Source organism: Lactuca sativa, chromosome 4 (assembly GCF_002870075.4).
Source record: "Lactuca sativa cultivar Salinas chromosome 4, Lsat_Salinas_v11, whole genome shotgun sequence".
Lineage (NCBI taxonomy): Eukaryota > Viridiplantae > Streptophyta > Magnoliopsida > Asterales > Asteraceae > Lactuca > Lactuca sativa.
The window spans coordinates 392,190,811-392,334,989 of NC_056626.2; positions in this window are offsets into that span (position 1 = coordinate 392,190,811).

Genomic DNA, 144,179 nt, shown 5'->3' on the forward strand with positions numbered 1-144,179 from the left:
AAAACGGTCCATTAATGATAGCTTCCCATATGAGGTACCCATTATCCTCAGATCCAATCACGTAGTCTTCGAAGTGATGCGCCCATACTTCATAGTCATGGGTGTATAGAATTGGAATCTTCGTGGTTGAACCGATGCTGTTAGAAATATTGATTGGATTTGATTGTGACTCGTCCATTATGATCGTAAAAACCTGTTCAAAGATCAGACTTGTAATAAAGCAGATTAGGGCAAAACAATAAATATCAAGATACGTCAATAAAATGAGATGACGGCTCAATAAATATCGGTAGTTGCGGAAAAACCCTAATTGAAACCTTTTCACAGAAAAGATGTGTATTGATTAAACAGCCTCCTGCTCTGATACCAATTGATGAGATTTAAAAACCTTTAAACTATGAAGATCGATTAGATCTTGAACAAGTAAGTAAATGTAAAACTGTAAGAACACGAAAATATGAACGAGACAAGAGTGAATCAAACGTGTCGAATGATTAAACAAAATCCTCAGAAGAGCTCGATTAAGAACATCAACTGTAGAGGATTGGTACGTTACAAGAACGATTAAAGAAACCTGTAAATGCTATCGTTATGCTCTAGACGAATCACTATGATCGTTACTCTCTAAAATCGTTAACCTAATATGCATGCAAGCATATACTTATATATTAAACATAAAGGGCTCTCGGTTGGACAGGCCTAAACCGGAATACAAAATAAATAAACTATCGAGCCCAACGACGCAACACTTCAAAATAATCTTCAGCCCAACAAGAACACACTTATTTGATAATTCACTTAGTGGTGGTGCATTGAGGTTTTTTATGACAACCAGCTCCTTTAAAATAATTTGAGTCACAACATGTGATAATCAAATTTATGTCCGTTTAAAATACCCATGAGTACATCATTGTGTGTACCGAATAGGATAAGTATCCCGTTCTCTGTCATGGTATGGCGTAGAAGTTCGTATGGTTACCTGGTTTCGTTTTAGCTTTATATTGATTAGTATATATGCGTTTGTCTCATTTTGTATTCTATTGCTAGAATAGTTGACCTTTTGTTGAATTCTATATATGTGCTTTGCTTGGTTCAAAAGATTGGTACAAAATAACAAAAAACTTATATGTATATATATATATATATATATATATATATATATATATATATATATATATATATATAGGATTTATGTAGCTTTTTCAATATTTATCTTTGTGTATTTTGAAGTCAAATCAATTTTCCAAAAGATAGTTGTTAAAGTTGTTCTTTGTTTTCATTAAAGTTTATTAGTTGTAAATATTTAGAATTTTGTTGCTATTTTGAACCAAGTTGTTCCTTAAAGTCAAAACCGTGAAGTCATAAAAGGCGTATTTCAATGTCAAATCTTTACAAGTGTGTATGTCATCTGTAAAAGAGTTCTTGAAAAAGTTCGTTTATCAAGTTTTATGTATATGTTTTTTTTTTTAAAATAGCTTATTTTGGTTTTTCTTTCTTTTGTAAATAATCATGTTGAGTTTGTGTGCATACATATGCTGCTCTCTAGTTCAAAAAACTCAAAAAAAAAAAAAAAGAACCGAACCAAGCCTTTCCAAATTTGTCATGATGATATTATCACAAGAAAATTGTTTGTGTTTGATTTCATTGGCTCGTTTAGTATTGATAATTCATTTGAATCCATCAATTGTGTTATACAGTTTTGTTCTATTCGTTTTGTATGTTCGTTGTTTGTACATCTTTTTGTATATTTCTTTTGCACCCTTGTTATGGTTTATAGATTTGTCTCCTATTATGGATTGTTGAGAGTTGACACGAGATTTGAAAGATGACATGAAGATTGTATAACCACAAGCTAATTAAGAGCATGGAGAGAAGACTAGGGAGAATAGGATGTGCCTTACCAATGCGTGATTGCCCTCCACCTTAAATAACAATTGTATATTCTTTAATAGGAGTGAGTTAAAACATCTTGTGAAATGAGTACATACACTAGTGGATGAGTGCTTTAGTGAGTGCGCCCTATAGATTGAGATGCACCTGCCTTGTTAGTAAAATTTACTGGGAGATGCGTTATACTATGACTTTATGCATTTAAGCTAAGTGGTTAGCAAACCATGTGTTCCATATCTTCTACTATCTTGATTTGGAATGCAATACAGTTGCATGTATATGGGGTATAGTTTGACAACTCCTTAATCATGATTATGTTGGCGGGATAAATAACTTGAGGCATTCTTACCCTTTCAAGAAAAACTTGAGGCATTCTTTCTTTTTTACTTCTTGTTTATAATTACATTTTCATTTGCATTTTATCTTTCCCGTAGTTGATTGGAGTTTTGCTTTCTTGATGACAAGAAAAGGTTCAAGCTTGGGGATATTTTTTAAGCGCATAAATTGCACCTTGTAACATGTTTATCTCATGTTTATTTATAGCATTGAATTGCATTTTATTGTAATTTTATATGCATTTTGTATTTACGAACATTATCGAGGATCTATATAGTTTTCACCATTTTTTGTGGAAGTTTCAGGGTGATTTGAAGATTGGAGCATTCTTAGGATATTCAAGGGAAGATCTCGGTCAAGTTTCGGAATTTTTAGAGCTATATTGAAGAATTTGGAAAATTGAAAAACATACATTTTATAGTTTATTACACGGCTCGTGCTTTAGCAATGCATACGTTATGCGGTCATGCTTTGGAAGCTTTTCATCACAACAATACCATTACACGGTCGTGTAATGGAAAGGCTTACATTACACGGTCCGTGTAATGAGGTCTGGTGGTTTTATGACTTACAACTTCCGATTAAAGAGAGTTTTCTAGGAATTTTCATCACAACTTCAATGATAGACTTCAAGAGGGTGATTTTGGGAGATTATTTTAGCACTTTGTAAACACTTTGATTTTGATTTTGTAAGTTTGTTTGAATATCAAAACTTGTTGCATTTATGTTCTAAGTTATTCATGTGTGGCTAAATTTCCTTATCATCTCCGGTTCTAGATTCTAATGTATTTTTTGTTTATATTATGATTAGCACTTGATTTCACGTGTCTATCTGGTAATCTTTGGTTTGGTCTTTATTAAAATGTTTTATTTCTACTTGGTTTCACTTGAACAATGAAATTAGGGTTCTTATTATTCTAGTTAATCAAATTGTAAAATTCGTATACGCTTTATGATTTGATGCTAGTAATCAGCATTAGATTGGTTTAAAGTAGATATGTATATAGCGCCTCCGGAGAGGCAGGTGGAGTTTTGGATTGACTTGGTCCTAGGTGCAACTCCGATAGCCAAGGCACCTTATCGGTTAGCACCTCCAGATATGCATGAATTGTCTACACAGTTTCAAGAATTGTTAGACAAAGGATTTATCCAGCCGAGTAGTTGACCATGGGGAGAGTCGATCGTATTTTTGAAGAAAAAGGATGGGTCGCATCAGATGTGTATCGACTACCAGGATCTGCATAAGCTAACGGTGAAGAACCATTACCCACACCCAAGGACCGATAGTTTAGTTGACCTTCTTCAGGGTGCATCTTGGTTTCCCAAGATTGATCTATGTTTAGTTTATGTCACACCCCCAAACCAAGGATGACGGAAACGTCCGGGGGTGGAGGACTTCATGTAGAGTATCACAACAACGAGTATAATAGTGCTCAAAGTAAATACAACCATCATAAATATAATTGAAAAAAGAAGTTACACCAAAGTATATCTTTACATGATTCAAATCATTTACATTACGATACAAAATGAACTGTTTGATGATTTATCGTCCCATCCTCAAAATGCACTTGATTTCCTGTTTCACTGAATTCCTGAGAATACAAGTAGTTTTGAAAAAGTGTCAACACAAAGGTTGGTGAGTTCATAAGAGATTTTGTTAGAGAAGTAAACTGTTTTCCTTGTCAAAGCGATAGAGTATCTATCCAGAAAATCCAATATTTTCTTTATTATGTATATGTAGTCCTAAATCCCAAGACCGAGAGATAACAAGTAATTGCCATACTTCAAGATATAAAAGTGGTTTCAAATTGGCGTAAAACCCTTTGTGATTTGAGAAAACTCCCGTAATGAATGGTGTGTAGTCTTAAATACCAAGACTGAAAATACACAGCAATATTTGTAATTATTGGTATAAAAAAAGTGATTTTAAATCGACATAAATCCCCTTTTGTTTTATAAAAATCCCGTAAACTTTATGTATTGTTAGCTCCCTATGTGAGTCGCTATAACCATACTATGACTAGAGGTAACCTGTACAATGTCTTTTAGACGCCCTGATCCTATGACTCTTGTCACCCGCAGACCTGCCGGTCCGGCTGTAGCTATCAGCGAGGTGTGGGATGTCAACCCCAATATAGATCTATACATAATTATCACGCTCTCCCTGCAAGAGATTTTGGTTATAACTTACAGGAATTTGGATCACGTACTCGGACGTACGAGGAGAGAAAGTCTCACAATCTGAGTTAACAAGTTTACGTGTAGTGTGCGTAAGTGTAGAACCTTTTTGTATGAATGTACCCTTTTTGTACAAGTGTGTTATGTGAAGAATCATAAACTATACCTATTATAGTTTGTCCAAAACGTTTGTAATGTATAAGAACTCTTTTATGAAAATGCATTAGTGTTATGAATCCATAAACTATGCTTATTATAGCTTAATATACGTGTTCTAAATGAATGAGTAATGTTATCATGAATGACTAAGTTTCAGTTTATGATGATAAACTAACAAAGAAACACATTCAATATTTAGAACTTATTGTTATACACTTTGCTCAACATAATACAAAGTGTTATGAAATTTATATGCTGTTAGCTAAATTTAACCTTTCTGCGCTGTTTTAGAAAAGTCATAGAAAAATCATACGAAGCCGAAAACTAAATCTGTAAATTCTGAGAGTTTAAAAAATGTGTCTAGTTTACTCATAATATTTATCATGATTTTTAATGACCTCCAACTTGGGTGAAATAGTACATAATCACAGACTGGTCCGGATTGGTGTTTGAAATGATAGGCAGTTGTGTAAAAATCACCATAAATTGTAGAAATATCGTATGGAGATGTGTAAGTAGTCATTTTAAAGATAAGAACTAGAACTACTTACACCTAAAACAGTTGTTCAAACAAAAATGTTTAAGTTGTCCAAAACAGTCCGTGAATGGAGTCCAAAGTTTCTGATGAAAGCTGTTAGAAAATTTTAGTTATGTTCTAGGTGTTTTAGCTTGTATTCCCCCCCTAAAAACTTGATAAAACATGAAAATGTAGGTGTATGAACTCACCTTATGAGATTTCAGTAGATGAATGTTGGAGAAGGGAAGTGTTCAACCCAAGAACACTTGAAGATGCCTTGAAGATTTTCGAGAATCTAACATCAAAGTGATGGAGTTTGTGTAAGCAATCGATGATTGGAGTAGAATGAAGTGTAATAATCACAAGGAGGATGAATTTTACTTACCAAGAGTATAATAAAGCTTGATGATCAGCCTTGGAGTCTCAAAATAGAGAGAAAAAGTTTGAGAGAAAAGGTGTGTTTGCTTTTTGGTGAAAGGAGAGCAAGTGAGTGAAAATGAGGAGAGTGGTTGATTTGTTCCAGCTCTTAGAACGTGGGAGGGACTGATGATTGATGGAAAGGTACAAGTGACTAGGGATGGTGGGGAGGAGTGTGGGTTAGTCATGGAGTGGGTATGGTGGTTGCGTGTGTCATAATACAAAGAAAAGTCAACACTCAACCTTTGTACTTCACCCACTAGATTTTATTCTTAAATAAAGATTTCCATCAAAATATGTTTAAATTATGATTATTTAGGGTCTTATATGTACAAATATGATTTTTGGAGAAAATCCCGCGCTAAAATCACGAAAAACGGGCTCAAAACGCTAAAAATATTGAAAACCGGGTGGAAATTGTTACAATCTGAAGTTCCTGGCTGAAGTCGCGAGGCCTTGGCTCTTAAGGAGTTGAGAACCGAAAGTGGGGAAAGGACCGAGAGGAGGGGAAGAGGAACCGAGAGCGCGAGGAGAAGAACAGAAGGCGAGGCTCGGTCTCGGCTGCGTAGGCTCGCTCCTCAGACAGAAGCTCCAGTCTCGGAACGAAAGTCAGGTCTCGGTTCGTATGATCAGGGGACCGAAATAGAGAGAGGGCTCGGTCCATTTCGGGTGAGAGGGTCTCGGTTCTCAGGAGGTTCGGCTCTAAGAGGGGTTTCGGCTCCTTAAGGCTGTTTTTCGCGTAGACTTCCGTTTTCGAGTGGTTTTCGACTAAATTAAGGGTCGGGATGCCCCGAGTGATTTTAGAGAGATTTGGGAGAGATTCCACATTCTTGGAGAGATTTGGGAGAGATTTTACATACTTGTAGAGATTTCACATACGGAGAGAGATTTGGGAGAGATTCCACATTCTTGGAGAGATTTGGGAGAGATTTGACATACTTGGAGGGATTTAGGAGAGATTTCACATACTTTGAGAGATTTGGGAGAGATTTCACATACTTGGAGGGATTTCGGAGAGATTTCACATACTTGGAGAGATTTGACATACTAAGAGAGATTTGGGAGAGATTTGACATTCTTGGAGAGATTTCTCATATAAAGAGATATTTTGGGAGAGATTTCACATTCTTGGAGAGATTCTCAATAAAGAGAGATAGAGTGAAAACGAGTGAGAGAGGTTTCGTGTGTGACAAATGCGACTGTCCAGCTTCGCAATGCAAGGTCCGTAAACCATGTTAAGCCTTGTTTAAGGATCTTACACACTCCCGATGAGTATGCAACATTGTTTTATCGGTTTGGCTCGCCACGTACCACAGTTTTAGGTTAAGGAGATCTAGATGTATGCACTTTTCAATTTATGATCTCTAATTAGAATAACGAGTTGTTTAGAAATTACATAACGTAAACTCTAGTACCCATGGGCAAATTGAGTCGAACGGTTTGACTTGTTGACTTCAGTCGACTTTGACTTGACCGGAAATTGACGGTTGTCACAGTTTATCACCAAATGAGGAACACAGAGGAGGATATGCAGAAGATAGCATTCTGGAATCGATATGGTTATTATGAGTTCGTGGTGATGCCTTTCCGGCTCACCAATGCTCCAGCCGCATTTATAGACATCATGAATCACGTATGCATGTCTATCCTGGACCGGTCATTGATTGTGTTTATCGATGATATTTTGGTCTATTCCAAGACTCAGGAGCAGTATAAGGAGCATCTGAGAGAGGTGTTAGAGACTTTGAGGAGGGAGAGGTTTTATGCGAAGTTATCCAAGTGTGAGTTTTGGTTGCGTGAGGTACAGTTTCTCGGACAACTTGTCAATCGGAACGGTATTCTGGTCAATCTGGTCAAGGTTGAGGCGGTGTGAGGTGGGATGTTCCGAGGTCTCCGTATGAGATTCGAAATTTCCTTGGATTGGTAGGTTACTATCGAAGATTCATTCATGATTTCGCCAAGATAGCGGTTCCTTTGACCCAGTTGACGAAGAAGACTATCACATTTCGTTAGAGACCTGAGTTGCATGCAACTTTTGAGACTATGTGAGGCACCGATTCTGACTCTTTCGGAAGGTGTTGAGGATTTTGTGGTTTACTATGATGCTTCAATCACAGGTTTGGAGGCAGTGTTAATGTAGCGGGGTCACGTGATCGTTTACGTTTCGAGGAAGCTAAAGCCTCATGAGCCGAGTTATCCTACACATGATTTGGATTTGGCGGTTATGGTTTTCGCCCTCAATGTTTGGTGAAATTACCTCTATGGGTTATGTTGTACAATTTAAACAGATCACAGGAGTTTGAGGTATCCGATGGAGCAGCAGAATCTGAGTATGAGATAGCATAGATGGTTGGATGTGGTAAAGGATTATGATTGCGAGATCCTTTATCACCTAGGGAAAGCCAACGTGGTGGCCGATGCTCTCAGCCGCAAGGCGGTTACTACCCCGATCAAAGATGTGTGTTTGAGGAATATCGTGACTACCCCACTCTTAGAGCAGATTCGAGAGGCTCAGGTTGAGGCTATGAAGGAAGAGCATCGAAAGAGTGAGCGAATAATGGGCCAGGTGGCTTCCTTTGATTATGATAGTTGGAGATTATTGGCCCTTCATCGGAGGGTGTGGGTCGTACATTAGCATGGAGCGCATAAGTTTTGTTATGGAGTAGGCACACAAGTCTAGGTTCTCTATTCATCTCGGGGCGACGAAAATCTATAAAGATCTTCGGCTTGACTATTTGTGGCCATGTATGAAGTAGGATGTGGCCTGGTATTCTCGTTTGAAATTAGTAAGAGATTACGATGGCTTTTATCATGAAGTTACCTAGGACGGTGCGCGGAGTGGATTCGATATGGTTCATTGTGGATCGATTGAACAAGAGCGCACACTTTATCATGATCAAGGAGAGTATTGTGCCTGATAAGCTGGCCAAAATCTACATTTAGGAGGTTGTGGCACGACATGGTTCAGTGGTTTATGATATGGATGTTCGGTTTACTTCCAGGTTCTAGAAGAGATTCCACGAGGAGTTGGGTTCTCATCTGCATTTCAGTATGACTTTTCACCCGTAAACCGATGGTCAGAGTGAGCAGGCTACTAGACATTGGAGGATATGTTTTAGGCTTGTGTTTAATATTTTGGTGGGATTTGGGATACGTATCTTCCTATGGTGGAATATTCGTATAACAACAGTTATCACGCTAGCATTGATCGAACTCCTTTTGAGATGCTCTATGGGAGGAAGTGCAGGACCCCGATATGTTCGAACGAGTGTAAGATCGCATAAATGGATCAAGTGAAGGCCTTGGGCTTCAAGGGAATAGGGTCTCGAACTTATTGGATGTTGAAAATATTGGTTATGTGATCTAAAGCTTTGGTTTTGTGTTTTGGAGTCAAGGGGGAAACTGGGAAAAGTGTTTTTTCGAGCTTCCTTTATGGATTATGGATTTAGTTCATCATGTGTTAAGCCAAAATTAACTAGATAGAAGTGTGGGGCTCGTCAATACCTTTTCGTGGATATGAAGATCACCAAAAACGGAGTTGAAACGAAGAAGTTATGATTGTTTGAAGTTGGAATGGATTTAGGCGAAAACTGTCACCATACAATGGTGAGACGGAACCATGGAGTGGTGATTCGGGACCATGGGGTGGTGATCTTTCAGGCCCAAGCCCATGATTTTAGGGGTTTCAATGTATTTAAGCTTAATGTTCTGCATTTTTAGGCACTTTATCAACCTCCACCACCTCTGAGATCCCTTGGGAGAAACCCTAGCCTCGAACTTCGAGATTTGAGCCCCTCCTTTCTTCTCTCTCCTCTTTTGGATGATTTTTATTATATTTTGATGAAGAACAAAGATTAATGAAGTTCTTTTGGTTGCAAGGAATGATTCTTCAAGCTTGGATCCATCAAAGGCACAACATTTCTAGAGTATTGTAAGTATAAAGTTTCAATCATGCTCTTTAGTTCTTTAAATTTTATCATATGTAGTTTTTGGCACTTTTGGTCCATTTTATGAGTGATCTTGGAGTTGAATCGACTCCAACACCTTTTGATCAGTTTGGAGTGTTTCTTGCACCTCATGGACTAGGAAAGTTAATATCTTTTTCCTTCCCTTTTAGCCATGCAAGTTATCTTGGTCCTTTAAGTCATTTTGGTGCAATAATGTTTAGATCTTGAAAGATTGTGGCATTATTATGGATAAGGTTGGAAACTTTATCCATTTAGACATCTTGTTGATTCAGATATGAAAGTAAGAGACTTGGACTTAATGGATTAAGTTGAGAAAGATGCATTTTTAGTTCCCTTTAAGAGTTAAAGTCTAGATCTTGGTGGTTTGGTCCATCTTCATGGATAAAGTTGGAAACTTTATCCATTTTGAAGCCATTAGGAATCAGATATGATATTTGAGATTTGATTCTTATGAATTAATCTCTTTTTGAAGAAAAGCCTTTCAGACTGAGAACCATGGCATGGCCAAGGCAGGAAACGATGTGGTTGCGGGACTTATCACTTTTGATTGTTCTGGACATGCCCACAACATGGTGGGATGTCTTCCATAGCGTGGTGGTATATTTTTGATCATGAATGGCTTGAGTGGCCACGACGTGTCCATAGGTTGACCACGATGTGGGTGTCAACTTGATTGAATTTGACTATTGACTTTTTGAACAATCAACTTTTGGTCAATCTTGGGTAGCATGGAGTAGTTGACTAAGGTCTGTTATCCGTTTGGCTTTAGGAAGCTTAAGTTGGATGATTTGTTGTTGAGGTAGTTGTGAGCTTCGATTGAGTGATTCAGGGGAGTTTGCTCACTATACTGTAGGACACTAGGGATTGTATGTGCTTTTAGTCTTTGTGACTCCTGTTGTATGTGTTGTATGCATGTTTGCCTATTCTATATATATGTGGGTTGAAATAGACTCAAGGGTGAAAAAGACCCGGTACAACCTTGTGCTAACATATGAGTTGAGATAGACTTAGGAGTGAAATAGAACCAAGGGTGAAATAGTCCCGATACAGTCATGAGCTAACATATGAGTTGAAATAGACTCGGGGGTGAAATAGACCTGGGGGTGAAATAGACCCGTTTCAGCATTGAGTTCGGATATACGTTTGGTATGCGGTATTTTGGGGAACTAGTTGAGCTTTGTGCTTACGGTTTTATGTTTATGGGTTCAGGTAGTCTGGGATTGAAAGGGAAGGGTTCGACGTGACTGCACCGCATTCACTAAAGTTTTTCTGCATTAGCAATTTTCAATATTTAATCTGATTTTTAAATAGTATATTCACTTTTATCAGTTTTTGAAAAACTCGTATGAATGGTTTATTGTTTTAAAAGTGAAAATTTTACTATGAATTTTTGGGGCGTTACAAGTTGATATTAGAGCCTTGGTTTTAGGGATTTTGGCACATTCTAGAGTGTTTCTGAACTCAAACTAAGGAATTTTAAAAAATCTTTAAAAATAAAACAATTTCCAAAAAGTTTTTCTATGATAAAAAGGGTGTTATGCGTGCAATCAGCCGAGCTCAAGTAAGTATTTCGCAAAATACTCATATACATTTTATGCCTGATTTTGATATGACTATATGAGAATTACATGCTAGATTAGGCTAAGGATCTGCTAAGGATTGCATGATAGTATGGTAGGAGAGATGTATGTATATACCTATTGATTGACCTTTTTGAACTATATGCTAGTGTGGATTCATATAGTGGATAGAATGGCCTAATCATCTTATGCTCTGGGTTGGATAACTCAATTCTCAAATGTTTCATTTTTTGTGCTTTTAGAGACCTCTACTAATATCAGGTAACTATTAAGCGAATACACAGGGTTCCATGTTACAAGGATTAAATAATTTTAAAAGGTTAGGTTTTAACTCTATTTCTGTAAGTCCCAATCTATTAGATCCAAATCAGTGATCAATTGTATTGTAAGTTCAAACAGATTGTAGAAGGAGTAGAAGAAGAATTAAGCCAAGCATGCACATATCTATATCACATAAATTTTAGGTACACCTTGGAAAACACACAGTTACGTCACTTCTAGACTGACACAGACATAGGCTATTTATACCATACACAGTAGCACACAAGTGTATAGCCGCACACACGTGTACGGCCATACACGCGGTGTATGGTCATACACATGTGTGCGGCCGCACACATCCACTAACATGATATAACCACCAAAACAAACTCTAACACCCTACCAAGACCTATACATGAGCATGCCTGGCCCAAACCATCATATCATGACCTATCAATCTCCCCCTTGGTTTGCGGCTAGCATTGACTTGGTATTCACTCTTTCGAATTATCAAACAGCTTCAAGTCAGATTTTCCATGATTCCCATCCAAAGTTTTTCATTACTGATCGTGGCAACCATTCCTATGAATTCCTTAGCACCAGCCTCCATGACCTCCTTTCTGCATATGATTTGGTGACGAGCCAAGGTATAAATGTCTCTCTCTCTCTCTCTGAATATGAGGAGATCCTTAGCACTAATAAGCCTCAGAACCTCTTCTCTATTTTTGAACTTGATGGCAGTGGTTGCAGTTTCATCATCATAGGCCCAAAATTACATGTTATCAAGATATCCCTCATGAAAGTGTTGTGGGATAGGAATCTCCTTCAATTGTTTTGTCACTGGCCACAGTATTATCTTCATTGGTTCACCAGTTTCAGGATTAATAATATCTTTATCTTTTCTAAACAAGGCTTTTGCACTCTTCATCTTTGGGAAATTTTCCATGACTTGCCTATCTAGAAACTGTTTGAAGTTAGTAGCACTAGGATCCTATGATGGATTGTTAAATGGAGCCCTCGAGAGTTCAGCAAGATCAACTTTCGTCTAGGAGTTGAAATCATGGATGCTCTTGTATTATTCAGAAATTCCAGAATTTCTTTTGACAACCCACATATTTACCTCATGATCAAAGGCCCACATTTGAATCCCTGAACGATCACCATATTCATCACCAAATTTTCTCTTTTTAAGACCTGTCACCATCAATATAGGATCATTTGCTTTGCAATTTTCATTTGAGCTCTTCATAAAAAGCAATCCTTCATTCTTCTTAGCAATGGCGGTCCTTTTTCCGTGTTTGATTGTGATCCACGATCTTGCATTGTCAGGCTCATTGTTAAAATGATCCACAGTTCTTGTTGTTCTTGGAGGAGGTGGATCAACAGGAAAGTCGTTTTCTGTTGGATGGGCGGGAGCCGTGGGAGGATCTTCAACATCATGAGGCTGTTGAAACAGTGACTTGAACTTATCACCAAAAGCTTCAAACAACTTGTCCTTTAACCCAAAATAAAAAAGTAGTTAAAGATCCAAGATTGGTTTGCAGATCAGTAATCTGTTTTGTCTTTAAAGCATTTTTTGCTTGAAGCTCAGCGATATAGTTACCGTGTTGATCAAGCATGATGTCCTTTTCAATGTTTTGTTGTTTAAGAATTCCAATTTCTTCTTGAAGTTTAGACACCAAAGTCTTATCATCCCCTGAACTAGCTTCCTCGATAGATATTCCTTTTCCACGGTAGGAAGGTTCTGGGATATGCTAAGCCAAGTTCCTTGTTCGTCTGATAGAAGCATCATCTAGCAAAAGCCTTGGACCTTCTTCAGTTGGTAGTGGTGGTGTTGTAACAGTTGTGGTGGTGACTGTAGATGAAACTGGTGGTGTTTGGCTTTGAATGAACACTCCATGCCTCGAATTTTGACGCCTTCTTTTTACAGGAGGCAGAGAGGTCTCTGTCTGTGTCGGGTTACTTGAAGATGGTATTGATGTAGGAATAGCGGAATTAAGGGGAGGAATCCCTGATGTTTCATCATGTTGGCATGAAGTTTCTTCTATTGATTTAGATAAAGGAGGCATAGTTTCAAGAGTCTCCTTAGCAGCCCTAGTCTCAGTTGCAGATTGAACAACTTCATCGACTTTATCAAAGAACCTATCGGTGAAATACAGACCTGTGTCAAAGTCACCTTCTTCTTCAAAATCGAAGTTAAGGGGAAGTTCTGCATTGTTGATGCCTGTGAAATCCATATCATGGAGAAAATCATCATCTCCATCATTCTCTCCATTATCTCCCTCTTGATCAAAATTACTTTCAACCTCCACATTTTGTAGCTGTTCATGCTCCTTCGCCACAATTGCGGTAGAAGAGACACGAACTTCCTCGGTTTCATGTACAGAAGCAGAGATAATTACATCTTCGGTTTCCGTAGGACAAGAAAGACCATCAGATTCAGACTGATCACTCTCTTCAGCAAAGATTCCAAATCTGATCAGTGGATATTTTCCTTCAAAGTTAAGCTTTCCCGATCGGTTCTGTTTCATTAATCTAAAAGTACTTGAGCCAACAGACTTAATATCCAGGGTCTCTCCTCCTCTTTCAATTTCAGGATGCTTGACATTTAGGATTAGCTGAATGAATGTTGGATACATGAGAAACTTGTCCCTTTTGTTTCCTCCAATATTCAAAATCATCTCATGCAAGATAAACTTTGAGAAGTTGAAGTCTACTCCAGATGCTAAAGCAGCAACTGCACTAGTGTTAACCAAAGATATTTCATTCGCACCTGATTTTCGACCAGAGATGCAGCTCACGAATGCATGAGCTAGATATTTCCAGCATGACGACAACAACTTCTTGTGAGTGGGTGGAAAAGTTCCTTCAAAACCCATTTGGTCTAGAACTTCTTGTGTCTGGTCAAGTTCAATCTCCTTCAGAAATTCACGCTTATCACCGATCTGCAGAGCTTCTCAAATGATTTCTTTAGTAACCAACACTTTCTTTCCTTGTATAGAATCCTCAACATACTTTGCTCCCTGATTATCCTTCTTCACAGCCACGTTGCTCTAGAAGTCTTTAATCAATCGTTGGTAAATAACTAGGCATGTGGTGAAAGCAGTCAACAAGCAACATCTTCTTAATCCATTGACTATAGATTGAAATTCGGAGTGAGCCGCTAGATGATCATCAAGGAAAATGGCCAAGTTGTGAACCTTTGGAAATTCAAGCCCTGACATGCTGAACTGAAAAGAAAAGAAATTTATCAATGAACATCAAGTATATCCCATTAATAGGCTTAACCTTAATTTTTTTAGGGCAATTGGGAGTGTTCGACCGTACACCAAAGTTCAACCGTACACAGAGTGTGCGGCCGTACATAGAGTGTGCGACCGTACACGGAGTGTGCGGCCAAACACGCGTGTGCGGCCCGGCCGTACACGTCCCGACATCTCGTTTTCCTTTAATTAGCCATTGATTCATAGTCGATTAAGCCTTAGAGCAGCATTTTGAGAGTCGATTAGATGATACCTACACGAATGAGTGGTTAATTTCAAGAAAGAAAGAGTTTTTGAGATTTTCAAGAGAAGGAAATATGCTCGGGTGTGCGGCCGTACTTAGGAGGTGAGGAGGAAATGGAGGTTTGACTGCATAAACCCTTATATACCTTCCCTTAAACCCGGTAATGGGCTGCAATTCAACCCAACACTCCAATGAACTCTCCCTTTATTTTAAAACAATATTTTCCAAGGACTAAAAATTAAAAAAATAAAAATAAAAATAAAAATAAAGTAAACTTAAAAATAAAATAAAACTAATTTTTAAAACTAGAAAATTTAGAAAATAAAATAAACATAAAATAAAATAAAATAAAATAAAATAAATAAAAATTTTGTTTCACCTTAACTAACACCAACAACTGTTTTGTGATATAGGGATCAAAGTTGTTAGACAGCCTTAATCCACTTATCGGTACCTCTACCTTCATGTCTATGTCTGGTCGATCGCCGGTATTGTGGTCCACTTAAGCACGAAAAATTTGTGGTAAATTTTGGATAATGCTAAGAATGACAAGACACTTTAAAAATCCTAAGGACCACTTAGCTGACGACAACCAAGGATATTGTTGTCCACCTAAATTTAGCAGCGAGATCTACATACAACCTGTAAGTGTTCAGTTTTTAGGTGTACTACAACATGTTTCCCGCTTCCTAATATGCCCCAATAATCAAGGACTTCCAGAATACTCCTTACATTGGGTGAGCAGACTATTATTAGGAAAGAATATTGATTTATAATGCGTATGCTATACACCCAGGTCGAATCTCTTCCAATCACGCAGAGGGTGAAACATATGACTGACTGAAAATTTTAGAGGGATTGAGAAGAAGAAAGATGCATATACTGTGTACCAGGTCGGATTATTAGTCACGTAAAGGAGACAGTATATGACTAATAGGTAGAAAGAATTTCATAGATAGAGGATGCGGAGAGATAGAGTTGCATATGTTGTGTCCCAGGTCGGATCTATTTCAATCACGTAGAGGAGACAACATATCACTAACAGACAGAAAGAAAGAAAAAAATTGATACATACCTAATTTATCGAAATTCCCAGTCACCCCATCAATACCGAAATTTAGGAGAGAATCCACACATCGAGGAAGAACTAAACCACAATTCTAGATACGGGTTCTTTTAATGTGACCAATAGATTCCCATGTACATCTCCCTGCTCAACCTATCCGAGCGTCGTATTCTCAGGCTAAACGGATCTATCTTGGTCAAGATTTGTCAAATCTAAATTTCTTAAGTTCATTTAAAAAATCTCGTGCCTACCAGCGCATCGAACACAGAGCCTAGACAATTCAGCTTTGGTACGTTACGCTGATTTAGACTGCCTATTATCACTTGATGATATCACTTCCCAAACATCACCGTCAAACAAAACTCTTAGCAACACTTTTTTGATTTTCTGAATTTTTAATGTTTTTGGATTTTTGAAAAATTTCAATTTTTGTTTGGATTTTTTTTATTTCCCCCCCTAAATTTGTGCATGGGTGAGAATGAAATTAAAATGCGCTAATTTAAACTAACCTAAAACAAAAATTAATCCGTAAAACGTATCATTTTTAAAAGGTTCACAAGCACATCGAATCGAGCTTTGTTAAATGGCTTTGTGAACAGATCCACCACATTATTAGCAGTAGGAACCGGTTCCAGCCAAATGAGCGATTGCTTATACAAATCTCTGATGAAATGAATTTTGATGTCGATGTGCTTGGTTTTTAAGTGCTGGACTGGATTTTTAGCAATCTGAATAGCAACTTCATTATCACAAAAAATAGGGGTTTCTAGATAGTTCAAACCGTAATCTGACAGTTGATGTTGGATCCATATAACTTGAGAGTAACAAGTAGAGGTAGCAACGTATTCAACTTCTGCTGTTGAGGTTGAGATTGTGCGTTGTTTATTGCACTGCCACGACACCAGCCGGTCACCAAGGAATTGACACACTCCTGATGTAGATTTCCTATCAAGCTCACAGCCTCCATAATTACTCTCAGCAAAAACATATAAAACAAATTCTGAATTTTTCGGATACTAAAGACACAACTTTGGGCTGCCCTTGATCTACCGAAAGATTCTTTTGACAGCAATAATATGTGAAAGTTTAGGATTGGCTTGATAACGTGCACATTCAAAAACTACAAACAGGATGTCTGGTCGGCTTTCCGTTTGGTACATTAGTGAACCGATCATTGATCTGTAGTGAGTTTGATCTACGGATTCGCCATCAGTATCTGGAGTCAGCAGGGGTCACTCGGCCATTGGTGTTAATGCAGGTTTTGCGTCCTAAAACCTAAACTTCTCAAGTATATTCTCCACATATTTACCTTGATGGAGCAGGATTCCGGTTGACTTCTGTTGGACCTGAAGCCCCAAAAACATGGTCATCTCAGCCAATGAACTCAGCTCAAACCTCTTTTTCATAACGCCTTCAAATTCTTTGCACAGCTGTGGACACGTAGACCCGAAGATGATGTTGTCGACATAGATCTGCACCAGGATTTGATTCGCACCAACATGCTTTATGAACAACGATTGGTCGATTGTGCCTCGCGAGTAGCCATGTTCGAGCAAATGCTTTGTGAGAGTCGCATACTAAGCTCTAGGAGCTTGATGCAATCCATACAGATCATTGTCTAACTTGTAGACATGGTTGGGAAACTTCGAGTTAACGAACCTGGGGGGTTGATCAACATATATTTCTTCCTTCACCTTGCCATACAGGAAAGCAGTCTTGAGGTCCATATAATATACAGTAAAGTTCATGTAAGAGGCGTAAGCAAGGAAGATACGGATAGCCTCCAGGCGAGCCACCGGATCATAGAATTCGGTGTAACCAAGACCCTCGATCTGTCTGAACCCACGAACAACCAACCTAGCCTTGTTTCGTACAATTATCCCTGAATCATCCTGCTTATTACGAAAGACCCAACATGTGTCAAGATATTTCTTGCCCTTAGGTAACTCAACCAGCGTCCAAACCCCGAGGTTTTTCAAATTGATTCTACTCTTCATGCATAGCATCTACCCAGCTAGGCTCATTCAAAGCCATTTCTACATTCTTTGGCTCAATATGAGAAATAAATCAAGAATATAGACATGTATTTACATCTCCACTCTGACTTTTTGTTTTCACACCATCGCCCAGCTGGCCAATGACATTCTCGATCGGATGATCGCGTTGAATTCGGGAGGGGATCTCCTGGCTGATATCATTAAGTGAAATGGGAAGATTGTGAATGTTGATAGCTCCATTATTTGCTGAGGAATTTGCTGCAGACGAATCAGTCTCATTAGTTGGATTTGCCACAAACTCATCAACAATTTGTTCAGGAAAGAGGAGTTCCATAAGAGTTTGAGTAATGACGGAAGCATCTCTGGTCATGAAATCTCTTTCAATAGGAGTAAGAGGTGTAGCATCAACATCTGGAGCAGTTTGTTGACTTGAAGATTCTTGAGAAGCAGTTTGAACAGATGACTCCACCGAAGGATTAATAGAAGAAACCATTGGCGGTCTGTAAACAACCTCTTCATCTTCATGTTCAAATACATTCTTTGAGCCAGAAGTTGAACCAGAGAGGTTGTCAGATGATACACAAAAAGATTTGAATAAATATGTGTAGTCGAACAACCAATCAGGACCCACTCTAGCATCTGTTTGATTCTCCTGCAATCAGCATACATCAAACGATTCCACAATTTGCTTTGTCTTCTTGTTGTAGACCCTATATGCAATGTGAGCATCATACCCCACGAAATAACAGTCATCAGCTTTGGCATTAAATTTAGGGTTGGACTCCAGGTGAAAAAGGATGCAAGGGAAACCAAATACCCGGAAGTGGCTGACTGATGGCTTGTGTCCATATAAAATTTCATATGGAGTCTTCATCTAAGCTTTGTTGATCAAGACACGATTTTGAACATAGCATGCAATGTTGATCGCCTCATCTCAAAAGAAGACATGAAGCATGGAATCACAGAGCATCGTCCTTGCAGCGTTCGATTTCTCCGCTCGGCAACACCATTTTGTTGAGGTGTACGAATGGAACTATAGTGACACATAATTCCCTTTTCTGCGCAAAAGTGATCAAGAACTGCATTCTTGAATTCTGTTCCGTTATCAGTTCGTAGCGCCTTCACCTGGTGGTTTGTTTGATTCTGAATCATCACAATAAACTTCTTGATCAGATCACCAATCCTAGCTTTGTTGGATAAGAAGAAGACCCACGTAAAACGCGAGAAATCATCTTTCACAACCAGCCAGTATGAATTTCTGTTGATGCTTAGGACATTGACCGGACCAAATAAGTCCATGTGTAACAATTGGAGCACTTGACTAATTGAGTTAACCTATTTTGGCAGATGTGGTTTTCGATGATGTTTACCCTGGGCACATGACACACATTTCTCAAAAGTTATGAAGTCTCTGAATGGAAGACCATGCACCATTTCATTTTTTGCAATACGATTCAGGTTCTTTGCATTGGCATGCCCGAGTCTTCGATGCCACTACATGGCATTTGTTCGGAGACCTTTAAAAAGAGGCAAGTGACTTTATCAGGGACGTTTCTATTCATGTCAATTATGTAGGCATTTCCATCCCGCTTTGATTTAACAGGAATCCATTCTTCTAGGATGACAATGACAGGCTTTAAGATCAGACATTCCTTATCAGTGAAGTGGGTTGAATAACCTTTGTCGCATATCTGAGAAACGCTCAACATGCTATGTTTTAACTTGGGAACATAGTTGACGTTATCAAAATTTAGCACTCCATTAGACACGGTTCCTTTATGAGTGATCTTACCACCTTCTCTGCCTGCAAAGGAAACAAACCCCCAATTAAAAGTCTGAATGTTGTTCAACTGGGAGATGTCTCCTATCATATGCCGGGAACAGCCGCTGTCGACATACCAAGGTCTGACAACATTCCTCCGCAACTGCCCCTGCAAAATGAGCAGAATTATTGAGATTTGGGGACCCAGGTCATTACAATCCTGGGTTTTCCCTTGACAATCACAAATTTATCTTTTGAGATTTTTATTTTTGAATTTTTGCTTAAAACACTTTTAGAGGTTGATGATGATTGGCTGGAAACAGATTTGGGTACCCATTGAAATTTAGCTTTTTAAAAAGACACAAGTGATTTTGAAATGTTTTTCTTTTCCTTTTTCTATGAGCATCTGGAGTTTTGACCATTACTGGTTGAACCTCCAGATCCTCCTTTTGACGAAACCGATCTCAGCTTAGCTTTGTTCGGTTTCGGCAAATTATTTGTAACTTTATTTTTCAAAACCTGTCTGTTTGGTTGAACAACTGCCTTTTTCGTGTTATTATTTTCCTTCCATTCATCATCTCGAGGACGACATCTCGAGGACTTTCTAGTTAAAGACCTTCCGTGAGATTCGTTCTCCCCTCTTGGGAACAAGAAATGCACAAATGCTCGATTGAAACAATTTCGAGCAATATGACCCGTAGTACCACAATTAAGGCAGATTTGCTTATTATCACTAGACTTGGTACCACTCTTATCATATTTTAGGCTTTTATTATCTTTTCTAACATTTCCACATTTGCAAGTGCAAGTATTAAATTGTGTGGCAAATGTAGAAGATGTAGATGCACTCAAGTCAGATTTTGCAAATTTTCCAAGAACAATATCATAATTTTCAAAACCATTTATCTGAGACATCACATCATCACACACAAAATCATTAGTTTTAGAATTTGACACAGAATCATCACACGTTTGAACACCAAACTTAGACACCAAAGTATTTTACTCAAAATTCTCAGCCTCTTTCTCCCCCTGGATTACTGACATATCTGCACGTGAAGTAGAAATGTTAGTATCCAAAATCCTATCACTAGACTCTGTTGCTTGTTCAACGGAAGGCGTCCCATAGACCATATAAGGTTCTCTACCAATCTCTTCTTAAGTCAGAGGAATAGCAGTGTAACTGTGATGAAATAGAGGAGGGACACTCTCATATCCTACTCCTACTTGTCTTTGATCCTTCCACTACATTTGTTCCTTGATTATTTTGGCAACCCTTTCGCTTGACACATCGTATTTTTTAAAATAAAAATCAGTATTTTCAAAACGGATTTTCAATGTGTCAAGTTCAGCAGTTACAGCAGCAAGTTTTCTTTTAATATGATCATAATTCTCACACTTTTTGTTGTAATCTTCTTGCAATTTCTTGAAATCTTTTATTTTGTTCTTTAATTGAGTTTTCATAGGTTTCTGACTTTTCCTGAGGGTATAGCCTTCATACTTAAGGTCCTCATTCTCTCTCTTAATTATCTCAATTTGGTCACGTAAAAATTGAAGAGTTTTAATACAAGATTGAGAGCAACCTATTTCACTGACCTCTGGTTTTGCAGACTCTAGTGTGGATTGAACCATAAATGCAAATTGAAGATTCATTATTTCTGCCTTAGGATCCGTTTCAGCTGCTTCTTCCGCACCATCATTGATCTGGGCAAGATGAGCATTTTCAGGTCCTGAAATGTTCAGGGCTTGAATTTGATCTTCCCAATCAAATGAGTGAGCCACCATAGCAAGATTTGTTGTCTGATTGTTAACAGTAGAGCCCCTGTTATTATTTATCAGCACCAAAGTTCGTTATGGATTTTCTCTTTTATTTGTTTTTGGACATTCTCTAGCAAAATGTCCAGGTTCATGACAGTTATAGCACCGCAACTTTCCCTTATTAAATCCCAATTTCTTGTCAGAATTCATTCCCCAGTTGTTCTTTCCGGTTTTCTTTGCAAACTGTCTTGCTCTAAATACTGCCATTGCCATTTGCCACGTGATATCCATTTCTTCAACATCTTCTAGATGGATTTGATCCAGATCAGCAAATGAAAATTTAGGAGAAAGTTCTCTAGCTACAAAAGCATTATAACAATTCACAAGTCCAGTAGCAAGGGCCAGATTTTCATCATTTTCTTTAGATGTCGGACCTTGAGGAGTATTTCTAGGAGTCTGAACAAATAAAACTGAAGATGAACCAGCTTGTCGAAAAGAAGTTGGAGTTTGAGAAACATGAACGTTTTGCACAGATGGAATAACATATGATGTGGGGTGATGAGTATGGAAGGGCTGAACTTGGGGAGTAACGAAAGATGAAAAGGAATTGTTGGATTGAGTGCCAAGATTAGCAGAAGAATATGAATTTACATGATTAATTTCTCTCTGCTTGTCATCCAGATCACAAGCTTTAATAATCGCCATTGTCTCAGCTAAGCTCAACTAATTCAGATCTTTAGTCTTCTTGATAACAGATACATTCATATCCCAAGACTTTGGCAACAAATTCAATAATTTCTTGTTGATTTCAGATCTTGTAACCAGAATGCCAACAAAACTCATCTCAGTGGTAAGAGTGATGAACCTTTACAGTTGAGTTTCAAGAGATTCCCCCAAGACATGATTGAACATCTTGAACTTTTGTCTTAACATATCTTGACGACTTTTCTTCATATCTTCATTTCCTTCATATACTTCAATCAGCGCTTCCCATAACGCTTTTGTAGAAGTGTACTCACAAAAGCCCTGTGTAATTTCTGGGGACAGAGCCATGGTGAGAGTAGCAAGTGCCTTTTCTTATTCTTCAACTCTTTCAAAATCATCATCAGTATAGTTTTCAACTTGCTTGTCTGTAACAGTTCCATGTTCAAGTGTTGTGGTGATGGGAATAGGTCCTCTCAAGATTCTTCTCCAAATTTTGAAATCTTTCATCTTAATGTATTTTTCAATGCGATACTTCCACTCAGGAAAACCTTCAGCGGATAACAATCTAGGAATGCATGAGGTGGTACCCATAATGGCATCCAATTCATGATGAGAAAACATGGATTGAGATTCCATTTTTTTAGAGAACAACTCAACAAGAAAAAAAATTTGTCAACCAAGATGAGTGCAGCCTCACACCTGACCGTACACCTGGTCACACACTCAACCGCACTCGTGACCATACACGTTCAAGAGCTTTAACTTCACACCTTCAAGAGCTTAAACACACACCTTCAAGAGCATAACCGCACACCTTCAAAATTTAACCGCAAACCTTCAAAGTCTAACCGTACACCTAAAAATTTGAGATTTTTGAGCAAATTTTTATTTGAAACTAGTGAAAACGATGATCAGTAGCGATTCCTCAACCAATGAAATGTAAATAAACCTCAAAACAAAGACAATCTTCAACCGCACACTCTATTAACCTTCGAATTGACACTGAATGATGCTCTGATACCAATTGTAAGTCCCAATCTATTAGATCCAAATCAGTGATCAATTGTATTGTAAGTTCAAACAGATTGTAGAGGGAGTAGAAGAAGAATTAAGCCAAGCATGCACACATCTATATCACATAAATGTCAGGTACAACTTGGAAAACACACAGTTACGTCACTTGTAGACTGAAACAGACACATGTTGTCTATATCACACACAGCAGTACACAAGTGTACATCCGCACACACGTGTACGGCCATACACGCAGTGTACGGCCGTACACACGTGTGCGGCCAAACACATTCACTAACATGCTATATCCACCAAAACAAACTCTAACACCCTACCAAGACCTATAGATGCGAATGCCTAGCCCAAACCATCATATCTTGACCTATCAATTTCATAGCTCTTGTCTGAGTCCAATCATTATAAGGTGGGATCTTGCAGTTGAAGAATTATCTAGTTCATGTGGCAGTGTGTTTCTGTCTTTATCGGTTTATCGGTAATGGTCGTTAAAGCCGATGATGGGCCTGGTGATGGTTTGGGCCTTAATAGCCATGTCTGTTTGGGTTTCAATGGTGCATACCCATTTGACTTAGTCGATTTCGAAGTATGGAGGGCCTTGCTCAAAGTAGTGACAGTTGAGTCGTGGGACTCAAGAAGGAAGCGATATTGATAATTGGCTCGAGCATTGCAGTCGGAGGCTAAGTGGTTAGCAGATGGATTGGGATGTCACTATTTTCAATAGAGATTGTGTTCTGCCAGGTTTCCGTGTTTAGTGGAAAGAGAGACCAGTCATGTGATTTTTAGAGTTGGGGTGTAGACCCAACATGAGGCTAGATGGTACGGGTTTTTCCGGAAAGTGTGGTAGAGTGGGAATGCACAAGAGGAGTTGTGTGGTAGTATTTCCTTGAGATGAGACAAAGGGTCTACTTTAATCATACATAGTAGTTTTAGGTACAAACCGACCATTTCTGGAACCAAGAGAAGTGAAATGGTAACGACAACTCCCATTGTCTTTAATGTATCCTGATTATGAGGATGATGCTTCTGGTATTTACGAAAGGTTCTCAGAATGAATTGATGCATAAGGAATGGTAGGTGAGGTGTGTGGTATTCCTTCCGTTTTCAGATCAAGGACCAGTGCTATGAATGGATTGTCAGAATTATTGCTTGTGAACATGCGTGTGATTCTTGCTATTAGAAGTGGTTTTGATTATGAAGTTTTTGAGGTTCAGAATACCTTTGAGTTTTCTCGGTGTTTATCTAGAAGACCATCTTACGTTGTATACATTCCATCTGTCAGGGATGCTATGCATCAGGCTGAGTCATTTTGAGTTTAGTCTGTTTGCAATGTTAGTTGGTGGTGGTTTGAAACCTAAGTGGGGAGAGTCGGATACTTTGTTTATAGGATCAACGATCTGTTCAAGGTATGGTTTCAAAAGAATGGGTCATAGGGATTTGCGGTTCGGGTATGCAAAAATTTTGTTCAGGATTGGTCAAGACGAGAGTGTAGGGCAAGTTGCCATCAGATGTATGTGCTCAGGATTGTGTGAGTTATCCTCACGATAAGAAGCTATTGGAAAGGGAGCTCGTTGTATCTAGTGGTTTCTTTCTAGATCGTGAATGCTAGGTCATGAGGCGTTTAGGTCGCTTGGGTTGAGTATCGGTTGTTGAGGGATTTTCCAGGTCCTTGTATAGATTGCTATCTATAGTCTAGGATGGGCAGTTGTTGATCGATAAATCAACTTCATAGTTTGGTTTGTATAGCTCCTCATGGGATTTGTTCAAAAGTGTTTTGGATCATTGGATTAGTTTTTAGTTTATTCTCGATCGTTGGTCATTTCGTTCATTGTCAATAGCTGAGTTTTTTTGAATGTTTCGAGATGTATCATTCGAAGTTAAATGGATGCATCAACTTATTGCCCAGTTCTGTACGTTGTATATTTTTTGTTTCTGGGTATGGTTACCATATTTTTGGTTTTGGGGGTATTGTTCATAGCAGGAACGGGTTTGGCAGTTGTTCAGTTTTTTCAGATATGGCTTTGGATTTATGAAGATTCTAATATTGGCATGTCGCAGCCGAAGGATTGGTATTTGGATTGATCCTACCACAAATTTGACAGCAATTCTGAATAATTTTGGAAGTTTTATCGAGCTAGTAATGTATTGGTGGAATATGTTCAGTTTCAATCAAAAAGTAGGATCTAGTTTTGATCACTTTTTCTGATTTAATGGTACTTCACCCTTTAGGTAAGGTTTTGAAGAAGAAGGAATATTGTGGATCTAGGGTTGGTTACATGTTTTCTCTTGGTTACCTAGTTTTGTTTTTAGCGGTGTGTATTTGTTTGGGAGTGGTTGTATGGGATTGGATAGGACGGATTTGGACAGGATTAGTTACTTAGAGGACCCGTGATGATTCTTGAGGAAAGTATGGATAGGTGTGGAAGATAGTATTGGGCCCATACTACTGGAAGAACAGGATCCATACTCGACTCGAGGAAATTTTTGGGGATTCTAACGAATTGGTTAATGGAAGAGGTCATGGTTTGGCACTTTGATTCATTGCAGTGTGTTTTCGTCGTTATCGATTTATCGGTTATGGTCGTTCAGGCCGAGGATGGGTCTAGTGATTGTTTAAACCTTAGTGCAAACCCATGTGAATTAGTTGATTTCTAGTCTGGAGGTCCTTGCTCAAAGTAGTGACAATTGAGTCGTGGGACTTAAGAAGGAATCGATTATGATGATTGGCTCGAGGATTGTAGTCGGAGGCTAAGTGATTAGCATATGGATTAGGATGTCACTATTTTCAATAGAGACTGTCCTCTTCCAGGTTTTCGTGTTTAGAGGAAACAGAGAGAAGTCATGTGATTTTCAGATCGTTGTATGCACTGGTTTCTTTCTAGATCGACGATGCTAGGTCATGAGGCATTTGAGTCGCTCAAGTTGAGTATCGGTTGTTGAGGGATTTGCCACTCCATTGTATAGATTGTTATCTATAGTTTAGGATGGGCAGTTCTTGATCGATAAATCAACTTCAGAGTTTGGAATGTGTAGCTCCTCATGGGCTCTATTCATAAGTGTATTGGATCAGTGGATTAGTTCTCAATTCATTCTAGATCGTTGGTCCTTTCGTTCATCGTCAATAGTTGAGGTTTTTCGACAGTTTTGAGATGGACCAGTTGAATTTCAATGGTTGCATCAACTTATTGCCCTATTCTATATGATTTATATTTTTTTTGTTTCATGGTATGGGTACCTTTAATTGTTGGTTATGGGATATTTTTCATAACAATATCAAGTTTAAAAGCTGTCCTTTATTACTGGGAGTTTGGATGTTAGAGCGGCATTGTTCAATTTTTTCATTTGTGGCTTTGGGTCTATGTAGATTCCATTATAGGCATGTTGTGGCCGAAGGATTGGTATCTGGAGTGATCTGACCACAGATTTGACGACATTCATAATAACTTTGGAAGCTTTATCGAGATAGTAATGTACTAATGGAATCTATTCGGTTTCAATCAAGACGTGGGATCTTGTTTCGATCACTTCGTCAGATTAAATGGTACTTCACCCTTTAGGTAATGTTGTGAAGAAGGAATGTGGTGGATCTAGGGTGGGTTACGTGTTTTCCCTTGGTTACCTAGTTTTATTTTTAGCGGTGTGTATTCATTTGGGAACGGGTGGATGGGATTAGATAGGACGGATTTGGACAAGAGTAGTTACTAAGAGGTCCTGAGATGATTCTTGAAGAAAGTATGGATTGGTTTGGAAGATAGTATTGGGCCTCTAGTACTAGAAGCACAAAATCCTCACTCGACTCGAGGAAAATTTTGGGGATTCTAGGGAATTAGTTAATGGAACAGGTCATGGTTTGGCACCATGATTCATTGTAGTGTGTTTCTGTCTTTATCGGTTTATCGGTTATGGTCGTTTAGGCCGAGGATGGGTCTGGTGATTGTTTGGGCCTTAGTGGCCATGTCTTTTTAGGTTTCAATGGTGTAGACCTTTCTGAGTTAGTTTATTTCTAGGTCTGGAGGGCCTTGCTCAAAGTAGTGATAGTTGAGTCGCAGGACTTAATAAGGAAGCGATTATGATGATTGGCTCAAGGATTGTAGTCGGAGTCCAAGTGATTAGCATATGGATTCGGATGTAGAGAGAGCAGTTAGGTGATTTTCAGAGTTGGGGTGTAGACCCAACATGAGGCTAGATAGTACGAGTTTTGGCGGCAAGTGTGGCAAAGAGGTAATTCACAAGAGGATTCTTGTGGTAGTGTTGCTAAGAGATGAGATTAAGGGTCTGCTTTATTTAGGCAGAATAGTATTAGGTGCTAACTGATCGTTTCAGGAACCAAGCGAATGAATCGGTAACGACAACCTCCATTGTCTTTAGTGTATCCTGATTATGACGATGATGCCTCTTGTATTTATGAAAGCTTCTCGCAATGAATTGATGGATCGGGATTAGTAGGCGAGGTATGTGGTATTCCATTCGTCTTCAGATCAACGACCATTGCTATGAATGGATTGTCATTATTAATTCTTGTGCACATGCATGTGATTCTTTCTGTTAGAAGCAGTTATGATTGGGAAGTTTCTGAGATTCAGAATACCTTTGAGTTTTCTTAGTCTATATCTGGAGGACCATCTTGAGTTGTATACATTCGATGGGCCAGGGATGCTATGCATCAGGGTGAACCGATTTGAGTTTATTCTGTTTGCAATGTCATATGATGGTGGTTCGAACCCTAAGTGGGGGAGATTTGGATACTTTGTTTAGAGGATCAACGATCTGTTAAAGTTATTATTTCAGAAGAATAAGTCATATGGATTTGCGGTTCGGGTATGCAAAACTTTTGTTCAGGATTGGTCAAGACAGGAGTGCAAGGCAAGTTCCCATCAGATGTATGTGCTCAGGAATGTGTGAGTTTTCCTCACGATAAGAAGCTACTAGACTAGGAGCTCGTTATATCCAGTGTTTCTTTCTGGATCGCGGATGCTAGATCATGAGGCGTTTGGGTCGCTTAGGTTGAGTATTGGTTGTTGAGGGATTTTCGAGGTCGTTGTATAGATTGTTATCTATAGTCTATGATAGACAGTTATTGATCGATAAATCAACTTCAGAGTCCGGAATGTGTAGCTCCTCAAGGGATTTGTTCAGAAGTGTATTGGATCATTGGATTTGTTGTCAATTCATTCTCAATCGTTGGTCATTTCTTTCATCGTCAATTGTTGAGTTTTTTCGAATGTTTCGAGATGTATTAGTTGAAGATCGATGGATGCATCAACTTATTGCCCATTTTTGTACGTTGTATATTATTTTTTTCTGGGTATGGGTACCGTCAATTCAGTTTTTTAGATTTGGCTTTGGATCTATGTAGATTCCAATATTGGCATGTCACTGCCGAAGGATTGGTATCTGGATTGATCCTACCACAAATTTGAGGCATTTCTGAATAATTTTGGAATTTTTATCAAGCTAGTATTGTATTGTTGGAATTTGTTCAGTTTCAATCAAAAAGTGGGATCAAGTTTTGATCGCATTGTCAGATTTAATGGTACTTCACCCTTTAGGTAAGGTTTTTTAGAAGAAGGAATATTGTGGGTCTAGGGTTGGTTATGTGTTTTGCCTTGGTTACCTAGTTTCGTTTTTGGCAGTGTGCATTCGTTTGGGATCAGGTGTATGGGATTGGATATGACGGATTTAGATAGGAATAATTACTTAGAGGATTCGAGATGAGTCTCCAGGAAAGTATAGATAGGTGTGGAAGATAGTATTGGGCCCGTACTATTTGATGCATAGGATCGATACTCAACTCGAGGAAAATTTTAGGGATTGCAAGGAATTGGTTAATGGAAGAGGTCATGGTTTGGCACCTTGATTCATTGTAGTGTGTTTTCGTCTTTATCAGTTTATCGGTTATGGTCGTTCAGGCCGAGGATGGGTCTAGTGATTGTTTGGGCCTTAGTGTAGACCCATGTGAGTTAGTTGATTTATAGGTCTGGAAGGCCGTGCTCAAAGTAGTGACAGTTGAGTTGTGAGACATAAGAAGGAAGCGATTATGATGATTGGCTCGGGGATTATAGTCGGAGACTAAGTGATTAGCATATGGATTGGGATGTCACTATTTTTAGTAGAGATTGTGTTCTTCCATGTATTCATATTTAGAGGATAGAGAGAGTAGTCATGTGATTTTCAGAGTTGGGGTCTAGACCCAACAAGAGGCTAGATAGTAAGGGTTTTGTCGGAAAGCATGGTAGAGTGGGAATGCACAAGAGGATTCGTGTGGTATTGTTGCCTTGAGATGAGACCAAGGGTCTTCTTTATGCAGACATAGTATGTTCAGTTGCTAACCGATCGTTTCAGGAACCAAGGGAAATGAATCGGTAACAACAACTCCCGTTGTCTTTGATGTATTCCGATTATGAGGATGCTGCCTCTTGTATGTACGAAAGGTTCTTGCAATGAATTGATGGATAGGGAATAGTAAGAGAGGTTTGTGGGATTCCGTTCATTTTCAGATGAAGGACCAGTGCTATGATTGGATTGTTAGAATTATTGCTTGTGCATATGTGCGGGATTCTTGATGTTAGAAGCAGTTTTGATTGGGAAATTCTTAGATTGAGAATACCTTTGAGCTACTTAGTATTTATCTAGAAGACCATCTTGCGTTGTATACATTCCATGGTTCAGAGATGTTATGCATCAAGGTGATCCCGTTTGAGTTTATTCTGTTTGCAACGTCAGTTGGTGGTGGTTCAAACCCTAAGTGGGGGAGAGTTGGATATTCTGTTTAAAGGAACATTGATCTGTTCAAGTTATGGTTCTAGAAGAATGTGTCATAGGGATTTGCAGTTTGGATATGTAATGAACCAAAAAGAAATGGTAAAAATTTCATTTTTAATATAGCCAAAACATTTATAACATTTATTTCAAACATTCCAAAACATCGTTAAGTAAAACATTTTTTAGAGTTCATCCCAAAATCATTTATTGTGGAAATCATAGGTGTGTGCACTGCGATCAATCCGTGCCCTTCTTTCCCAAATCGAGGTACCTGAAACCAAAACTATAAACCGTAAACACGAAGCTTAGTGAGTTCCCGAAAGAATACCCCACACAAACCACATAATCCACATTAGCTATCAAAGCTACATAAACCATATAAGCCATGCATATAAACATATAGGGATGCCATGGAAACCTTCCAAGGTCTTACACCAAGTGCCACGGGAAACCCCCACATGGTATTTACTAGCCGCCACTAGAACCCCCACGTGGTCTTGGCTAATTGTCACAGGAACCTCCACACGGTCTACACTAATCATCGAAATATCATATGAGCTAAACAAATAAACATACTAGGAAGCCATGGAAACCCTCCAAGGACTTATACTGATTTCCATAGTAAACTCCTCATGGTCTTAATATACTGCCACGGGAACCCCTCGGGGACTTGCATAACATTGTCCTAGCGACATATCACATAACCAACAATCAATCCATATAACATTAAATGGGCCGGCCTTGGTGCCTTAGACTTATTGGTATTGTGAGAAGACTCACCTCGAATGCAGAAGCTTCCTGAAGGAAATCCTTAGTGGCTGCTATGTCCACTTCCTGAGCTATCCATACCGATCAATATACACAATTAGCAACTGGGTCCCATACCATAATCCTTAATCCATGCATGGGGTAAAATGACCGTTCTACCCCTGGCCCAGGACGATCCAAAACTAAGGCCCAAACCCAAAACAAAATCCTAAAACTATAATGTCCATAAGTCCTTTAATGGCCAAATTTCTAAATTGGGCTCAAAATCATAATGAACCTCCACAAATAAATATCAACACAAAACCTGATGGCCCAACAGGACGCAAAACACAAAGTCCAAAACTATAAGATCCATAAAGGCCCATGAATGGCCAAATTTTCCAAATTGGTCCCACGCTCCCAAAGGCAAATCCTACAATTAGTCCATGACACAATCACGCTGATGGTCCATTAGGGCCCAAGAATCTAGGCCCTACCTGATGGCCCAAACCCAAAGCCCAAATTCTGAAATCTAGCCTGGCTGAGTACACAGGGCGTACTCAGCAGTACGTTGCGCATACTCGCATAATGGCTTGTACGCTGCATGTATTGGCTTGTACACCCAACGTACTACCCTCTAGCCTCACTTATGCCACTAAGCACTTAATGCTTTATGTCATAAGTCCAAACCATAGATCTGAGTCCCACATAATGTCTAAACTCATAAAGTCATTGACTTGGTGACATTACATGCCCCAACAAGACCAAATAACATTCTACTTTCATGGGAATAGCTTTAACTCCAACATAGATGGTATTCAACTCTAAAGGTGCCAACTTTATGGACCTTGAACCTCATAAACACTAAGAGGGGAAACTCAAAGCTCCTGAAATGAAACCAAGACCACCAAATCTCATACTTGGGAGCAAAATGAACAAAAACCCATGAATGGTAGATCTAAGTCACCAATGATCAACTTCAAAGCTTTATATGTTCATCAATCTGAAAATGAGTCACAAAATCAAGATCCATAAGCTTCTCCTTGATCCCCAACGTTGGATCAAACTCGACCTTCTTGGAAATGGACCAAACACTCCAAAAATGGACACCATAAGCTCAAAATGCCACCATGAATGATTAGAGATGAGTTCTAGGGTTTTAGAGGGTGAGAGCTGACTTAAAGTGAAGAAGGAGGCTCAACATTATGCTTATATAGGGTACAACTCTATGATTAGGGTTTTCATTCTGACCATCGTATGCCAACGTACTTTCTCGTACGCCCCGCATATGTGGCCGCACATTCCGATCCAGTCCTCGCTTATAAGCTACGTGTTCCTCCATCTACGCGTTGTGTGGTTCTTTCTCTTTGGTACCCCTTGCGTACCACCTTGGTACCCCCCGCGTACTACGACTTTTCCTAAAACTCTAATTCTTCTGAAGGCTATAACTTGCTCGATACAATTCCGATTCCAACCATTCATATATCCATAAAAAGGTATCAAGATGCTCAATGCTATTATCAATTCTTTCATGCCATAAAATGTCCCGAACGAAAATCCACTTCCCATAAGACCTGAGATGACAAGTTACCGAAATACCCTTTTATCTGAAATCTCAAAATGAATACCTGAGCAATCCAAGGCACATTATCCAACTCCAACTAGGTCCGAAACCTGACCCCTCAGGTATCCGTAGCTTGATAGAACTTAATCCTTGATCAACATCTTAAAATAGGAACAATTCAAAACATGATGTTCCAACTCTTCCCCACCTGAATTAGATTTCGTTCTCAAAATCATTCCTTACCAATCCCGACACACCAAGAAGCCCGAGTAACATGGACAGGGTCCCGAGCGTGCAATAGCCTTTCCAAGGCAACCAAAACCAATCCCACAGGGTTCTAAAACCCAAAGATGAAACAAATTCCTTGCAACATGATCACATTTACTCAATCTGAAACATGAAGCCTCGAGATAATCTGTCTCCCTGACAGATCGCTCACCTTGAATCATTGCCGAATTCATTGCACTTATATCCTAATTGGCTACTCAACCTCTGATAACTTGACGTTCCCACTAGAAAACAGAGTCATAGACCAAATTTCTCTGCAGAACACTTACACCTGACAGAAGCTCAGATAGTCCTTTGAGTAGAAGATCCCTCCCTACAACAGATAGACTCATATTATTCTGAGATTATTTAATCCCGTAGTGGGTGACTTGGCATTACCCAACACCTAGATACTCCTCATTCCCATGGAACCCAAATCACTAATACCGCCCGAAGTCCTGAAACTGCCTGAAACAACAAGTTGTTGCCTTCTGGTTGCTTTCCTCAATCCACCAAGACCTCCCTGGTCCCAATTCGTCAGTCAGTCATCTGAAATTTTGGGTTCCAACCTAGTTATTGAGCCAAGAAGGCTCCCCCACTTTCGCCCTTCGCGACTCCCAATAGAAAACTTCACAGGTAATATCAAATCAAACATCGAACACTTAACCGATTATTGGACCAGGAACACATGCACAACAGCCCCACATGACCTCCGAAGGATACCTCATCTGATAATAACTACCCTATCTATACCGCCACTCTCGGATCCTTCTATCCTTTGATCCATCTGATCATGATAGGCTGACAACCTGTCGCCACTGAATCCGAAGGAAAATGTGAATGCTACTAGAATAACTCTAGTCTTACATCGTACACGGTCTCCTTCGACTTACCGTTTCCCGCTTCCAAATATGTTGTGACCTACTCACAACCTTGCGCACTGGCCCACCCTGGCCTAAGTCATTTGAACAAATCCGTGAATGCCACACCCTGTAGTCTTTCTGCACTTCCCACACTATCTGACCGATTGTGAATGATACGGCTCCCTTGCAGTCTTATAACACTTTCCACACTATCTAACTACTGGTGAATGCTACTGCTCCCCTGTAGTCTTACAACACTTTCACCCTAACTGACCATTAGTGAATTCTATGGCTCCCCCATTTTTTTTACAACACTTTCACTGTAACTGATCATTAGTGAATGTCATGGCTCCCCAGTAGTCTTACAACACTTTCACCTCACCACAATCGCAGCCCTACGCTTTCCCCCAACCTATCAATTTGGAATGCACTCAGAGTTGAGCACGCACTCGACCAAACACCCAACTGAACTCACTTCATGACTGGAACTCCAACCTGCTACCCCAAATTCTGCTATCAAGCGCCAAGAAGGCACGATTCAAATGCTGGGAAATTTTACCGAACTCCAAACTCGTATAACCCTCAAACCAAAAAACCACTTGGGCCACCATTTTCATCGATGGGGGATGAGAAACTCATCTCGGTCTCATACCTTCTCCTGTCTTGAATACCTGCGCGATTCTCCCCCATATAGATTCAACTAAGTGCATTGGGCACATGAAGATTGAGGGATTCCCAATCCTTTTATGTTCCACCGATCAGTCTGCTGACAACCGGTGCTTACCAAACTAGTGCACCATAAGTAAACCTTCCCAAAATAACACAACTCCTAAAAACCAGCTAGCACTTCTGGAATCCCAACCACATCATTGAATTCAGATGCTTAAAAATGATATCAGACTCAGATCTCAGAGTCCAAAGGACGGATGGTCTAACCAAAACCTCGGTAACAACTTTATCTTCCCTCGGCAATCCTGATTACTCTTCCAAACACTTATACTAAGGCTACTGAAAACTATTCATAACTCCCTCGCACAAGCCCTTGAACCAACCCCGAAATAACTAGAGCAGGTGCACTCACTACTCTTCCCTGATCGTCAGACAGGTGACCTCCTTGTTACCCACCTGATCACATCAAAAATATAACGGACTTGCCCCCTATGGGCAGTCCCTGTTGACGTGGACAAACTTGCTACACCTATAGGAATCAAGATCACTGAACAGATTCCAAAAATGACTCGGAGCAATCATGATACATGCAAAACCCGCTCCGCGAGATACGTCCGTCTGAAGATTCCTCGGCATGCTGACTAGCATCTAATAACCCTTGCTTACTCAGACTACAGTAGAGAACTGACCCGAGATCCAACTTATCACAATTCGAAAAATGATGTAAATTCTCGATATCCACCTGAAGTGGCAGAAGATGGCATATTTGCAAACACCTGAAGGAATCCCGACCACCTCCTCCCATGTTACCTCGTCCACCCCGAGGACATGGTGTAACTCTTCCTTCCGATCCTAATGACAATCCAAACCCTTGGAACAAACCTCCATCGTGCAGTTTCCGCAAGCGTTGTACTGGATCCTTCCTGCCAGCCTCTCAAAAGCTGATTTGAACTCTTGGTCTGAGCCCGGGACCCCCCACAAAATTCACATTACCTGAACCTCTCTCATCAAAGTACTCCTACTCAATCTTCTGTTATCGGTGTTGGGGTCCATATCATTCCGGGTCTCGCACCCTGACAAACTCATCATCTCAATTGTCAATGACTGAACTGCAATAGCTGGAGCAACCCCTGCTCTACCCGGCTACAACTACTCCCAAGACATAGTCTCCAACCCGAAAGCACAATAGAACGCACAATCAATCCGTGTGGTCGGATACAAGAGATCCACGGCGAATCGAGACTTAGCTACTAAAGGGTAGGGAGTAGTTTTGAAAACACTTTCCATCTCCCTAACCAACGCAAACTCAAATCCCTGGTAGTCCCTCCACTAAATGGCTCACCACCGAAGCCGAGACCAATCCATGGTCCTTCCTCATGTGTGCTCATCCTCGTCTGGCTAAGCAGTTATCCCTACTATCAGATCATAACCAAGAATTCTCCATCCCATAAGCTTCTTAGATTCTCCAAGACTCTCACCGATTCGAGTATGGATCCTGTGCTTTCAGTAGTATGAGACCATACTACCTTCCACACATATCCATACTTTCCTCAACAATCCTCTTGAATCCTCTAAGTCACCTATTCCACTGGTGTACCAAATATCCGCTAAACAAAAACATAATTCCCACCAACAACTCCTAGGCTACCTTAGGTTCCCAACCTAACCGAACCGCCCCACTAACTTACTAGAGCATATCATAGACTTTCCTAGGTTCCCAACCTCGCCCTGCCATCAGCTACTGAAGAACTCCCCATGATGCCAGCCATCCACCTCCTGGATATCGTCATATCCACTTAGTAGCTGACTCCCATCACTCAAGAGTTCGACAAAGCACAAAGCAAGTAGCATTTGTGCAGTAGCACTCCAATCCAAAGAATTATAATAGAACATTCAGCCCACTTACCATAACTCATGTTTTCCACATCCATCGATCCTCATTGTTGGCTGCCTTATGCATGCAAATTATCTACAGAATATGATCAAATAGACTCTACCCTAGGACCACAAGAGATAAGGTTGTTCGATTAGTGTCTAAGTCCATAACTATTTTGGTATGTACTTGACCCGATTATGAGCATCGTCCTTTTGGGTTGCCTTCACCATAGCAATATGTAGGATGAATTAAGGAGAGAAAGGTTTAATTATGATTTATTAATATATTATAAGAATAGTATATTAAAGGAGAAATCATATTGTTTAATTAATTTTAGTCAAGAATTAATTAAGAGTTAATTTAGTGACTAAAAGAGATTAATTATATTAAGGGGACTGATATTGTTACAAAGTTGGGCTTAGGATCCATTAGATGGCAATCGACGAATTCTATATGGAGGACCATAAAGAAATCGTCCAAGGGCCTTCTGGAATGGTCCATCAGACTGCTAAGGCTTAAGCAGTTAGATTAGGGTTTCCTGGTTGAAAACCCTAATAGCCTACATGTATATAAAGGACCCTTAAGCCCCAAAAACGTGTAGAGGTGTTCCCTTAGGGTTTTCGGCCAATTTTTGGTGCCTGCCCTCTCTTCTCTTCTTCATCCAATTGCTTAGTGGCGTTTGTGACTCCATTAGAGGTGCAACACTTGAGGCACTAAGCTTTCTGAAGCTAAGGATTGATTGTTATTGCTTTATAACAATCAAAGGTCAGATCTAAACCCTATTTAATGTTAATATGATTAATTGTATGCTAGATCTAGGGTTTATAAGTCTTGGAAGTTTATTGCATGTTCAAATTAGAAAAACTAGATCCAAGCAATTAGGGTTGCATGAACACCATAGGATTGTTGTTTTGCTCAAAACCCATCAGTGGTATCAGAGCCTAGGTCGTTTTTCTATTGAATCGAAGCATAATTGGACTGCCAAAGATCTGAAATTTGAAATTTTTTGCTCACTGCCTGATGAACTCGCCGAGTTTTCTCTTAGAACTCGACGAGTTCCAAAGAGGACTCGACGAGTTGGCAGCTCTGTTGATGGGATTTTCAAATTTCTGGCCAGATTTTGATGGGGATAATTACCAAAACTCGTTTTTATTGCCTAAAATCGATTTTTTATGTTTGGAATGTTTATCGTTATCAAAATTGATGGAATTGGTTAAATATAGATAATATAGTATTATTATTAGATAAATATTTGACCTAGTACGTTTGAAAAGTTTCAATTTGCACCCCTTAGGTTTTATAGTTTAAATTTGAACTTAAAAGTTTTTGTTTTTAAAAATTTAAATAAGTGATGAGATTAAAACTTAATCTAGAAGATCGATTAGATCTCAAACAGGTAAATAAATATTAAACAGTAAGAACGAACGCAAAGCAAAGAACAACTCAAGGATGAATCAAACGTGTCGAATGATTATAAATAAACCCTCAGAAGAGCTCGATCAAGAACATCAACTGTAGAGGGTTGGAGGTTTACAAGAACGATAAAAGAAATTTGAAATACTATCGTAATCGTTACTTCTGAATTGTTAACCTAATATGCATGCAAGTATATCTTTATATAGCAAACCTAGCAAACTCACGGTTGGACAGGCCCAATACCGGAGTACAAAATAAATGGACTAACAGCCGAGCCCAAAGACGTAATCTTCAAACGAATCTTCAACCCAACAATCTCCCCCTTTGCGTCAATTGGAGCGAGATCTTCACTTTTTACTTGGGCCAGCAGCAGCACCAGGTACCTTCTTCTTCACGGTCTCAAACAGATGAGAGATTAGAGCAAGTATCGTCTGCCTGAATCTGATGTACCATTGGATCATGTCGTTGAAGTACTTGACATCGTCTGCTGCATTCTCTTTACACCTTCGGATGATCGACAAAACATGCTCAAGACAAGTATTGGTGTAAAGATGTTTATCCGCCAAAGCAAAGAGACATTTCTGTCCTTCTGCTCTAGTGAACATGACCGAATCACATCACGGGTCGATCTTTCCCATCTTCATTTGATTGAGATCACTGGCCGATCCCACAGGAGCTATCTTCGGTTTCTTCTTGAAGACTGTGGCAATCTCCTAATCCATAAGGGCAACCTACATGATGTAACAAACAATCATCCTCTTGAGATGGTCTATAATATGACCATATTCTGCTTCGTTCGTCAAAAGGATGTTGTGCAAAATGATCCAATCATGAGGGTTTAAGTTCGGTAAATCTGCTAAAGATATAAGATGTTCGGTTCTAGCAGATCCTCTTATCACCCTGAACCGAACGTTGATGAATCTCCCTTCGGTATAAGGCTTTAAGACCCGAACGTTCACGATCTTCTGAGCGCTCCATGTTTGGTATTGTGGTTGAGCGGCCTTCAGATAGAACTCGATAAGCTCCCTATCGAACTCAGAGTTCGGATGAGGGACTTCATAAATATTGGAGAAGGCGTGGAAGATAAACGCCTTTCGAGTCAACGGCATATCGAACTGCGAATCGACAGAGTTATTGCAGTCGAACGATATCACCGGTTCGAGCCATAGGATGCTAGGAGTATCTGTGGCCTCCTTGATCATTCTCTCCCGAGTCCAAGCAGGGAAAAGAGTCTTCTTGCTCTCGAGGAGACCGTGGGCTTCTTTCTGCTTGCATTTGGCTTCTTCAGCTTAGCGCGCCACACGAATATTGTCGTCTTCCACATTGCGATTGTTTTTGCGTTTAAGCAAGTCAGCAATGGTTTCCTTGTCATCTTCATCTTCTTCCTCAGCTATATTCTTTCCTTTGTCCTTCACACCCGAACCCGAAGCTTGACCAGTCGGAGGTGGTTCGGTTGTGTGAGTAGCTATTGAGGAAGGAGGTGGTTTCGATCCGGACTTCTTCCCTTCTTCCCCTTGTTTCGGATTGGACACGAAACTAGGTAAGCCTTCGATTTTACTGAGAAGGTCTATGGCAGGAGTAAGTTTTTCAGCAAGGGTTCGCCTCACCGAATGATTGAGAATGGGATCGTGTGCTTCCAGGATGTTGGATAGGGCAGCGTGTACATCCGAAACACATGTTTTTATAACCTCCCGTTCGGATCGAAGAGCTTCAAGCTGTTGTTGATAGTTTGAAAGATGAGTGCTCTTGACCTTAAGGGAGGTGGTTTTGCTTGCTAAAATGTCCATTAATGAGTTTTCAGCGGCGAGATCCTCTTGAAGCTTAGTGAGGCGCTCATCAATGGAGGCACGAAGGGCCGAGTTGTCATCGCTGATGGATTGGCGAAGGTTAGCGAATGACTATAACTCCGTTGAGACAAATGTGGCCAATTGCTGAACGATTGGTTCCAACGTTGTCTTGGTAGAATCAACACTCTCCTGTAAGGACTTCAACAGGGAAGAGGCGTCAGTGAATAGTTTATCGACTTTTGCGGTCGCAGCCTCACAGGCTTTTGTGGAGGCATCAATAGCGGCTGTGGCTGAAGCAACAGAATCCTGCTGAGCCCTGGAGAAGGCGTCAACAATCTTCTGAAGAGCGGCTTCAGAGAGAGAGGACTGAGTGTTGGTGGATGACGCAAGAAGCAAATCAACCTTCTCGTTGAGCTCCTTTAGATGTTTCTTTGTTACTGGAGCATCGTCCTCATCGTCACTTAGAACCTGAAACGGACTAAAGTAGACCGAATCGAAGGTCATGTTGTCACCGCCAAGGAACGGGTTATCTCCATCAGAGGCATGATCTGGAGATGGTGGGGGTGGTGAAGCTGGGGGTGTTGTGGTTTGGGTAGGTTCGGGTTGAGTGTTTGTGGGGGGGGGGGGGGGCTTCGGGTGGTGGTTGAGTATGGGAAGGTTCGGTTGTATGCTGGGTTTCGGTTTGAGGTGGTTCGGTTACAGGTGGTGTTTCGGTTGCACTGGTATGAACCCCCATATCAGATACGTTGGTTGTAACCTTTTCAGTGGTGGTAGTTGTATCTGTGAAAATGGGTGGTGGTATAGGGATATAGGTTTTAGGAATGGTGGTGGCGGGGTTTATGGTGGGAATGGAAGTAGGGATGGTTTGAGGTGGTGAAGGAACTGGTGAGACATGAATTTCCATGTCTGGGGTAGGTGATCGGGGTGGGGTGTTGCCTCTGTGAGGGGTTGCGCCTCTTTGAGAGCCGTCCGAACCCGAACTCTCATTTTCTGAGTCACTCGAAGAGGAAGCGATGACAAGCTTTCGCTTCGGTTGAGTCTTCCTTCTCTTCGGTTGTGGGGACTGTGCCGGTTTTGTTTGTTTCCTCTTCCTGGGAGAAGGACCTTTAGGAGCCTTGGTCACTTGCTTCCCTTTTTCTACCTTTTTGCCCCTAACAGGTTTGTCAGCATCATGAATAGACTTCAGCATTTCCTGAGAAAGTTGCCTAGGTCCAGACGCCTTGAATTCCTTAACAGTCCGGATGATTCTGCTGTCGAAAGGAACATCGCCGTACATTGTCTCCGGAATAGAGCCAATGAACGAGAACTTGGATGCATCAGAGACGATGATCTTCGTGGTATGAAAAGTACCGATCGAAGACATCGATGCACCTGTAGCAGTAGGAATGTCGATTTTGTCCATCGCCCATTTTGTAATGAGAATCCAGAACTGGGCATACGACACCTCAGAATGTCGTGATGAAGAAGAAAGGCTCTGGATGAGCTGTTGCCAGAGGACCAACCCAAAGTCTAGGTTGACTCCGTTGTAAACTGCATACATAATCGATAGAAACAGTCGACTTGAACCATCGGATCCTGAGCTCCGTTAAGATAAGCCCTTGAAGAGGACTGTAAACTTGCCGTTCCACTGTGGCGGCAAGCAGGATTTCTTGAACTTTGCGACGGAGGTGAGCGCCTCCATGTATCCCATGTTGTAAAACATGTTGTATAGATGCCCAAGAGGAATCGTCTCCGGATTAATTCTCGATGGGTCAGCAGCCAACCCAAGCAGTGTGCAGAATCGTTGTCAAGAAATGGAGGTCTTGTGATCAGCAACCTCGAAGAACACCCGCTCAACTGCTTTGTCGTAATATGCAGTCGCATACACCTGCGAGAGAATCTCCATGGGCACAGACTCAATCCTGGAGAGAGCTGGAGCGATTTGTGAGTACTTCAGGCAGTCGATGATCGGCGACATATAAGAGCCGTACACCAGAGGGTTGAGATCGATCACCAAGCATTGGTGAGGACGAATGGGAAGGATGTGTGAGGTAGCATGGACTGAAGATGATTCTGCCATTGTTGAAGGTAGAAGAAAAAGATGAACAATGAAGCTTTTGGGAGTTTTTGCTCTCTTGGAAATTCCGGATGCAGTAAAGAGGTAAATGGGAGTATAGACTGCCTTTTATAGTGGGTGAAAGGAGAGAGAAAAATCGTTTCAAATCTTCTATGGAAATACGAAAGGGTTTCCGGAATGACAGATGCTTGACATTTAAGGCATGCGATGATCACGTAGGAGAGAGAATGTCAGATTCCTAGGATCACGCCGCCCAACAAGCGCCGTTTCAGAGCAAACCGTTTCAAATCCTCATGCGCCTTTAAGTGCCAGAGAGGTGTCGCTTGAAATTCGCACACGCGTCCATGATGTCAGTAAAAGTATGGGCGTTCCAAATTCACACGCGTTCCCTTTTTACCGTCGTTTGAAATTCAATCCTTTTAACCCCCGCCTGAGTCAGCAACCCTTTGTCTTATCTTGTGAATGGTATCTTTTGAATTAAATACCCACGTGGATGATTTTTGACCACAACTTGATAATTAACCACCAAAGCAATAATACAGCCTGTAATTATTAGTAACGGAATTTTGGAAAATCAAAGATTTTCGTGCGAAGAGTGTAAAAAGAAAAGAAATAAAGCAACTCTTTTTAGGAATGACTGTGATGTCAACAATGACACGAAACAAATGATCCCGAGCACGAATCTCTTCCTTCAAGATCAAGAGAGACCTCAAAGTGTTAATGTGGTTTCCCGTTGAATGACGATCAAACATTTATTAATAAATGTTGAAAGGCTTCTTTTAATTAGGCTAAGTAAGGGTGGCTTTCGCTTTGATTCAGCAATTCTAATCTTGAAATAAGAAAGAAAGTGAACAAAGTACCTGTGAGACCGGTGTAGTCTGTTGAACAAGTAGGTAGGAATTAATTTTAAATTGGCTTGGAAAATATAAAATCTCAACAAAAAATAAAAACTGGATCCCAAGGGAAGAAATGTTATGGTATTTAACAATTTCATAGGAATCACACAAAAATAAAAATTTGAGATTTCAGTAGGATACATCCGTCAATTCGTTGGTGAAAACTTGAGCAAATGTATTGTTCACCGTCAATTCAGATTTGGTGTTGAATTTTGGGTTTCACTCAGCTCGTAGTGGCACGAAAATGAGATCATAAACACAGTTGTTGTGTAACCATAAACCTCAGTGGTAGTTTCTTAGAGTCTCAAGGGTTACGTTGATGAAACGAATGTAATGAAGAAATGTAATGGAGATGGTGTAAGAAATTAAAGTACCTCTGCTGCGAAAATAAGGACCAAGCAGAAAACTCTTATCTCATGTGAGAAGAGAGTGAGGTAGCTCACGATTAGAATAAATGTGATAGCCTAATTGGGAAGACAAGGTTTGTTTATACCAAGTCATTAAGGCTATTATTCAGAATCTTATGAGGCTTGGGACACATACAACAACATGCTTCTAGGGACACTTAAGTAATCCAACAATTATATCCCCATAAATGAACGAACACACAAACAAAATTAAAAGAGAAAAATATTTTTGGAGCTTTTGAAATAGATAAAAAAAATAAAATAAAAATAAAATAAAAAAAATAAGCAAGAAAAAAAAATAAGACTTGGAAAGAGTAAGTAAAAAAAATTTGGAAAAATTTGAAAAACCGAACCCGAACGTTCGGTTGGTTTCGGTTGGGAAAAATTTGAAAAACCGAACCCGAGCGTTCGGTTGGTTTCGGTTCAAGAAAATTTTGAAAAAAACCGAACCCGAGCGTTCGGTTGGATTCGGTTCAAGAAAATTTTGAAAAACCGAACCCGAGCGTTCGGTTGGTTTCGGTTCAAGAAAATTTTGAAAAACCGAACCCGAGCGTTCGGTTGCATTCGGTTCAAGAAAATTTTGAAAAACCGAACCCGAACCATCGGTAGGTTTCGGTTTTAGAAAATTTTGAGAAACCGAACCCGAACCTTCGGTAGGTTTCGGTTTTGGAAAATTTTAGAAAACCAAGGAATTTAGACATGCAATCAGAAAATACTTTTAACAATAAGATAAACAACTTTGTACAAGAAATATACAACCAAGAAAACTACCTTTGTGGTGATGAGCGAGTCAGATGATTTAACCGAACCTGAACGTTCGGTCAATTTCGCTTCTTACGTTTGAAGTTGAGAGGCAGTTTGAGGTACTGACTCTGATTCCATCATACCTAGCCCTTGCAATATTCTGTTGAATGATGCTTCAGGAAGAGCTTTGGTAAGGACGTCAGCCAGTTGATCAGTGGTTCTTACAAAGTATACTTCGACGTTTTCATCTTCCACGTGATCTTTGATGAAGTGATACCTCAGTGCTATGTGTTTGGTTTCGGAGTGTTGCACTGGGTTATGACAATATAGTGGGATCTTCTTCATATAGTGGGATACCTCAGCCAGTTGATCCTAATTGCACTTTCAGAGTCACAATATAGTGGGATCTTCTTCATATTGAGTCCATAGTCTCGGAGTTGACTCTGGATCCAAATCACTTGAGAGGTGCAGGATGCAGCGGCTATGTATTCCGCTTCGGCAGTAGACAACGACATGCACGTTTGTTTTTTGGATTGCCAGCTAACCAACTTCCCATCAAGGAATTGACAACCGCCAGTGGTGCTTTTTCTGTCGAGTCCACATCCTCCAAGGTCAGCATCTGAATAGGCTTGAACGAAGAAGCCTGAGTTGGAAGGATACCATAGACCTAAGGAGGTGGTTCGCTTGAGATAGCGTCGAATGTTCTTCACTGCAAGCATGTGAGGTTCGCGTGGGTTTGCCTGAAATCTAGCACAGTAACACACAGAAAACATGATGTCAGGGCTGCTAGCAGTAAGATACATTAGTGAGCCTATCATTTGTCGGTATAGCGTGATATCAACAGCCGGTTTGTCTAGGGATGGAGTTAGCTTGGTGCCGAATGCCATTGGGACTTTGACTTTGGAGTCTCCCATCATGCCAAACTTTGCTAGGAGAGTCTTCGTGTAAGCTTATTGATTGATAAAGATGCCTTCGGGTCCCTGTCTAATATTTAAACCAAGGAAAAATTTAATAGGACCCATTGTGCTCATTTCAAATTTAGTCTCCATCAGCTTTCTGAATTCAGCTGTTAGGCTGGGATTCGTTGAGCCAAAGATGATGTCATCGACATAAATTTGAACTATCATAAGGTGGTTACCTTCCTTTTTGCGAAAGAAGGTTGGGTCAACCGAACCTTGTTTGAATTTAGACATCTTTAAGAATTTAGTTAGCATTTCATACCAGGCTCTCGGAGCTTGTTTGAGACCATACACAGCTTTATCCAGAATGTAGCAATGATTTGGATACTTTTCGTTCACGAAATCAGGAGGTTGCTCCACGTACACTGTTTCTTCTAGTTCTCCATTAAGAAATGCACACTTGACGTCCATTTGGAAAACTTCAAAGTTTTTGTGAGCAGCATAAGCAAGAAAGATTCTTACAGATTCGAGCCTAGCTACCGGAGCGAAAGTCTCTTCATAATCAATCCCTTCCTCCTCACAATATCCTTTTACAACCAGACGAGCTTTGTTCCTTATAACGTTCCCTTCCTTGTCCATTTTATTCCTAAAGACCCATTTGAGACCAACAACCGAGGCATCTGGAGGAGTTGGAATGAGGCGCCAGACTTTGTTCCTTTCAAATTCGTTCAGTTCGTCTTGCATCGCTTGAACCCAATCGGAGTGATCGAGAGCAGTGTTAACTGTCTTCGGTTCAACTTTGGATACGAATGAGTTAAACATGCAAAACTCAACTTTGGAAAATAAGGATGTCTGTTTTGCCTTTAGTTGTGATCGGGTCAGGACCTTTTCAGAGACATCACCAACCACTTGAGAGATAGGATGATCTCTGGTCCATTTGGTAAGAGGAGGGTAGTTGGGATCAAAGGTGGGGTCCAGTTCAGCATTGATCATTTCTTCTGGCTCGGATTGGCTTTCGTAGTCGAGTGACATATCAGCATGCTCCCCCTCGATAGATGAGCTTTCTGGAATGCTTTGAGAAACTTGAGGTTCAGAGGTTTCTTGTGGTGCTGGGCTTTCAAGCGTTGATGCACCTTCGGTTGGTGAAGCACTTTCGGTTGGAGAAGTACTTTCTGTAGCAGTTGTAGAGCTTGACTCCCCCTCAACATATGAGCTTGGCTCCCCCTCAACATATGAGCTTGGCTCCCCCTCAACCGAAGCATCGTTGGATGGAGGTTCATCAGAATTCGATCCTCCTTCGTTCATTCTCCTGGCAGCTTCTTCGACAATTTGCTTCATATGGTCTACCTTGTTGTCTGCTGCGCCTGCTTCTGAGAGAGTAGCTTTCTCTGGTTCGTCAAAGAGCTCCATAAACTTCTCGTATAGATTAGCGATCGAGACTGTGACTTGGCCAGTTTGAGGAAAGATTTCCCCAGCTGTGTCTTCCTTGTCTTGTAGCTTTTTGACATAGCTATCATCAAAGGTCACGTAATAGGTCTCTTCGATTTTCCTCGAACGCTTGTTTAGGACTCTGTATGCTTTGAAAGTGAGAGAGTAGCCCAGAAAGATTCCCTCGTCGGCTTTGACATCGAACTTGTTGCGGTGTTCTTTAGAGTTAAAGATGAAACACCGTGAGCCGAACACGTGGAAAAATTTCACATTGGGCTTTCTGTTGTTGAGAATCTCGTAAGGCGTGAGCGTGAAGCGCTTGTTGAGATATGACCTGTTCTGCGTAAAACAAGCAGCAGAAATAGCATCAGCCCAAAATTAAAGAGGTAAGGAAGAGAAACTTAGCATAGTTCGGGCAGCTTCACACAAAGATCGGTTTCGTCTTTCGACAATTCCGTTCTGTTGAGGTGTGTAGGGAGCTGAGAAGTTGTGACTTATTCCCTTTTCTGCTAGAAATTCTTCAAATTCCCTGTTCTTGAATTCCAGACCATTGTCGCTCCTGATGTTGCGAACGACCTTCTTGAGCTGTACTTCTATCTGCTTGATGAACACTTTCAGCTTTTGAGTCGCTTCAGATTTGAGCTTTAAAAAGAACACCCATGTAATCGTGAAAAGTCATCAACAATAATAAGAATATACTTGCTACCACCGATGCTTTCGATAGATGATGGACCACACAAATCAATATGAAGTAATTCGAGTGGTTCAACAACTTTTGTGTTAATTATAGATGGATGACTTTGACGACTCTGCTTCCCCATTTCGCATGCAGCACACAAATGATCTCTGTCGAACTTGAGCAATGGAAGGCCTCGAACATGACCTCCAAGGACAAGTTTGTTGATATCTTTAAAGTTGAGATGAGAGAGTCTTCGGTGCCACAACCAGCTTTTGTCAGATTGCGCTTTTGATAACAAGCATATAGCTGGGTTTCCTTTGATGGGTTTGAGGTTTAGAGGAAACATTTCACCCTTACATTCAGATTTGAGAATTACTTTCTTTGTGTTCTTCTCAATAATTTCAGAACCTTCATCGTCGAATGAGACTTTGAGACCTGTACCTCCAACAAGCTGAGATACACTGATGAGGTTGTGTTGTAGTCCTTCCACATATGCCACCTTCCTTATAGTAAAATCACCATTAGTTATCATTCCGTATCCCTTTATGGTGCCGAAAGAGTTGTTTCCAAACTTGACGTTGCCACCATTTGAAAGAGACCTATATTCCCTGAGCTCTTCTTTCCTCCTTGTCATGTGACGCGAGCAGCCACTATCGATGTACCATTCTTCGTCAAACTGCTCGTCACTTATAACCTGCAAAAATTAAGCAGATTTAGGAACCCAAAGTTTCTTGGGTCCACGTGAGCCTTTCACAGGAACAGGAATAGTAAGAGAGATGTCAACAAGATATGTTCGTTTTATGAGTGTTGTTTCATCTTTCTTTTTAATGGTAAAGACTTTTATGTTATTAGGATTAGGTGTGTTCGGTTTAGACTCTGGTTTAGATGCAGAAACCTTCTGTTTGCCCTTTTGTTTAGCTGACGAATGAGATTTTTGGGAACAAACAGAATGAGCTTTAGAGCAAGATGGAGATGAATTGGAAGATTTAGAAGAATTAGATGAATGAGAAGGAGTGGGCTTAGATTGAGATGACTTCTTGGTTGGAGACTCTTGGTGACCCTTTTGCTTTTGAACATTGGTGGGACTGACCTTAGAGTTTTGATTTCCTTTGATTACTGAACCGAACCTTTGCTTTCGGTTGAAGTCGTTCTGTGAACCGAACCTTTGCTTTCGGTTAGAGTCATCCTCAGAACCGAACCTTTGCTTTCGGTTGGTATTCTTTTCCGAACCGAACCTTGGCTTTCGGTTGTTTTGGCTCTCATGCTTTTTGACAGGATTGTTCTCAACCTTCAGATTCTTGTCTTGATGTGAGAAATATGCATTCTGGGATTGCCAGAATTGTTTCCTTTCAGAGAGATTCTTCCTGTATCTCTGGTTCCTTTCACGTTTCTTATTCCTCATCTGCTTCGGTTGATGATGGATATTGGCTTTCATTTTCGGTTTCTCCTTGGCTGGTTCACTTTGGACTGTGGGAGTTTCACTTTGAACTGACGAACTAGAGGAAATGTCTTCTTTTGCCGAACTTCCATTCTCTTGAGGAATGTCTTTCGTACCACTAGTACTTGGCACATCGAAATTATCTAGCTTGCTCAAGGGTTCTGGTATGTATCTACCTTTACTAATCCATGAAGTCCTTTCTGACAAGCCTACCGTTTCATCTGCATTATCGATTGGAGCGTACCAGAAGAACTCATCGCAGCCATCAGCATTGTCTTCGTTTACAATTGCTGTGAGTTCAGCAGTCTGATGTTCGGTTACTCCAGTGACCTTGTACACTTGATTTGGAGTGGTCCTGACCTTTTGATATACAACCGCTTTCTCTGCTAAGATTGGGGACTTTTGTTGGGACAATCGAGCGAACTCCACTGAATTTTCTGAAATTAGATTCTTGTGGTTTTTAGGTTCGCTTTTTACAAATTCTGAGCAGTCAACCGTGTCCTCTACAGAAATTTCACTCATATTTTCATCCTCATTAAGCTCAGATGCATTTTCAGCATCAATGTTATTTTCTGAGCTCAAGTTGGCGTTTAAAGAGTCAAATTTTTGTATGGTTTCGGTTCTCAGTTTAAGTCTATCATTTTCATCCAAAAGGTTTTTGAGCATGTCCTTGTGGTCCTTGGATTTAATGAAAGATTCAATTTTGTCCAGTCCATACATATAGGTCGGATTGACGTCATCAGATGATATCACACTCTCACAATTATAAGCTTCAGTATCGATTTCATCCTCCTTAAACTCAAGGAAGGGCATAATCATGTGATGGATCTTTTGTCCTATCTCACAATCCAAGTGAAGCTGAGTAATATTAGTATAAAGACGTTTTGCAATCAAACAAAAAACATTATGCTGTTTTAACAACTTTAAATTGTCTCTCTGTAAATAAATGTTTTCGTCTTTTATTTTAACTAATTCAGACTCCTTCAACTCGATCCACATGCGCCGCTCCTCACTCTTCGAAGACACCCTGCTTAATTGATCAGTTAGGTTAGAATTGGTGACTCGAGTTTGAGTTAAACTACTATATAGATGTGAGATTCGTGAATTAACACTTTTTAGTTCTTTTTCATAGGAGCTTTGTGGTACTTTAAATGAAACAAAAACCGATTTTACCTTCTTGATCAGTTCATCGAGTTCGTTGAACTGCACGCTGAGCGGTTTGGCCGTAAAGCACATATCCTGCTGCTCCTTCGGTTCATTGCTTCCACCATCAGTGTTCTATCCCCTCATCTGAGATACTTCAGACACCATCAAGCATCTGCCTCCACTGCTCTCCTCTTTAGCCACACAAGCCTTTCCATGCGAAGGCCTCCCCACTTCATCGTCTTCGGAGTCGGTTGACCAAACTTCCACTCCACCGAACTCGTCATCAGCAACCGAACCCTGCACAATTAGAGCATTCATGGAAGGGTTAGCGGTAGATTTCTTCTTCCTCATCTCATCAAGCTTTTTCTGCAGCAAAGCTTCCTCATCTTTTTCAGCCATCTTTTTAAGGACACAATCCTTAGCATAGTGGTTTTTCCCACCACAGTAGTAACAGCTCACTCCAGAATCACCATCTGCCTTCGGTTCCTTCTTGGGATCTTCAACCTTCGGTTCGTTGTTAACCTTTTCAGAACTATAACTCCCCTGCCAGTTTCGATTTTTATTGCTGGGGAAGCTCTTCTTAATGAACCTTTTGGGGTTAGACACCATCATAGCATAATCCTCAGACGTGAGGTCATACTCCTCCAGGTTGAGGTCTTCGTCCTCCATCACAGCTTTACTTTTTGACAAGAGGGCCTGCAGGACAATCTTCTCCTGGGACTTGAGAATACCCACCAGTTTCGCCAAAGAATAAGATTTAAACTGTTCATGGGCTTTGACTGTAGACACCACTGCTCTCCACTCTGACCTTAGACCATTTAGAAATGTAACCTTCTGCTCGATAAGCTTCCTTTCGATGTCATGTTTTATCATCTTGCTAAGAAGATGATTGAAGCGATCGAACGTCTGGGTCATAGTTTCTTCGGCTCCTTGCCTGAATTCTCCAAACTTAGATAAGAGCAAGGTTTGGATAGAGTGTTCAAGATCCTCGTCTGTAGAGTACAATTCACGAAGTCTATCCCAAACTTCCTTTGCCGTCGTGCATGAGCTTACCAACCTGAAGGTGTGGGACTGAAGGGTGAATCTGATCAATCGTAACGCCTTGATATTACACTGGAATTTATCCTTTTCATCTCGCGCAATATCTTTGATATCCTTCAGTAGATCATTATACTCCTTTTGAGTTTTAATAATCCTCGACGTTGCAGAGTGAGAAAAAGGTCCATTAATAATTGCTTCCCATATGAGGTATCCATTATCCTCAGATCCTATAACGTAGTCTTCGAAGTGATGCGCCCAGACTTCATAATCATGGGTATATAGGATGGGAATCTTCGTGGTTGAACCGATGCTGTTGGAAATATTGATGGGATTCGATTGCGACTCGTCCATTATGATCGAAAAACCTGTTCAAAGATCAGACTTGTAATAACTCAAATTAGGGCAAAATAATAAATATCAAGATACGTCAATAACGAGATGACGGCTCAATAAATATCAGTAATTGCGGAAAAACCCTAATTGAAACCTTTTCACATAAAAGAAGTGTATCGATTACACAGCCTCCTGCTCTGATACCAATTGATGAGATTAAAACTTAATCTAGAAGATCGATTAGATCTCAAACAGGTAAATAAATATTAAACAGTAAGAACGAACGCAAAGCAAAGAACAACTCAAGGATGAATCAAACGTGTCGAATGATTATAAATAAACCCTCAGAAGAGCTCGATCAAGAACATCAACTATAGAGGGTTGGAGGTTTACAAGAACGATAAAAGAAATTTGAAATACTATCGTAATCGTTACTTCTGAATTGTTAACCTAATATGCATGCAAGCATATCTTTATATAGTAAACCTAGCAAACTCATGGTTGGACAGGCCCAATACCGGAGTACAAAATAAATGGACTAACAGTCGAGCCCAAAGACGCAATCTTCAAACGAATCTTCAACCCAACAATAAGTTAAACCCTAATGTTTTGAAAAGTGTCAAAACTTGCCCTCAAGTTTTGGATTTTAAAATTAATTAAAAGTCTTAATTTGAAATTTTAAATTCTAAAACCATAGTAATTTGAAAAGTTCAAATCACACCCATATGGTTTTATTAATTAATTAAAGTGTATAATTAAAAGAGATTTAATAAACCCATAAAGTTTTGGTTTACATTTAATTAAATTAAAAGTATAATTTACTAAATTAAACCACCTAGCATTTTAAAAGTGTAAAATACACCCTATATTATATATATATATATATATATATATATATATATATATATATATATATATGTGACATTAAAAGTCTAATATTATATATATGAGTAAAAGTCAGTCTTACCGTTAGTAGGCAGCATTCACGAAGCTGGTCTATAAGGGGTGTTTAAGGAAATTGCCTATAAAATGGCGATTGAATGGGTATCCACTCTTACCCACTGCACTCTTGACTAGTGGAGGGTCGTTAGCCGAAAGGGTAGGATAGGACAGAAACCTTCCATTATAAGTATAATGAAGTACAAAGTAACTAAATGCCTTGACAATTCCCAAATCATCGTTACTTTAGGCAAAATGTGAAATTGTATGCTAATCCATGGAATTACGCTTCATACCCTTGTTAAACGTTAGTGGAGCGTGTGTGGTTAACGGGCACACTAATTTCGGGATGACATTGGTGGCGAAGGGTGGCTCGATGCTTATCATAGATCAATGGAGTGTGTGTGGCTAACCGGCACATTGATTAGGTGATAGTAGCATTGGGTGCACCATGTGATTCGTATGGTTATTCACACCTTATTTGTGATCCTCGGCATCCTAGTCACAAATATTCTGCAACTAGATTACGACATCCCTCTTCTAGGTTGTAGAGTATTGTGTTGGATCCTAGCTGGTTGTTTTATTTGGGTGTTACATCAAGAATTCTAATCAACTTAACTTGAATTTTCTCCCGGTTTGTATATGTCTAGTTCTGACAATCATGGTCTTCCCAAATCCCATGGAACAGGCTTTCCTTATGAAGATGATGTTCCACGATATGATCAAGGAACAAGAGACCATGCTTCACTTCCTCCACCTCCTCCAATTGTTCTCCCTAACCCACAAGTTCGAAGGCTTGAAAATTTCAAGCTCACTCAAACCCTTTTGGCAAGTAAACACGAAGATGGGAAACCTGTGTATGAACACGTCTTAGAGATGAAGTCACACATTTATAGGTTAAGCATGTTAGGTGTCGAGATTTCAAGTGAGTTGGCTGTTGATTAGGTTCTTCAGTCACTTCCTGAATCATATAGTGAGTTCATTAGAGAGTACTATATGATGGATCACGACGTGACCCTCATTGATCTCACTTATTTGCTTATAGTTGCTGAATCAGCAATGATTTGGCGTGTTGGTCAAGCAAATTTGTCTGGTGAATCAAACTCCCAAACTTCAATGGACACTAGCAACATTGGAAGTCCAGAAAAAGCTAAGTCTCTGATTGTCCGATGTGTTGTGCCAAAGGAGTCCATTTGCTTTTATTGCCAAGAGAAGGGGCATTGGAGACGAAGCTGCCCAAATTACCTGAGAGATCTAAGAGATGGGAGAATCAAGACGTATGGCTCTACTTCATGTAAAATCCATTATCTAACTCTTTTAAGTTCCTATTCTAGATTCTTAATACATGATGTGATAAGATTACATTTTGATGTTTTGTAGGATCGAAAAAAAAGAGGAAGCTTAAGGGAAGAAGTGAGCTGAATCTAATCGTGAAGAAATGGATTTCGATTGCATTGCTTGAAGATTGGATTCTTGAGCTACTACTTGGGGTTAGAATAGATTGCTAAGAGATATGTAATAACATAGTTTTTCAATTGAATTGCATTGTAAGGACAAATTTTTTTCCACCATAAAATGAGTTTTTGATTTTATCTTATTTATTTATCCTTGCAATGGCATGTATGAAAAATTGATGTTTGAAAACTTCTATTATTAGCAATAATGGATTTGATTCTTAATTATGTTATTTGAGGAAATGTCGAGAATTTACCAAATAGGGAGTGTTTCTCATCGCCCAAGTTTCAATTGGACAGAAACCTGGAATCATACAACTTGGTTGCATGACGAATGAGAGACTTCATATTTGGAAATTAGACTAATTCTTTGACAATGTGTCAAGCGAAGGACTAGGAGATCGAGTACACTAGGTTGTGCGTTGATCAAGTCCACCACAAGAGTGATAAAGATATTAGTCATGATTTACTAAAGCTTAGTAAATATGATTATACTTATAAGATTAAGTGTAATTCTGAGTTAATTAAAAAGGTTTCAATGGATGGCAGAACGAATACGAAGAATCAAGAAGGCAGAAAGATAAAAGTTTCTCTGTTCTAGGAAGAAGGGAGAGTACCTTTTATTGTGTTTTATGATAAAGTCTTAATGATTAAGAACCATATCTCAATTGCTCCTCTAAGTGAGTCTTAGTACATTTGTATGTCTAAGAAGAGGAATCAGAAATTGTGGAAATGGTTAAATCATGAACTCAATCATACTTCGTTCCGATATCGAATCTTAGAGTCATACTCCAAGATTACGAATTAAGTGACACGTCTTTAGTAGGTTTATAACACTCAAAAAATGTGGAATTTGGAAAAGTTTTCTTATTCTTGCACATTTGAAATTGGTAAGTTGTGCTGTCTTGGATAAGACAAAGACCAACTAGAACCAATTATGTGAAGTGTTTTGTCTTGATAAGAACTACATTAACTCTTGAATATTTGTTTTGTCTAGGAAAGTTTCCTGACAAGAGAATCATATATGTCAAGAGGTCAGTGGGAGTTTTAATGATCTTGAAAAAAAAGGTTTCAAGAACAAATCAAGAATAAACCTTATCGATCATCACTAGCACACGACTTGAGGTTTTCAACCTATCGTGTTGACATTATTTTGTTTCCGTGCCATTCCAATTGAGTTAATTATGTATGTGAGTTCTATGAGTTCTCATTTGAATGCATAAAGACAAAGTACCTTGATCGATGGAAAGTACATTGATATGTAAGGATAAGTTGCTAAACCACTTGAAAGACATGGTGGGCACTCGTTTCACCATAAGGCAAGAAATCGAGATTAACAAAGTTCAGTCCATATGAGTTTGGATTTTTCGCAAACTTGGTTTTGGCAAATTCACATGGATAGGAACACATACACCATAAAAATCTAAGTGTGATAAGATTCCCTTCTTCATGAAAATGACTATGAGGAAATGCTTTCACTAAGAAAGATTTTAAGAAGATAGCAATTCTGAAAATTGTATTCTCAAATTCGATTTTGGTTACGGCATCCCTTTCCATAGTTTGAATTGTGAGATTTGGCAATTAGTCTAACATTTGGGACTTATTGATATAAGTTCTGAATTATTTAAACACACATATGAACTATCTAAGGCAAAGGTGTATAAGTTTAAGAAGCTTAGATAAAGGCTTATCGAAGCATCTAGTATTAGAAATATGAACTTCGGAAATTCAATAGGCATTGTTTTCTGGAAGTCCAGCTGTTTTCTGAATACATGTTAAAGCTAGTGGGAGCATGAGTGTTATGCTTATATGATAATAATCGTCATGATAGTGGGAGCATAAGTGTTATGCTTGCATGATTATTATGGCAAGTATTGCAAGTTCGCAATATTAATTATAGAAAAACAAAGATTCAATTTGCAAAGTTGGATGGGTTGAAAAGATGTTTTGCTATAATTAAGGGAGAGAATATTATACTTCATTTCAAAATCTAAAGCTTAGATTGAGAAATTTTAATAGTCAAAGGATACATAGTGTGTTCTCAAATTTTGATTATGATTACAGCATCCCTCTTCATAGTTCGAATTGTTAGAATGTGACACATAAAATATTAAGGCAGAAGATTGATAAAGTATCATATCTTTATGTAAGACATTAAGCATCATGTCCCATACGCTTCAGGTATAGGATCGATTGCGAATGCTATAATATTTGACCATTTTAAAATTTTCCAAATGTTTAGCGCATTAAGAGGGAAAAAGGACTAGAATCGGTTTTGACTAAAATAATTAAACAACTATCAAAAGACGATACAAAGTTTGCTGAGGATTGGTCGCTTGTGAGTAGTTGGAAGTATGGTATTGGATGGACCACATTGACATTGTTATGAATAGATAAGATTCTATTAAGAATGAGTTGTCATATGGAAAATATGGAAATGTTTCCATATTGGGAGTTGGATATTGAGAGTCTATGTCTAGATTAGAAAATTTTATGCAAGAAAGATGTTCAAAGGAACATACTTTGAATGTGAGACTTCACGTCTATTGAATTGTCTTGTAACAATTTCCAATAAAGTACTTCGTATTTTCATTGTCTTTGAATGTGACTTTTGTGCTATGATTTTCGAGAGGATCATTGCATAAAATGTTAGAATCTAGCATATTCTAGTAGTGGCAAGAACCTTGTGTTTTAACACTAATGACAAGGATTGGGAATTGTGAAATGGGCATCATTGGAAAAGTTTTTCAATTGATCTATTTCACAAAGTAAGGACCATAGGTAACATAGTGTGCATGCCTTGTGCATGGGACAACTATTGTTGTAATTTGAGTAATAAGTTGATTTTCTGAAACAGTAAACAATGAATAATGAGTAATTAATGTGGTGTTTAAACAAAAGTGTTTTATTTACTCCCACAAGTTTGGGGCCATATGGGATTAAGTATTATTGTTGTGTTTCAGTTTGCATGTTTTGACTTCTAGAATAACTGGGTTATTCGAACCTCCATAGCCGGTCATACGCTGGAAGTAAATATGAAGGAAGACTGTCATGAAGAGTCTGTAGATTGTTTCAAGAGTTTAGACATAGCACCAGTTTGTTGCAGGGTTCATGAGTGCTTTAATAAGATTAGAGTATTTGATTAAACCGACGCTCACGAGAATCACTTCATGGATTTTATCACGAGTGATTGTGAGATGATATTATTGTATATTCTTGAAACCGAGATGTGTGAGTTGTTATTTGTTGGTCGGTTGCACATTGATAATAAGAAAACGCACCAGTAACTTGGTGTTATAAAACTTATTGTTGTGTGTGATTCGATCAGTAAATGCAAGCGAGCATTTGAGTTGAGGTTTATCCATTCCTTTTACCCAAAGTGGGATAAAAGCGTTATCTGTGGGCCCCTTGATGATTTAGTGATGACACCTAAGCGCTTGGCTAAGATGGGACTAAGTTGATGTGTTTAATTATAGTCTGTTGTCAGTCGTCATAAATCGGAAGTCAGGAAACAGTATAGAGAGAATGATTGAGATTCATGTCTTATGTGTATACGATATCTTGAGAATGGAGGAATATATAATCCCTTCTCTAAAGGACACACTATCTGATAAGATCAGAGTTGAAAGCGGCTTTTGAAAGCTACGATTGCTGATCAGGTTTTGAAGTTGTAACAACGTAAATTTTCAAAACAATTTTTCATTTTTAAAACATACATTTACTCATAAAATAATGTCAAAACGTATTGTATCAAATGTTCTCATCACAAAACATCTCCCCAGAATCTCAAACATAAACTCCACAAGTGTGTGTGTGTGTGTGTACGAATCATGTCGGCGCCTTCCCGTGCTCACCACTGGTACCAGAAGCACATAACACAACAACTGTAAGCATAAATGCTTAGTGAGTTCCCCAAAATACCGCATACAAACACATACGCCACTTGAGGCTATAATACAACCCTCCGGTCGATGTGTCTCAGCGGGACCCTCCAGTCCCGTGGCTCGTTGGAGCCTCTGGTCCGGTCCTAGCTCGTTGGACCCTCCGATCCGGTCTATATCATCATACAACATACATATATCGGATAGCATATAATCTCATACATAACACATAAGACCCTCTGGTCATCGCATAATACCACTCTAGGTAATGTATAGTGAGAAGACTCACCTCGGTGTATCGGTAAATATCTGACTCGGAAGAAATGTGATCTAGCCTCCGCCTAATCACATAAAGTAATACTCTCATAAATACAACTGTACTCAACCCTAAAAGTCAACAAGGTCAACGGTCAAACTTTGACCCGACTCGTCGAGTGCACTAGGGCGACTCGGCGAGTCTACACGTGTCCACTGACTCTCTTAGTCCCTCTTTTGGCACGTCGAGTACTTCCCCTGACTCGATGAGTTCCGCCTGGCATGAATCGCGGGGCCACCCCGACTCAACTCGCCGAGTCTCAAGAACAACTCGGCGAGTTCCGCCTTGAACTCCAGTCCCCCTGACTCACCCTGACTCACCGAGTTATTCCCCAACCCGGCAAGTCCACTCACTAAGTGATTTATGGGAAACCCACATCCTACTCGCCGAGTCTATTCTTCAGACTCGGCAAGTTCATGCCATGCACAAACTCCACAGGCCTCCTGAGGTCAGATCTCTCCTTTACATTCATAGATCTGGCCTTCCCAAGCATGATAATCACGTAAAGTTCAGACCTTGACACCCATACAACATTAAAATGGGTTAAGGTCTATGGAACTCTTTGGGTCCAGATCCAGAACATAGACTCGAGAAGGGACCAAATGCTCCACTTATTCAACCTCAAAAGGGTTAGAAAACGCTAACACTTAGAATCAACACCAAAACTGAAGAAGGTCTGAGCAAAATACCTCAATATGGTCTCTATGAGCTCAGGAATACCCAAAATCACACCTCCTTCAGCCTCCTCTTGCCTTGGTCACCTCCTTCTTTCAAAAACACCTACAAAGGATCAAGAATGGCCTTTCCTTCCCCATAAATGCTCTAAATCTCTTAGGGTTTCTCTCTGGGGGTTGGTAGCAGCAAATGATGGCCCTAAGGGCCTTTAAATAGGTCCCAAACCCTAGAAATTAGGGTTTCATTAAACAGCGTGGACTCGCCGAGTCCACTCATGAACTCGCCGAGTCCAGCTGTGAACTCGCATCCGAAATCGCAACCATACTTGGTGAGTTTTGACGCCAACTCGTAGAGTCTCCTCACAATTCCCAAAAATAATAGAACAAAATAGGGTACCTGGGAATCCGGATGTTACAATTCTTCCCCACTAGCATCAGACTTCACCATCGAAGTCTCACTCTGCAAACAACTCTGGATGCTGCTCCCGTATCTCACGCTCCGGTTCCCAAGTCAACTCTGACCCTTTCCGATGCTGCCACTGGACCTGAACAAGAGGCACCTCCTTGTTCATCAAAACCTTCATCTTCTGATCCCTAATCGCCACCGGTCTCTCAACATAATTCAGGCTCGCATCCACCTGAATATCTTCTAATGGCACCACTGCCGACTCGTTGGCTATACACTTTCGTAGTTGCGACACGTGGAATGTGTCATGAATCTGACCCAACTCCGCAGGTAACTCCAAACGATAGGCTACCCTGCCTACCCTCGCGATCACCCTGAAAGGACCAATATATTGGGGCCCCAACTTGCCCCTCTTCCTGAATCGAATCACTCCTTTCCAAGGAGAGACCTTCAGGAGCACGAAGTCGCCGACCTGAAACTCGAGCTCGGACCGGCGTCTGTCCGCATAACTCTTCTGACGACTCTAAGCGGTTAACAACCTCTGTCTGACCTGCTGAATCTACTATGTCGTCTGAAGCACGATCTCAGTACTACCCATCACACGCTACCCTACTTCACCTCAGCAAATGGGGGTCCGACACCTTCTCTCATACAACAACTCAAAGGGCGGCATACCAATGCTCGAATGATGGCTGTTGTTGTAGGAAAACTATGCTAAGGGCAAATACGTGTCCCAACTCCTGCGAAATCCAACACACATGCTTGGAGCATGTCCTCGAGCGTCTGAATCGTCCGCTCACTTTGCCCGTCAGTCTGTGGGCGGTATGTGGTACTAAAATGCAGTTTCGTACCCAATTCCTCATGAAACTTCTTCCAAAATTTGGAAGTGAAACGTACATCTAGATCTGAGACAATCGAGATCGGCACTCCATGCCGCGATACCACCTCTCTCATGTACATCTCTGCCAACCTCTCTGCAGAAGAGCTCTCACTGATAGCCATGAATTGAGCGCTCTTCGTCAACCTGTCCACCATCACCCAAATCGCATCGACACCCCTCGCAGTCCTTGGCAATTTGGTGATGAAATCCATGGTAATCTGTTCCCATTTCCACTCGGGGATCTCTAATGGCTGCAGCTTACCATGTGGACGCTGGTGCTCGGCCTTAACCCTGCGACAGGTCAAGCATCTCTCTACAAACCATGCGACATCCCTCTTCATACATGCCCACCAATACTCCCTTTTCAGGTCCAAATACATCTTAGTGGCCCCGGGATGGATCGAGAACTTCGATCGATGAGCCTTTTCCATCAAAATGGTACGCGTTCCGCCCACCGACGGTATGCATATCCAACCCTGAAAGTGTCATGAATCTGCCCCAACTCTGCTGGTAACTCCAAACGGTAGGCTACCCTGCCTACCCTCGCGATCACCTTGAAAGGACCAATATATTGGGGCCCCAACTTGCCCCTCTTCATGAAGCGAATCACTCCTTTCCAAGGAGAGACCTTCAGGAGTACGAAGTCACTGACCTGAAACTCGAGCTCATACTGACGTCTGTCCACATAACTCTTTTGACGACTCTGAGCGGTCAACAACCTCTGTCTGAATTGTTGGATCTGCTCTATCGTCTGAAGCACAATCTCGGTACTACCCATCACATGCTGCCCTACTTATCCCCAGCAAATGGGGGTCCGACATCTCCTCCCATACAACAGCTTAAAGGGCGGCATGCCAATGCTCGAATAATGGCTGTTGTAATAAGAAAACTCTGCCAAGGGCAAATACGTGTCCCAACTCCCACCGAAATCCAACACACATGCTCGTAGCATGTCCACGAGCGTCTGAATTGTCTGCTCACTCTGCCCGTCAGTATGTGGGTGGTATGCGGTATTAAAATGCAGTTTTGTACCCAATTCTCTCACGTACATCTCTGCCAACCTCTCCGCGGAAGAGCTCTCACTGATGGCCAGGAAGTGAGCACTCTTCGTCAACCTGTCCACAATCACCCAAATTGCATCGACACCCCTCGCGGTCGTTGTCAATTTTGTTAGGTTTTGAGCATTCTAACACTTCCTAAGTGTACATGCAACCCTAAATACCTTGGATCTATGTTTTCTCTATTATACATGCAAATAAGAACATCCAAGGTATTATCCTAATCTAGCATACAAAACAATAACTATAGCAAGATAGAATACATACCTCTTTGGTGTAGAAAGTCTTCATGAAGCTTGAGTGCCTAGTGCCCCAAGTGTGACACCTCAAATGGTTCACACAACACCAATTACACATGGAATGACTTGAGAGAAAAACCCACACTTCATGAAATCGGCTAGCCCTTCTAGTACACTTACTAGTGACTCTTGTGTCCGATTTTGCCAAGAATAATATCTTTATATAGTGTTACAATTAGGGCAAACCCTAATTGTCATGACTTTCCATTTCCTTGGATCCATGGGTTATGTAATCTCCATGGAGCATCCATGGACCATCCTATGGGTTTAACCCAACTTGATTATCCATGGAGCTTTGGCCCACTATATAAGTTATGGATGATTTGCACAATCAACCCATATATTTAATTAGTCTTCTTTTGATCACTTAATTAATCCTAGATTAATTCTTGATCAATACTAATTAAATACTATTATTCTTATTATTAATATACTAGAACTTATAATATATTAATAACCATAAGTGTCTTATTTCTCTCATTTAGTCTATCCAAGTGCATGATGTCATGCAACCCAAATGGACCATGCCGGGTCGGGTCAAGTCTTACCAAATATAGTTATGGACTTAGACATTAATCCAACAGTCTCCCACTTGGATAAGTCTAAAACTATTATTGCGAATGACTTCAAGAACCGACCGGCAATCGTAGCTCTCAAAAAGCTTCTGTCGAACTCTGACCTTGTAGATGAACTCTGACCTTTGTCAGTGACTTGTCCATTAGATAAGGGATCATATATTCCTCCATTCTAGATATCATATGGACTGAGACATGGATTATAATCATTCTCTCTGTCCATTTGTTGTTTCCCGATTTCCGATTTATGACAACTGACTAATTGAACAAATCAAATCAGTCCTGGCCCGGCCGAGCACTTCCATTTGTCATCATCAAATCATCGAGGGGCCCACAGATATCGCTTTTATCCCGAAGGTAAAAGGAACGGATAAACTTCGACTCATATGGCTTGTTCTACTACTTGTTGAATCATACACAAAGGCACGTTTTATAGCACCGAGTTACCAAATGCGGTTTCGTGCAATCAATGTACTACCAACTCATAGTAACAACTCATATCTCTAGGTTTAAAGAATATAAGATATTATCGTCTCATGATCACTCGTGATAAAATCCATGAAGTGATTCCAATGAGCGCGGGTTGAATCCAATACTCAGGACTTATGAGCACTCATGATTGTTGTAGCCTTGTCCAACACCTTAGACCTCTACAACCCATCATGACAGTCTTAATTCATATCTACTTCCAACATATGACCGACTGTGGATGGTTTGAATAACTTAGTCATTCCGGAAGGATAACCCAGTTTATTCGGGAAGTCAAAACATGCAAAGTGAAACACAATAATAATAGAATCCAATATGGTCTCAGAACTTATGAATATAAATAAAACACCTTTTATTTATCACCATATGATTACACATTATTCATTGTATACTGTTTCAGCTATCAACTTTAATCTTGAATTTAAAACAATAGTTGTCCCATGCTCCAAGCATGTACACTATGTTTTTTTTAAACACTAGTCATGCCACACACCAAGTATGCATACTATGTTTGTCTATGATCTTTACTTTGTGAACTAGATCAATTGAACATTACTTCAATGATTCTCTTTTCACACTCCCAAATCCTTACTGCAAATGCAAGAATTCCAAATTCATGCCATTTACTGAAATCTGTTAGATTCTAAACTTATATGCATTGATCCTCTCGTAATGATTATGCACAAAGTCATAAAGACTTGGCAACAATCATTACAGAGTATTCCAAAGGAGATCCACTCCTTGGAAATATCCTTCTTGCATTAAGTTTCCTTAATCTTTCACAGATTGTAAATTCTAACTTTGAAACATTTCCAGATTCCATTTTGACTATCACTTCTGAACAAGAGTTGCCTCCTTACAGATTATGTCAATATGGTCCTTCCATAATTATCACTATACTTCCAACTGTCCTTGAGCAACCAATCTTTGGTAAACCTTAGATTGTCCTCGACAATTGTTTAATCCTTTTAGTCATATCCAGTTCTAGACCTTTTCCCTTCTTAATGCCCCAGGCATTTGGAAAATTTTAGAACGGATGATTATAGCACATGTAATCGATCCTATATCCGAAGCATATGGGACACGATTCATGATGTCTCACATAAAGACTAAACTAGTCTTTTGCTATAATATGTCCATTTCAATTTGCCAAGTTCTCATAATTCAGATTATGAAAAGGGATGCCGTAATCATAATCGAATTTTAGAACGCAAATAATGAACCCATATACAGAATTTCCTTATGTTGAGCCATTCCAACATGAAATATATATATATATATCCTTGACTAAATGATTAAAACCTCACGATCTAAGCTTATAGATTTGAGATGAAGTATAATTTCCTCTCCCTTAATTATAGCAAAACAACTCTTTCCCAGTTGGAACTTTTGTTTTCTATAATTAACATTGCTAACTTGCAATACTTATCATAATTATCATGCTCCCACTAACATGATGATTATTAGCATAACACTTATGCTCCCACTAGCTTTGACATGTACTCAGAAATCAGCTGGACTTCTAGAAATCAATACTTCATTGACTTTCTTACCAAAGTTCAGATTTCTGATACTAGATTGTTTTGATAAGACTTTATCAAAATCATACACCTTCCCTTAGATAGCACACTTGTGAGTCTAAACAATTATGAAGAGGTATGCCGTAATCATAATGTTTAGACCTTTTTGCCATTTCTCACAAGTCCATGTTAGTGTGCCGGTTAACCACACGCGCTCCACTAACGACTTTGAGAATGCAAATATCACAAATGCTATCTAGCTAAAATCTACTTAGTGAAAGTGTTTCCTCACCATCATTTTCATGAATCGGAGAGAAACCTTATGACACTTAGATTTACCGGTGTATGTGTTCTTATCCATGTGAATTGTCAAAATCATAGTCACAAGACAAGGATAATGACAAACCCAAACCATATGGATTGAACTCAATCTTAACTTCTTGCCACCTGGCAGCTCAAGGGCCTGCCATTGCTTCCAAGTTGTTATGCAACACATTGAGAACTCTAAGAACTCATATGCAAAATCAACTTCAACTGGAATGGGCACAGATATGTCAACACGATAGGTTATAAACCTCAAGTCGTGTGCTAGTGAAGAACTTCAGGTTTTATTCTTGATTAGTTCTTGAGACTTTCAAGACCTTAAAGACTCCCACTGTCCTCTTGACCTATAAGACTCCCTTGTCAAATATCCAAGAGATAGTGCGGATCCTAATCAAGAAAAACACTTTGCCCAATTGGCCTAAGTTGGTCTTTGTTTTATCCAAAACATCACAACTTACCAATTTCAAATGTACAAGAGTAGAAAACTTTTACTCTTACATTTGACAAGTGTTTTAACCCTTCTTTAAGACATGTCACTCAAGTTACAATCTTGGAGTATGACTCTAAGACTTGTATTGGAACGAAGTATGACTCATCTTCTTGATTTAACCACTTCAACAATTCAAGATCCCTCTTCTTAGTCATAAGAATGCACTAAGATTTCCTTAGAGAACTAATTGTGCTATGGTTTCTTAATCATTAAGATGATCACAAAAACTGATACTAAAGTACTCTCCCATCTTTTCAGATTTGAGAAACTTTTATCCTTCTGCCTAATTTGATTCTTCTTATTCGCTCTGCCATACATTGGAACCTTTTCCAATGTCTCAGAGTTACACTTAAGCTTGTAAGTATAATCATATTTACTGAGCTTTAGTAAACTATGACGAATAGTCTTATCAAACTTTTGTGGTGGACTTAATCAGTGCACAAGAATGTGTACTGATCCCTTAGTCCTTTACTTGACTCACACATCCATGTGAACAAGTAATTAGTCTTAATTTTCCAAAACTTGAAAGTTCTCATTCATCATGCTATACATTGCATGGTTCCAAGTTCCGGTCTACTTGAAACTTGGGTGATGAGAATCTTTCCTTATTTGGTAAATCTAGACATTACCTCAAATGAAAGAATCAATTTCATATTTCCACTTTTGCTCTTAATGGAATCATATAAGCAACAATTTTCCTCAAATGCTATTGTAAGGATATTTTAAAATAAATAAAATCAAAATTTTTTTCTTTTATTTTAAAACTTTGCGGGAAAAACTTATCCTTACAATCCATACGAAAACTTGTTGTTATCTATTCCTTAAGCAATATCTGATAACTCCTGAGAAGTAGCTCAAGAATCCGATTTTTCAAACTACGCGATAGAAATCCATCTATGCGATCAGATTCAGCATATTCTTTCTTTAAGTTTCTTCACCTTTCTTTCATTCTTAAAACATCACCATGTGACCCAGTCACATCATGTATCAAGAATCTCAGAATAGAAACTTAACAGAGTTAGATAGTGGAATTTACCTGAAGTAGAGTCAAACTTATTGACTTTAACATCCTTAGGTAAATTTGGCAGCTTCGCAACCAATGCCCCTTTCTTTGGCAATACAAACATATGGACCCTTTGATAATGGTACACGAGACTATCACAGACTTAGCTTTTCTCTTTACCATTTTGGTCAACCGAGTTGACTATGGCCGATCCCTTTCCATCGGGAAGAGAGAGCTTTACTAGATATCCAATGTCATCATTGTCAATGTCCATAAAGTTTTAGGAAGTTGATCTTAGCAAAGATCATTAAGGGTCTTGTCATAGTCGGTTTCATAGGTGTTCCAGAAAGAACTCACTATGTGACTTAGAAAGTGATTGAACCACCAACTTTCTCAAGACTTTGACACCCAACTCTCCCGGCTTGTCAATATGTGACTACATCTCCAAGATGTGATCACACCTAGACCTTGCCTTGCCAATAGGGCCTGAGTGACCTTAAACTTTTCAAGAACTTGTGGGTTAGGGAGAATAATTGGAGGAGGGGAAAGAAGTATGACATCCATGGGACATCATCTTCATTAGGAAACCTTGTTTCAAGAGATTTGGGAAGATCATAAGTGTCTAAACCAGACATCTTTTGGGAGATATTCAAGATAGTTGATCTTAAGTCCTTAATATGACACCCAATATGAAATATTAAGGCTAGGACCCAACAAACTATTTTATAACTTAGAAGAGGTATGCCGTAATCCAAGCTATAAAATATTTGAAGGTAGGTGAATGACGATTCACCAATTTCCACCAAGATAAACGAAATGAACTATTAGGTTTTAATTGGTTTTGAAACTCCTAGATCTTTGAGATTCATTGAACTGTTCAATGGCATGTTTCAATCTCGAGTGTGCCCTTCAGGTTTTGTGACTGGGATGCCGAGGATCACAAAACAAGGTGTGAAGTAACCATGCAAATCACTTGGTACCCTTAATAAATTACCCCTCAATCGATGTGCCGGTTAACCACACACGCTCCATCGATACTATGATAAATATTAAGTCACCCTTTACCTACCTTGTTAAGTCCAAGTTAGTGTGCCGGTTAACCACACACGCTCCACTAACGACTTTGACAAAGTGTAAAGTGTAATTTCATGGATTAGCACCTTATTCACATTTTCCTAAGTAACTAAGATTGGGTATTATTAAAAGTTTAGTTACTTAGTATTTTTCATTAATACTTTTAATGAAGGGAGAATTCTAGTCCTGTCAAACCCGTTCGGCTAACGACCCTCCACCAGTCAAGCAAGCGGTGGGTGAGAGTGGACACCCATTAAGTTGCCATTTTATAGGCAACAACCTTATACCCACCTTATAGACCAGCTTCGTGAATGAGGCGTACTAGCGGTAAGACTGACTTTACTCTTATACATATATATATTATTAACTTATAATATTATAAAGTATAATGGTTGAATTTTAACTTTTAAAATTCTAAGGACTAACTTGGAATTAAAGTATTCATACTTGAAAACTTTACAAATTCCAAAACTTGAGGGCAAGTTTTGAAACTATTCAAAACTAATTAATTCCATAACTTATGTGTTTAAAGTAGTTTTAATCCAAAAACTCTTCAAGTTCCATAACTTGAGGACAAGTTATGGAAGACTTTAAACTAATAAAAGAACTAACTTTTCCTTTATTTTATAACTTATGGATTTAATTATGGTTACATATTTTTCTTTAATGAAGTGACTCTTGAACTTTCATAACTTGAGGACAAGTTATGGAGTCATAAAAATTATTCAATGACACAAGACTCTTCATTTTTGTAACCATTGCCAACTCTTATGAATTTTATGAGTCTTTAATGTGACTCTTCATGTAACTTGAGGACAAGTTACACAAACACATTTTATACTCAACTCTTAGATTAAAATGGATTGAAAACAACTATTTCACTCAACATTTCTATTAATCTAAGCAACTCATAAGAACAAGATAATTCAAATCAAACTTTTTCATGTAATTAGTCTAAACCTTAAACTAATACAAAACATGAATCTATTGACAATTATCTTTGAAAATGGATTAGCATGAACATTACCACATCAAAAACAAGTTTATAAGTTCAAAAACAACTTAGGGTAATGTTCCTAGTCCATTTCTAGCCAAAAACCTCGAATATATGCTGTCTGGGGCTCCTACTCGGCGAGTGCATGAACCTACTCGGCGAGTAGGATGATTTTACTCATGGACTCGGCGAGTTCATCAGTGGACTCGGCGAGTCCAGTGCCCAGAAAGCCAGAAAATCGAGTTTTTCAGCATTTTTCAGCAATTTGCATCAAGTATAAGAGAAAGCAAGCCTTGGCTCTGATACCACTGTTAGGTTTTGAGCATTCTAACACTTCCTAAGTGTACATGCAACCCTAAATACCTTGGATCTATGTTTTCTCTATTATACATGCAAATAAGAACATCCAAGGTATTATCCTAATCTAGCATACAAAACAATAACTATAGCAAGATAGAATACATACCTCTTTGGTGTAGAAAGTCTTCATGAAGCTTGAGTGCCTAGTGCCCCAAGTGTGACACCTCAAATGGTTCACACAACACCAATTACACATGGAATGACTTGAGAGAAAAACCCACACTTCATGAAATCGGCTAGCCCTTCTAGTACACTTACTAGTGACTCTTGTGTCCGATTTTGCCAAGAATAATATCTTTATATAGTGTTACAATTAGGGCAAACCCTAATTGTCATGACTTTCCATTTCCTTGGATCCATGGGTTATGTAATCTCCATGGAGCATCCATGGACCATCCTATGGGTTTAACCCAACTTGATTATCCATGGAGCTTTGGCCCACTATATAAGTTATGGATGATTTGCACAATCAACCCATATATTTAATTAGTCTTCTTTTGATCACTTAATTAATCCTAGATTAATTCTTGATCAATACTAATTAAATACTATTATTCTTATTATTAATATACTAGAACTTATAATATATTAATAACCATAAGTGTCTTATTTCTCTCATTTAGTCTATCCAAGTGCATGATGTCATGCAACCCAAATGGACCATGCCGGGTCGGGTCAAGTCTTACCAAATATAGTTATGGACTTAGACATTAATCCAACAAATTTGGTGATGAAATCCAGGGTGATCTGTTCCCATTTCCACTCGGGAATCTCTAAAGGCTGCAGCTTACCATGTGGACGCTGGTGCTTGGCCTTCACCCTACGACAGGTCAAGCATCTCTCTACAAACCATGCGACATCCCTCTTCATACAGGGCCACCAATATTCCTTTTTCAGGTCCAAATACATCTTAGTGGCCCCGGGATGGATCGAGAATTTTGATCGATGAGCCTCTTCCATCAAAATGGTACGCGTTCTGCCCACGGACGGTACCCATATCCGACCCTGAAATGTCATAAGCCCCCGGCTATCGGTAACGAAATCCGATACCAGCCCGACAACTCGCTCCCTCTTCTGGCTTTTTGGCTCCACAGCCTCAGCCTGGGCCCCAGGGATAGCATCCAACACCGGGGTCATCACTAACAATCTCAAACAAACATCCCGCAATGGGATATCCTCCGCCCTTCGGCTTAGTGCATCGGCTACAACATTAGCCTTGCCTGGGTGTTACTGGATCTCACAATCATAATCCTTGACCACGTCCAACCACCTCCTCTGGCGCATATTCAGGTTGGGCTGATCTATCAAGTACTTCAAACTCTTGTGGTCTGTGTATATCGTACACCGAACCCCATACAGAGAATGTCGCCAGATCTTGAGGGCAAACACTACCGCTCCCAGTTCCAAATCATGAGTGGGATATCTCGACACAAGATGCTTTAAGCTGCCTTGATGCATATGCTATCACATGCCCCCTCTGCATAAGCACCGCTCCCAATCCGGATATCGATGCATCACAATATACCACAAAATCCTCCATCCCTTCCGGAAGGGCTAATACTGGGGCCTCACAAAATTTCTGGCGAAGTGTCTCGAACGAGGTCTGCTGCTCCGGACCCCAAGAAAACGCAGCACCCTTCCGGGTCAACTTGGTGAGTGGCACGGTGATATTGGAGAAATCCTTAATAAATCTCCGATAATAACCGGCCAATCCCAGAAAGCTCCTGATCTCGGTGGGTGATCTTGGCAACTCCCACCTCATCACCGCCTCAATTTTGGCCGGATCGACCAATATCCCATTTTGGTTAACGAGACGCCCCAAAAACTGAACCTCTCGTAGCCAGATTTCACATTTGGGGAACTTGGCATAAAGCCTCTCCGATCTCAGAACTCCGAGGATCTCCCTCAAATGCTCCTCATGCTTCTCTCTAGATCTCGAATACACCAATATGTCGTCGATGAACACGATCACTGAGCGATCCAACATCGGTCAGCCCACCCTCTTCATAAGATCTATGAACACCGCTGGTGCGTTGGTGAGTCCGAAAGGCATCACCACGAACTCGTAATGCCCATAACGAGTCTGGAATGCTGTCTTCTGGACATCCTCCTCCCGCACCCTCACCTGATGATACCTAGACCTCAAATCGATCTTGGAGAACCAAGATGCTCCCTACAACTGATCAAACAAATCATTGATCCTCGGCAATGGGTAACGGTTCTTGACTGTTAGCTTATTCAACTCACGATAATCAATGCATATCCGGTGCGAAACATCCTTCTTCTTGACAAAAAGAATAGGCGCCCCCCATGGTGAACTACTCGGCCTGATAAACCCCTTCCCCAGCAGTTCCTGGAGCTGCGAGGAAAACTCCTGCATCTCCGGAGGCGCAAGGCGATAAGGCGCAGCTCCCGGAACTAATTCAATACCGAACTCTACCTGCCTCTCTGGAGGCACACCCGACAACTCCTCTGGAAACACATTCAGAAACTCACGCACTATCAGGACCTCATCATCTGACTTCGGTCTCTCTGAATCAACCCTCGCATCCATCACATAAGCCACAAATCCCCTACAGCCTTCCTGTAGACTCTGTCTTGCTCTGGCGGTCGAGCAAAATGCTGACCACGTACGTGTACCCTCGCCGTAAACCATAAGGATTGCCCCACTAGGGTCTCGAATCGTCACAAATTGACACTCGCAGTCTATCAAAACTCCATATCGGCTCAACCAATCCATACCCACTATAACACACACGTCCCCCATCGTGATCAGAACCGTATCTATCGGTAACTCCACACCAAAGATCTCAAGGACACATCCTCGAATCACATCCGAAGCATACACTGCTCGCTCATCAGCTATGGAAACTCGCAGAGGCCGATCCAACGCCTCTCGACGGATACTAATATGCTGACTAAATGCTATGGAAACAAACGACCGACTCGCAGCCGATTCAAATAATACCAAAGCAGGCACATAACTCACAAGAAAAGTACCTACGCATATCATCATATAAGCATAAAAACTCAACTCAAATAAAAGATGAATACAGAATACATACCAGCCACAACATCGGGCGTCGCACGGACCTCCTCCGCAGTCAACTGAAATGCTCTCCCACGAGCCTTCGGGGCCTCGGCCTTCACCGGCCGAACCTTGATAGCCCTAGCAGCAGGCTCAGACCCCTACGCTGAGCCCTGAAGAAGCTGAGGGCACTTGGCCTTCTGATGGCCGGTCTGGTTACAATGAAAACAAACTGAAAATCCCTTGGGGAAATCGCTCATGATATGCCCCTCCTTCCCACACTTGTAGCATACTCCAGCCCTGCACGACCCTTCATGACTCTTACCGCACTTCCTGCAGGTGCGGCCCTTCGCGCCCCCAGATCTCGAATCAGCGGGTCTAGCCCGTTTGGCTGCCGGCTGAGACTGAGTCGCCCGCCGATCCACCCTCTGTAACTCGGCCTCCTCCCTGGCCTGAGTCTCCAACTCGATCTCCCTCTTCCGGGTATTTGCCTGAAGCTCAGCAAATGTCCGGTAAGTCGAGCTCGCCACTAACTCCTGGATATCTCTCCTCAGAACACTCAGATAACGGCTCATACGAGCCTGCTCAGAGGACACCTGCTCAGGGCAAAACATCGCCCTCTCATGAAACTTCCTGGTGATCACTGCCACAGAATCAGTACCCTGCTTGAGGGTCAAGAACTCCTGAATCAATCGTTCCCTCTCCACCGGGGGAACATACTCCTCTCTGAACATAGCGGTGAACCTCTCCCAGGTCACTTCGAAAATCTCAGCCAAAGTGAAGTTCGCCGTCATGAACTTCCACCAATCCTTCGCTCCCAGGCGGAGCTGGTTCAGGGCGAACCGAACCCTCAAGTGCTCTGGACAAGAACATGTATAGAAAAATCCCTCGATGTCAGAGATCCATCTCATAGCGGCAATTGGGTCCTACGTCCCGTCGAACTCTAGTGGCTTTGTGTTGCTGAACTCCTTGAACAACAACGAGTCACCTCCCTGAGGCCTGGCAGCAGCAACAGCAGCAGTAGCTGCAGCTGTAGCAGCCTCAGTCAGCGTTGCATACACTCATCAAAAGTCTCAATCAAAGTGGTCTTGATGTCCCCAAACATCTCAGGAATCTCAGACCGGATGACCGCAGACACCTCCTCATGAATCAATCGACGGATCTCCTCGTTGCTGACACCACTGCTCTCAGGTGTGTGTTGAGTCCCAACCATGATGCATCTGAAATACAACAAAAATTATCAGAGACTCGATCGAGCATACACATGCCCGATGACGCAACCCTACTTCTCCTCCGTTGTCCAAAAGATTCTTACTTGGAATGCCCACTGATCCGGTGTCTTCAGTAGTACGGGCTCAATACTACTGACCACACCACATCAACATTCACTCCAAGTCCTCCTCCTTGGATCTTGGAATACAAGTACTCTATTCTCATGAGCTGCTAACTGCTATCTACTCGCTCTCAAAGCATCTCAGCAGCAGAAATCTCCAAGGCTAAGGCATCACAAATCAGACCACTCTAGTCCTAATATGTATACCTAGCCTACTCTAGCATGCATAATGTAACATAACATATCTCATAACACATAATGTAAGCGTACTTTTGGGGATTCACCGTTCGGGCGCTGGCTGATCGTACACACGGTTCTGCTCTATTTTTCTCAAAACTCTTTTTACTCTTTACTTCATTATCAAAATTTTCCTCAAATCCTCAGTTTGAGTTCAGATACGCCCGAAGATGCATCCGAATCCCTCAAACCAAGGCTCTGATACCAACTTGTAACAACGTAAATTTTCAAAACAATTTTTCATTTTTAAAACATAAATTTACTCATAAAATAATGTCAAAACGTATTGTATCAAATGTTCTCATCACAAAACATCTCCCCAGAATCTCAAACATAAACTCCACAAGTGTGAGTGTACGAATCATGCCGACGCCTTCCCGCGCTCACCACTGGTAACTATAACACATAACACAACAACTGTCAGCATAAATTCATAGTGAGTTCCCCAAAATACCGCATACAAACACATACGCCACTCGAGGCTATAATACAACCCTCCGGTCGATGTGTCTCAGCGGGACCCTCCAGTCCCGTGGCTCGTTGGATCCTCTTGTCCGGTCATAGCTCGTTGGACCCTCCGGTCCGGTCTATATCATCATACAACATACATATATCACATAGCACAGAATCTCATACATAACACATAAGACCCTCTGGTCATCGCATAATACCACTCTAGGTAACGTATAGTGAGAAGACTCACCTTGGTGTCTCGGTAAATATCTGACTTGGAAGAAATGTGATCTAGCCTCCGCCTAATCACATAAAGTAATACTCTCATAAATACAACTGTACTCAACCCTAAAAGTCAACAAGGTCAACGGTCAAACTTTGACCTAACTCGTCGAGTGCACTAGGGCGACTCGGCGAGTCTACACGTGTCCACTGACTCTCTTAGTCCCTCTCTTGGCACGTCGAGTACTTCCCCTGACTCGACGAGTTCCACCTGGAATGAATCGCGGGGCCACCCCGACTCAACTTGCCGAGTGTCAAGAACAACTCGGCGAGTTCCGCCTTGAACACCAGTCCCCCTGACTCACCGAGTTATTCCCCAACCCGGCAAGTCCACTCACTAAGTGATTTACAGGAAACCCTCATCCTACTCGCCGAGTCTGTTCTTCGAACTCGGCGAGTTCATGACATGCACAAACTCCACATGCCTCCTGAGGTCAGATCTGTCCCATATATTTATAGATCTGGCCTTCCCAAGCATTATAATCACGTAAAGTTCAGACCTTGACACCCATACAACATTAAAATGGTCCAACTTGGTGATTTAGCCCCAAAAATGACATCCCAAGCTCATGGCTCCCAAAATAACTCATAAAGCTCCAAGGGTTAAGGTCTCTGGACCTCTTTGGGTCCAGATCTAGAACATAGACTCGAGAAGGGACCAAATGCTCCTCTTATTCAACCTCAAAAAGGGTTAGAAAACCCTAACACTAAGAATCAACACCAAAACGAAAGAAGTTCCTAGCAAAATACCTCAATATGGTCTCTATGAGCTCAGGAATCCCCAAAATCGCAAGTCCTTCAGCCTCCTCTTGACTTGGTCACCACATTGTTGGCAAAACACCAACAGAGGATCAAGAATGGCCTCTCCTTCCTCACAAATGCTCTAGATCTGTTAGGGTTTCTCTCTGGGGGTTGGTGGCGGCAAATGACAGCCCTAAGGGCCTTTAAATAGGTCCCAAACCCTGGAAATTAGGGTTTCATTAAACATCATGGACTCGCCGAGTCCAACTGTGAACTCACATCCGAAATCGCGACCATACATGGAGAGTTTAGACGCCAACTCGCCGAGTCTCCTCACAATTCCCAAAAATAATAGAAAAAAATAGTGTACCTACGAATCCGGATGTTACAGAAGTCATACATAAATTAGCTATTAGACTTATCCAAGTGGGAGACTGTTGGATTAGTGTCTAAGTCCATAACTATTTAGGTATGTACTTGACCCGATTATGAGCATGGTCCTTTTGGTTTGCCTTCACCATAGCAATATGTAGGATGAATTAAGGAGAGAAATGTTTAATTATGATTTATTAATATATTATAAGAATAATATATTAAATGAGAAATCATATTGTTTAATTAATTTTAGTCAAGAATTAATTTAGTGACTAAAAGAGATTAATTATATTAAGGGGACTGATATTGTTACAAAGTTGGGCTTAGGGTCCATTAGATGGCAATGGACGAATTCTATATGGAGGACCATAAAGAAATCGTCCAAGGGCCTTCTGGAATGGTCCATCGGACTGCTAAGGCTTAAGCAGTTAGATTAGGGTTTCCTGGTTGAAAACCCTAATAGCCTACATGTATATAAAGGACCCTTAAGCCCCAAAAACGTGTAGAGGTGTTCCCTTAGGGTTTCCGGCCAGTTTTTGGTGCCTGTCCTCTCTTCTCTTCTTCATCCAATTGCTTAGTGGTGTTTATGACTCCATTCGAGGTGCAACACTTGAGGCACTAAGCTTTCTGAAGCTAAGGATTGATTGTTATTGCTATATAACAATCAAAGGTCAGATCTAAACCCTATTTAATGTTAATATGATTAATTGTATTCTAGATCTAGGGTTTATAAGTCTTGGAAGTTTATTGCATGTTCAAATTACCAAAACTAGATCCAAGCAATTAGGGTTGCATGAACACCATAGGATTGCTATTTTGCTCAAAACCCATCAAAGGCCTAATCAGCTATTATAAGTCTATAAGATCCTAACCATATATAATTTTCGAAACATACACTTAGCCGTTACCAATACCAATAATCATTCTCGTTCTAGCATGGCATCCAATATTCCCAAGGCTACAAGCACCACATATCAGGCCAATCTATTGCTGACTACTCAGCACAAGCATGCAAGTCTACCAGCTCATACAACATGTAAATGCATCTCCTCTAGCCCTATCTAGCATGCGATTCTCAGATTCATAAACCAAGTCATAACAGATAATATATATGGGTATACTGGGGAAACTTACTTGAGCTCGGCCGATTGCATGCACCACACCCTTTCTTTTCTTAGAAAACTTTTCCTTGAAAACATTTTTCTTTTAAAAACTTTAAAAATCCTCAGTTTTAGTTCATACACACCCACAAATATGTCTGAATCCCTCAACCAAGGCTCTGATACCAACTTGTAATGACCTAAAAATCAATGGTAAAAATTTCATTTTTAATATAACCAAAACATTAATATCATATATTTCAAACATTCCAAAACATCGTTAAGTAAAACATTTATCAGAGTTCATCCCCAAATCATTTATTGTGGAAGTAATAGGTGTGTGCATTGCGATCAATCTGAGCCCTTTTTTTCCAAATTGAGGATACGAAAAACCAAAACTATAAACCATAAGCATGAAGCTTAGTGAGTTCCCCATAGCATACCCCACACAAACCACATAATCACATAATCCATATTAGCTCTGAAAGCCACATAAACCATATAAGCCATGTATATAAACATAAAGGGGTGCCATGGAAACCTTCCGAGGTCTTACACCAAGTGCCACGGGAAATCCCCACGTGGTCTTTACTAGCCGCCACTGGAACCCCAACGTGGTCTTGGCTAATTGCCACGGGAACCTCCACTCGGTCTACACTAATCATGGAAATATAGTACGAGATAAACAAGTGAACATACTAGGAAGCCATGGAAACCCTCCAAGGACTTATACCGATTGCCATAGGAACCTCCCCATGGTCTTAATATACTGCCACGGGAACCCCCCGGGGACTTCCATGCAAATGCCCTACAGATATATCACATAACCAACTATCAATCCATATAACATTATATGGGCCAACCTTGGTGCCTTAGACCCATTGGTATGTATGGAGAGAAGACACTCACCTCGAATGCAGAAGCTTCCTAAAGGAAATCCTTAGCTGCTGCCATGTCCACTTCCTGAGCTATCCAGATCGATCAATATACATAATTAGCAACTAGGTCCCATTCCATAATCCTTAATCAATGTGTGGGGTAAAATGAACATGCTACCCCTGGCCCAATATGATCCAAAACTAAGGCCCAAACCCAAAGCAAAAGCCCAACACTATAATGTCCATAACTCTTTTAATGGCCTAATTTCCAAATTAGGATCAAAACCATAATGGGCCTCCACAAATAAATATCAATCCCAAACCTAATGGTCCAACAGGACCCAAAACACAAATTCCAAAACCATAAGATCCATAAAGTCCCATGAATTGCCCAATTTTCCAAATTGGGCCCATGCTCCTTATTGGGCCTTAACCTAAGATCCAATCCTTCAATTAGTCCAGGACACTATCACTCTGATGGTCAATTAGGGCCCAAGAATCTAGGCCCAAGCAGATGGCCCAAACCCAAGCCCAAAGTCCGAAATCGAGCTTGGTTGAGTACGCAGGGTATACTTAGTTGTACGCTGCGCGTACTCGCTTAATGGCTTGTACGCTACACGTACTAGCTTGTACACCCAACGTACTACCCTCTAGCCTCACTTTTGCCATTAAGAACTTAATGCTTTAAGTCATAAGTCCAAACCACATATCTGAGTCCCAAATAATGTCTAAACCCATAGAGTCACTGACTTGGTGACATTGCATGCCCCAACAAGACTAAATAGCATTCTACTTTCATGGGAATGGCTCAAAATCCAACATAGATGGCCTTAAACTCTAAAGGTGCCAACTTTATGGACCTTGAACCTCATAAACACTAAGAGGGGCAACTCAAGGCTCCTGGAATGAAATCAAGACCACTAGATCTCATACTTGGGACCAAAATGAACAAAAACCCATGAATGGCAGATCTAATACACCAATGATCGAGTTCAAAGCTTTATACCTTCATCAAGATGAATATGAGTCACAAAGTCCAGATCCATAAGCTTCTCCTTGATCCCCATCGTTGCATGAAACTCCACCTTCTTGGAAATCAACTAAACACTCCAAAAATAGACTCCATAAGCTCAAAATGCCACCATGAATGATTAGAGACGAGTTCCAGTGTTTTAGAGCGTCGAGGCTGAATTAAAATGAAGAAGGAGGCTCAACATTATGCTTATGTAGGGTACAACTCCAAGATTAGGGTTTTCAATCTGACCCTCGTACGCTTATCATACCTTCTCGTACGCCCCACGTACGAGGCAGCGCATCCCGATACAGTCCTCGCTTATATGTTATGCGTACCTACAACTATGCCTTGGGTGGTTCTTTCTCTTTGAGACGCCCTGCATACCAGCTTGGTACGCTCCACGTAGTAGGGCTTTTCCCAAAACCCTAGTTCTTCCGAAGGCTATAACTTGCTCGATATAACACCCATTCTAACCATTCATATATCCATAGAAGGGTATCGAGACACTCAACACTATTATCAATTCTTTCCTATCATAAAATGTCCCGATCCAAAATCCACTTCCCATAAGACCTGAGCTGACAAATTGCCAAAATACCCATTTATCCAAAACTCAAACTAAATACCCGAGCAATCCAAGGCACATTATCCAACTCTAACTAGGTCTGAAACCCGACCCCTCAGGTATCCGTAGCTTGATAGCACTTAATCCTTGATCGCCAATTCAAAATGGGAACAATTAGAAACAAGATGTTACTGGGCATGCATAACTCGGTCTACACTAATCATGAAAATATAGTACGAGATAAACAAGTGAACATACTAGGAAGCCATGGAAACCCTCCAAGGACTTATACCGATTGCCATAGGAACCTCCCCATGGTCTTAATATACTGCCACGGGAACCCCCCCGGGGACTTCCATGCAAATGCCCTACAGATATATCACATAACCAACTATCAATCCATATAACATTATATGGGCCAACCTTGGTGCCTTAGACCCATTGGTATGTATGGAGAGAAGACACTCACCTCGAATGCAGAAGCTTCCTAAAGGAAATCCTTAGCTGCTGCCATGTCCACTTCCTGAGCTATCCAGATCGATCAATATACATAATTAGCAACTAGGTCCCATTCCATAATCCTTAATCAATGTGTGGGGTAAAATGAACATGCTACCCCTGGCCCAATATGATCCAAAACTAAGGCCCAAACCCAAAGCAAAAGCCCAACACTATAATGTCCATAACTCTTTTAATGGCCTAATTTCCAAATTAGGATCAAAACCATAATGGGCCTCCACAAATAAATATCAATCCCAAACCTAATGGTCCAACAGGACCCAAAACACAAATTCCAAAACCATAAGATCCATAAAGTCCCATGAATTGCCCAATTTTCCAAATTGGGCCCATGCTCCTTATTGGGCCTTAACCTAAGATCCAATCCTTCAATTAGTCCAGGACACTATCACTCTGATGGTCAATTAGGGCCCAAGAATCTAGGCCCAAGCAGATGGCCCAAACCCAAGCCCAAAGTCCGAAATCGAGCTTGGTTGAGTACGCAGGGTATACTTAGTTGTACGCTGCGCGTACTCGCTTAATGGCTTGTACGCTACACGTACTAGCTTGTACACCCAACGTACTACCCTCTAGCCTCACTTTTGCCATTAAGAACTTAATGCTTTAAGTCATAAGTCCAAACCACATATCTGAGTCCCAAATAATGTCTAAACCCATAGAGTCACTGACTTGGTGACATTGCATGCCCCAACAAGACTAAATAGCATTCTACTTTCATGGGAATGGCTCAAAATCCAACATAGATGGCCTTAAACTCTAAAGGTGCCAACTTTATGGACCTTGAACCTCATAAACACTAAGAGGGGCAACTCAAGGCACCTGGAATGAAATCAAGACCACTAGATCTCATACTTGGGACCAAAATGAACAAAAACCCATGAATGGCAGATCTAATACACCAATGATCGAGTTCAAAGCTTTATACCTTCATCAAGATGAATATGAGTCACAAAGTCCAGATCCATAAGCTTCTCCTTGATCCCCATCGTTGCATGAAACTCCACCTTCTTGGAAATCAACTAAACACTCCAAAAATAGACTCCATAAGCTCAAAATGCCACCATGAATGATTAGAGACGAGTTCCAGTGTTTTAGAGCGTCGAGGCTGAATTAAAATGAAGAAGGAGGCTCAACATTATGCTTATGTATGGTACAACTCCAAGATTAGGGTTTTCAATCTGACCCTCGTACGCTTATCATACCTTCTCGTACGCCCCACGTACGAGGCAGCGCATCCCGATATAGTCCTCGCTTATATGTTATGCGTACCTACAACTATGCCTTGGGTGGTTCTTTCTCTTTGATACGCCCTGCATACCAGCTTGGTACGCTCCACGTAGTAGGGCTTTTCCCAAAACCCTAGTTCTTCCGAAGGCTATAACTTGCTCGATATAACACCCATTCTAACCATTCATATATCCATAGAAGGGTATCGAGACACTCAACACTATTATCAATTCTTTCCTATCATAAAATGTCCCGATCCAAAATCCACTTCCCATAAGACCTGAGCTGACAAATTGCCAAAATACCCATTTATCCAAAACTCAAACTAAATACCCGAGCAATCCAAGGCACATTATCCAACTCTAACTAGGTCTGAAACCCGACCCCTCAGGTATCCGTAGCTTGATAGCACTTAATCCTTGATCGCCAATTCAAAATGGGAACAATTAGAAACAAGATGTTACTGGGCATGCATAACTTTTGTTCAGAATTGGTTAAGACGGGAGTGCAGGGCAAGTTTCCATCAGATATATCTGCTTAAGAATGCGTGAGTTGTCCTCATCACAGGAAGCTGTTGGACAAGGGGCTTGTTGTATCTAGTGGTTTCTTTCTGGATCGTCAATGCTAGGTCATAATGCGTTTGGTTCGCTCAATTTGAGTATCGCTTATTGAGGAATTTGACAGCTCGTTGTATAGATTGCTATCTATAGTCTAGGTTGGGAAGTTGTTGATCGGTAAATCAACTTCATAGTTTGGCATGTGCAGCTCTGCATGGGCTTTGTTCAGAAGTATATTTGATCAGTGGATTAGTTGTCAATTCATTATCGATCGTTGGTCATTTCCTTCACAGTCAATAGTTGAGGTTCTTCGAAGGTTTCAAGATATATCTGTTGAAGTTCAATGGATGCATCAACTTATTACCTAGTTCTGTACGTTGTATATTTTGGTTTCCGAGTATGGGTACCCTTAATTGTTGGTTATGGGGTATTGCTCTTAGTGGGCTTGGGTTTGGCAGCTATCCTTGGTTACTGGGAGTTCGGATGTCAGAGCGGTGTTGTTCAGTGTTTTCATTTGTGGCTTTGTATCTATGTAGATTTCAATATTGGCATGTTGCGGCCGAAGGATTGGTATCTGGATTGATCCGACCACAGATTTGACGGCATTTCTGAATAATTTTGGAAGTTTAATCGAGATAGTTATGTATTGGTGGAATATTTTCAGTTTCAATCAAGATGTGGGATCTTGTTTTGATCACTTCGTCAGATTTAATGTACTTCACCCTTTAGTTAAGGTTATGAAGAAGAACGAATTCGGTGGATCTATGTTTGGTTACGTGTTTCCCCTTGGGGTGTATATTTTGGTAGTTCATCAATTATTATCATGATGGGTGTTTGTGGACTGAATAAGATAGCAAGAGAACACTTGGTTGAAATTATTGGCATGGTTCTTATTTGGTTTATTGTCTTTGAATTGGGGAAAGAGTATAATCCTATCTCATTTGCAGGTTGTGTGTAACCATGTTTCCGTCTGATTTTGCATTAGTAGCAGCCTGTACTATGAAAAGAATTATGTGTTATAGAAAGGTTTGGCTCATGTTGTGTTTTGGTTAGTATTAAGAGGGATGCTCTTTGGGTTCCTACAAGCCAGTGGGTTAATGATTGAGTACCTTTTAGTACATGGTGTTGGTCGCGGGTCTTCACGACAGTAATGGATGATGAAAATATGGGCATAGTAGCGTGAGTTTATCATTCTAATGGTTAGAGGGTGTCATGATGTATCGTGAACTAGTGGTTGTATGACTCATATGGGTGGGACCTGGTATTCATTTGATTTAGACTCTTAGGTATCATATCGTTGGTGTTATTGGCATGTTTAATTGTTATCACCTTATTGGGAGTCATAAGACTCGGTGACCAGCTGGTTGGGATCATGTGGATAGTAAAAGGTTAAAGGGAGTATTAATTGTGAATCAAAAGCCTCTTGTTGAATTGTTTGAATTGTAAACCCCGTTTTCTTGTGCGTTGTTTTTTAGGAGTTTGGTTACTAGTGTTAGATGTCATTTCTAAAATATCAAGTCATGGAGTTCATTATAAATATCTCGAGTAATTTGACAGGTAGATACACACCTAAGCTGATGAAGGATTTGGATGCAACGTGAGAATTCATGGATTGACCATCACTATGCTCATGGGAGTAGTGGGTTGGCGATGACTTGTCAAGAAGTTGAGTGTGTATTTAAGACTTTTAGGAACAATTTCCAGATCCATGGTTGGCTGAAATTCATAATTGTTATGTTTTGAGTATCCTTTCTTCATGGTTTAGTGGTATTCCTAGTCGGGGCTAAAGGTAGGTACAATAAAGGGATGATCATCAGTCTTAGGGCATGGTTATTAAGTTTAGAAAGATGCGTTCCTGGTTTGGGGGTATGTTATTGGTGTTGGTTTGTAGTTGTAGTTTTCAGGATTCCTTGTTTGAGTGGTTTTCACTCGAAGTTGGGTCTTCAGCTAGGAAGAGAAGATAGTTGTTGTGGTTAAGTATTTTTAGGTTATTGGGTTGTTGTTGGCAATTTTGGGATATCGAGTGGTCTCTCGAGATTTATTTATAAGATGCCTTGATTTTGAAATGGTTAGAGGAATCTTCGGGATTATGTTGGCATTCTTTTCAGAGATTCTAACAAAGAAGTATTCAAGGATAAAATCCAGTTTAAGTGGGGGAGAGTTGTAACATCCGGTTTCGAGAAGTTTCTTATTTCAGGATTGTGGACAATAAATGGATCAAGTAAAGGCCTTGGGCTTGAAGGAAATAGGGTTTAGAACCTATTGGATGTTGATAATATAGGTTATGGATCTAAGCCTTGGTTTTCTGTTTTGGAGTCTAAGGGGAAAGTAGGAGAAGTGATGTTCCGGGCTTCCTTTATGGATTATGGTTTCTATTTTGGCATGTGTTAAGCTGAAATTAACTAGATAGAAGTGTGGGGATCGTCAATATCTTTCCATGGATATTAAGATCGCGAAGAACAGAGTTAAAATGAAAAGGTTAGGATTGTTTGAAGTTGGAATGGATTTGAGCGAAAACCGTCACCACAGAGTGGTGAGACGGAACCACAAGGTGGTAGTCACCATAGAGTGGTAATTCGGGACCACGAGGTGTTGATCTGTTAGGACCAAGCCCATGATTTTAGGGTTTTCAAAGTATTTAAGCTTAATGTTCCGCATTTTTGGGCATTTTATCCGCCTCCACCACCTCTAAGACCCCTTGGGAGAAACCCTATCATCCACCTTCAAGACTTGAGCCCCTCCTCTTTTGGATGCTTTTTATGATATTTGATGAAGCACAAAGATTAAGGATGTTATTTTGGTTGCAAGGAATGATACTTCAAGCTTGGATCCTTCAAAGGCACAACATATCCGGAGTATTTCAAGTATAAAGTCCCAATCTTGCTCCTTAATTCTTTAGATCTCTTCAGATGTAGTTCATTTTATGATTGATCTTGGAGTTGACTAGAATCCAACACCTTTTGATCAGTGTGGACTATTTCTCGGACCTCATAGACTAGGAAAGTTATGATCTTTTTCCTTCCCTTTTAGCTATGCAAGTTATCTTGGTCCTTTAGGTCATTTTCGTGCAATAAAGTTTATATCTTGAAGGATTGTGCCAATGTTATGGTTAAAGTTGGAAACTTTATCCATATAGACATCCAGTTGATTCAGATATAAAAGTGGGACGCTTGGACTTAGTGGATTAAGTTGAGAAAGATGCATTTTTGGGTCCCTTTAAGACTTACAGTCTAGATCTTGGTGGTTTGGAGCATCTTAATGGATAAAGATGAAAATTTTATCCATTATAAGGCCATTAGGAATCAGATATAATGTTTTAGCTTTGGTCCTTCTGAAATAAGATCTTTTTGAAGAAAATCATTTTCGAATGAGAACCACGGGGTGGCTAAGGAAGGCCACGATGTGGTGGCGAGACTAATCGCGTTTTTTTGTCTAGACTTGCCCACAGCATGATGGCATGTCTTCCACGACGTAGTAGCATATTTTTGATCGGGACTAGATTGAGTGGCAATGGCGTGGCCTTGGGTTGGCCACGACGTGGGTGTCAAGTAGATTGACTTTGGCCATTGACTTTTTGAACGGTTAACTTTTGGCCAACCTTGGGTAGCATGTAGTATTTGACTAAGGTCTGGTATCAGTTTGGCTTTAGGAAGCTTGGGTTGGCTGATCTATTGTTGAGGTAGCTGTGAGCTTCTATTGAGTAGTACAAGTGAGTTTGCTCACTATACTGTAGGACACTAGGGATTGTATGTGCTTGTAGTCTTTGTTGATGGGTTTTGAGCATTCTAACACTTCCTAAGTGTACATGAAACCCTAATAACCTTGGATCTATGTTTGTCTAATTATCATGCAAAGTTGAATTTCCAAGGTTATATTCCTATCTACCATACATGGGGAACAATTTTAACTTGAATGATAGATAGAATAACTTACCTTGTTGTTGCTTATGTTCCTTGAAACCTTGTGAGCCTAGCACCCCAAGTGTGATGCCTCAAATGCTTCACACAACACCAAATGCTCTTGGAAAGACTCTTGAGATAACACACACTTCTCAAAATCGGCCAAGCCCTCTTGTTTCTTAGTGTAGCCGATTTTGGTGGAGAATATGCTTCTTATATAGTGTTGACACATCTAGGGTTACACCATGTAAACCCTAATGTGTCATGACTCTTCATTTCCATGACCCATGGGTTTGTAACTCCCATGGAGCATCCATGGAGCATCCTATGGGTAGAACCCAACTTGATAATCCATGGAGCCTCTTAGCCCACTATACAAGATATGGATGATTTACATAATCAACCCATATATTTAATTAGTTATCCTTTGATCACTTAATTAATTCCAAATTAATTCTTTGATCAACTAATCAAATAATATTATTAATATATTAGAACTTATAATATATTAATAATCTCCAAGTGTTATTTCTCTCATTTAGTCTATCCAATTGCATGGTGCCATGCAACCCAAATGGACCATGCCGGGTCGGGTCAAGTACAAGCCCGAAATAGTTATGGACTTAGACACCTTATCCAACAGTCTCCCACTTGGATAAGTCTAATAACTATATCTCTAGTACTTCAGGAACCGACCGGCAATCGTAGCTCTTTCAAGGTCTCTCGGAACTGAGAAGATGATGGTACGCCATTTAAGATAAGTGATCATATAATCCTCCGTTCTAGATATTAGCCGGACAAATACATGGAACATTGTCTTGCTTATTGTCCAGCATTTGTTTCCCGATTTCCGATTTGTTTGACATAGAACTTAATTGAACACATCAACTTAGTTCTGACCGGGCCCGGTACATGGGTCAAAACAAAATCATCGAGGGGCCCAGATATCAGCTTCTAATCCAAGAAGGAACAGATAAACTTCGACTCATATGTTTGTTCTACCACTCATTGAATTACACACAAAAGTACGTTTTATAACATCGAGTTACCAATTCGGTTTCGTACAGTCAATGCATAACCAACTTGTAAGTAACAAATCATATCTCTAGGTTTGAAGACTTATATGATATTACCGTCTCACGATCACTCGAGATAAAATTCCATGAAGTGATTCCAGTGAGCGTGGGTTGAGTCCAATGCTCAGAACTTATGAGCACTCATGATTGTTGTAGCCTTGTCCAAGACCTCTACAACCAAACATGACAGTCTTGATTCATATCTACTTCCAACATATGACCGACTGTGGAGGTTTGAATAATATGTTATACCAAACAAAATTATTCTGGAAGTGAAAACATGCAAAAGAAATATAGTAAACGATCGACAAGAGATAGAAACACTTTACTCATAAATAAAACACTTTTATTCATCATCAAATGTCAATTACACTTTACAAATTTCGAAATTATCTAACTACTAAATCTAATATCATCCTTCAGCCCTATGCTCCAAGCATGCTGAAGATGCTTAACCCGAGTCAGTCCCTTTGTGAGGGGATCTGCCGGATTCTCATCTGATGATACCCTCTTTGCCACGAGGTGTCCTTCTTCGATCCGATGTCTAATGAAATGGTATTTTCTGTCAATGTGTTTGGATCTCCCATGATCCCTTGGTTCCTTGGCTAAGGCAACAGCACTTTCACTATCACAGGAATTTCCATTGGCTCTTTAATGGCTGGTACAACTCCAAGGTCTCCGATGAAGTTCTTCAACCATATCGCCTCCTTTGCTGCCTCGCTAGCTGCAATATACTCTGATTCACAAGTAGAATCTGCCACTGTCTCTTGCTTGGAACTCTTCCAAGAAATTTCTCCTCCGTTTAGGGTAAAGACCCAGCCCGACTGAGAGCGGAAATTATCCCTATCAGTCTGGAAGCTAGCATCACTATACCCTACAACTCTCAAGTCATCACTCCCACTGAGGGTAAGAACCCAGTCCTTAGTCCTCCGTAGGTACTTGAGGATATTCTTTACCGCAGTCCAGTGTGCCTTGCCAGGGTTCGCCTGATACCTGCTAACCATGCTCAAGGCAAAAGCTACATCGGGTCGAGTACACGTCATAGCATACATGATCGATCCTACAGCCGAAGCGTAAGGTGTTCGACTCATTTCTGCTATCTCAGCCTCAGTGCTAGGGCTTTGTGTCTTACTCAATCTGGTGTTACTCTGGATGGGTAACTCTCCTTTCTTGGAATCCTGCATGCTAAATCTCTTCAGCACCTTATCCAAGTAGGTACTCTGACTAAGTCCAATTAGTCTTTTACTTCGATCTCTCAAGATTCTTATCCCTAGAATATAGGCAGCTTCACCAGGGTCCTTCATAGCGAAACACTTCCCAAGCCAGGACTTTACTTCCTGCAGAGTTGGAATGTCGTTTCCTATGAGTAGTATGTCATCCACATACAATACAAAAAAGCTAACTATACTCCCACTAGCCTTGACATACACACAAGATTCATCTTCACTCCTAGAAAAGCCAAATTCCTTGACCTTTTCATCAAATCAAAGATTCCATCTGCGAGGTGCTTGCTTCAATCCATAAATGGATTTCTCAAGCTTACACACTCTATTAGGGTACTCGTTGCTGACAAAACCCTCTGGCTGACTCATGTAAACATCTTCAGCCAACTTTCCATTAAGGAAAGCGGTTTTGACATCCATCTGCCATATTTCATAATCATGAAATGCAGCTATGGCTAACAGAACCCGAATAGACTTAATCTTGGCTACCGGAGAAAAGGTCTCATCATAGTCCACTCCAGGAATTTGAGAGAAGCCCTTTGCAACCAGTCTAGCCTTATAAGTGTGTACTTTACCATCCATGTCGGTCTTCTTCTTGAAGACCCATTTGCACCCTACTGTCTTACGACCTGGTACATTTTCAACCAAGTTCCAAACTTGATTGTCATACATGGATTGTATCTCGCTATCCATAGCCTCTTTCCATTTTGCAGACTCGGGGCCTGCCATGGCTTCCTCGTAGCTATTAGGGTCATCTTGACTTACTAGTGTTTCATCACTAATAAGTGTCTCACCTTCTGCAGTAATATGGAATCCATAGTAATGCTCAGGTGCACTCCTAACTCTCGTGGAACGTCTCAGAGGTACAGATTTGTCAATTGGCTCAACAGGAGTTTCCTCCTCAAGTTGAGGGCTAGAGTTTGAAGTTCCTTCACCGCTTGATTCTTGAATTTCTTCAAGATCAATTTGCCTCCCACTGTCTCCTTGGCTTATAAATTCTCTTTCTCGAAAGACTCCTCTTCTTGCTACAAAGACCACATTGTCACTAGGTCTGTAGAAGAGGTAACCAAAGGATCGCTGTGGGTAACCGATGAAAATACACCTCTCGCTTCGAGGTTCGAGCTTATCATGAGTCTCGCGTCTCACGAAAACCTCGCAACCCCAAATCTTGATGTGGTCTAGTTTAGGTACTTTACCAGTCCACATCTCGTCAGGAGTTTTGGCAACTTTCTTTGTAGGGACTAGATTAAGAATATGGGCGGCAGTCTCTAAGGCATACCCCCAGAATGAGATTGGTAGTGTAGCTCGACTCATCATGGAACGAACCATATCTAACAAGGTTCGATTACGCCTCTCAGCCACACCATTCAACTGTGGTGTCCTGAGAGGTGTCAATTGTGAGACTATCCCACATTCCCTTAGATAGTCGAGGAACTTTGAACTAAGATACTCACCACCACGATCGGATCGAAGCATCTTAATGTTCCTGCCCAATTGATTCTCGACTTCCTGTTTAAATTCCTTAAACCTCTCGAAAGTCTCTGACTTATGCTTGATCAAGTAGACATATCCATATCTACTATAATCATCAGTAAAAGTCAAATAATAACGATTAGCATCCCTTGTGGCATGTTTGAATGGTCCACACACATCCGTGTGTATAAGGTCCAACAAACCTTCACCCCTCTCACACGAACCTGTGAAGGGTGACTTTGTCATTTTTCCAAGTAAGCATGATTCGCAACTATCATCTGACTTTAGGTCAAACGACTCCAAGACTCCATCCTTTTGGAGTTGGCCTATGCGTTTCTTGCTTATATGTCCAAGACGACAATGCCATAAAGATGCTTTATCCAAGTTATTATTAGTAGAATCAATACACAAAACATTATTTCCTAAGTTATCTACAACAGATACAGCTTCATACACACCATCACAAGGTAATGCTTTAAAATAAAGAACATTATTAAAGAAAGCATCAATAGAACCAACTTCATTATTAAATGAAAAGGTAAACCCTTGTTTGTACAAAGCATGAAAGGAAATAATATTTCTTGCCATTCCTGGCGAGTAACAACATTTATTCAAATCTAAACTAAACCCACTACTTAGCGATAAAGTATAAACTCCAATCTTGGTAACAGGTATAGCTTTCCTATTCCCCATGATCAAGTTTATCCTTCCTTGCTCCACATCCTCACTTCTTCTTAGTCCCTGCAAGTCACAACAAATATGAATACCACACCCGGTATCAAGGACCCAAGAATTAGAATGGGGTGATTTATTAGAAATGATAGTGTAAATACCTGCATGGTTGGGTTTAACTTTCCCATCCTTCACATCTTGCTGGTATTTTGGGCAGTTCCGCTTCCAATGAGCTTTTTCATGGCAATAGAAGCATTCAGCCTCTTTTGGGTCAGAAGAAGGAGTAATGAAACCTTTCTTGGTTCCACTTGAAGAAGAGCCATCAAGGGTCCGAACCTTGGTACCCTTAGAAGAGCTCTTTCTCTTCCTCCCTCGACTTTTCCCGATTGCCAAAACCGGAGTAGAGTTTTGAGTAGGAGTGATAGCAACCGACTTCCCCTTAAGACCTGATTCTGCGGTCTTGAGAAGTCCCTGAAGTTTGCTGAGGGTGACTTCTTCCTTGTTCATGTGATATGTCATGCGGAATTGATCATAGCACGATGGTAAGGAATGCAAAATAATATCTATTGCATGATCCTCCGGGAAGTTCACATTAAGCTTCAGCAAACGATCCACATACCTTTGCATTTTCTGCATGTGGCTCGTGACGGATTCTCCGTCCTTCATCATGGTTGTTATCATGGAGCAGATGATTTCATACCTTTCTTGTCTTGCACTTTGATGGTATCTTTCCATCAAATCTTGGTGCATTTCATAAGGGTAGAAATCCTCATAAGACTTTTGGAGTTCCGCTGTCATCGTGGCCATCATGATGCAAGCCACTTTCGTAGCATCCCTTTCATGTGCCCGAAATTCAGCGATCTCCTGAGGAGTTGCAGTGGACTCATCAATCTCCTTAAGCTCCTTGTCAAGGACATATTCTTTGTCCTCGTAGCGGGTAATCATCCTGATGTTTCTGATCCACTCATTGAAGTTGGATCCATCAAAGGTGACTTTCCCACACAAGTTCATAAGGGTAAAGGAGCCATTAGGATTAGAGCCAGAAGCATTGTTGAAAGACATCTGAAGAAAGAGAACAAGATTAGTTTAGATATAAGAGAGTCCTTAATAAAACACCCAAATGTAATATTAAGGCTAGGATCCAATCACAATATAATACAACTTAGAAGAGGTATGCCGTAATCTAAGCTATATCATATTTGAAAGGTAGGTGAATGACCATTCACCAATTTCCACCACGAAAACCGCAATATTTTTAGTATTAGGTTTTTGAATGGTTCTTAGAAATTCCTAGATTCTTTGAGATTCAATGAACTTTTCAAAGGCATGTTTCAATCTCGAGTGTGCCCTCCAAGTTTTGTGACTAGGATACCGAGGATCACAAAACGAGGTGTGAAGTAACCATGCAAATCACTTGGTACCCTTAAAGTTTATCACTCAATCGATGTGCCGGTTAACCACACACGCTCCATCGATACTATAATAAACCCTAAGTCACCCTTTACCTACCTTGTTAAGTCCAAGTTAGTGTGCCGGTTAACCACACAGGCTCCACCAACGACTTAATCAAAGTGTAAAGTGTAATTTCATGGAATAGCACCTTATTCACATTTTTCCTAAAGTAACTAAGATTGGGAATTTAATAAAACATTTAGTTACTTTATAATATTCATCATACTTTGAATGAGAATTAATAAGTCCTTGTCTTACCCGTTCGGCTAACGACCCTCCACCGATCAAGCAAGCGGTGGGTGAGAGTGGACACCCATTAAGTCACCATTTTATAGGCAACAACCTTATACCCACCTTATAGACCGGCTTCGTGAATGAGGCGTACTAGCGGTAAGACGACTTTGTTCTTATACATACATATATAATTATTAAATCATAATAATATAAGTATAAGGGTTGAATTTTAACTTTTAAAATTCTAGGGGTTGGAACTAAAGTTTTAACTTAACTTTACTTGTTCCAAAACTTGAGGGCAAGTTTTGTAAACTTTCAAAACTTTTCATTTCTTGTAACTTATGAGTTTAATACAGTAATAAAATGAGGACTTTTCATTTTTCTAACTCTTGTGTTCTTTTAATGGTTTTTAATCCAAGAGACTTTTGGTTTTTCCATAACTTGAGGACAAGATATGGACTCCATTAAAACACATTATGATCATGAATTAATCTACCACATAGGTTACAAATAATTCCTATGATCATCTAAACATCATAAGAACAAGAATATGAATATGAACACTTTCAAGCATCAAAATCACATTTAATCTTGGTAATTTTGATAACTAGTTGTTGTGAATGAGTTAGAAAAGACATTACACCTTCTAAAATAAGTTTTCAAGTACCAAAACATTTTAGGGTAATGATTCTAATCCATTTCCAGCAACTCAAGTCGAAATTCTGCACTCTGTCGACCCTACTCGACGAGTGCATAAACCTACTCGCCGAGTAGGTTGAAGATACACATGAACTCGACGAGTCCTCCCCATGGACTCGCCGAGTCCATCAGTCAGACAGCAGATTTTTCGACTTTCTTCAACTTTTAAGCACAAATAACAAACAAACAAGCCTAGGCTCTGATACCACTGATGGGTTTTGAGCATTCTAACACTTCCTAAGTGTACATGCAACCCTAATAACCTTGGATCTATGTTTGTCTAATTATCATGCAAAGTTGAATTTCCAAGTTTATATTCCTATCTAGCATACATGGGGAACAGTTTTAACTTGAATGAAAGATAGAATAACTTACCTTGTTGTTGCTTATGTTCCTTGAAACCTTGTGAGCCTAGCACCCCAAGTGTGATGCCTCAAATGCTTCACACAACACCAAATGCTCTTGGAAAGACTCTTGAGATAACACACACTTCTCAAAATCGGCCAAGCCCTCTTGTTTCTTAGTGTAGCCGATTTTGGTGGAGAATATGCTTCTTATATAGTGTTGACACATCTAGGGTTACACCATGTAAACCCTAATGTGTCATGACTCTTCATTTCCATGACCCATGGGTTTGTAACTCCCATGGAGCATCCTATGGGTAGAACCCAACTTGATAATCCATGGAGCCTCTTAGCCCACTATACAAGATATGGATGATTTACATAATCAACCCATATATTTAATTAGTTATCCTTTGATCACTTAATTAATTCCAAATTAATTCTTTGATCAACTAATCAAATAATATTATTAATATATTAGAACTTATAATATATTAATAATCTCCAAGTGTTATTTCTCTCATTTAGTCTATCCAATTGCATGGTGCCATGCAACCCAAATGGACCATGCCGGGTCGGGTCAAGTACAAGCCCGAAATAGTTATGGACTTAGACACCTTATCCAACATTTGTAACTCCTGTTGTATGTGTTGTATGCATGTGTGCCTCTTTTATATATATATATATATATATATATATATATATATATATATATATATATATATATATATATTTATATTTATATATATATTTATATATATATATATATATATATATATATATATATATATATATATATATACATATATATATATATAGGGTGAAATAGACACGGGGGTGAAACACACCCGCTACAGCCTTGTACTAACATGTGAGTTGAGATAGACTCGGGGGTGAAATAGACCTGGTACAACCTTGAGCTGACATATGAGTTGAAATAGAATCGGTGGTGAAATAGACCCGGTACAGCTTTGAGTTGGCATGTACGTATGGTAGGCGGTATTTTTGGGGAACTCACTAAGTTTTGTGCTTATGTCTTTTTTTTTGTTTATGGGTTCAGGTAGTTCTGATATGAAAGGGAAGGCCCCGACGTGACTGCATTGCATATACCAGATTTTTCCGCATTGGGAATTTTCAATATTTACTCTGATATTTAAATAGTATATTCAACATGATCGGTCTCTTACAACTTGTTTGCATGGTTTATTGGTTTAAAAATGAAAATATTACTATGCATTTTTGGAACGTTACACAAATAGTTCATAAAGCACGAAAAATCTTGCACCAATACCAACTAAAAATTCGAGAGTAAACTTTAAAATTTGTGAAGATTTCGACTTTTGAGTAAGAATTGTTATAATTTTGAAACTTCAGGGACTAAATCTATTAACTTTAACATCTTCTCATTTTTTCGTTCCAGTTGCAAGAAATTATGAAATTGGGTGTAAACTGTCATTTCACTGAAAGTACTGGGAGAAAAAGTAAAATCACATTTGTCCTCATCCCAAAAATAGTTCCAGATTCCAATATGAATGAACGAATGCACACAACATCAACAGTCGAAACCTGAATTTCAACTCAAAAACACCAACTTTCGATCCCAAGCATTTGAACTTACATTCCCAAGTCTTTGCAAAAAACTTTCGACTAGCAAAAATTGAGGGTTAACGTTCGACTATTAAATAGATTTTTGACTACCAAGCTTGAGAGTCACCCTCATCTTTGATTTCCAGTGAATCTCAAACTTTTGACTTCAAACACAAATTGAACTTTCGGTTCCAATTCACTTCTTAGTGTCGATTCTTAAGCATCCATCCTCACAATCCAATTCTTTACTTTCGATTTGATAATAAGCACCCTTCAACACTCGATACAATTACAAACACCTTTCAACTCTAAATTTCCATCTTTGACCATAAAGATATCGATACCCAACAGGGGAAAACATAAAACACTTTCGATTTTAGACTTTCATTTCTAGTCACCCTAAAACTATTTACCTTGGTTATCAAGTTTCAAGTATGATAATCTCTAAAATCAAACTCATTTGGATCGGAATCCATTTGGATAAAAATCACTCACGTTCGCATCATAATACTTTCATTCGCATTTGAATAGTTTCTCGTTCGCATCATAATATTTTCATTCACATTTAAACAATATCATGTTCGCATCTATACAGCTCCAATCGCATCCACATACGTTTAATGTTCACATCAGTACACTTTCTTTCGCATCAACATGGTCATGTTTGCATCTAAACCCAATCCAATTGCAACTCAATGTGATAGATCGCAATGGATTACATTTTAATAGTAACACATTTCATCACTAAGAATCGATTTCATATCCAAAAAGCTTTCACTATATGATACCTCACTCTGAATAGACTTTCGTTGCTAACACATTTTCCAAGACCAACACACTTCCCAAAACAAATTTTCTGCTTTGCACAATCTACAAGAACACGTGAATCAATATTGGATCTCATCTTTGATTTCCAGTGAATCTCAAACTTTCAACTTCAAACACAAATTGAACTTTTGGTTACAGTTCACATCTTAGTGTCGATTCTTAAGCATCCATCCTCACAATATGAGACTTCACTTTTGATTTGATAATGAACACCCATCAACACTCGATACAATTACAAACACCTTTCGACTCTAAATTTCCATCTTCGACCATAAAAGTATCGATACCTAGCAGGGGAAAACATAAAACACTTTCGATTTCAGACTTTCATTTCAAGTCACCCTAAAACTATTTACCTTGGTTATCAAGTTTCAACTATGATAATCTCCAAAATCAAACTCATTAGGATCGGAATCCATTTGGATAAAAATCACTCACGTTCGCATCATAATACTTTCATTCGCATTTGAATAGTTTATCATTCGCATCATAATATTTTCATTCACATTTAAACAGTATCATGTTCGCATCTATACAGCTCCAATCGCATCCATATACGTTTAATGTTCGCATCGGTACCCTTTCTTTCGCATCAGCATGGTCCTGTTTGCATCTAAACCCAATCCAATTGCAACTCAATGCGATAGATCACAATGGATTGCATTTGAACAGTAACACATTTCATCAATGAGAATCGATTTCATATCTAAAAAGCTTTCACTACATGACACCTCACTCTGAATAGACTTTCATTGCTAACACATTTTCCAAGACCAACACACTTCCCAAAACAACTTTTTAGCTTTGCACAATCTACAAGAACACGTGAATGAATATTGGATCTCATCTTTGATTTCCAGTGAATCTCAAACTTTCAACTTCAAACACAAATTGAACTTTTGGTCCCAGTTAATATCTTAGTGTCGATTCTTAAGCATCCATCCTCACAATCTGACTCTTTACTTTGGATTTGATAATGAACACCCATCAACACTTGATACAATTACATACACCTTTCGACTCTAAATTTACAGCTTTCAACCATAAAAATATCGATACCCAACAGGGGAAAACATAAAACACTTTCATTTTCATACTTTTATTTCCAATCATCGTTAAACTATTTACCATGGTTATCAAGTTTCAAATATGATAATCTCCAAAATCAAACTCATTTGGATTGGAATCGATTTGGATAAAAATCACTCACGTTCGCATCATAATACTTTCATTCGCATTTGAATAGTTTATCATTCGCATCATAATATTTTCATTCACATGTAAACAGTATCATGTTCGCATCTATACAGCTCCAATCGCATCCATATACGTTTAATGTTCGCATCGGTACCCTTTCTTTCGTACCAGCATGGTCCTGTTTGCATCTAAACCCAATCTAATTGTAACTCAATGTGATAGATCACAATGGATTGCATTTGAATAGTAACACATTTCATCAATGAGAATCTATTTCATATCCAAAAATCTTTCACTATATGATACCTAACTACGAATAGACCTTCATTGCAAACACATTTTCCAAGACCAACACACTTCCCAAAACAACTTTTCAGCTTTGCACAGTTTACAAGAACACGTGAATCAATATTGGATCTCATCTTTGATTTCTAGTGAATCTCAAACTTTTGACTTCAAACACAAATTGAACTTACGATTCCAATTCAAATCTTAGTGTCGATTCTTAAGCACCCATCCTCTCAATCTTATTCTTTACTTTCGATTTGATACTGTGCATCCATCAACACTCGATACAATTAAAAACACCTTTCGACTCTAAATTTACAGCTTTCAACCATAAAAATATCGATACCCAACAGGGAAAACATAAAACACTTTTGATTTCAGAATTTGATTTCCAATCACCCTAAAACTATTTACCTTGATTATCAAGTTTCAACTATGATAATCTCTAAAATCAAACTCATTTCGATCGGAATCCATTTGGATAAAAATCACTCACGTTCGTATCATAATACTTTCATTCGCATTTGAATAGTTTCTCGTTAGCATCATAATATTTTCATTTGCATTTAAGCAGTATCATGTTCACATCTATACTGCTCCAATCGCATCCATATATCTTTAATGTTCGCATCGGTACCCTTTCTTTCGCATCAGCATGGTCGTGTTTGCATCTAAACCCAATCCAATTGCAACTCAATGTGATAGATCGCAATGGATTGCATTTGAACAGTAAACACATTTCATCAATGGGAATCAATTTCATATCCAAAAACCTTTCAATATATGATACCTCACTGCGAATAGACTTTCATTGCGAACACATTTTCCAAGACCAACACACTTCCCAAAACAGCTTTTCAGCTTTGCACAGTCTACAAGAACACGTCAATCAATATTGGAGTCATCGATTTCTTGAAAAACCCAACGGATAAAATCCTTCTTCCTTTCGTGACCTTATTCACATGTCACCACCAATAATATGAGATTTCACCAATAACAAGAACTCCTTTTCAAAGCTAACTTCACCACTTAACATGGATTTTTGGAACCCTCATGAACTACAAAACTTGGAGAAAATTCCTTGAAATTTATTTTCCCTTTCAAAAGATATGAACCAAATGGCAAAAATTCAACATCATTCACTTGAGAGTAGGACGAATTTCTTCGCTCTTTGTTCGGACCTAAAAAATTTCCAAACAACACATGATACCAACCATGAGACTTTTTCTCATTTCTCCAATAACAAAATTCGTCATCATGTCGAATTTGAGAAATTTCGACATCTTTGGCTATGAAATTCGACCCCAAAAGCAACACTTGATGATTTTTTTCTTAGGCACCCAAATTTTCTTAGCTTTACTCTCCCTTCTCTTCTTCCTTTTCGACTTTTTCAATTTTTTCGACTTTGAAGATTCATTATCAAAAGACACAACATCTTTCTTCATAAATTCGACGTTGCACTTTTTGAATCACATCCTTTGGATTTTGATACATTTGAACATCTTGAATTAAGGGCTTTCTGTAAGGCACCATTTCTTCAAATGAATCACAAGAACATGAACAATCTTCAGTTTGAGTTCCAATCGAACAAAACACTTTCACTTTCGCAATTTCGGGAGATTTGTTTTGAGATTCGTCATCTGTCACACTAGATTCAAAATGTAAAATTTTGAATCACAAGAATTAACCAAAACACCTAACTCCCCCTCAACATGATCATTTGGAGTTATTTCCTTTTCTGGAACATCAAGAACATGATGAACACCTTCAAGAACATATTTACAAACTTCACGAACATCTTCAACAAATTTAAGAGCATGAAGATCAATTGGATCTTCAATTAGAGAAAAATATTTCTTGATGAACAATTCTTTTTCTCTTCCCTCCTTTTTATTTCCTACCCAAGTTATCATGTTCGTTGTTATTTCAATCAGATTTATGATCTTACAAAGAGATTGAAATATTTATTTTCCGAAATCATCTTTCTTGTTCCCATAAGAAATCAAAGTTTTCCATGTAATCAATCCCCATTCAAAAATAATCCACAATATTGTTATTCATTGACTTTGTACTTGACATATGCAATCATCACGATCCACAAATCATAATCCAAACACACCATATTTGATCAATTAACAAAAAGATCACCAGATCTTGGATATTTCAGGAGAGAGAAATCATATCTTATGTGAAGCGGCTTGAACGATGCTCACTTATGTGAACCTACCTCAATACTTTTAGCTGAAGCGGTTCGACTGGTTGCTTTACAAAAACTCGTTCTATTATTCATCTTTGTTTCAATATAACACCTTATGATATAATAAACAAAAGGAAACCTAATGTTAAATTTTTCCATTTTTTGGGTGCAGATGTTTCATCATGAAACTCAAGGATAATCTTTCCAAATTTTAGACGAAAGCAGATGAAGGATTTTTCCTGTGATATTCTCATAATTTTTTTGCATATAGGGTGTTGCACAAGAGAACAATAAAGACCGAAGAAACTTTTAATCTCATATTTTACGATCAATATGTCAAAAGAATTGAACAAAAATTCTTACAGAAACCAATTATTTCTGAATCTAAAGATGAGTCTGAGAAAATTCTTACTTTTTATGTTGATCTTGATTTAATTTTTGGTATTCCTAATAGGGCAATTGATGTGGAGATCAACGTTGAAGTTAATCAAATACATCAGGTATCGAAACATTCTGATGATTCGACACTTATATATAAAAGAAATAAAGCACATTCTTCATCAACATCAAGAGTCAATGTCGAAAGAATGCATGTTTTGAATGATAATCAGGTTGATGGGGAGCAAAGGAGTAACCAACTTGATATCGAGGGGGAGCATATGACTAACCAACCAGATATTGAGAGGGAGCATCACATAACGAGTTCTTTGGTTGAGGAGGAGAAAATTGAAATGGGTATTCAAAAGCTTTTTAGATATTCTTTTTCAAAGTGGATTTGAAGACTAGTGTTACTTCGAGTTGGAGTTGGTCTTCATTGCTTTTTAATCGTTAGGATATTGAATCCGAGTCATCCAATCCTAAATTTGAGGTGGAGAATTTTGGGGTGTCAAGTTCTCCTTGGATGTTTTAGTTGGCTTACCCTCTTTAGATGTGTAATGGGTTGAGATTTTCCTATAAATAGGAAGTCAGATGCTCTCATTTATGTAACATGAGATATTTAGTCTAGTGAGGGAAATATTGTGTGACCCACTTTGTAATAATCTTTCTAGACTAATGAGAGCCTAAACCGAATTATTTACTTCTTGTGTTCTTCAATATTTTTTTATTAATATTGATCATTACTATTCCACATTCTTCATCTATTCTAGGATCTTAGATGATTGAACCAAAAATTTTATACTCACAACACATTACAAATCAATGGAAGGAAAAAAATGCTTTTTAAACCTAAAAATCCAAATTTGAACCAAAAATTTAAAGCTTCGTTTATTATAGGTAGAAATGATATCAAGAATATCCAGGGCGGAACACAAGCATTCCGATCAAGGGGGCCAATACCACAACTTTAAATCCTAGTTAATTACCTCATGATTGTTACTACTTTCTTACCGTTAAAGATTTATACAAACAAATACATTTTAAGGTGGACTTTCAACCATAGTCGACTAATTGTGCTTGTGATTCAGTCTTATAACAATAAAAAGAAAATCTTAATTATTATAGATATTATTACCCATAACTAATAAATAAATACGACATATAAATACATATACATATAATGCTATATAAAGATACAAAGAGATAAAAATAAAACTTTTTTATAGTTTCAAGGCACCTGATAAATATACAGGGACTTCAAGACTTTATGTTTTATAAGCAAACTAGGGGTCTATATCACTAAACTAAAGTTGCCACATAAAAAAAATGAAATTGAAACCATATCAAAGTTCAAATGATTATCTAAACGAAGAGAAAGATAGGTAATCTCTCTTATGAGAAGCTGTGTGAATAAATACAAGGAGATCTATAGATCAGAGAGACTGTAGAAAAGCAGAAATGATGAAAGGAGGAATCGTCAAGATGAGAACATGGATTACCTTGAGTGACGGTTTCCGGCTAGCTAGTGATGGGAATAAGACGGTAACTAGAGACGGGCGTCTAATGTTACTAGAGACGGGCGTCTAATGTTAGGGTTTAGGAGTTTTTAACTTTTTTTAGATTTGTTTGCTTAAGTTTTTGTGGGTTTAGATACAAATTTTGGAGATGGTTTTTATTGTATCTGTTAGTTTTTTTGGATAAATAGGGTTTAGAATTTTCATCGTCCGGTTAGTTTATATTTAAACGTTTGGATTATTATCTCTATGGATACAGTTTTTTGATTAAATATTTAAAAAATTTATAATTTCATCCGGTTTCCCCCAATATTTCCCGATATTACTGATTGTCCTCTTAAATTCCTATGTTTAAATTCAATTTTTGGTATAAACTAATGGGATCTTTAGTATATTAAGGCTAAAAACCTGGGGGGGGGGGGGGGCATGGCCTCCCCTGGCCCCTTAAAGGTTCCGCCCCTGAGAATATAAACCGTTGGCTTAAAGGAAAGGGAAAACAATACCAATCACAAAAGTATTCTCAAGAGCATATGCAACACGCTTACAAGAAGTATTTGAATAATTCAATGAGTGGAAGCACTGAATCTCAAGAGTCCACACCAAAAGTGGGAAAATGGAAAGAAGTTCAAAAGAAGAAAATTGATGTTTCTTAGAAAAAGGTTGAAAAAGAGAAAATCAAAGTTGAAACGTTGCCATTACATGATTATATATTGATGCCTAAAGTAGATGAAGTTTACTTAAATGACAACTTAAAAATGAAAGTTTGTAATTGGGTTTTAAGCGAATCATGATGAGAATAATGATAAAGGTAATGATTTTAATGACTGTAATGATAATATCTCAATTTCACGTGTACTCTTGGATTTTGAAGAAATATTGGAAGAAGCACATTTGGAATTTGATCTTGCATATCCACCGATGGACAAATGGACAAGAGATCATCGAAAGGAGCAGATTATTGGTGATCCACATTTTTGTGTTTTGACACGAGCCTAAATTCGAGCCAACAATGAAATTTGAAATGTTCATCAAGAATTCTGTATGTTCAATGTTTATATTTCGAATTGAACCAAAAACAGTCAAGACTGCATTAGAACATCCCGATTGGGTTGTTGAAGTGAAATCTGAGTTGTCTGAAACAGAATGAAACAAGGTTTAGAGATTAGTTCCTAAACCAGATAATGTTTCGATAGTTGGTCTTAAATGGGTGTTTTGAGAATAAAACTAATAAAGATGAAAATATTGTTAGAAACAAATCTAGGCTAGTAGTAAAGGGTTATTGTCAACAAGAAGGTATTGATTATGAGGAAACCTTTTCCCCTGTCGCAAGACTCGAGAAGGTACGAATTTTTCTGGCTTATGCAGCTCAGGATGATTTCAATGTTTACCAGATAGACGTAAAGTGTGCATTCCTCAATGTCATTCTTGAAGAAATGGTGTATGTCGAATAACCATTAGGCTTCGTTAACAATAAGTATATTCATCATTTTTATATCCTTGACAAAACACTTTATGGGTTGAAAGAAGCACCTCGTGCCTGGTATGCAACTCTTACCAATAGTTTGAAAATCGCTAAATTTAAACAAGGATCGATTGATCCAAATTTATTTTGAAAGCAAGTAGGGGATCATCTGATGCTCATTCAAATTTATGTCGATGACATTATATTTTGTAAGAATGCTCCTTTATTGTCTAAGGAATTTGTGGAGTTATTGAAGAGTAAATTCAAAATGAGCATGATGGGTAAGATAAATCACTTTTTAGGTTTAAATATTTGTCAAAGCAGGGATTGAATATGTATCAATCAAAAGAACTACACTCGAAACCTGCTTGAAAGATTTAGGAGGAAGAATTGCATGAAAGTCAAAGTACATATGGTTGTCAGCACGTACTTAAGTCCTTCGATGGATAACCCTTCTGTCGATCTCAAGACATATAGGAGAATGGTAGGTTCGTTTTTGTAACAATGTAAATTTTCAAATAAATTTTCATTTTTAAAATCTCATCAACTCAATATCTCATTTCCCAAAACCACAAAATGTATGAGTTGTCAACACACAAGTCAACAATGTTTAATAAAATCCCAAAATTCTCAAAATCATGATCTCTAACTGGTGTGTAAAATCAAGCCAGCAGCTTCCCGCGATCTTGAAAAGTACCTGAAACATATATCACACAACACACAAGCACAAAGCTTAGTGAGTTCCCCAAAATACCACATACACAAATAATCAGCCTCTCGTGGCTATAGCTCGGCATGAACCCTCTGATTATGCGTCTCGGTGAGGACCCTCGGGTCTCACGGCTCAGTGTGGCCCCTCCGTTCATGTGTCTTAGTGAAGACCCTCCGGTATCACAGCTCGAGTTGGACCCTCCAGTCCTGTATCTCAGTAAAGACCCTTCAGTCTCACAACTTGGTTTGGACCCTCCAGTCCTAACTCAGTAAGGCATAGAATAATATAGCATATATCACAAAGACAAAATCCATAATATCACATAACTCAGTATAAGCACATAAGACCCTCCGGTCGATAACTCAAATAAGACCCTCCGGTCATACAGTATTACCACTCAGGTAAGTATAGTGAGAAGACTCACCTCAACTGCTACGCGAGAACCCTACACTTTCGTTGTTGTTGCGCACTAACTCTTGGACTGGGCAAAAACAACCCAACACTATAATCAAAGACTATAAAAGGCTACACCCAACACTATGCCCCATAGATGGCCCAACTAACCATGCCCAGTACTGACCCAACTTATTGGGCCAACCAAGGCTCAAGACCAAAAAGGTCCACAAAGGCCCACTAACGGCCCAATTTTCCGAATTGGGCCCAAAACCTTGCTTGGGACTTACCCTAAAGCCCACGACTTAACTCTAATCCAAAACACCCTTTCTCAAATAGCCCAACCAATCACCAACAATCGGGCCCAAGAAGACATCCCAAACCAAAGCCCAAATACGCAAACTGACTCAGGTAGATTATGCAGGGCATACTCAGTGGTACCTTGCGCTTACTCGCTTAATGGCTTGTACATTATGCGTACTGGCTTGTACGCCCAACGTACGTCCCTCTTAAACCCACTTTTCCATTAAGCACTTAATGCTTTAAGCCATAAGTCCAAACTATAGATCTGAGTCCCAAATAATGTTTAAAACCATAAAGTCATTGGCTTTGTGACTTTTCATGCCCCGCATAAGCCCAAACTCCAAAAATAGAATTCAACTTCCATGAAAATGGTCTTAACTCTTGTATGAACCCATTAAGACTTCCAAGATAACAACTTTATAATTCTAGGTCCCAAATAACACTGAGAGGGGCAACTCTAAGTTCCAAAAACAACATGGACTAAAGGGACTTCATCAATGGGACCAAAAGAGCCCATAAACGCCACCCAAAAGAGATCTAACAAAATAACCACCAAGTTTGAGACTTTATACCTCAAATAAGAGTGAAAGGCTGATGAGGTTCTGGATCTAAAATACCCAGCTTCTTCAATGAATGTTCAAGAGTGAGTACCTTCTTCAAATCACCAAAAACTCTTCTAATGGTCTTATAAGCTCCAAGAACACACAAGAAGGATTAGGGTTTCGTGAAAGTTATCCACGGGTGAGAGGAAGACTGATCTTTGAGGCATTATGTTCTTTATATAGTGTCCATCCCTAAACTTAGGTTTTTTCATTCTAACCCTCATACGGCCATGTACCTTCCTGTACGCCCCGCGTACAAGGCTGCGCACCCTGACTCAAACCTCGCACCTACGTTGCGCGTTCTTCCCAACTACGCCTCGCGTAGACCTTTTCTCCAAGGTACGACCTGTGTATCACTCGGTACGCTCCACGTACTAGGGTTTTCTCCGAAACCCTAACTCTTCCGAATGTCATAACTCACTCGATACAGCTCCGATCTCAACCAACCATATATACATAGAAAGGCATCAATACGCTCAACACTATTATTAATTCATACTTGCCAACCTAAATCTAAAATCCATTTCCCATAAAGCCCGATTTACAAATTATTGAAAAAGAGGATGTTACAGTTTTTGTCTTTAACTGCAAGTCGACCTGATATTATGTTTTCTATATGTAATTTATATGTAATTGTGACAGGTATCAGTCGAACCCAAGATAACCCCATCTTACTGCAGTGAAGAATATCTTTTGATACCTCCATGGTACAAAAACGTTAGGATTATAGCATCCGGGAAAATAGAATTCTTTATCTAAGCTTTTTCTGACGCGGATCTTGGGGTTTGTCAATTGTATCAAAAGAGCACTACTAGAGGATGTCAGTTATTAGACGGGAAACTTGTTATTTGGCAATCAAAAAACTGGACATGCCTTTCTTTTTCGACAATTGTGGCTGAATTCATCGTTGCTGCTGCGTGCACATCTCAAGTGATCTGAATACAAAGCAAATTGCATGACTATGCAATCAATATGAAGAAGATACCTTTGTATTGCGATTCACAAAGAGCCATTCACATTTTTCACAATCCAGTTCAACATTCAAAAACAAAGCATATTGCTCTTCGTTACCACTTCATAAAGGTTCTCGTTGAAGATGGGAACATTGAAGTCCATTTTGTCAAAACAACATATTAACTTGCTGATATTTTCATGAAACCTTTGGATAAAAATCATTTTTAAGGATTTTGCATGGTTTGGGAATGATGGAAACACGTTCTGTTCCATATTTTACATATTTTTTCTTAAGTTTGACATGGATATGTTTTTTACCTTACTTTCGATTGTTTGCATCAATTTCGAATAGTGGGTATAAGTTTTGAGTGTTATCCTAACTTTTATTTCTTGTTTCATTTCTGTTCAGAGGTTACTGTTCTTGTTAAGTGTTTGACTGCTTTCGCATTCGACTTCCTTCTGAATCATTTAGTGTAAGGTCACAATTCGACTATGGAAGAAGACTTTCGACTCATAACTTCATCTTTGGAGAATGACCACATTTGCAAAGTCATGGTGGGAACCAAAAGATCTTGGTAAAGTTTTTCGATTACTTTAATTTTGTTTTTGCTCTATAAAATTCGAAAATTCAAAAAAAAGTCATATTTTTGTTTTTGCTTTAAAAACATCAAAAATACAAAAATATTTTCTTATTTTTTGTATTTTCCTCATTAAAAAAAATTATGATTGCTTTTTGGTAATCTCATGGCAACAATATGTTGTACTTTTGCATGCCACCTGAGCACATACAAAGGGAACAGGTACGACTCAAAACTTTGAACTAGTTAAGTGTCCCTAGAAGCATGTTGCAACATATTGTCCTCAAGCTTCAAAGACTCTATGTGTTAGAAGCCTTAATGAAACTCTCAACACGAAAGTTTCTTCCCAATCAGGTTGTATTCACATTAGTCGACAAACTACCTTTCTCTTCTCACGATTGAGTAAAGAGACTTCTCCTTTGTCCATATCTTTCACAGAGGTAGAATGAGTTCTTCTATCCAAACCTTTTCGCCCAAAAAATTTTCATGATCACACACTACATTGCATACCCTCGACATCTCTGGTGAAAACCTCCCATGATGTAGGTATGTTACAAATCTATGTTTATGATCCTGAATCATTTTTCGGTGATGAAGGTGAAACCCAAAAATCTAAAACTTGATGAATTGATGGTGAACATTCTTGTTTAAGATTCTAACGAAACATTTCGTTCAATGTACCTCTTTCGATGTTCAAAATGCCATTTTCATTCGTATTACTTGATCTTAATAAAACGTACTAATCCTAAGTAATTTTTGCCCACAAAAGATCCAGATTCAATTTTTTTTATGAAATGAGATTTTCGTTTGAACATTTTTTATGAATCCTTTGTTACTCAAAATTTATCCAAACATACTTGTTCTTGACTACACTGATTATCCAAGTATTTTTTACATAATGATTCACACTTATGTTAAGTTATGAACTTATGTGAAAAGGAAACCACCTTCAAACCTAAATAAAAAAAGGCCCTTCGATACTTATCAAAGAGTTTTTCGATTGTAATTCACAGGAAAGCACACAAGCAATTTTCTATCTCTCTTGATGTCAAATGAAGAGATCTTTGTACGGGATCAATTTGCTTTTATATCAAAGGATGTTTGATATCACAATATCCATATTTTTTACTTTGATTCAATCTTATTCTTTGGCACACAAAAGCACTGAAATCCTTGACGTTTTGGGTATTACCAACTCGAAATTTAGATTTCGAAAAGTTTGGAAAATGATTTTGCTTATCCTTCCCACAAGTGAATTATCCTAGCCTGCTTGCCGATGGATGGTTCTCTGTTAGTAACGAAACTTCTAGCGGTTCTTATCCAGTTAGGGGAAGCAAAATATCTGGTGGAAGTGACGGTTCATGATTTTCACGGGAATTTAGGAGAAAAGTGATCATCACTTTACATGTGGCGGTTTTTATGGTGATGGTTAAATAACCAATATGACACATGGAATTTTTTTCATTGGGCAACGGTTTAAATTCAAAATTCACACCGGTTATATAACGAAAATGCTTCTTCCAGTTTTAAGTTTATGCTCTCTAAAAACTCTCAAGAACCTTAACTGTTCATCACCGATTTTCTCTTTAAAATTCTCTCTGATTTTCTCAAATGGCTACTACACAACACAATGTTGATCAAGTTACAACAAATGAATATGATATTTCACAAACAACGATGAAGGTTTTGCACACAAATCTTCGAGTTATTCCATCTCTCGATGTGTATCCGAATGAACTGCAGATGATTGTTCAAACTCTAAACAATTATGTTCTTTCTTTTGCGCTATCTGGATCATTTACCATTTTGATGAAATGGTTATCTCTTGTTGCTTCAATGGTTGTGTTCAATAAGCCAACGAAAGTTGTAACTTTCAAGATATCGTCTTCTAAAACGAAGAATCTCACAAAGAAGTAGTTCACACAGATTTTGAAGCTCACTTTTTCAGGTAATTTTTATGAAGTATCCACTAATTAGGTTATCCACATGTTTAATGAGATGGGACATCAATCCACTCTTGTGAATATCAGTTCGTTTAAGAAGTCGAGCCTATCCTTTGTCTAGAGTTTCTTGTTTGGAATTGTGTTAAGGTGTTTGATAGGGAGGAGTTCTGGACTAGATAAGGCCAAGCTTGAGGTTTATTCGGTTGTGGCTAGTCTGTATTATGGTCTTAATGTCGACTATGTTTTATTGTTGTGGGAAGAATTTGGAACTTCAGTTTCTCATTCCAAGATAGGGACTGGGGTGTCGAGTGCTAGGTTTTGGGGGTTGATTTTGAAGGAAATCTATTGTCAGGAAAGTATTCTTGTTCCATCAAATGTTTATACTGTTGAGTTTCCTACGATGACAGTTCCAAAGATTGTCGTGGATGATGTTGTAATATTTCATGTTGTTGCTCGAATCCCTAATTTGATGCAAAATTTGGTGGACCCTAAAATCAATTGTTGGTGCAATATTTTTCTTATATCGATTCTACTCCAACTGTGTTCTTCTAGAAACAAGCAGAAAAGCCAATAGACGTGGAGGAGGAGTTTGTTAAAGAAATAATACCCATGAAGACTGGTAAAGGGGTACTCAAATAAATGAAGAAACCAACTAAGAAAACTTATGATTCTGCGACCATGAACCCTACTCAAGACCCGGTTGTCGAAACTGTTGAGCCAATAGTTATTGAAATTTCTGATCCTGTTCCTAGTATAGCTACAATCACACAGGAAAGTGAACCATTTGTGAAAAAGGGTGGTTCTAAAAGGGTTAAAAAAATTACAATTTACCAGATGGGGAGTTATTTTACATGAGGTTTCGAGTCATGGATCTCCAACATCAAAGAAGCATCGAGCTTTAGATGTTGTGCAAAGGTTAAAGAAGAGAAATCATGATCAAGATGAAGTTCAATTTGAGAAATTAAATGTCGATACTAAGAATGATAGTCATAGTGATGATTCAGACACTCGAATTGAGGATTCTTTTCATGTATCACCACAAAAGGATACCCCTATCAAATCGATTTTCGAGGAGACAAGGATTCTTGATGTCACTACACATGTAGCTGATATGGGTAAAAACATCGATTCTGGTGAACAAAAACCCATAAACATCTATTATAAGGCTACAATCATACCATCCGGTGTTTCGCATACAAAGTCCATTAGGGAGGAGGTCGAAACACCAGACATCAATGCGCACTTATCTGATAAGGATACAAATGTCAACATGGATGAAGGGATGAATACACTTGACACCATAATAGCTTTGACAACAACTGAAGCATCGACTGCTCTACCACCACCAACATCACCAATTACTTCTTCCATTCATATTACAAATGAGTCACCAAACTTTGATGGTTTTATGAAAGAACCAATCACCACTCTTTTCTCTTCATAATCAAATGAGGTTGAGAAGTCAATCCAAGGAGAAGAAGTTGATGATGAAAATGTGATGGTTTCATTTTTAGAACTTCAGTTCAATCCAAAAGAAGAAGATATACCTAATGACATAATCATGTCAAGTAAGCAATTCAAGATTCTCAACTCCAAAATGAACTATCTTCTTCAATTTATGGCTGATACTGGTGGCAAGAATTCTGTCAATAGGGTTGAATTTGATTATTTGTTGAAAGATCAAGAGTCTCGATTGCGAACTTTGATTGGGGAGGTTGATAAGAAATATCAAGAGAGATTGGCTACTCGCTCTCGAAGTTTTAATCAAGAGATTACCAAGCTTCATGGTGTTGCTAAATCACGTCATGAAATCTTTATGGAAAAGGTGACTGAAACGAAAGAATCACTTGACCTCAAGGTTACTGAGTTTCAAACCTTGATGTCAAAAGAAATTAAGAAGTTGGAGGATAATTACAATTTGTTGCATGAAAATTTTGATTTCGTAGCTGGTGCAACAACTCGTTTGGTTGAACTTAACAAGGATTATTCTAAAGATCTGAAAGACAAGTCTGAGAAAGATGATAAGGTGTTTGAGAAATTTGAGGAGTTTTTATCTGGTATTAAAGATACTTTATCAAAAGTGGATATTTCAAATCAATCTTCTATTTCTCAAGAATCCATTTCCAAAATGGTTTCAAACATTGAGTCAAGCATTAAAGCTGATTTGGCTCCAATCCTCAATTTGGTAATTCGTTTACCAACAAATGCTCAATGTACTGCACAAGTTTTGCAAGAGGGAGAAAGGGAAGTTGGATCATCTAAAGCTTATGGTGAAGACAAAGTAGTAGTTGTTTGGAAGATTATGTCTACTCAAATTCCAACAACAATCCCAATGAAGCCTGTAATTGTATCATCAACAACAAACTTTACAACATGAAATTTTTATCAGTCAAAAGTCGAATCAAAAGGGATTTCAATTAATGAAGATGCAAGAGGTTCGAGTTTTGCTCCTATCAAAACAACCTCCAATAATGATTTAAAAGACAAAGTAAAAACCATTGAAGTTGTATAGGCTGATGAAGAAAAGAAGAGATTACAAGCTATCGAATTAGAGAAACAAAGGCAAATAAATAGTATTTTGAGACAAAGAGCAAACAATCCACCAGGCTTGAATAAGGGAGATCCCAAAATACATTGGTGCTATAAATACTTGGCAAAAATGATGAATTTAGGAAAGAACCAAGGAAGAGCTATGATACAAAGAATTTAAATTTTAATCAGCCTGATTCTCAATCAATCACAATCCATTCATATCTCCATAGTTCAATATTGCATATAATTTTAATGATAAAGATGAATTTAGGAAGTTGAAGATTCATTTTACATGCAGTTTTGGGAAAGAGTGAGGATGAAATATGGTCCCTGGTGAGGATTGTGAAAGTAATGACGATTGTGCATGATACGTTGATCGAAGGATTGCTACAAAATTCTCGTTATGTTGTTATGAGGGAGTATAATGTGGTGTTCGGGTTTACAGTGGAAGATTTTCCATTGATGAACTTAAATGATCTTGTTATGGTGACAAATATTCTGAGAAATCTTGGTGTGTCAAAATTAAAAGAGACGAATAAGGATTCTTACATTCTTGGGTTTGCTCATATCAAGACATTTATTGATATTTATTATGAGTATTTGGCTATCGCTTATGTAACACCCAAACTTTCAAATAAATTTTCACATTTTAAAAACACCTTTTCATTCATAATTGTTATAAAACATCACTGTATCACATAGTCAAATCATAACATCACATCCCAAGATCATAATATAAAAACTTCTCGTGTGTGTACTAATCAAGCTGGCGCTTTCCCGTGATCCTCACTGGTAACTGAAACACATAACACAACACTGTAAGCATAAATGCTTAGTGAGTTCCACAAAATACCACACACAACACATATTAGCCACTCGAGGCTATAACTCTGTTTGACCCTCTGGTCCATGTGTCTCAGTGGGACCCTCCAGTCCTATAACTTTGTGGGCCCTCTGGCCCTAACTCTATGGACCTTCCGGTCCTAAATCTGAAAACTCTGGTACATACAAGGTATAAATCACATAGAGATCACATCATGCAAAAGCATACAAAATACTCTGTCACATCACTCTAATTACCACTCTAGGAAAAGTATAGTGAGAAGACTCACCTCGGGTAACTCGTTAAAATCTCGAACTCTGTAAAATCCGATCTAGCCTCCGCCTAATCATATGAATTAAACACTCTAAATCAATACATTCCTTAAGGCTAGGATATTCCCTCTCTTAGTACTCTCAGAAGGGTAAAAGACCATTTTACCCCTCTCATGGCTCAAAGACCCTAAAGTTGACCAAACCCTAAAAGTCAACAGAAGTCAAATCCCCGGGTTACGTTACACGTACCACACATGTACGTTGGGCGTACCCGGTGTCTTCACAGAAAACGGGGTGCGCGACCCCTTACACCGCGCATACTGGGATTACGCCCAGCCTAACTCCCAATTTCAGACTCTAAGAATTTTGGGCTCTAAATCAGTTAAGACCCACGTCCAACTTCTAGATCTGACCATTTATAATCCTCTTAATCTATAGAGTCGGTGACTTTAAGCCTTTGCATCGTTGGACAAGTCACTAACACCCATAATACTCCACTTCCTAACACTAGAAAGCTCAATACACAAGCATGAACTCATATCCACGACCAAGATGGAAACTTTATGGATTTATAACACAAATCCACTGAAATGGGACAAATCTAGGTCCATGGAGAACATTACACTCATAAAGTCTCCACCTTTGGGACTTTTAACCCTAAAGTGGTCCATCCAATCATCTAACCAAATAAGGAGGAAAGTTTTGAACTGTATACCTCCAAATGCAGCTCCTTCCTCTGTAGATCACAGATCCAAACTTGCACTTCAAGCTCTAGCCTCCACACGCTCCTCTCCTTCTTCTTCACTAACACACCACGACACTTTTAGCTCTAAAACACTCACTCTCAAGCTAAGGACGATTAGGAGGCTCTCTTAGGGTTTCACTCACTGATATGGAAGTTGAGAAATAAGCCTTAGCATCCATTATATAGTGCACAAGTCCAATATTATGGTTTGCGTTTGGACCCATTACGCCCAGCATACCCAGGCGAGTCCGCGTCCAAATTAAGCGCATGAGTACGTGCAGCATACTCCCCAGTATGCCCAGCGTACTGATTTGCTACAAGAACTCTTTCAAAGGACCACTTTGTCAACTTGACAAAATGGAAAGACATAATAGCTTTACCTGGATTTCGGGATGTTACAATTCTCCCCCTTTAGAACCAGACTTCGCCCTCGAAGTCTCATGCCGAAAACAACTCCGGATGCTGCCCCTGCATCTCTGACTCCGGCTCCCAAGTCAGCTCGGACCCCTTCCGATGTTGCCACTGGACCTGAACCAGTGGCACCTCCTTGTTCCTCAGAACCTTGAACTTCCGGCCCAAGATCGCGATCGGTCCTTGGACATAATTCAGACCCGCATCCACCTGGATATCCTCCAATGGTACCACTGCTGACTCGTCAGCTATACACTTGCTCAGCTGAGACACGTGGAAGGTCTCATGAATCTGGTTGAACTCCACAGGTAGCTCCAATCGATATGCTACCCTACCTACCCTCTCAATAACCCTGAACGGTCCAATGTACCGGGGCCCCAATTGAAAGCCATGCCCTTCCGGGTCTGCCTGGTGAGAGGAACCACAATCCTGTAGAAATCTTGAATGAATCTCCGATAATATCCGGCCAACCCTAGGAAACTCCTGGTCTACGAAGTGGATCTCGGCACCTCCCAACTCATCACCGCCTTAATTTTGGCCGGATCGACCAATATCTCATTCTGGTTGACGAGGTGCCAAAGAAACTGGACCTCCCGTAACCAGAAATCATGTAACACCGTAAATTTCAAAATAATTTTTCGCATAATATAAAAACATATTCACTTAATTTTCATAAAACATCAGTGTTTAAGACTCCAATCAATGTCATACAATGAATCCCAAGATCACATATCATAAAAATCCCATGTGTGTGTACTGATCAAGCCGGCGCCTTCCCACGGTCATCACTAGTACCTGAAACCAATAACACCAACAATGTAAGCACAAAGCTTATTGAGTTCCCCAAAATACCACACATAACACATGTTAACCACTCAAGGCTATAACTCTGTGGGTACGTGGACCCTACTCTGTGAACCCTCTGGTTCTAACTCTGGGAACCTTCCGGTTCCAACTCTATAAACATGCACAGCATAAATCACACATACATAGAGCATACAAATACTCTGTCACATAACTCTGGTTACCTACTCAAGGTAAAGTATAGTGAGAAGACTCACCTCGCGTATCTCGATAACTCGCAAATCCCGGAAATCACTCGCGCTCGATCCTCCGAGCTATAATCCTCCTATAACACCATATATCTCTAATTAACACTTTCACAACTAAGGTTGACTACCCCTATCAAGTCAACACTGGTCAACTCTGGTCAACGGTCAACGGTTAACTTTGACCAGACTCGGCGAGTGCACTAGAGCGACTCGACGAGTCTATACGTGTTCACTGACACCCTAGGATCCTCTCTTGACACGTCAATTACTTCCCTGACTTGACGAGTTCCACCTGGCATGAATCGCAGGGCCACCACGACTCAACTCGGCGAGTTACAGCTTGACTCAGTCCACCTGTCAACCCTCTCTGACTCTCCCTAACTCACTGAGTCAACCCTTAACTCGGTAAGACCACTCGCTGAGTGGTTATGGACAATCTTCATGCTACTCGCCGAGTCTGTTCTTTGGACTCGGCGAGTCTAAGCCATGCATGAACTCAAACTCACTCCTGAGGTTAGATCCGTTCCAGTATCTCATAGATCCAGTCCTTCCAAGCACATGATCCTTTCCCATGTCGTGGAAGTGAGCTCCTTCGTCGCTCCTTCATTCTTCATAACGACTATAACTAAGCTGCCAACCAATAAAGCAAGCACCTTCATGGACTGAGACCGTGGAAGCTCCGTTAGCACCTTAAGGCTATCTTTATCCTGAGAACCCTCGGGAATATTCAAAGACATTATAAGAAAAGATATTAATAGATATCGGTAGTTGTCCGGTCGTACCCAAACAATAAGATTCCTGAGGAAAATGCACCTAAGATCAAATATTTCGAGCCGGCTTCCGTGGAAAATTCAGACTTTCTTTTTGATGCTGCGATCACATAAAAACATAAACTTTGAGGCTCAATAGCTAAATACATGGCAATTGAATCATAAGCCGAGATCATAAAGAGCATACTGCGAGTAGGAAGTGGAATTAATACAATGGATTCAGAAGCATCAAACCTCTCTTGTTCGGAAGAATCGAAACACATCGAAATGGTGCCAGCCGTACTTAATAATAGAAGGATTTGGCAGAAATATGTAACTTCGTTTCGTTTCCGGGTTTATGGATTGGATTCAGTCAGCCTCACTCCTTCCTTTTTATGTTGTCGTGATGGTTACCGGCGAACGCTCCCAAAGGCGACCCTCTCGAGTTTCCGGCTAGTCTGACTACGAGGCCTCTTAGCCCGCAGCTGACTACTTATTGAAATGAAAGAGCGAACGTTTAAGGCTAACTCTTTCTCGTCTTCAAAAAAGTATCAAAATGCACTTATATAAGCTATCACTTTTGCAATTCAAGATTAGCTCATCGAAGGGAAAAGTGAGAGTATCAAAATGCAGTTATATGAGCATCGACTTGATAATTTGCCTAGTGAGAAAGCCAGGAAAAGACCCAACAGGCATACAAACTCACTCTCCCGGGGCAGCAGAGGAAGGCAAGATTTCTTAGGAGTTTCAAATCTCGAAAAAAGGCTTTCTTTTAGGCGCTTCCTCTCCTTTCAGTCGAGCTAGGCTGAAGACTTTCTCTTTCTAGCCAAGCAAGCCCCCAAAGACACGTGTCGTTGGCTAATCCCTCACTTAGGATGAGTCGTGCGGGCCGCCTTGAAAGAGAATTCCCACCGCTTTGCCTTCGATGAAAGCCTTCATGTCAGCCTTCTCGCCCATTGCGTTGAATCTAGCACGAGACCAGTTTCAGACTAGACCCCTTCTGTCTTTAGATAGGGCCTATTGTTGATTTACTTTACCTCGCCTCACCGCCTTAACCTTTCTTTTAATATTGCTATTAGCGCATCCCTAGTTTAGGCTTGAATAAATAAGGTAGCCCACTTTCATATTGAATTCAGGCTTGAATTAGCTCCTTCAGGATGGGATTGACTCTTTTGGAATGCCATCGATGATTACTGCTTTAATGAATACCTTATCTTCGGCTTGTTAGGAAGCTACGAACTCTTACCTCACCTGATGGCGAGCGAGTGCACTACATTGAGTAGGAATTCGGAATAGAATATGCAGTTGGAAAGAGAATACCATGAATACACTATCTTGTATATAAGGATTCGCATGCGTACAATTCGATGAGGACGATTTCTAGCCAACATTACTTTCGAAAAAGTCTGTCTTTACTTTACCAGCTTCTCTAAGATATCAATCACTAAACTAAACAAAGTAGCAAAAATCATAAGAGAAGAAAAGTTCACAGAAGGTTGAGAAGTAGTACGCCCGGTTCACCAGGTTCTACCACTGTAGGGCCAAATCATAGTCAAAAGAAGAGTTTTATCACGTAAAGTTACAATCTTGGCTACCATGCGACGCCTACAAGGCTTCTTTTGGTGAAATGACATCTAAAATGGTAACCTAAGTCCATAACTCAAAAGGAAAGGCATAAAGATGAGTATTTGGGACTCTCTGGACCTACTAAGGTCCAGATCTAGGTACCAATTCCCCATGGGACCTCTCACACTCCAATTACAAGGTAAACAAGGCATGAAGAAACCCTAGATTTGACTATATCAATAAAAACACGAGAATAAGCTCTGAATATTACCTCAAATAGCTTCCTCTGCCGAAATGAAAGTAGATCCAAGCTCCCCAACTCTCCTAGCTTGGCCTTCCTCTTCCCTTCTTGCTAACACACACAAGGATGGTGAACAATGCCCTCTTTTCTCACTCACAAGGACTCTCTGATGCTCTGGTGCTCTCAAGGTCGATGGTAGCCGCAATCAAGGGCTATAAGGTCCTTTAAATAGGGCTCAGAGGCGGGAAATTAGGGTTTCATTAAACAGCGTGGACTCGCCGAGTCCACTCTTGGACTCGCCGAGTCCGGACGCGAACCCGCGTCCAAATCCGTGATCATACTCGGCGAGTCTATGCTCCAACTCGCCGAGTCTCCTCACAAATTACCAAAAATAAATAAATGAATAGTACCTGGGAATCCGGGCTATTACAATTCTCCCCCACTAGAACTAGACTTCGCTCTCGCCGAGTCTACCTCGCTCTCGCGGCTGAACAAAATGCCGACCCAGAACGGGTACCCTCGCCATAAACTGTAAGAACTCCCCCACTAGGGTCTCGTATGGTCACGAGTTGTCGCTCGCAGTCGATAATTGATCCAAATCTGCTCAATCAGTCCATTCCAATGATGACACAGACATCTCCCATAGCAATCGGGACCAAATCTATCGGAAACTCAACGCCGAATATCTCGAGTAGACATCCTCGAATCACATCAGTGGCATACACTGCTCTCTCGTCAGATATGGAAACTCGCAAAGGTCGACACAACGCCTCACGACAAATACTGATGTGCTGACTGAAGGCTAACGAAACAAAAGACCGACTCACACCCGAGTCAAATAACACCAAAGCAGGCACAGAACACACAAGAAATGTACCTATGCATATCACAATATAAGCATGACACCACAAACTCAGAATAAACATATGAAAGAATACATACCAGCCACAACATCGGGTGCTGCGTAGACCTCCTCTATTGTCAGCTGGAAGGCTCTCCCGTGAGCCTTCGGTGCCTCAGCCTTCACCGGCCGACTCTTTGTAGCTCGAACAGCAGCATGGACAGACCCCTGAGAAGCTCCCTGATCTGACTCTCGTAACTGCGGACACTCGGCCTTCTGGTGTCCAGTCTGGTTGCAGTGAAAACAAACTGCAAACCCCTTGGGGCAATCCTTGGCCATATGCCCCTCCTTGCCACACTTGTAGCAAGACCATGCTCTGCACACCCCCTCATGACTTTTGCCACACTTGCCACAAGTGCGGCCCTTCTGGTTCCCAGATCTCGAATCGGCGGGCTAAGCCTGCTTGGCAGCCGGCTGGGACTATGCCGGTCGCCGATCCCTCCCCTGAGACTCTGTCTCCTCCCTGGCCTGAGTCTCTAACTCAATCTCCCTCTTCCGGTCATTTTCCTGAAGCTCGGCAAATATCCGGTGTGTCGAGTTTTCCACGAACTCGCAGATGTCTCTCCTCAAAATGCTCAAATACCGGCTCATACGTGTCTGCTCAGAAGACACGTGCTCAGGGCAGAACATCGCCCTCTCATGAAATATCCTGGTGATCACAGTAACAGACTCAGTACCCTGCTTGAGGGTCAAGAACTCCTGGCCCAAACTTTCCCTTTCCACCGGGAGAACGTACTCATCACGAAACATAGCGGTAAACCTCTCCTAGGTCACCGCAGCAAGCTCTGCAGAAGAATAGTGCGCTGTCACAAACTTCCACCAATCCTTCGCCCCCAAGCGAAGCTGGTTCAGCGCGAACCGAACTCTCAGATGCTCCGTACATTAACATGTGTAGAAGCACCCCTCAATGTCAAAGATCCATCTCATCGCAGCTATCGGATCCTCAGTCCCATCAAACTCTGGTGGCTTCGCGTTGCTGAACTCCCGGTACAACAACGCGTCACCCCCCCTGCGGCCTGGCAGCAGCAACGGCCGTAGTGGCTGCAGCAACAGCAGCATTAGTAAGAGCAGCATAACGCTCATCAAAAGTCTCGATCAGGGTGGTCTTGATAGACCCGAACATCTCTAGAATCTCAGCGCGGATGGCAGCAGCCGCCTCATCATGAATCATCTGGCGGAGCTCCTCATCGCTCACACCCCCCTCACTAGTCCCTGGCCTGTGGCGTGTCCCCACCATGATGTCTCTCTGAAATACAACACAAGATATCAGAGACTCGCTCGAGTGTACACACACTCGATATCCCAATCCTACTTGATCCCTGGTACCCTAAGGATTCTTACTTGGGTTGCGCACTGATCCGTTGCCTTCGGTAGTACGGGCCCAATACTACTACCCACACTGCATCAATATTCACCCCAAGTCCTTCTCCTAGGATCCCAAATCACATGTACTCTACTCTCAAGCAGATCTCTCATAAGCTCCTCGCTACTATCTATTCACTCTCATGTATCTCCTAGCAGCAAAATCCCTAGGCTAAGGGATCACAAATCAGGCCACTCTAGTCCTAATAAGAATACCTAGCCTACTCTAGCATGCATATCATATCATAACATATCTCATAACTCATAACATAAGGGTATTTTGGGAAATCACCGTTCGGGTGCTAGTTGATCGTACACACTGCTCAGCTCTGCTATTTCAAAAACTTTTTACTCTTGAGAAAAGTTTTGTAAATTTTATTTTGAAAATCCCTCAAATCCTCAATTTGAGTTCAGATACGCCCAAAGGTGCACCCGAATCCCTCAAACCAAGGCTCTGATACCAACTTGTAACACCCAAATTTTCACATTTTAAAAAAACCTTTTCATTCATAATTGTTATAAAACATCACTGTATCACATAGTCAAATCATAACATCACATCCCAAGATCATAATATAAAAACTCCTCGTGTGTGTACTGATCAAGCTGACGCCTTCCTGTGATCCTCACTAGTACCTGAAACACATAACACAACACTGTAAGCATAAATGCTTAGTGAGTTCCACAAAATACCACACACAACACATATTAGCCACTCGAGGCTATAACTCTGTTTGACCCTCTACTCCATGTGTCTCTATGGGACCCTCCAGTTTCATAACTCTGTGGGCCCTCTGGCCCTAACTCTGTGGACCTTCCGGTCCTAATTCTGAAAACTCTGGTACATACATGGCATAAATCACATAGAGATCACATCATGCAAAAGCATACAAAATACTTAGTCCGTTAACTCTAATTACCACTCTAGGTAAAGTATGATGGGTTTTGAGCATTCTAACACTTCCTAAGTGTACATGCAACCCTAATAACCTTGGATCTATGTTTGTCTAATTATCATGCAAAGTTGAATTCCAAGGTTATATTCCTATCTAGCATACATGGGGAACAATTTTAACTTGAATCATAGATAGAATAACTTACCTTGTTGTTGCTTGTGTTCCTTGAAACCTTGTGAGCCTAGCACCCCAAGTGTGATGCCTCAAATGCTTCACACAACACCAAATGCTCTTGGAAAGACTCTTGAGATAACACACACTTCTCAAAATCGGCCAAGCCCTCTAGTTCCTTAGTCGTTCCGATTTTTGGTGGAGAATATGCTTCTTATATAGTGTTGACACACCTAGGGTTACACCATGTAAACCCTAATGTGTCATGACTCTTCATTTTCATGACCCATGGGTTTGTAACTCCCATGGAGCATCCATGGAGCATCCTATGGGTAGAACCCAACTTGATAATCCATGGAGCCTCTTAGCCCACTATACAAGATATGGATGATTTACACAATCAACCCATATATTTAATTAGTTATCCTTTGATCACTTAATTAATTCCAAATTAATTCTTTGATCAACTAATCAAATAATATTATTAATATATTAGAACTTATAATATATTAATAATCTCCAAGTGTTATTTCTCTCATTTAGTCTATCCAATTGCATGGTGCCATGCAACCCAAATGGACCATGCCGGGTCGGGTCAAGTACAAGCCCGAAATAGTTATGGACTTAGACACCTTATCCAACAGTCTCCCACTTGGATAAGTCTAATAACTATATCTCTAGTACTTCAGGAACCGACCGGCAATCGTAGCTCTTTACAAGGTTTCTCGAAACTTGAGAAGATGATGGTACGCCATTTAAGATAAGTGATCATATAATCCTCCGTTCTAGATATCAGCCGGACAAATACATGGAACATAGTCTTGCTTATTGTCCAGCATTTGTTTCTCGATTTCCGATTTGTTTGACATAGAACTTAATTGAACACATCAACTTAGTTCTGACCGGGCCCGGTACATGAGTCAAAACAAAATCATCGAGGGGCCCAGATATCAGCTTCTAATCCAAGAAGGAACAGATAAACTTCGACTCATATGTTTGTTCTACCACTCATTGAATTACACACAAAAGTACGTTTTATAACATCGAGTTACCAATGCGGTTTCGTACAGTCAATGCATAACCAACTTGTAAGTAACAAATCATATCTCTAGGTTTGAAGACTTATATGATATTACCGTCTCACGATCACTCGAGATAAAATTCCATGAAGTGATTCCAGTGAGCGTGGGTTGAGTCCAATGCTCAGAACTTATGAGCACTCATGATTGTTGTAGCCTTGTCCAACACCTTGGACCTCTACAACCCATCATGACAGTCTTGATTCATACCTACTTCCGACATATGACCGACTGTGGAGGTTTGAATAATATGTTACACCAAACAAAATTATTCCGGAAGTCAAAACATGCAAAAGAAATATAGTAAACGATTGACAAGAGATAGCAACACTTTACTCATAAATAAAACACCTTTTATTCATCATCAAATGTCAATTACACTTTACAAATTTCTGAGTTATCTAACTACTAAAACTTATATCATCCTTCAGCCCTATGCTCCGAGCATGCTGGAGATGCTTAACCCTACTCAGTCCCTTCGTGAGGGGATCTGCTGGGTTCTCATCCGATGATACCCTCTTTGCCACGAGGAGTCCTTCTTCGATCCGATGTCTAATGAAATGGTATTTTCTGTCGATGTGTCTGGATCTCCCATGATCCCTTGGTTCCTTGGCTAAGGCAACAGCACTTTCACTATCACAGAAAATTTCCATTGGCTCTTTAATAGCTGGTACAACTCCAAGGTCTCCAATGAAGTTCTTCAGCCATATCGCTTCCTTTGCTGCTTCACTAGCTGCAATATACTCTGATTCACAAGTAGAATCTGCCACTGTCTCTTGCTTGGAACTCTTCCAAGAAATTGCTCCTCCGTTTAGGGTAAAGACCCAGCCCGACTGAGAGCGGAAATTATCCCTATCAGTCTGGAAGCTAGCATCACTATACCCTACAACTCTCAAGTTATCACTCCCACCGAGGGTAAGGACCCAGTCCTTAGTCCTTCGTAGGTACTTGAGGATATTCTTTACCGCAGTCCAGTGTGCCTTGCCAGGGTTCGCCTGATACCTGCTAACCATGCTCAAGGCAAAAGCTACATCGGGTCGAGTACACGTCATAGCATACATGATCGATCCTACAGCCGAAGCATAAGGTGTTCGACTCATTTCTGCTATCTCAGCCTCAGTGCTAGGGCTTTGTGTCTTACTCAATCTGGTGTTACTCTGGATGGGTAACTCTCCTTTCTTGGAATCCTGCATGCTGAATCGCTTCAGCACCTTATCCAAGTAGGTACTCTGACTAAGTCCAATTAGTCTTTTACTCCGATCTCTCAAGATCCTTATCCCTAGAATATAGGCAGCTTCACCAAGGTCTTTCATAGCGAAACACTTCCCAAGCCAGGACTTAACTTCCTGCAGAGTTGGAATGTCGTTTCCTATGAGTAGTATGTCATCCACATACAATACCAAAAAGCTAACTATACTCCCACTAGCCTTGACATACACACAAGATTCATCTTCACTCCTAGAAAAGCCAAATTCCTTGACCTTTTCATCAAAGCAAAGATTCCATCTGCGAGGTGCTTGCTTCAATCCATAAATGGATTTCTCAAGCTTACACACTCTATTAGGGTACTCGTTGCTGACAAAACCCTCTGGCTGACTCATGTAAACATCTTCAGCCAACTTCCCATTAAGGAAAGCGGTTTTGACATCCATCTGCCATATTTCATAATCATGAAATGCAGCTATGGCTAACAGAACCCGAATAGACTTAATCTTGGCTACCGGAGAAAAGGTCTCATCATAGTCCACTCCAGGAATTTGAGAGAAGCCCTTTGCAACCAGTCTAGCCTTATAAGTGTGTACTTTACCATCCATGTCAGTCTTCTTCTTGAAGACCCATTTGCACCCTACTGTCTTACGACCTGGTACGTTTTCAACCAAGTTCCAAACTTGATTGTCATACATGGATTGTATCTCGCTATCCATAGCCTCTTTCCATTTAGCAGACTCGGGGCCTGCCATGGCTTCCTCGTAGCTGTTAGGGTCATCTTGACTTACTAGTGTTTCATCACTAATAAGTGTCTCACCTTCTGCAGTAATATGGAATCCATAGTAATGCTCAGGTGCACTCCTAACTCTCGTGGAACGTCTCAGAGGTACAGATTTGTCAATTGGCTCAACAGGAGTTTCCTCCTCAAGTTGAGGGCTAGAGTTTGAAGTTCCTTCACCGCTTGATTCTTGAATTTCTTCAAGATCAATTTGCCTCCCACTGTCTCCTTGGCTTATAAACTCTCTTTCTCGAAAGACTCCTCTTCTTGCTACAAAAACCACATTGTCACTAGGTCTGTAGAAGAGGTAACCAAAGGAATGCTGTGGGTAGCCGATGAAAATACACCTCTCGCTTCGAGGTTCGAGCTTATCATGAGTCTCGCGTCTCACGAAAGCCTCGCAACCCCAAATCTTGATGTGGTCTAGTTTAGGTACTTTACCAGTCCACATCTCGTGAGGAGTTTTGGCAACTTTCTTTGTAGGGACTAGGTTGAGGATATGGGCGGCAGTCTCTAAGGCATACCCCCAGAATGAGATTGGTAGCGTAGCTCGACTCATCATGGAACGAACCATATCCAACAAGGTTCGATTACGCCTCTCAGCCACACCATTCAACTGTGGTGTCCTGGGAGGTGTCAATTGTGAGACTATCCCACATTCCCTTAGATAGTCGAGGAACTCTGAACTAAGATACTCACCACCACGATCGGATCGAAGCATCTTAATGTTCCTGCCCAATTGATTCTCGACTTCCTGTTTAAATTCCTTAAACCTCTCGAAAGTCTCTGACTTATGCTTGATCAAGTAGACATATCCATATCTACTATAATCATCAGTAAAAGTCAAATAATAACGATTAGCATCCCTTGTGGCATGTTTGAATGGTCCACACACATCCGTGTGTATAAGGTCCAACAAACCTTCACCCCTCTCACATGAACCTGTGAAGGGTGACTTTGTCATTTTTCCAAGTAAGCATGATTCGCAACTATCATCTGACTTTAGGTCAAACGACTCCAAGACTCCATCTTTTTGGAGTTGGCCTATGCGTTTCTTGCTTATATGTCCAAGACGACAATGCCATAATGATGCTTTATCCAAGTTATTATTAGTAGAATCAATACACAAAACATTATTTCCCAAGTTATCTACAACAGATACAGCTTCATACACACCATCACAAGGTAATGCTTTAAAATAAAAGACATTATTATAGAAAACTTCTATAGAACCAACTTCATTATTAAATGAAAAGGTAAACCCTTGTTTGTACAAAGCATGAAAGGAAATAATATTTCTTGCCATTCCTGGCGAATAACAACACTTATTCAAATCTAAACTAAACCCACTACTTAGCGATAAAGTATAAACTCCAATCTTGGTAACAGGTATAACTTTCCTATTCCCCATGATCAAGTTTATCCTTCCTTGCTCCACATCCTCACTTCTTCTTAGTCCCTGCAAGTCACAACAAATGTGAATACCACACCCGGTATCAAGGACCCAAGAATTAGAATGGGGTGAGTTATTAGAAATGATAGTGTAAATACCTGCATGGTTGGGTTTAACTTTCCCATCCTTCACATCTTGCTGGTATTTTGGGCAGTTCCGCTTCCAATGAGCTTTTTCATGGCAATAGAAGCATTCAGCCTCTTTTGGGTCAGAAGAAGGAGTAACGAAACCTTTCTTGGTTCCACTTGAAGAAGAGCCATCAAGGGTCCGAGCCTTGGTACCCTTAGAAGAGCTCTTTCTCTTCCTCCCTCGATTCTTCCCGATTGCCAAAACCGGAGTAGAGTTTTGAGTAGGAGTGATAGCAACCGACTTCCCCTTAAGACCTGTTTCTGCGGTCTTGAGAAGTCCCTGAAGTTTGCTGAGGGTGACTTCTTCCTTGTTCATGTGATATGTCATGCGGAATTGATCATAGCACGATGGTAAGGAATGCAAAATAATATCTATTGCAAGATCCTCCGGGAAGTTCACATTAAGCTTCAGCAAACGATCCACATACCTTTGCATTTTCTGCATGTGGCTCGTGACGGATTCCCCGTCCTTCATCATGGTTGTTATCATGGAGCAGATGATCTCATACCTCTCTTGTCTTGCACTTTGATGGTATCTTTCCATCAAATCTTGGTGCATGTCATAAGGGTAGAAATCTTCATAAGACTTTTGGAGTTCCGCTGTCATCGTGGCCGTCATGATGCAAGCCACTTTCGTAGCATCCCTTTCATGCGCCCGAAATTCAGCGATCTCCTGAGGAGTTGCAGTGGACTCATTAATCTCCTTAAGCTCCTTGTCAAGGACATATTCTTTGTCCTCGTAGCGGGTAATCATTCTGATGTTTCTGATCCACTCATTAAAGTTGGATCCATCAAAGGTGACTTTCCCACACAAGTTCATAAGGGAGAAGGAGCCATTAGGATTAGAGCCAGAAGCATTGTTGAAAGACATCTGAAGGAGAGAGGACAAGATTAGTTTAGATATAAGAGAGTCCTTAATAAAACACCCAAATGTAATATTAAGGCTAGGATCCAATCACAATATAATATAACTTAGAAGAGGTATGTCGTAATCTAAGCTATATCATATTTGAAAGGTAGGTGAATGACGATTCACCAATTTCCACCACGAAAACCGCAATATTTTACTATTAGGTTTTTGAATGGTTCTTAGAAATTCCTAGATTCTTTGAGATTCAATGAACTTTTCAAAGGCATGTTTCAATCTCGAGTGTGCCCTCCAAGTTTTGTGACTGGGATACCGAGGATCACAAAACGAGGTGTGAAGTAACCATGCAAATCACTTGGTACCCTTAAAGTTTATCACTCAATCGATGTGCCGGTTAACCACACACGCTCCATCGATACTATAATAAACCCTAAGTCACCCTTTACCTACCTTGTTAAGTCCAAGTTAGTGTGCCGGTTAACCACACACGCTCCACCAACGACTTAATCAAAGTGTAAAGTGTAATTTCATGGAATAGCACCTTATTCACATTTTTCCTAAAGTAACTAAGATTGGGAATTTAATAAAACATTCAGTTACTTTATAATATTCATCATACTTTGAATGAGAATTAATAAGTCCTTGTCTTACCCGTTCGGCTAACGACCCTCCACCGATCAAGCAAGCGGTGGGTGAGAGTGGACACCCATTAAGTCACCATTTTATAGGCAACAACCTTATACCCACCTTATAGACCGGCTTCGTGAATGAGGCGTACTAGCGGTAAGACGACTTAGTTCTTATACATATATATAATTATTAAATCATAATAATATAAGTATAAGGGTTGAATTTTAACTTTTAAAATTCTAGGGGTTGGAACTAAAGTTTTAACTTAACTTTACTTGTTCCAAAACTTGAGGGCAAGTTTTGTAAACTTTCAAAACTTTTCATTTCTTGTAACTTATGAGTTTAATAGAGTAATAAAATGAGAACTTTTCATTTTTCTAACTCTTGTGTTCTTTTAATGGTTTTTTTAATCCAAGAGACTTTTGGTTTTCCATAACTTGAGGACAAGTTATGGACTCCATTAAAACACATTATGATCATGAATTAATCTACCACATAGGTTACAAATAATTCCTATGATCATCTAAACATCATAAGAACAAGAACATGAATATGAACACTTTCAAGAATCAAAATCACATTTAATCTTTGTAATTTTGATAACTAGTTGTTGTAAATGAATTAGAAAACACATTACACCTTCTAAAATAAGTTTTCAAGTACCAAAACATTTTAGGGTAATGATTCTAATCCATTTCCAGCAACTCAAGTCGAAATTCTGAACTCTGTCGACCCTACTCGCCGAGTGCATAAACCTACTCGCCGAGTAGGTTGAAGATACACATGAACTCGCCGAGTCCTCCCCATGGACTCGCCGAGTCCATCAGTCAGACAGCAAGATTTTCGACTTTCTTCAACTTTTAAGCACAAATAACAAACAAACAAGCCTAGGCTCTGATACCACTGATGGGTTTTGAGCATTCTAACACTTCCTAAGTGTACATGCAACCCTAATAACCTTGGATCTATGTTTGTCTAATTATCATGCAAAGTTGAATTCCAAGGTTATATTCCTATCTAGCATACATGGGGAACAATTTTAACTTGAATCATAGATAGAATAACTTACCTTGTTGTTGCTTGTGTTCCTTGAAACCTTGTGAGCCTAGCACCCCAAGTGTGATGCCTCAAATGCTTCACACAACACCAAATGCTCTTGGAAAGACTCTTGAGATAACACACACTTCTCAAAATCGGCCAAGCCCTCTAGTTCCTTAGTCGTTCCGATTTTTGGTGGAGAATATGCTTCTTATATAGTGTTGACACACCTAGGGTTACACCATGTAAACCCTAATGTGTCATGACTCTTCATTTTCATGACCCATGGGTTTGTAACTCCCATGGAGCATCCATGGAGCATCCTATGGGTAGAACCCAACTTGATAATCCATGGAGCCTCTTAGCCCACTATACAAGATATGGATGATTTACACAATCAACCCATATATTTAGTTAGTTATCCTTTGATCACTTAATTAATTCCAAATTAATTCTTTGATCAACTAATCAAATAATATTATTAATATATTAGAACTTATAATATATTAATAATCTCCAAGTGTTATTTCTCTCATTTAGTCTATCCAATTGCATGGTGCCATGCAACCCAAATGGACCATGCCGGGTCGGGTCAAGTACAAGCCCGAAATAGTTATGGACTTAGACACCTTATCCAACAAAGTATAGTGAGAAGACTCACCTCGAGTAACTCGGTAAAATCTCGAACTCTGTAAAATCCGATCTAGCCTCCGCCTAATCATATGAATTAAACACTCTAAATCAATACATCCCTTAAGGCTAGGCTATTCCCTCTCTTAGTACTCTCAGAAGGGTAAAAGACCATTTTACCCTTCTCATGGCTCAAAGACACTAAAGTTGACCAAACCCTAAAAGTCAACAAAAGTCAACTCCCCGGGTTACGCTGCGCGTACCACACATGTACGCTGGGCGTACCCAGTATTTTCACAGAAAATAGGGTGCACGACCCCTTACGCCGTGCGTACTGGGATTACACCCAGCGTAACTCCCAGTTTCAGACTCTAAGCATTTTTGGCTCTTAATCAGTTAAGACCCACATCCAACTTCTAGATCTGATCATTTATAACCCTCTTAATCCATAAAGTCGGTGACTTTAAGCCTTTGCATGGCTGGACAAGTCACTAACACCCATAATACTCCATTTCCTAACACTAGAAAGCTCAATACTCAAGCATAACCTCATATCCACGACCAAGATGGAAACTTTATGGATTTATAACACAAATGCCACTGAAATGGGACAGATCTAGGTCCATGGAGCATATTACACTCATAACGTCTCCACCTTTGGGACTTTTAACCCTAAAGTGGTCCATGCAATCATCTAGCTAAATAAGGAGGAAAGTTTTGAACTTTATACCTCCAAATGCAGCTCCTTCCTCTGTAGATCTCTGATCCAAACTTGCACTTCAAGCTCTAGCCTCCACAAGCTCCTCTCCTTCTTCTTCACTAACACACCAAGGAACTTTTAGCTCCAAAATACTCACTCTCAAGCTAAGGATGATTGGGAGGCTCTCTTAGGGTTTCACTCACTGATATGGAGGCTGAGAAATGATCCTTAGCATCCATTATATAGTGCACAAGTCCAATATTAGGGTTTGCGTCTGGACCCATTATGCCTAGCGTAACCCTAGGTACGCCCAGCGTACCCAGGCGAGTCTGCGTCCAAATTCAGCGCATGAGTATGTGCAGCGTACTCATTTGCTACAAGAACTCTTTCAAAGGACCACTTTTGACAACTTGACAAAATGGAAGGATATAATAGCTTTACCTGGATTTTGGGATGTTACAGCTAATATTGATCTTGCCTTAGTTATCAACAAGACTTCAAAAGTGCCTCAATCTTAGCTAAAAGGAAGAATGAATATTGACAAATTCGAAGATGGTGAGATCTTCCATTAACCATTTGGTGTGGTATTTGGAAAGAATAAGAAAAGGGAATTTAACAAAGTTCTTGTTGCAAGTTACTAATCTTCAAAGATACACAAATTCTCATTACACAAATATCCTAATTTAAATCAACAATTGAAAAAAAAGAATGATAATGAAGACAAGGCAGAGATTAGAAAGATCATTCTATGGTACATGTAGATTCACAGGGAGCTTGTGTAGACACTTAAGATAATAGCTTAATGTTTTGACTGTTCTAACTAGGGGGATTCTAGGGTCAAAAGTAGATAGTGAGAGTTGAAAGTTGTGCCTTTCGCTATGTGTCTATGAGTATTAAAAGTTTGGTACTTTCGATATGTTATCTATTTAAAAGGCATAGTAGTTTCGATGCGTCATGTATAGTCCTTGTAATTTTGTACGTTGTTGTATCCTATAAATAGGGTAAGTACTTAGGTCAGAGTATCAATTCGATTAGAGAGGTCAGTCAGCGAGTTATAGGGAGTATGCAGGTGGTACTCAAGATGACAAAATTGATTCAGTAGGTTTGTGGCAGACTTCAGACAGCGTCTAGTCGAAAGAAGTGCTAACAGATAGATGCCAGTCAGACTTAGAGTTCCAGGTCGGGGGCATGGTACTCCTGAAGGTGTCATCCGATTCAGGAAGCGGGGTATGCTAATCCCCATGTATATTGGTGCTTTCAAGGTGATAACCTAGGTGGGTAGGGTTACGTATTGTTTGGATCTGCTAGGGGAGCTCAGTTAGATTCATATCACTTTTCATGTCTCTTAGCTGCAGAGATGTTAGGTTGATGATTCTGTAATTGTTCAATTGGAAAACATTCAGGTAGATGATCACCTGAGTTATATAGAGAGGCAAGTTGTGATCCTTGACAGGAGCATGAAGACTCTGTGAAACAAGGTTATAGATCTCATGAAAGTATAGTTGCAACACCGAAAGTATTCATAGTGGACATGGGATCCTAAGGACGAGATGAGGGAGCATTATCCAGAGTTATTTGCAGCAGCGGACTTCAAGCACGAAGTCTAATTCAAGAAGGTGATAATTATAACATTTGATTCTAGGTACTTTTAATTATGGCTTTGGTTTTCAAGTTTATTACATTTTTGGTCCTTATGCAGAGCGTAAATGAGAGTTACACCCAGCATAGCTCATTTAAACTGATTACGGAACCTAGCTCCTATGTTGGGCATACACGGAAGTGTTGGATTAATGTCTAAGTCCATAACTATATTTGGTATGTACTTGACCTGACCCAACATGGTCCATTTGGGTTGCACTTCACCGACACAATTTATATGGATAGTCTTTTGAGAATAGTATATTTATGATTTATATCAATATATTTTAAGTTCTACTATATTAATATGGAATCATATTATTTAATTAGTATTGATCAAGACTTAATTTATAATTAATTAACTGATCAAAATGAACTAATTAAATATGGACTCTTATATATATATGGAATGGGCCAAGTTCATTTAGGTTGGGCTAAGCTTTCATGGATAGTCCATGGAGTGTTTACCCCATGGATCATATGAAATGAAACGTCATGGGTTTAACCCTAGTCTCCATACTATATAAAGATGTCCTTGGTTGGTGAAATTGGCACTAGTGTGGATACACTAAAGAGGGCTAGCCGATTTCACTAGAGAGAACAAAAGTATTCTTATTCTCAAAGTCTTCCAAGGTGTTTTGGTGATTTGTGATTCCACTTGAGGCTTCCACACTATTGGGGCTAAGCTCTTAAAGGTTGAAGACATCAAGCTAAATTAAAAGGTATGTCATCTAACAAGTCTTTGTAGTATAGTTGCTTCATAGTACGCTAGTTAGGATTAAAGCCTTGGAAAGTTCATATTTGCATGTATAAAAGAGAAAACATAGATCCAAGGTTTATAGGGTTGCATGTACACCATAGGAGTGTTAGAATGCTCAAAACCCAACAGTGGTATCAAAGCCTTGGCTTGTTTTCTTGTTATACTTGAAAAATTGGCTGAAAAAATCGAGTTTTTATGCTGTCTGCTCAGCAGACTCGCCGAGTCCACTGATGGACTCGCCGAGTCTAAGACAAAATGCATCCAACTCGTCGAGTTGGTTCATCCACTCGAATAGTTGGACCCCCAGACAGCATATATTCGATTGTTTTGGCTGGAAATGGACTGGGAACATTACCCTAAGTTGTTTGTGAACTTATAAGCTTGTTTCTTATGTGGTAATGTTCATGCTAATCCAATTTCAAAGATAATTGTCAATAGATTCATGTTTTGTATTAGTTTAAAATTTATGCTAATTACATGAAAAAGTTTGATGTGTATTATCTTTGTTCATATGATTTGCTTAGATTAATAGAAAAGTTAATTGAATAATTGTTTTCAATCCATTTTAATCTAAAAGTTGATTCTAAAATGTGTTTTTGTAACTTTTCCTCAATTTATATGAAAAGTCACATTTAAGTTTCATAAAACTCATAAAAATTGTCATAGCTTACAAAAATGAAGAGTCTTGTTCTCATTAAATGATTTTATGACTCCATAACTTGTCCTCAAGTTGTGGAGGTTCAAGAGTCTCTTCATTAAATAAAATATGTGTAACCTTAGTTAAACTCATAAAGCTTCTATAAGTTATGAATTATGAAGAGTCACTTTCTTAATTAGTTTAAAGTCTTCCATAACTTGTCCTCAAGTTATGGAACTTGAAGAGTTTTTTTTTAATTAAAACTACTTTAAACACATAAGTTATGGAATAGAAAAGTTTTGAAAGTTACAAAACTTGCCCTCAAGTTTTTGGAATTTGAAAAGTTTTCTCTTATGAATACTTTAATTCCAAGTTTAGCCCTTAGAATTTTAAAAGTTAAAATTCAACCCTTATACTTTATAATATTATAACTTAATAATATATATATATGTATAAGAGCAAGTCAGTCTTACCGTTAGTAGGCCTCATTCACGAAGCTGATCTATAAGGGGGGTATAAGGTTACTGCCTATAAAATGAAAGTTTATTGGGTGTCCACTCTCACCCACCGTTTCCTTGACTGGTGGAGGGTCGTTAGCCGAACAGGTAGGACAAAGACTATAAATTCTCCCTTCATTAAAAGTCTTAATGATAAATACTAAGTAACTAAACATTTTATAAATACCCATTCTTAGTTGCTTAGTAAAATGTGAATAAGGTGCTAATCCATGAAATTACACTTTTCACTTTGTTTAAGTCAGTTAGTGGAACATGTGTGGTTAACCGGCACACTAACTTGTATTTAACAAGGTAGGCAAAGGGTAACTTAATGTTTGTCATAGTATCGATGGAGCGTGTGTGGTTAACCGGCACATCGATTGACGGGTAAACACTTAAGGGTACCAAGTAATTTGCATGGTTACTTCACACCTTGTTTTGTGATCCTTGATATCCAAGTCACAAAACCTGAAGGGCACACTCGAGATTGAAACATGCCATTGAAAGTTCAATGAATCTCAATGATCTAGGAGTTTCAAATCCAATTAAAACCTAATAAATTATTTTGTTTTTCATGGTGGAAATTGGTGAATTGTCATTCACCTACCTTCAAATATTCTATAGCTTGGATTACGGCATCCCTCTTCCAAGTTATAAAATATTGTGTTGGGTCCTAGCCTTAATATTTCATATTGGGTGTTATATTAAGGACTTTAAATCAACTATCTTGAATATCTCCCAAAAGATGTCTAGTTCAGACATCTATGATCTTCCCAAATCTCTTAGAACTTCACTTCCTCCACCTCCTCCAATTATTCTCCCTAACCCACAAGTTCAAGGTCACTCAAGCCCTATTGGCAAGGCAAGGTCTAGGTGTGATCACATCTTGGAGATGAAGTCACATATTGACAAGCCGGGAGAGTTGGGTGTCAAAGTCTTGAGAAAGTTAGTGGTTCAATCACTTTCTAAGTCACATAGTGAGTTCCTTTGGGACTCCTATGAAACAGACTATGACAAGACCCTTAATGATCTTATCTATTTGCTTGGTGCTACTAATCAGCAATGATTTGGAAGGCTAGTAAAGAAAATTTGATTAGAAGATCGACTTCCCAAAACTTTATAGACATTGAGAATGGTGACACTAGAAATCCAGAAAAAGCATTCTCTTCCCAATGAAAAGGGATCGGCCATAGTCAACTCAGTTGACCAAATGGTAAAGAGAAAGACTATGTCTATAATAGTCCCATGTACCATTACCAAAAGGTTCGAATGTTAAAGTGCCAAAAGGAAAGGGAATTGGTTTCGAAGCTACCAAATTTACCTAAGGATGTTATAGTCAATAAGTTTGACTCTACTTCAGGTAAAGTCCACTATCTAACTCTGCTAAGTTTCTATTCTGAGTTTCTTATTACATGATGTGACTCGGTCACATGTTGATGTTTTAAGAATCAAAGGAAAAGTGAAAGAAACTTAAAGAAAGAGTATGCTGAATCTGACCGTGAAGATGGATTTCTATCGCTTGGTTGAAGATTGAATTCTTGAGCTACTTCTTAGGAGTCATGATAGATTGCTAGGAAACATGTAATAGCATAGTTTTCATTTTCAAGTTGCATTGTAAGGAAAAGTTTTTCCGCATTTTAAATAAATAAAAGTTTGTTTTACTTTATTTTTATCTCCTTACAATGGCATTCTTGAAAACTTGATGTTTGTATGTTTATAGCAATATTGGAAATATGAATTTGATTCTTTCATTTGTGGTAGTGTCTAAATTTACCAAACAAGGAAAGATTCTCATCACCCAAGTTTCAATTGGATCGAAACTTGGAATCATGCAGGTTGTATAGTATGATGAATGAGAAGTTTCAAGCATTGGAAAATTAAGACTAATTACTTGTTCACATGGATGTGTGAGTCAAGTAAAGGACTAAGGGATCAAGTACACACTCTTGTGCACTGATCAAGCCCACCACAAATGATCGTTAAGACTATTCGTCATGATTTACTAAAGTTTAGTAAATATGATTATACTTACAAGCTTAAGTATAATTTTGAGACATTGGAAAGGTTTCAATGTATGACAGAACGAATAAGAAGAATCAAATTTGGTAGAAAGATAAAAGTTTCTCAAATCTAAAAAGATGGGAGAGTACTTTAGTATCATGTTCATGATCATCTTAATGATTAAGATACCATATCACAATCGATCCTCTAAGGTCATCTTAGTGCATTTTATGACTAAGAAGAGGATTCATGAATTGTTGAAATGGTTAAATCAAAAAGATGAGTCATACTTCATTCCAAAACAATTCTTAGAGTAATACTCTATGATTGTAACTTGAGTGACATGTCTTAAAGAAGGTTTAAAACACTTGTAAAATGTAAGAGTAAAAGTTTTCTACTCTTGTACATTTGAAATTGGTAAGTTGTGATGTTTTGGATAAAACAAAGACCAACTAAGGCTAATTGTGTTAAGTGTATGTCTTGTATAGAATCCACACTATCCCTTGAATATTTGACAAGAAAGTCTTATAGGTCAAGGAGATAGTGGGAGTCTAAAAGATCCTGAGAGGGTCTCAAGAAGTAATGAAGAATAAAACATGTATTTCATCACTAGCACACAACTAGAGGTTTATAACCTATCGTGTTGACATTTCTGTGCCCATTCCAGTTTAGTTGGCTATACATTTGAGTTCTACATGTTCTCAATTGTTTGCATAGCTACTTGGAAGCAATGGCAGATCCTTGAGATACCAGGTGGTAAGAAGTTAAGATTGCACAAGTTCAATCCATATGAGTTAGGATTTGTCACTAACCTAGTCTTGTGATTTTTGTTTTCACAAATTCACATGGATAGAAACGCTTACACCATAAAATCTAAGTGTCATAAGGTTTCTCTTCGATTCATCAAAATGATGGTAAGGAAAGTCTTTCACTATGTAGATTTTAAGTAGATAGCAATTGTGATATTTGCAGTTCTCAAAGTCGTTAGTGGAGCGTGCGTGGTTAACCGGCACACTAACATTGACTTATGAGAAATGGCAAAAGGTCTAAACAATTGAGACTATGATTACGGCATCCCTTTTCATAGTTCTGAAATTGCTTAGACACACCTGTGAGCTATCTAATGAAAGGTGTATAATTTTGATAAAGTCTTATGAAAGCAATCTAGTATCAGAACTCTAAACTTTGGTAAGAAAGTCAATAAAGTATTAATTTCTAGAAGTCCAACTGATTTCTGAGTACATGTCAAAGCTAGTGGGAGCTTAAATGTTATGCTAATAATCATCATGTTAGTGGGAGCATGATAATTATGATAAGTATTGCAAATTAACAATGTTAATTATAGAAAACAAAAGTTTCAATTCGTGAGGTTGCAAGGGTTGAAAAAGCTGTTTTGCTATAATTAAGGGAGAGGAAATTATACTTCATTTCAATTCTAAAAGCTTAGATTGAGATTTTAATCAAATTTAGTCAAGAATATATATGAATTTCATGTTGGAATGGCTCAACATAAGGGAATTCTATATATGGGTTCATTATTTACGTTCTAAAATTCGATTATGATTACGGCATCCCTTTTCATAATCTGAATTATGAGAACTTGGCAAATAGAAATGAAAATATTATAGCAAAAGGCTGGTTTAGTCTTTATGTGAGACATCATTAATCGTGTCCTATATGCTTCGGGTACAAGATCAATTACATGTGCTATAATATTTATCCTTTCTGAATTCTCCAAATGCCTTGGGGCATTAAGGAGGAAAATGTCTAGAATTGGATATGACTAAAGTGATTAAGCAATCGTCGAGGACAATATAAGGTTTACCAAAGATTGGTTGCCTAAGGACAGTTGGAAGTATACTGTTAATATTGGATGGACCATATTGACATAGTCTGAAAAGAGGCAACTCTTGTTCAGAAGTGGTAGTCAAAATGGGAATATAGAGTTGTCTCCATAGATGGAAGCAATCTGTGTAAGATTAGAAAAAAAAACTTAGTGCAAGAAGCATGTTCAAAGCAATGCATACTTTAAACATAAGGCTTTGTGTCCATGGAGTAGGTCTAGTGTACATTCTTGGAGCATGGGACACCTAGTGTTTTTTTAATTCAAGTATAAGTTGATAAAACTGAAACAATGAAAAATGAGTAATTAGTATGGTGATAAACAGAAAGTGTTTTATTTATATTCATAGGTTTTGATACCATATTAGATTCATTTATTCTTGTGTTTCACTTTGCATGTTTTGACTTCCATAATAACTAGGTTATTCTTCCGGAATGACTAAGTTATTCAAACCATCCACAGTCGGTCATATGTTGGAAGTAGATATGAATCAAGATTTCATGGATTGGCTTGTAGAGGTCCAAGTTGGTGGACAAAGTTATGCTACAACACTCATGAGTGCTCATAAGTTCTGAGTATTAGACTCAACCCGCGCTCATTGGAATCACTTCATGGATTTTATCACGAGTGATCATGAGATGATAATATCTTATATTCTTCAAACATAGAGATATGAGTTGTTACTACGAGTTGGTTGTACATTGATTGCACGAAAACACATTGGTAACTTGATGTTATAAAACGTGCCTTTGTGTATGATTCAACAAGTAGTAGAACAAGCCATATGAGTCGAAGTTTATCCATTCCTTTTACCTTCAGGATAAAAGCGATATATGTGGGCCCCTCGATGATTTAATGATGATACATGTAAGTGCTTTGCCAAGCCAGGACTGATTTGATTTGTTCAATCAGTCATTTGTCATGAATCAGAAATCAGGAAACAACAAATGGACAGAGAGAATGAGTATAATCCATGTATCAGTCCACGTGATATCTAGAATGGAGGAATATATGATCCCTTATCTAATGGACAAGTCGTCTACAAGGTCAGAGTTCGACAGCAGCTTTAAGAGCTACGATTGCCAGTTAGGTTTTGAAGTCATACTCAATAATAGTTTTAGACTTATCCAAATGGGAGACTGTTGGATTAATGTCTAAGTCCATAACTATATTTGGTATGTACTTCACCTGACCCGGCATGGTCCATTTGGGTTGCACTTCACCGACACAATTTATATGGATAGTCTTTTGAGAATAGTATATTTATGATTTATATTAATATATTATAAGTTCTAATATATTAATATGGAATCATATTATTTAATTAGTATTGATCAAGACTTAATTTAGAATTAATTAAGTGATCAAAATGAACTAATTAAATATGGACTTTTATATATATGGAATGGGCCAAGTTCATTTAGGTTGGGCTAAGCTTTCATGGATAGTCCATGGAGTGTTTAACCCATGGATCATATGAAATGAAAGATCATGGGTTTAACCCTAGTCTCCATACTATATAAAGATGTCCTTGGTTGGTGAAATTGGCTCTAGTGTGGATACATTAAAGAGGGCTAGTCGATTTCACTAGAGAGAACAAAAGTATTCTTATTCTCAAAGTCTTCCAAGGTGTTTTGGTGATTTGTGATTCCACTTGAGGCTTCCACACTATTGGGGCTAAGCTTTTAAAGCTTGAAGACATCAAGCTACATCAAAAGGTATGTCATCTAACTAGTCTTTGTAGTATAGTTGCTGCATAGTATGCTAGTTAGGATTAAAGCCTTGGAAAGTTCATATTTGCATGTATAATTGAGAAAACATAGATCCAAGGCTTATAGGGTTGCATGTACACCATAGGAGTGTTAGAATGCTCAAAACCCAACAGGAAGTACGTTGGGCGTACGGCCGCCAGACTCAACCCCTATTTTTTAGGGTTTAGCCCCTATTTAAGTGTCATTATGGACACAAGACCCTTCCCCTCATCAACCTTCTTCCTTTTAAATATTCCCATGAAAACCCTAACTTGTTCTTGAGTGTTCTTGAGGTTTGGTTGTAAACTTTTGGTGTTTTTATATACTTTGAAGAAGAAGGAGCTTACTGTCCAAGAGTTGGTTGGAGTGGAGCTCCTAGATACAACGTCTTCATCGATTTTTCTAGCATCTGAAAGGTATAAAAGCTTCTATCTTGATGAATCTATGTTTTAGATCTAGTCTAAGGCTTTATTATTAGCATATTATGGTCCCTTGAGTCATACTTGTGAGTATGAGCTACTCCAAGAGCTTAGAATGTTAGATCCTAGCATTTTTTATGTTTTTAGTGCGTAAAAGTGTCATCTTGATGGGTTTTGATGAACCATGCAAGAGTTAGTGTTCGTATTATGGATTTAGATGGATAAAAATAGGCATTGGGTCCCATTAAGACATGCAAATGAGTAAAGTTGACAACTTTATATGTTAAGACCTTAAAATGAAGTAGATATGTTGGTTGGACTTTAAGGGCTTAATATATTAAGCCAAAAAGTTGAAGAATGGCTCACTGGCTAGTACGTCGGGCATACTTCTTAGTACATTACGCGTACTAGGTCAGCAGCCCATTTTTGGGTCGACGTACATATGCGGGGTGTATGGGTCGGGTACGAAGGGTGTACACTATTCAATGCACTTTTTCTTATTTTGGGCCACTTTTGGACTCTAGGTTTTTAGGCTCTTGTTGGACCACAAGTCTTTTTGAGTTAGGACATTGTTAGGCCTTGGGCCTTTATAGATTTGGGCCCATATTGGGCCTTGACTGTCTTTTGGACTTTAGGCTAGTTTGGCTAAATGACCTAATTGCTAATTAGGGTTCTATTATTTGTGATTTAGTGTGGGAATTTTACGATTCAACGGCTCGAGTGTGATTTGTTTATCTTCAGACTAAGGTGAGCTCCTTCACTGTACTTGTGGGTCGGAGACACCAATGTCGACCTACTAGATTATGTTTGTAAGATGATAGTTGTCTGCGTGACAATTTCATGTTATACCTGTATATGGTTGTTATTTCTGTGAATCTTGCTGATATTGTTGGGTCAAAATATGGTTTATACTTTGCTTTTCTAGGCAATTATAATTTTCTGTAATATTTTTGGAGTTTACGGTTGAGTTTACGGCCGTAAACACCTTACGGTTGTAAACTCATTTACGGCCCATTTGTTTTCGGCCCATGTTCTCCAAGTATAAATATAGGTGTTAGGGTGAGGAATAGAGATTGATAAACCCTAAGGAGTTTACGGCCAGATAGAAAGGAACTTTTGTGTGGGTGAATCTTGTGTAAGGAGCTTAATTCATATTATCAATACATTCAAGATTCATATTATTCTTCTTCTCCTTCTCTTCTATTTGATCTGAAATAATCTGTTTGATTAGGATTCTGCACCATCAAACGGATTTGATTGATACACAGGCAAATTAGAGACTTACAATTGGTATCAGAGCCAAGTTGTATCAGTCAATTTTGTCAGATTTGGAGCATTATTTGATCTTATTTTCGAAATATTTTTGCGTTTTTGGATAGATCTCGCAAAAATAAGGGGGGTTTGTTCTTCGTGTTTTTCATAAAAAATGGTTTTTGATCGAGTTTTGGAGCTTCAAAGACGAAAAATCAGTGTTTTTGCTCGGAGTTTGCGGCCGGCGGCTAGGGTTTCTGAGTTCATGGCCGGAGCTTACTGCCGGAAACAGTTCACGGCCGGAAAATGTTCACGGTCGCCGGAGGTTTGCAGCCGGAGTTTGCGGCTCGGATGGAAGTATACGTCTCGGATTTTGGCTCGGCTCCGTTTGCGGCTTGAAAGTCGGCTAAGCAGCAGCAAGCAGCAACGCTTTAATTAAAAAAAAGGGGCGCCACCGGGATCAAACCCAGGACCTCAAGATCATCAACAAGGCGCCTAACCATCTAGGCTAACCAAACTCTTGTGCTTTTACTTCGAAAATTTAAACTTAAACACTACCTGTCGCTTCCTAATTTCGAATTTTGACACTTTTAACCCAAAAACTCAATTTCTTTTATTTTTAAATTCTATTTTCATTCAAAATAAAAAAATATATAAAATAATAAATAATAAAATAATAATAATAATAAATAATAATAATAATAATAATAATAATAATAATAATAATAATAATAATAATAATAATAAATTGTTTTTATTTTTTCTTTTATTTTTTGACTTTTTATTTAAAATTTTGACTTTGACTTCCAAGTTTGATCTTTGACTTTTTCATTTAACTTTTAAACTTTCAAATTTAGCTTTTCGGTTTGACTTTTCAAGTTTGACTTTTGAGTTTAATTTTTTAAATTTGACTTTTAAGTTTGAATTTAAGTTTACTTTTTAAATTTGACTTTTAAGTTTGACTTTTGAGTTTAACTTTTTAAATTTGATTTTTAAGGTTGACTTTTGAGGTTTATAATCAAAGGGTTTGACTTTTAAGTTTTACTTTAGCTTCTAGTTGTGCTTTTAATTGATTTTAAGGTCTACGAGGGAGTTGAAACATGAAAGAGAGTCGTCAGGATATGTTAAGACAAAATTTCAACATTTTCGATTATATCCCTGGAGAAACCCTCGAAACTCAGTTGCAGCGATATACTACACTTATTAACGAGATGAATATAGCTGGGATCTTCTTGTCTAAATCTGAGATAAAGAAAAATCTATTGAATTCATTTCCAAAATCGTGGGATATGGACGTGGCTATCATCAAGAAGACAAAAGATCTCAATCGTCTTAGTCTTACTGATGTAATTGAAGAACTTGATGCTTTGAAGTGTGGAAATACAATGAGTTCTGCAAACATCTCGGTCAATGAAGTTTCAGGTTCTCAATCATGTGAAGTTTCATGTACACTACCTAGTGAAGATACGATTAAATTTCTTCGGGAACAAATTGATTTATTAAAAAGAGAAGTTGAGGACCTGAGATATGAAGGATATCAACTCAGGAAACGACAGAAACCCCTGAAGGCTGAATTAGAAGCAAAAACCAAGGACTTTAGGAAACTTCAAGAAGAGTATAGCAACAAGTGTGAAAATTATGATTATATTAAGAGACAACTTGCTGCTGTAACTGAAGAACTTGACACTTTAAAAATTAAGTGTGGAAAAACTGATGTCAGTTTCAAAAATTATACTGCGTCAAGTCAGACAATCGAGTCCCTATATGAAACCCAATTAAAATTCAAAGAAAATCAAAACAAGGGTCTAGGGTATGATAGTGTACCTCCTCCTTATAATCATAACTACACATCCATCCCTATGACACAGGACGAAACTGACAGGGAGCCACATCTTCGATATGGCAAACGAGCTAGATTAGGGTCAGGAGGAGTTATTAATGTTGAAAATACTGATGTTTCTGTTACATGTGCAGGTAAAGTAGTAGAGGATGAGAACAAGGAGACTTCTTCTGAACAAACAAACGACCCCTTGAACTCTAAATCTGTTGCTTCTAATCAACCTGTCGTTGGTAAATACAGGCCACCATTTCAAGCTAAACAGAGTGCCTGTTGCAACTGTGCGTGTGGAAAAAGCAAGAGACAAGGCAAGGATACGCCACCAGGGGCAGGAAGAAACAACTTCACAGAGAAGAAAAAGACATGTTTTCACTGTGGAACACCTGGACACATTGCCAGAAATTGTCCTAATCGCGCGTACGTTCCCTACTATGCACAAGGATGGAAAAACGCGCCAAGTGGGAGATACTTCAAAAGAAACCCTTCCAGGTCACGTTCAGACAATGGTGACTGGAACGCGCAGAATGCCAAGAATCAAACCCACAAGGCAAAGCATCCAAATCCCAAGGGCAGGAAGGAAATGTCAGTCAACAAGCCAAATCCAAGAGATGCTCCTGTGAAGCCAAAATCAAAGTCATCTCAAAGGCCGACATCAAGATCAAAAGCAAGTACTGAGCCACCCATCGGATCGAACAAAAAATGGGTTAAACCCGAATATAGATGGGTACCAAAGGTGAAAACTCCAAAATCTCCTAATGCTTCTAACGTTTCTACATCTTCTGTTTGTGATAAGCAAGATATATCATGGGAGAGAGTATCATGCGTTGATGACAAAGGTCGACCCAGTTTCAAAATGGACTGGGTTCCAAAGACCAATTGATCCCGCTCTGTGTCGGAGCAGCTATGGAGGCATATCATCAGACTTTGGTTTGTTGGTAGTGGCTGCTCCTGGCATATGATTGGGGACATCTCTCAACTGTACAACACTCAGAACATTATTTGAGAGTATGTGTCCTTTGCGGTAAGGGAAGAAAGGAAGGGATCACTCATGGGGTTAGTGCTTAATAATATGAAGAATTTTCGGATCTGTTCTGAGATTATGCGTACTGTTCTCAGACCTTCTGAATGCCGATTAAATCGGTGAATTACGGTTTGCGTTTTCTTCTCTATTCTCCTGAGTTTTTCTTAAATCGATTCGCTTTAAAGACTAATTTTTGTTTTAGGATAGTTTAAATTTATGCATTTATTTTCGTTTCTCTCCTATGCACAAATTTAGGGGGAGAAATAAAAACAAAACAAAAATTAGAAAATTTAGGGGGAGATGTTTTGGGAAGAGATATTATCAAGTGATAAAAGGCAACCTGAGTCTGCGTAACGTACCCAAAGTTAAAGGGTCTATGTTCTGACTTCATGCGTCGGTAGGCATGAAAGATTCTAAATGGACTTGACTAGGTAAAGTTGAACTTAGGAAATTTATAGACTTGAAAAATTTTGACCTAGTTAGATCCGTTCAGCCTGACAATATGACGCTCGGATAGGTTGAGCAGGGAGATATATATGGGAATCTACTCGTCACATTAATTGAACCCGTACTTGGAACCGTGGCTTAACTTTTCCTCGATGTGCGGATTCTGTCCTTAATATCGTTTGGATGGGGCGACTGGTAAATTCCGATAAATTAGGTCTATAGAATATCATTTTCTTTCTTTCCGTCTGTTAGTCATATGTTGTCTCCTTTGCGTGACTTCCAATCCGACCTGGTACACGACATATGCAACTCTATTTCTCTGCATGTTATATATGTGAAATACTTCTTATCTGTTAGCCATATGTTGTCTCCTTTGCGAGACTTCTAATCCGACCTGGTACACAGCATATGCAACCTTCTACTTCTCAACCCCTCTGAAGTAATAAGTAATAGAATTCTGAATCTATCCTCTCTCTGAATGGTTGTTTGCTCACCCGGTGGAAGGAGTACTCTGGAAGTTCTTGATGGCTGGGGCATATCAGGAAGCGGGAAACATGTTCCAGTACAATTAAAATTGAACACTCGAAGATTGTCTATAGATCTCGCTGCTCAATTTAGGTGGACAACAATATCCCTAGTCGTCGTCAGATGAATGGTCCTTAAGATATATTATCTAAGGAATTAGGATCAGATATAATTTTTAGGAACTTAAGTTCACCTTATCTTGTATCAAATAGTATGTCCTAAATCAGTCACAATTTTTCGTGTTTAAGTGGACAACAATATCGGCGATCGACCAGACAATGACGTGAAGATAGAAGGTACCGACAAGTGGATAAAGGCTGTCTAAAAACTTTGATCTCAAATCACTCTTAAAGTTAGATATCATTTTTATTTTTGTTATATTTATTATAGTTTCTTATAATTTGAATATTAGGGGAGAATTAAAAATAAAAAAAAATAAAAAAATTAATGAAAATAAAAAAAAATCAGAAAAATTCAAAAATCAAAGAAAAATCAGAAAAATTAAAAATCCAAAAATACTGTAATTTCTGTTTTATCTCTTGTTCAGAAAAATCAAAAATCCAAAAATATTTTTGTTTCTGTTTTAATTTGTGTGCTAAGTTTTTTTTTAGTTTTGTTTTGTCTTGAAAAGTGATTTCAGGTATAGATAAGACTCATGGAGTTTGTATTGAAGATTTCTGAGCCAAAGCCTCGTCTGTGAGCATCGAAGAATTTGCATTCGAAGGAGCAAGAACTGAAGATTATTCTTTCAAATTCAATCTTTCAACCCCTGAAGCAAGGTGAAGCTGCAATTGAAGATTATGTGACGGATTGCTTTGAAGCCTCCTCAATCAGTCTGTTGCTATCGTTGTACCTGCTGAAGTGATCTAGAAGTTTAGTTCTCTCTGATGTTCTCTCTGAAGATTCTCAAGCTGAAAGTGCCATGTTTCAAGAATCAGTACAAGAAGCCTTCTCACCCAATGTGCATCAAATCTTGAAGAAAAAGTTCAAGTGCTCAAGATTAAGTCATTCATTGAAGATTCATCAAGTTCATCTTGAAGTTGTGAAGAATTTGAAGATAAATGCTGAAGCAAATCTCCTAATGAAGATCAACAAGAAGAGCCAACTACTTTTTAGGGGGAGCTTGTTGGGTCAATTAAGAAAAGAAAGCTATAAACCAAGGGGGAGATTGTTGGGTCAAAATATGGTTTATACTTTGCTTTTCTGGGCAATTATATTTTTCTGTAATATTTTTGGAGTTTACGGTTGAGTTTACGGCCGTAAACACCTTACGGCCGTAAACTCATTTATGGCCCATTTGTTTCCAGCCCATGTTCTCCAAGTATAAATATAGGTGTTAGGGTGAGGAATAGATATTGATAAACTCTAAGGAGTTTACGGCCAGAGAGAAAGGAACTTTTGTGTGGGTGGATCTTGTGTAAGGAACTTAATTCATATTATCAATACATTCAAGATTCATATTATTCTTCTTCTCCTTCTCTTCTATTTGATCTAAAATAATGCGTTTGATTGGGATTCCGCACCATCAAACGGATTTGATTGATACATGGGCAAATTAGGGACTTACAGATATGATTATATGTTAGTCGAACGGGGTAAAATAGACCTGATATCGATTAAAAGAGACCAAAGGGGGTGAAATATACTCAGTACTGGATGAAAGAGACTGAAGGGGGTGAAATAGACCCAGTACCGGTTGAAAGAGACCGAAGGGGGTGAAATATACCCAATACCAGTAGAAAGAGATAGAAAGGGGTGAAATAGACCCAATTATGTTTTGACTGGTAAGTATGTTTGGTATGGGGTATTTTGAGTAAAATCACTAAGCTTTGTTATTATAGCTTATGTTATGGTTTTAGGTACTTCCTTCTTCAAAGGGAAGGGTCCAACATGATCGCACCGCATCCGCCATCTTTTCTGCATTATATGATTTTGGGATTTTGTACTCTAAGGTCATTTTCACTATGATATACTATTGGTGTATCTGATGTGATTATGGAATGCTTTGGAATGAATTTAAAACAAAATTTTTATCTGGAATTTTCTGGATGTTACATATTCGCCACGACGTGGTGATGACTAGGGCTCAAAACCCTAGATCTCGGGCTTTGGGCTATTTAAAGGATGTGATAGCTAGGGTTTGTCTACCCTCAGCCTCTCTCACTCTTCAAAGACCGTAAATCAACCCTATCCTCTTTGTGTTCATCTTGGAGTTCATTCGTGGTGTTTTTGTGGCTTTGAGAAAGAAGAATGTGCTCTTGTGTAAGGATTCATCAAGCAAGCTCATCCTTACCTTCTTGTTCAAAGTATGGACTTTTTTAAGTCCACAATCTCTTACCATTTTTACGCAATCCTTCTAAATCTAAGTGTTTAATCTTACTTCTTCATCTTTGGGTTACATTGACTGGTTGGATCCAATAAATTTTGCAACTTTATTGATCCTTGGGTTCTCAATGAGGTCATATACTCCAGATCTCATCCCATTTTGACCTAACTTGAGTGCATGACATGCACTGGACATGCATGTCCACAAATCAAGGATTTTTATGATGAATATAAGCGTAAGGAAGCTCTCTGGAAGGAATGAGTTTGGGGCTAAATGGATTAAGGGCTTAATCCATTAAGTTGTTCTGAACGGATCCTACAATGTGGTGGCATGCTTTCCATGACATGATTGAGACGCTTGTTGTGATTGTTTTCTCATAAAATAGCCATGACATGGCCAACAGTTGGCCATGGCGTGGTAACTTACTGTGTAATGATGTAAATTTTCAAACCAAAGTTTTCATTTTTAAAACACATAAAAACTCATAATATATTTCTCAAAAACATAATTGTTCAAGTGTCAACACAACTCCACATAAAAATTATCACTATCCCAGAATCCACATGATCTCGAAATCGGTGTGTACAATCAAGTCGGCGCCTTCCCGCGATCCTGAGAAGTACCTGAAACATATATCACACAACACAGTAAGCACAAATCTTAGTGAGTTCCCCAAAATACCACATACAAAAATAATAAGGCTCTCATGGCTATAACTCGGCATGGACACTCCGGTCTCATGTGTCTCGGTGAAGACCCTCCAGTCTCACAGCTCAGTGTGGACCCTCAATTCATGTGTCTCAGTGGGTACCCTTCGATCTCACTGCTCGGGTTGGACCCTCCAGTCCTATATCTCAGTGGAGACCCTCCAGTCTCATAACTCGGTTTGGACCCTCCACTCTAATCTCAATAAAACACAAATTAGCATAGCATGTATCACAAAGACATGAATGCATAATATCACATAACTCAATATAAGCACTTAGGACCCTCCGTTCGATAACTCAAATAAGATGCTCCGGTCACACGATATTACCACTCGGGTAAGTATAGTAAGAAGACTCACCTCGTAAGTAAGCAAGGAAAAACTGGATACCCCTCGAACGGCCTAATCTCTGCCTACACGTAATAAGCATCTGTAATTAACACTTAAAGATCATAATTTTATATAAACTCATGCTAATCCCTCTCTAACTCTTGGGATGGGTAAAAGACCATTTTACCTCTCCATGGTCCCCATAATCCCTGCCTTGACCAAACCCTAAAGTCAACAGAAGTCAACACTCGAGTCAACTGTCCATGTTGACCTAACTTTCCGAGTGCATCTATGTGACTCGCTGAGCCCCCATTATTCCGCAGAACATCGCAAAAACCCAACTTAACTCGTCTAGTGAGCTCCTTGACTCGTCGAGTCCCTTCAGTCAAATTCTCATTCAGACGTTTTAAGGCAGAACCCTTGCCCCATACTCCAGATCTGACTTCCTAAGGCTCTATTATGACGTAAAGCTATGATCTTTACTTTCATGCATGACATCTTTTCTAAATAATGCCAATTCAAGCTCCAACAAGGGTTAGATGCACAAGATCTCATCTCTAGCTCAAGAAAGTTCAGGTCTTTGGACTCACAAGACCTCCTACACTCCAGATCTGAGATTTCAACCTCAAATCCTACTCAAAGGACTTAAATGACATAAAATGGATGGGAGAAAATCCTAGAAACTCCCTAAACCAAGATCTCATAAGGAAATGATCAAGTTAACAACTTTTTACTTCCAACTGAAGCAAAA